General features: G+C 36.6%; 1 protein-coding gene across 1 annotated transcript; it reads left to right on the top strand.

Moving 5' to 3' along the window:
- The first annotated feature begins 59,803 nt into the window (after nt 1–59,803).
- On the top strand, nt 59,804–124,784 carry LOC131155795 (mediator of RNA polymerase II transcription subunit 33A-like). Its single transcript, XM_058109207.1, has 12 exons — nt 59,804–60,243; nt 60,758–60,868; nt 91,065–91,400; nt 91,601–91,917; nt 92,020–92,111; nt 92,895–93,255; nt 93,784–93,994; nt 119,732–119,846; nt 119,976–120,137; nt 120,521–121,172; nt 122,056–122,262; nt 123,477–124,784. The coding sequence occupies exons 1-12, from the start codon at nt 59,969–59,971 to the stop codon at nt 124,601–124,603; spliced, it is 3,966 nt and encodes a 1,321-aa protein (XP_057965190.1). The 5' UTR covers nt 59,804–59,968; the 3' UTR covers nt 124,604–124,784.
- Nucleotides 124,785–144,179: the final 19,395 nt, after the last annotated feature.

Genomic DNA, 144,179 nt, shown 5'->3' with positions numbered 1-144,179 from the left:
TAGAAGTTCCCTCTATCAATTTGAATTCTAGCTTAGATGCAATAAGCAACTTATACTAAATAGAGAGTTATTTCATTATGCCTAGTAGTATAAGCCATTCATTTTAAAATTTTTAACATAACTACACCGGATATTAGCTGATTTATTTCAAACATGGCATCCAGTATAGTCTCCCTAAATCCTTCAAAATGCATCAGAGAATATATATTAAGGCTTGAAATAAACCATATAACCGAGAACAATCCATATCTAAATACATAACTTTAAGAGTTGGATATGATGTTCAGGGTTCTTAGAAGAGCCTCAATATTCAAAATTCAAAGCATGATGCAAATGAGTTCTTTTATGAGCTTTCCATAGGTATAGAGCTTAGCTCCTCTAAGTATGTGATGATAATGCAAGGATGAAAATGTGATATTTCTATTTAAGTTTTCACTCATCATTTCAAAAACATTTTAACATTTTTATTATCATAATCATCTTTGTACAAAGTTTTATTTTGCGAAAAATCTACCGAAATTTCGACAACATTCCGTCTGTAAGTTGGACGTTTTCCCATAAAACTTGTACCTGGTAATGGGTTGTTTTCAATAGATAAATCATATAAAGCAAGCAACAACCTAATATCTACAACTAGCATGCAAATTATATCACTGCATCTGTCATGCAGGAGGCTTTCAACACAAGTATGCTTTCTAGTAGTTCAATCGACAACTCATATAAGAAATGAACTGTCCAATAGATGATATGAACAATAACTAACAATGGATAGTTATGATATTAGTGTAGATTTGTTCTCACAAAAGCATACAAACATATAAGCAAAGATAAAAATTGAGAGCATTTTAATGAATATAGATATGAAAGGTGAATGCTCCCCCTCAGTTATGCACTCGACTCATTTAAATGTCTTTTTCTTATTTTTAAAATCATTTAGCCAAGAGATCTAGATTTTAAATGATATATGCTTGGCTTTGGATGAATAGGCTTAGAGGACCAAAAAAAGTCACAATATATATATCTTTAAGTGAGCTAAGCCTATATTTGCCTTTATGCTCATGATTTACAATATGTGAAAGGCCCAAGTTCAAATGGCTTGTCTTTATTATCATTCATGCATAGGTTTCTCAGTTATTGCATTTTCATATATGTTGAAACCAGTAGCAATCACATTAGCCATTTAACTTAATTCACAAAGCTGAAGTTCTAAAGGATTTGATTTAATGTTTGAGAGTTTATGAAAGAAATTTTGGATTAATACTCTTGAAAAATTAAAATTTAAGTTATGTTCAAAGAGTATTCATTATGAATGGACATGATTCAAGATATTTGCATGGAAGAGGATATGTCCAAACAATTTAGATAAAGAGCAACTAGAAGAGTATGAATTTTGGAACACTGCTCTTTGGTGATTGGCAAGTATCTTTTAGGTATGATCATATAGAGGAGCAAGGATATAAACCAAGGAATGGGTAAAACCTTACCGAATTTGATCGTGGTTTGGTAAGAATTTCCTATGGAGGATACGGTGAACCAAAATTAGAAGATTTTTATATTTTAAGCACATTGGTTAATCAGTGAAACTAGAATCCCTTAGTGGTTGCCTCTAATTTTGATTATGGAAGGATGTCTTTAAGTAAGCACTAGTCAAAATAGGGACTGATGATCATTAGTGCTTAAGCCTAGAGTGATGACTAAACTAAGGTTAATACTTTTATATTCAAAAAATGAGTTTAGTTTTAACTGATATATATCGAGATGGATTCCCTAAAACTCAAATATGTGCAATGGACAAGATATGCTTAACTTAAGATTTGTATATTCAAGTATAAAATTAAGCATTTGAGAATAATATGCCAGACACAATTGCCTTGTCCTTATGGAAGTGGATTTTTATTCAAAAAGCCAATAATTTCATATTTCAACCAATAAATATATGCATTAAGTTCAGATTTGTTATTTACTTGGATTTGCAGATTGGCTTGATTTTTCAAAATACTTAGTATGTAAAATTTTAAATAGAGGACATATATTAAGATTTTACATTTTCAGCCCAAACGACTTCCTAAGCCTTTAGTCAACACTACCCCCTATGGCTAATCCTAAATGCTAAGGAAGAATTATGTGATCATGTAATTCCTGTTTGAGTAAATTCTTCCTTGAATTTCAAGGGGTTTGTTTTCTTAACAACCCATACCATTTTTATATCTTTTATTCTTGATGGATTAGGAGTCGGTGATTCTTTGACTTTCCATACTCGTTTGGGTTTCACACCTTTTCTTTTAAATGGGCAATCAAATTTTACGTGTCCATTCTTTTTGCATAAGACACATGTGGTGTGAGTGTATGGATTGGAGGAGGTACTAGCATAATGTTTCAATTCTTTTACAAAGTACCCCATGTCTAGGTTCTTCCTTTTGCCCTTTTCAATTCCATTACAACCTATACCTTCTTTATCTAAGGTCATTTTTTTTAACCTAAGAGTTTGTCAAAATTTTCTTTACTTCTAGTGAATGTATGAATGATCTTATACTGGTCTTCTATTTTCTTTTCTAGATCTTGAATTTTTATGTTCTCTTGACCTTTGCAAACATTCTGAAGTTTCATAAATTCTTTAGACATTGTGTTTGCTTTACACTCAAGTTCTGCAATCAGAAGATCTTTATTATTATCATTTGAAGTTTGAGATATTAATCCATTCAATTCTTTTTCTAATTTTTCATTCTTGTTTACTAACTGTTTAATTTAAAAATCATTTTCCCTTTCAACAAGAACTTTTGATTTACATTCTTTCTCACATGCCTCATACTTGTTCTTCAAAGCAGTATATCTTTTATTAGCGTTAACAAGTAATTTATGAATTCTAATATATTCAATTTGAAGTTTTTCATAAGTAGGCATGCTCCCACTATCACTACTATGATATGACTCGGAATCAGATGCATCATTCAAATCATCACATGAATCATTTTCAGATTTATCTACTAAAGCCGAAGGAATAGAGATAACCTCATTATTAGTTAAAGCAACAAAACACTGGTTACCTCCTTCAAGATCAGTAGAGCTTGAGTCACACAGAGAGTTCACTTTGTTTTACATGAGTGCTCCATATCTCCTCTCAAGTTCATCCCAGATCTTCTTAGCATTACTACACACCATAACCTCATATAGAACATCAGAATCCAAAGCATGTACTAAGGTATTCATGGCGTCAAAATTTACCTGCACTAAGTTCCTATCATGATCATTCAATTCATACTCATATTTAGGAACAATAGTAAAACCAGTGGATTTAACAGGCACACTATCACCCTAATCAATGACATTCCAAAATTTCCCATTTAAAGCTTGCACAAACACAGTCGTTCTGAATTTCCATACAACATAGTTATCACCACAGAATATTGGTGGGTGTGTGACCAATCTTCCCTCATATGAAGGGGATGCACTAACATGAGCCATCGTGATCTTTTACTAAATGACATTTAAGTCTAAGTTACGAGACTCTGATACCAATTGTTAGTTTTGGTGCAACCCCAAGAGGGGGGTGAATTGGGTAATTAAAATTTATCACCTAGGTTTATTGGTTTTATCAACAGTGTAGTACAGCCTAGGGACAGCCTATGCAATTAACAAATAAACATACATGTGCAGTAAAAGTAAAGAGCTAGAAGTAAACAATACACACAATATGTTATTGAAGTTCGGCCAAATTGCCTATGTACCCGCTTTGGCTACACCAGCACAAGGATTCCACTAAAACTCACTTAACGGGTGAAGTGGCACCGGTTACAACCAGGTCAATTCAGGGGGCTAACCTCACCAACACGCCTTACCAGGATGACACACCTAACTTTCCTAAATGGGTCTAAGCCAGTTCGGGACTATTCAACAGGGCTAGTCTCCCTCTTCAGGCCGGTGCCTAGAATACAACCAATGTGTATAAAATTTGTACACGAAAACACGCTTCTTCACAAGCAGATTTTTGCACTAGTACAGCTCAATCAATATTTCAACGAATGATATGTAAATATGCTCAGTGCTCTAATGTGTGCTAAACACTCAATCAAGTATAGATTATCAGTTTAGATCTAGAGTGTATATCAAAGCAAGATTCGAAACACAACACGTGAATAATACAAAATCAAATCAGGGTTTCAAGTATGCTAAGCAAGTTGATTCAAACAATCTCAACAAAAAATTTCAATATACAAAACACAATGGAGTTGTTTGAAAAACTAGCTTTTGAAAAGGATTTTTGCACACAAAAATATAGGTTTAGGTGTCTTGCAATGACAATGCAAGAATCACAACCTTCTAAGTCTTCCTACACAAGATTTATCAAGTAAAATCGGTGGAAGAACTTAACGCTATACTCTCAAATAAAATTAATCAAACAATATACCAAATGAGAGTATTAGCTAGTAAGATCAAGCACAATCAGTTTAGAAATACACACAACACTTGAAAGATCAAGAAATATGGAGTGTATGGGTGCTTGGGAGTAGTATAGGCTAAAATAGGGTTTTGGAAGTTGAGAGAATTTTGGCGTTAATCAAAATACTAATCCTTTCTAATTATGACAAATGAATAGGTATTTATAGGCAAGGAGGATTTTTTGACCATTGGGGACACAATGGGAATAATTTAATTTATTTTAAAAGCCATTAAGAAAATTAACCTAGTTTACCTCATTAAAAAATCGGTAAAAAATATTTTAACCCGCGAGATTTGGGTGCCCGTCCTAAGGTTTGGGTGCCTGAATAGAATCACTTAGAAAATCAATTTTTAATGGTTCGAGTGCCCGAAGAAACGGTCGGTCGGCTGAATAAAAGTTAGTAGCATTTTTTTCGTAAATTTAGGTGCCCGGTGCCGAACTAACCAATTTGGTCGCCCGAGCCCAATTTGAACGAGATCATTCAGTCGCTCGAGTAGTTGAAAAGTGCTCTGGCACAGGTTCGGGTGCCCGAGGAAGATACGCTCAAATCAGGTTTGAGTGCCTAAACACAAAGACAATATTTTGACTTGTTCGGTCGCCCGAGCCGTTTTAGATGGCTTAGGTTCGGTCGCCCGAACCCTCTCAACATTTTCAGTTAAGTTCATTTTTTGCCAATTTAATTCCCCTGATGTGAAGAGTGATGTTGGGGACTTTGTGTACTAAAGGTAGGGTACCTAAGGTCCAACTAGGGTTTGTTATGAGCATATCTACCTACCATGCATGATGCATATTATTACAAGCCGCAGAGAGTACAGTCCATAATAAATATTACAACTCAGAATGAAGAAATGAAATAATAAATACAAATACAACATAAAATTCTTCATTCTTTGGCTCAAACACTGCACACCATCATGGTATGTCTTTTAGTCCGAATACACGTGCATAGTGAACCTGAATACAAGCCTTAGTACAACCATCAGTTCCAAGAGTATTTATCATGATCAAAACTGGGTGTGACCTATCAGGTCAACAAATTATGACCATTGGGGACATGGTGGGAATAATTAAAAATGTTTTAAACAAGTTTAACCCAAATAATCCTGTTTTAACCTCGGTAAAATTTAAGCAACCCAAGAGGTTTGGTCGACCATTTTTAAGGTTCGATCGACCAAGTTGCTTAGTTCGGTCGACCAGGCTAAGTTCGGTTTACCGAATTTGGATGTTCGGTCAACCAGGCCATTTTTCTATTTCAAGTTCAGTCGACCAGGGCGTTGGGATTTCCCTACGTTCCCATTAGGTTGACCAAAGCATTGATTTTCATTTTAAGGACGGTCGACCAAATGGTCAAACCTTTGACCCTAGGGAGGTTCGGTCGATTGAAGGTCTCTATATGTTAGGGTTCGATCGACCAAATGGTCAACATTTGACCCTGGGAGGTTCGGTCGACCAAATCTTCTATGAAGGTTTGGGTTCGGTCAACTGAACACACTCAAGGTGTGCGTTTGAGTCCTGATTTTCATTTAAAGTCATCCGTATTCATATAATTATAATTTCTAACTTTTAGGAGACTTTTCATTGGATGTTTAGGGACCTAAAGTCAGTCTATGGTCTTTAAGCTAACCCTAAAAATCTGGCATCGGTCGACTAATCCTTAAGGTCTAGTGGTTCCCTATGGTCAGTCTACGGTCATTACTGAGCTTTTCTCCATTTCATGCATGTCATGCATTAATTATTACAGACCAAAATATAAATTAAATGCAATACAATGAAACTTAAATGTTTTCTTCTTGGTCTTTTGCTCTTCTCTTCATGGAGTATGTCAGGTATATGTGCATTAAGATCTTTTGGCCTCCATTTCCCTTAAACTTTATGTGTGTGCTGAAATATGAACCTATTCACAAATTAAATACACACATAAGATACAAATGCTTTGTCAGCATCAAAATAGGGATCAGACTCAAAAAGTCAACAATCTCCCCCTTTTTGATGATGACAAACGCATCAGAGTAAACTGGGACAAGCCTGAAAAGGCTCCCCTTAAGAATATGCATAATTTGAAAATAAACATTATAGGTCAAGCATATTCACAAAAGAAGACATCTCAAATAATATGCATTTAGTTTTATCATTATCGCACAAGGACATACATGCAAGCAACTCAGATATTTTACCCCTTAAAAAACATTGGCCTTAAACATTTTGCTCATAAAAGTTCTCCCCCTTTTGGCATCAGCAAAAAAGGTTAAGTTAAGTAAAAGAAATGTGGTCATTTAAAACAAACTTAGCCAATAGAAATGTCCTCATTTGAAAAACATTTCCCCTTTTTAACGTTTAAGCTTAAAAAAAATTCTCCCCCTTTATCATATAGTATATGGGCATATAAAACAACTTAAAAGATATAGCATTTAGGCACATAAGCAAGAAAATCGCATGCAAATCATTTCTTGCAAATTTTTTTAAAAATATATATGTGTGTGTGTGTGTGTGTGTAAATATATATATCCCCCTAATGATGTTATCAAGAAGTACTAGGGGTGTGCTTGCTGAAAAATAAACTTTAAAAATCAGGCAAGCAAAATTTTTTCTGGTTTTTCATTTAAGCACACAAAATATAACCAGAAAAACATACCCACGATGATCCTAAAGATTTAACAATCACATGTAAGATCATATGGCAAAGTAAATGACCATGTGGCAAGTATTATATTTTTCACTTAAGGTATTCAATAAACATAACAATCAAGCACATGCCACAATACATTTCAATGCACATTTAAGCTTAAGAATATTGGTGAGCACAAACAAGATAGAAAGTTTATTTCAAGAGTTTCCCCTATCGATTTGAAATCTAGCTTAGATGAAGTAAACAACTTATACTAATTAGAGATTTATTTCATTATGCCTAGTAGTATAAGCAACTATTTTGGCATTCCTTAAACCAACTATACTGAATATCTGTCAACTATATTTATCCTTATCAGTATAGTTGCCCCTACAGACCATATATGCATTAGAGAATGTGTATTAAGGCATGCTATGTAGGTCATGATCCAAGAACACTCCATATCTAATCATTAAGCTTTAAGTGCTGGATATAATGTTCAAGGATTTCAGAAGAACCTTAATATTAAAAAAAATGAAATGATGCATATAAGTCATTTATGCGCTTCCTATAGGGATATGTCTTAGCCTTTCTAAACATTTGATGATGATTATGCTGGGATGAAGTTTAATATATTTTTAGTTTTCACTCATCCTTTCAAAAAGATTTTAACATTTATAATATCATAATCATCTTTGAACAAGATTTTATTTTGAGAAAAATTCCTATTGAAATTTCGGCAGCATGCCATCTGTAAATCGAACATTTTCCCATAAAACATGTACGTGATAGATGGTTGTTCTCAACAAAATATTAATATAAATCATGAAAAACCTAAAATTCATTACCAACATGCAATTCACATCAACTGCATCCGCCATGCAAGAGGCATTCTAGGTTAAGCATGCAATCATTGGTATAATCAACTCAAGATATTCAATATAGCTCAATAGTAGTTCATGCTATGAAAAGACATAAACTATTCATCACAGAGATTATAATCATTCATTGAATCATGGATAGTGCTGCAATGCTATACACATATAAGCATAAAGGCTTATAAGGATATGAGAGCATTTTAATTTATAAAGATATGATGAATAAAAGCTCCCCCTGAGTTATGCACTCAACTCATTCAATGCCTTTTTCATTTTTCAAATTCTTTAGCCAAGAGTTTTAAGGTTTTCAATGATTCAGACTCAAGTTTACATGATTAGGCTTAGAGGACCAAAAAGTCACAATGAATATTTCTTTCAATGTTATAAGCCTACAGTGCCTCTTCTCTTATGAATTTCAATATGTGTGAGAGACACAAGGTTGGATGGCTTCAACTTTAATTGCATGTGCAAAGGTTTCTAAGACATTTGAATTTTCTTTAAATTGAAATCTAGTGCAATCCTTTTAGCCATTCAACTTCATTATAGGGATATGAGGCTCTAAGTGATTTGATTTAAAGTTTGAGAGCTTGAGAAAGGAATTTGAATAAATACTCTTAAGTATTTAAATCACTATTGAGTTCAGAAGAGTATTCATGAAGTGAGCACATATGGACAATGTTCAAAATATTTTCATGCTAGCAAATATGTCCAGACATGGGCAAAGAGCATATAGGAGAATAAGATTTTTTTACTATAGCTCTATGGAGAAAGCGATGTATCATTTAAAGATGATTACGATTTAGAGCAAGGATACGAACCGATGGATAGGTATAATCTGTACTAGATATGATCGTGGTTTGGTAAAGAGTCTTATGGATGGCGTGGTGAACCAAAATAGAGGATTTTAATATTTTAAGCTCAGGTAATATTTTGATTTAATTAGATGAAGAGCTTGATTCTCGTAGTGGATTCCTCTAATTTTGATTACGAGGAGGATGTCTTTTAATTTGCACTTGTATAATAGGCATTTATAATCATTAGTGCTTAAACCTGGAGTGACGATTGAATTTTGATCAAGGCTTTTATGACAAACAAATGAGTTTAGGATTAAATGATATATAGTGTAAGATGGATCCCCTAAACCGCAAACTTGTGCGATGGACAAAATGTGCTTTACTTAAGATTGGCATATTCAAGTATGAATAAAGCATTAAGAATAATATGCCAGGCATAGTTGCCTTGTCCATTTGGAAGTGGATTTTATTTGAGTATGCTATAGCCCATGTTTTCATATTTTATCCAATTCTTGTGATACAAATGAGTTAAGTTCAGATTGGATATCTTGCTTGAATTTCTAATAATCTTAGTATTCAATAGTGTATAGTGAATGCATCTACTAAGAGTTTTCATTTTAAGCACCAACCACTCCCCAAGCCTACAGTCATCACAACCCTTAAACCTACGAACTAAGGAAGCATTAAATAATTAAGTATTATTAATTTAAATCTATTTTTCCTTAGGTCCTACGGGGTTCACCTTCATGATAACCCACATCATTTCTTTGTCTAAGCTTCTAGCACAGCTAAGTAGACAATTAAACCAAACGTGCCCTTTTCTTATACAAGATAAGAAAGCTTTATATATGCGTGAATGATTATGCTTATTTCTTTCGTTTTTACATGATGAGGCAAAAGAATGACTATAGGATCTATGAATCAATCCTGAACCCTTTTTGAAAAAAAATTTCCATTTGTTTCCTAAGGGTTTATTCGAGTTATCCTTCTTGCCTGTGGATTTGAAAATCATTTCTAGATAATTTTCACCTTTTCTTTCAAAACAAATAATTTTCAAAACCTTCACAATTTTCCTCTTTTCTAAGGTGGCATAAAAATCTTTTAAATCTTTTAATTGTTTAGCCAGCCTTTTATTTTCACTCTTCAAGATCATTTTCTGCTTAGACATCCTATCTAGAAAATTATGCACTTTAAGTAGAGTCTTTTCAAGTTTTTCTAGAGAGGGTATGCTTTCATCAATAAGCTCATAGCATGAATCATCACAAGATTTATCATAATAACTATCATATGAATCATTGCATGCATTATCAATAGAACTATCATTATATTCAATAGATGATTCAGTATGTAATATATTACATAATTTAGCATAGGAATCATCACATGCTTCATTGCACGAATTAGTAAATGAGATAGAGTAAGAGTCATTTACCTCATCGTTTACTATTGCAACTTGCTCATGATTAGCCATTACCTGATCATTTAGGCTTGAAGCATTTGGAGTGGCAATCTCCTTTTCATGGGTGTCTCCATATCTTTTTTCCAGCTCAACCCAGATCTCCTGTGCACTACTACATGTCATAATCTCATGAAAAATATCAATATCTAAAGCACAGTACAGTAAATGCATGACATGTGAATTTGCATGCATATTAGTATCATTTTCATTAACAGGCATACAAATTCCCTTATTAATCACCTATCAGACCCTCCAATTTATAGATTTTATGAAAACGCTCATTCTGATTTTTCGGTGGGTGTAATTTACACCACAAAACAATGGAGGACTGGAAGGTGATAGTCCCTCGCCGAATGGGTATACACTAATGAGAGCCATTGCAATCTTTTACAAAAGTTGTTAAGCCAAGTGCAACGAGGCTTTGATACCAATTGTTGGAATTGGTGTATTCCCAAGAGGGAGGGGGGTGAATAGGAATTTTAAAACTTTTTCTCCTAGGTTCAATTTAACCAGCAGTAGTAATACACAACTTAGGGTCTTTCTAAGCAAATATCAATTGCACAGATAAATATAATATGCAAAAATTAAATCATGCGCAGCATTCACATTCAATTCAATATAACATACACACGTATGAATATAAAGTGTAGGAAATTAAAAGTAGACACTGGATATGTTATTAGGGTTCGGCCAATACTGCTTACGTCCCCGCCTCAAGCTAACAAGCAAGAGGATTTTACTATGGTTGCTCACCTGTGGGTGGAGCGGAACCTAATACAACACCTTAATAGGATGGTGCACCTAACTTTCCTAATCGGGTGAAAGCCAATTTGGGACTATTCATAGAGCTAGTCTCCCTCTTCCAATCATACGTCGGGAATACAATAGATAATCGAATGTGTACAAATAAATGCTTCTAACACAAGCTGATCTGTACAATATGAAACTCAAATACACTCACACATGATATGAAATATAAGCTCAAGTGAGTATGTGATTTTCTCAAAATTACTTAAGCACTCTTTGACTTAGGTGTATATAATAAAGCACTTCAAAGATTTAAACCCTAAAAATAATTTTCTCCCAAAAATAATTTTTCAAATAAAGTGCAGGAGAACCTAGGGTTTTTGCTTTCAAATGATTTTTCTCAAAATCAATATATATGATGTTTGATAAAAATGAAATATGAAATATGTGCACTTCAAAGATCTAAAGAAAACTTCAAATGAAATCTCCAAAATATATTTAATAATAAAGTGTAGGAGATCTAGGATTCAAGCTCAAAAAGGATTTTCTAATAAAACAATATGAGCTTTGAAATCTTGCAATAGATGTACAAGATTCACAAGCATAGAAAGTTTACTCCCAAAGATATTTATCAAATGAAAATATGGGAGAGATCTTGGATCTACTCTCTAAAGATTGTTGGAATGTCAAGCTTGCTAGACAAATCTGGGTCGTCAATTGCAGTGGAGATGTAATGGCTACAATCTATTTTTAATTAATGGCATTGCTGTAATTTTCTATAATTTGTATTTTATTTATAAACTACAACCAGCAGTGCTGGTTCTAGAGAGTTCAGCCGAGAGAAAAAAAAAAAAAAACCAGAGAGCACGCATACAGCAGGTGGAAGAAAAAGTTCATGGTGGGGTTTCTTGCTTCCAGCACTGGTTCACACACGGGTAGGCCTAAAACGAGAGAACAAATCTCAGATTTGGGGGGGGGGGGGCTTCAGGAGAGTGAGGTGAGCGAGAGAGACAGAAGCCGAGAGCTCTTCGCAGGTGCGAAGAGGGGGTTTCTTGGGGTCATTCTTGAGCTGATTTTGGAAGAGATCGGTAAGCCCGGAAGGTAGATCTATGTATATGTATTCTTTTCCACCATTTTTAATAAAGCATCTCAGAAGGTGAGTTCTTGTCGTGGATGTAGGGCAACTTTTGGGCCGAACCACGTAAATGTGTTCTTGTGCTTGATCTTTCATGTTTATGGTTTATTGCAAATCTTGTGGCTTGCTAGTTGTTGTTTGGTGAAGAGATTATTTCTTGATTAGGCTTGGCACAAACGCACGCACTTTGAAATAAGCAGGTTTTCAGTCTTGTTATTGCTCTAATTTCTGTAAAGAAAAAAAAATAGATCTTTTGTTTTTTTTTTTTGTTTTTTTTTTTTTTTGTGGTTTCTGAAAACTGACAAGAAGATTTATATTTGTTTTAAAATCTGAAAACAAAGAATCTACAATCAAGTTATATCACAACAAGTGGTATCAGAGTCTGGCTTTGTGATGGGGACTGCCAAGTTTGAGATAGAAAAATTCATCGGCAAAAATGACTTTGGTTTATAAAGGATTAAGATGCGTGCCATCTTGGTACAAAAGAGGCTTGAGGAGGCCCTTTAGGGAGACAAGATGGGGGCTTCCACTTCACAAGAGGGGAAACCAAGTTTACCTTCCACCGACAAAGTGAAGCCCGAAATCCTCCAGAAGGCACATAGTGCCATTATCTTGCCCCTAGGAGACAAAGTGCTTAGGGAAGTTGCCAATAAGGATACAACAGCTGGAGTTTGGCTAAAGTTAGAAAGCTTGTACATGACAAAATCCCTAGCAAATAGACTCCATAGGAAGACCAGACTCTATACCTTTAGGATGACCCTTGGAACATTTATTGATGAACATTTAAATAAGTTTAATAAAATTCTTTTGGATCTTGCTAATATTGATATTAGCATAGATGAAGAAGACCAAGCAATCATTTTATTGAGTTCTCTTGATTCTATATATGATAATATTGAAAAAACTATGATGTATGAGAGAAAGAGGCTAACTTTAAAAGATGTGCAAGTAGTTTTGCACTCTAAGGAATAGCACACCAAGTTTGAATCCAAAACAGGGTTAAGGGAAGGGTTAAATGTGAGAGGTAGGTCTGAAAAGAGGGATAAGAAAGTAAAAGGCAAGAGGTCTAGATAAAAGTCTAAAAGTAAAGCACTAAAGTGTTTTTCCTATCACAAGGAAGGGCACTTTAAGAAGGACTGCCCTGAAAGGAAAAAAATTGTCAATGCCACCACCTTTGAACTAAAGGGTAAGGCAACTATAGTTTTAGATGGATATGATAGTACAGAAGTGTTGAACATCTCTGAGAAAGATTCTAGAAAAGAATGGATATTAGATTCAAGATGTTCCTTCCACACGTGTCCATTGAAAAACTGGTTTGAGTCCTTGACATGTTTAGAAAAAGTCTATGTTGTCCTAGGAAACAATAAGTCATGTAAAATATAGGGTATTGGGACAGTGAGGCTTCTAATGCATGATGGGATTTAAAGAGTGCTAAGAGATATGAGGTACATACCTGAGCTGAAAAGAAACTTGATTTCTCTTGGTAGCTTAGATAAGACAGGGTACGCGTTTAAATCTGAAGGAGGTAGCCTGAGAGTATGTAGAGGTTCACTTGTAGTGATGAAAGGGGTGCTAAAGAATGGGTTGTACACTTTGGTAGGAATGACAGTGATTGGTGAGACTTCACCTATCAATCACAGGATAGAAAATCAGGTTTCCTTGTGGCACAAGAGGCTAGGACTTGTTAGCCAATAGGGCTTAAAGGAGTTAGAGAAATAGGGGCTGCTTGGGGATAGGAAACTTAAGGAATTGTCATTCTGTGAGGAGTGTATCTTAGGTAAGTCTACTAGGGTTAGTTTTCAGAAGTTCACTCACACCACAAAACAGACTCTTGATTACATACATTCAAACTTGTGGGGGCCTACTAAGGTTAGTTTTCATGGTGTTTCTAGGTATTTTTTATTAATAATAGATGACTTCTCTAGGAAAGTATGGGTGTATGTCTTAAAACATAAAAGTGATACTTTTGAGAAGTTTAAAGAATGGAAAACTTTAGTTGAAACTCAGGTTGGCAGAAAAGTTAAAACCCTGAGAACAGACAATAGATTAAAATACTTGTCAAATGAATTTTTTGAATTTTGTAAAGCTGAGGGCGTTGCTAGACGTAGGACTGTTAAGGAAACTCACTAACAAAATGGATTAGTTGAAAGGATGAATGAGACTATTCTTGAAAGGGTAAGATGTATGCTAGTCACTTCAGGTCTACCCAAGACCTTTTGGGCAGAGGCTGTGGCCACTACTATATACCTTATTAATAGGTGTCCTTCCTCAGCTCTCAACTTTAAAACCCCTGAAGAAATTTGGTCTGGTAAGGCAGCTGATTATCAGGGATTAAGAGTGTTTAGGTACAAAGCCTATGCCCACATTAGAACTGATAAATTAGAGCCTAGGTGTAATGACCCAGAATTTAAAATAATTAGGAAATATAATGGATGAAATGGATTAATAGGTACTAAGGGATATAGGAAGGATTTAAAAAGGAAAAGTAGGCCTCGTTGACGAATGTTCTGCCTTCGTCAATGAGTGTCCTTCTAAGCTCGTTGATGAACTTAGTTTCTCGTCGATGAAGGAATCTCGAAAGAGAATTTTGGAACTCTGAATTTCATCGACGAAGGTATCTTCTCATCGACGAAGTCTCTATAGCGCTTCGTCAACGAATCCATGTGTCTCGTCGATGAAGCCCTGTCTATAAATAGGAATTTTCTTCATTTTCAGCAAGGAATTCATGAACCTTCTCCTTCTCTCTCAAAAATACGAACTCCCAGCCTACTCTCTTCGATTTCGAGCCGGTTTTGACCCAGTTTGACGATCTAGAACCACCATGAGGTTTGTAGGATTGTTCTCCGCAAGGCTGTAGAAGTTGATCGTTGAATTGAGGGGTTTGGGAAACATCCCAAAATCAGGGTAAGTCAGTTATTTTGGGATTTTCTTAAGGAATCTTGTTATTTGGAGCCTAAGAAGTAGTAAATAAGCATTTTTATTAAGATTTAAGTTAATTGGAATTTATCTTAATTAAGTTAGGATTTTTGAATTCAGGGTCCAAGTGAATGCTGTGGGTATCGATTCAGGGATGCTGCCAGCATAGTTCAGGTAAGGGGGAAATTTATATATTAAATCAAGTTGTTCATAAATTAAAAAGAATTATGTGTTATGTATATATGTTTATGTGTGGGTTTAAAATGCCAACAATGAAATTTATGTTTTTTAAGCTTAGGAATAATTATATAGTTATGTATATTTGAAAGTAAACGAATGAAAGTGAAAATGAATTTTCAGAGGAATTATGTAAGAAATGAAATGTATTTTCAGCATATAAACGATAATTATGGGTTGGGTTATTTTGTAAAGAATGTATATGAATTTACTGTTATTGTGTGGCATGAGATTCTGTGTAAATATATATTAAGTGTATGAGATGTAGGTTAAGTAAGTAAAGTATTATGAATTAAATATGATATGGACAATGTTACTTGTGTATGTTAAATGCAACCATGTAAATGTAAGACAGTTGAAAGACAGCCATGTTAGTAGATTCTAGCTCATTTCTATGTGGACTAACTGTAGCAGATTCTAGCGCATTTCTATGTGGACTAACAAATGATGGCTAAAGACCAGCTGTAGTACGAAGGAATGAAATGAAAATGTTATACAATGAAATGACAATGAAATAAAATGACAAATGTGAACGATGCAAATGGGAAAGAGTCATTTAAAGTGAAACGAAACACAAAGTTAAACAATGAACATGAATGAATGTATATGAATGTATAATGACACAGAGGAATGATGTATTATGATATTAGAAGTATGTATGTATGTAGAACATGTTACGATTAGGCAAGGTGAACTCTTCGCCTAAGGGCTTGTTGAGTAAGGCGAGTGCACTAGTAGCTTCAGATGTGACAGTAGCTGTATAATGTACTAGAGCAGAGGGAACCTATTTGTATGGGCGGGTAGATTTCCTTATCCTTAGAGCATTTTTCGATAAACTATTTCTGAATGCGTGAGTACGAGATCAAGTTAACACTTGAGGGCTTACTAAGTAAGGTGAGTGCTCTGGTATGCTTTAGTTGTGACCTTAGGGTTACCTAAGTATCAGAGCAGCGGGGTGCTACTTGTATGGGCAGGTAATCACCCATATCCTTGGGTAATCTCATGGGTTAAATATTTGCAAGTGATTGTGTAGGTTCAGAAAATGATTTCAATGTTATGGTAATGATTTGCAAATGTATTAAAATGATATTTATATACCTCATGTTAGCCACACACTATTTTAATATGTATACTTCTTCCCTTACTGAGATGTGTCTCACCCGAATATGATTATTTCTTTTTCAGGACATCCTCGAGGTCGAGCTTAGGGAGCTTGAGGGTATTTAGTCTTTTTGAGGAATATAAAGAAACAGGGTATATGCTGATGACATTTTGGATGTAAATATTTATGTTTTATGTTTTATTTCGTTATGTTTCAAGGATGTTGAGGGATGAATGATTGTGAAAATATTGGAATATTTTGGAATTATGTATTTATGGAAATGCAGGTGATGGATAAATATTATGGAATATAGATAGGAATAGTAAACTCTAGTATTACGATATTGTGGTATTACTGTATTATGGATTATGGAGATTATGTTTATGTTTTCCGCTGCGTATGTTATGAATTATGGAATTTTAGGACTTTATCAGGTATAATACAACGGACCCTGGTTTATGGGTTCGGGGCATTACACTGGGGCTATTAAATGCATTTTTGTGGGATACCCAGAGGGGGTTAAAGGATATAAGCTCTGGGATACAGAACCTGGAAAGCAAGGATGCATTATTAGTAGGGATGTAGTTTTTAATGAAACTGCCATGGGGAGAAAACCAGAAAAATCAGATGAAATTGTTAGGCACTCTGATACGAGTGACCTGCAGCTTGAGGTGGAGCAACCCTCTACTTCTCATAGTTGTTCAGAAACAGATGCTGTAGATTCTGAGGAGTAAAACTCAGATACAGAAATCTATGGATCAAGTAAAACCTACCTTCTAGAAAGAGATAGGGAAAGGAGGGTCATGAGACCTCCTCAAAGGTATAGGGAAGCTGATATTATAGCTTTTTCTCTTTCTATTGCTGAAACAGAAATTGAGGTGGAGCTTAGGACTTTTAGAGAGGCCATGGATAGTAAAGAGGCTGAGAAATGAATTCTTGCAATGCAAGAAGAAATGGAGTCTCTAAACAAGAATAAGACATGGGTGATGGTTCCTAGAATGGAAAAATAGAAACTCATAGGATCCAAGTGGATCTTTAAGAGGAAAGAGGGAATCCCTGGAATTGAACCACCTAGGTATAAAGTTAGGCTAGTGGCTAAGGGATTTGCACAAAGGGAAAGAGTAGATTATAATGAAATATTTTCCCCTCTTGTGAGGCATAGTTCAATTAGAATTCTGTTATCTTTTGTTGCTATAAATGACTTGCATTTGGAACAACTTGATGTTAAAATTGCTTTCTTGCATGGTAACTTAGAGGAAACAGTTTATACGCAACCTCCTAAGGGCTTTGACACATAAATGAATAAAAATCATGTATGCTTATTAAAGAAATCTTTATATGGGCTGAAACAATCACCTAGACAATGGTATAAAAGATTTGATTCTTATATGATTCAGAATGATTTCTGTAGAAGCAATTATGATGGTTGTGCCTATTATAAATCATGTGATAAATGTCATATATATTTGCTATTATATGTTGATGACATGTTAATTGCTTGTAGAGACTTAGATATGTTAAATCAAGTTAAATGCATGCTTAAATCTGAATTTGAAATGAAAGACTTAGGCCCTGCTTAAAGAATACTTGGTATGGAAATAACTAGATAAAGGGATAAAAATCTTCTCTACTTGTCTCAAAAGTCTTATATTTCAAATGTGTTAAAAAGATTTGGAATGAGTCATGTTAAACCTACTTCTGTTCTTGTTGCACAGCATGTTAAATTGTCTAGAAAACAATGTCCTGAAATTGAAAATGAGTCACTATTTATGAATAGAATACCTTATGCTAGTATGGTTGGTAGTGTAATGTATGCTATGGTATGTTCTAGACCTGATCTATCTTATGTTGTAAGTCAAGTGAGCAAATTTATGAGCAAACCTGGAAAACCACATTGGCATGCTTTGAAACAAAATTTTCAATTCTTGTCTAGAACAAAACAACAAGGATTAATATTTGGAAAAAGGGATATGCATTGTGAAATAAGGTTAAAAGATATGTAGATTCTGACTATGTTGGAAATCTAGATACCAAGAAGTCTTTTTCTGTTATGGTCTGTTCTTTTTTAGGTAGTGTGGTTAGTTGGAAATCACACATGCAGTCGGTGGTAGCCTTGTCTGCCATGAAGGCTGAATATGTAGCCATGACTGAAGCCTTTAAGGAGGCTATATGGATAAAAGGACTGTGTCTAGAGTTAGGAATGTATAGTGGAACCGTCATAGTTTATTGTGACAATCAAAGCACTATTTATTTAGTTAGGAATCATGTTTATCATGATAGGTCCAAGCATATAGATGTTAGGCGGCATTTTGTGAGGGATATTATTTCTAGTGGTGAAATAGAAGTAAGGAAAATTCCAACAAAGGATAATCCTTCTGATATGATGACTAAGGCGGTACCAAAATTCAAGTTTGAACATTGTTCAAACTTGATTAACCTAGGAAGTTGCTAGTGTTTATTTTGCAGGAACAACCATAGGAGATGTAAGGAAGAGCAAGGATTACAAGCTTGCCAAGGTGGAGAATTGTTGGAGTGTCAAGCTTGCTGGACAAATCCGGGTCGTCAATTGCAAAGGAGTTCTAATGACTGCAATCTATTTTTAAGTAATGGCATTGCTGTAATTTTCTATAATTTGTATTTTATTTATAAACTACAACCAACAATGCTTGTTCTAGAGAGTTCACCCGAGAGAGAAAAAAAAAAAAACCCAGAGAGCACGCATACAGTAGGTGGAAGAAAATGTTCGGGGGTGGGGTTTCTTGCTTCCAGCACTGGTTCACACACAGGTAGGCCTTAAATGAGAGAACGAATCTCAGATTTGGGGGGTTTTCAAGAGAGTCAGGTGAGCGAGAGAGACAGAAGCTGAGAGCTCTTCGCAAGTGCGAATAGGGGGTTTCTTGGGGTCATTCTTGAGCTGATTTTGGAGGAGATTGGTAAGCCCAGAAGGTAGATCTATGTATATGTATTCTTTTCCACCATTGTTAATAAAGCATCTCCGAAGGTGAGTTCTTACCGTGGATGTAGGCCAACTTTTGGGCCAAACCACATAAATGTGTTCTTGTGTTTGATCTTGCATGTTTATGGTTTATTGCAAATCTTGTGGCTTGCTGGTTGTTGTTTGGTGAAGAGATTATTTCTTGATCAAGCATGGCACACACGCATGCACATTGAAACAAGTAGGTTTTAGGTTTTATTGTTGCTCTGATTGCTGCAAAGAAAAAAAACATATTTTTTTTTTTTTGTGGTTTCTGAAAACTGACAAGAAGATTTATATTTATTTTACAATCTGAAAACAAAGAATCAGCAAACAGGTTATATCACAACAAAGATGATGTGAAAAATGTATAAACAATTGAGAGTAAATAATTTATGAAATCAAAGATATGAAATATAAGCCCTAAACAAATGCTCTTGTACAAGATGATTTTGCAAAAAGAATAATGAAGAGAGTAAGAGATTTTTGCTTGAAAGTGTAAAAATGGGAGAAAATTTTTGAGAGAAATTTTATGCTAATCTCAATGCTAATCTAAGCAAATGAACCTATATTTATAGACATGGGAAAAATTATGACCATTGGGGACATGGTGGGAATAATTAAAAATGTTTTAAACAAGTTTAACCCAAATAACCCGATTTTAACCTCGATAAAATTTGAGCAACCCGAGAGGTTTAGTCGACCATTTTTAAGGTTTGGTTGACTAGGTTGCTCAGTTCAGTCAACCATGGTGATTTTGAATTAAGGTGATGGTCGACCCAACTTGAGGCGATTTCAGAACCTCCGAGGTTCGGTCAACCAGGCTATGTTCGGTTGACTGAATTTGGATGTTCGATCGACCAAGCCATTTTTCTATTTCAAGTTCGGTTGACCAGGGCATTGGGATTTCCCCACATGCAAGTTCGGTTAACCAAGGCGTTGATGTTCATTTTAAGGACGGTCGACCAAATGGTCAAACCTTTGACCCTTGGGATTCTCGGTCGACCGAAGGTCTCTGTATGTTAGGGTTCGGTTGACTGAATGGTCAACATTTGACCCTGGGAGGTTCAGTCGACCAAATCTTCTATGAGGTTTGGGTTCGGTCGACCGAACACACTCAAGGTGTGGATTTGAGTCCTAATTTTCATTTAAAGTCACCCTTGTTCATATAATTATAATTTCTAACTTATGGGGAACTTTTCATTGGATGTTTAGGGACCTAAAGTTACTCTATGGTCTTTGAGCTAACCCTAAAAATCTGGCGTCGGTCGACCGATCCCTAAGGTCATGTTGTTCCGTATGGTCAATCTACGGTCATTACTGAGCTTTTATCCATATCATGCATGTCATGCATTAATTATTACAAACCAAAATATAAATTAAATGCAATACAATGAAATTTAAAAGTCTTCTTCTTTGTCTTTTGCTCTTCTCTTCATGGAGTACGCTAGGTATATGTGCATTAAAATCTTTTGGCCTCCATTTCCCACAAACGTTATATGTGTGATGAAATATGAACATGTTCACAAACTAAATACACACATAAGATACAGATGCTTTGTCAGCATCAAAATAGGGATTCGACTCAAAAAGTCAACATGACGTATGTTCACCAAGTTAGAGAGTGTTGTGAATTGTGGCTCACATATTAAGTGGATAGCATACAGAAAAGGAAAGCATGAAGGGAATCAAGTAGCAACAGGGGAAATTGTCAACGGATTGGCTCTAACCATTGACGGGTTGGAGCAGGATTTTCATACAATTGCATTCTGTTTGAAACTGTTGATGGTTTGGCTCAGGACACCCAGGGCAGATCTCAAATTTTGAACAATGGACGATAATATGGTTGGGATTTGGAGGGAAAGCCTCCAGAAACTCTATTTATATGTCGTATTGGATATATTTAGAATAATATGGTTGATAATTGTTGAAAGTATTGTTGTGAAGATTGTATTGTTCTTGTAATTTACATGTAAAGATAGTGAATCCTTGTCGTTTGCTCCCGTGGATGTAGGCATTGCCAAAGCACGTAATTCCTTGTGTCATTGTGATTGTTCTTACTTTCATTTACTTGCTGTGGTTGTGGATTGTTTTGCATATTCACCATTAAAGTGATGCATTGTGTGTTTGATTCTTTACATACAAATATACATTTCGCTATGCATATTTAGGGGATTTTCACAACAAGAAGCAACGTCCCAGGCCAGTTTGTACTCATTGTGGTCTCACTCGACATACAGTTGACAGATGCTACAAGTTACATGGATACACCTTGATATTGTCAGAATTCAAGAACCAAAACATGTTCTGCACATCAAGTTTAATTATCTTCCAATGGCTCAGATTGTTCTTCCACAAACTCCTCAGTTTCCTTTCACCAAAGAATAGTGTCAACATCTTCTTTCTTTTCTACAACCCTCTTCACAAACACCACAACCCACAAGCATGAATGCTATGAGTGAATCATCTGTTGTTTCAAACTCTTTGAGTTTATCAAGTATGATTAATTTACCTGATTTTGTTTCTAAGCAATCAAATTCCCAGATAATTGATAGTGGTGCTATTGATCAAATGGTCAGTTCTATTTCACATCTCACTACAATTACCCCTATTATAAACACGTTAGTAAAATTGCCTAATGGAACATGTGTTCCTCTAACACATATTGGAACTGAGAAAATATAAGATTCATTAGTTTTTCATAATGTTCTATATGTCCCATCTTTATTTTTTAACCTCATTTCAGTCAAAAGACTCACAGAAAATTCTTGTTGTTTTCTGTTTCTTTCTCATTTCTGTTTTATACAGGACCTACACTCATGCAAAACCATTGGAGTGGCTAAGCAAGTAGATGATCTAGTTCCTATTGATATATTCACATATCCTATAACTCAGACTACTTAAAGCATTCTTTTAGATCCAGTTGATACTATTTCCAATTCCATAAATAAACCAATAAATACTTAACCTCTAGTTACTTCTCAACAAAATCTTGATTTTACTACTTCACAACCTAAGATTAAAAAATCCACTAGAATTCATAAAAATCTATCATATCTTGTCTATTATCATTGTAACTTAGCTAATATTGCAGATGCCACTTCATCATCTAATTTTTTGGATAAAGGTCTTCTCTCAAGTACTCAATACCCAATTTCTAATTTTCTATCATATTCTAATTTTTCTTGTTCGCATAAAACATTCACACTTTCTATTTCTTTGCAAAAAAAAAACCAACTTCTTTTAGACAAGTCATACAACACACTCAATGGTGTAATGCCATGGCTGATGAAATTAAAGCCTTAGAAGATTATAAAACTTGGATTATAACTCACTTACCTCCTAACAAACAAGTTGTTGGATGTAAATGGGTTAACAAGATTAAATATAACTCTAATGGTTCTGTGGAAAGATACAAGGGCCGATTAATTGCTAAGGGCTATACACAACAAGAAGGATTGGATTACTTGGAAACTTTTTCACCAGTTGCCAAGTTAGTTACTATACTAGTTTTGTTAGCCATAGCTCCATCCAAGAACTTGTCTTTGCATCAACTGAACATTAACAATGCATTTTTGCATTGAGACTTGGAAGAGTATGTGTACATGTCCTTACCTCCTGGTTTTCATTACAATTTGAAGGGAACATCTTCTTAGGGGAAGTTTCTACCATTTTTTCAAGCTAATTCCACTAGCTCTCAAATTGTGTGTAGACTACATAAGTCTTTGTATGGTCTTATGCAAGCATTAAGATAGTGGTTCTTAAAATTTTCCTTTGCCTTACTAGCTCATGGTTTTGTTCAATCTTTAGCTGATCACACTTTATTCACTTGACAAAAAAATAATTTGTTCATTGCATTGTTGGTCTATGTAGATGATATCATCATTACTAGTAATGAGGATGATGTTGTAGCTAATTTAAAGAAGTATCTTCATTCTCAATTTAAGCTCAAAGACCTCGGACCTTTGAAGTACTTTCTTGGTCTTGAGATTGCCTGTTTCACAAAAGGCATTGCAGTTTCACAAAGGAAGTATGCTCTTGAATTATTGTCTGATTCAGGGTATTTGGCATGTAAGCCAACTTCATTTCCTATGGACTAGAACTTGAGTTTGTCCAAAACAGAAGGAGATTCCTCTCAGATCCACTTCATTACAGAAGATTAGTAGGCAGACTTCTCTACTTGACCATTATAAGACCTGACTTGTCATTTTCTATCCAAATATTAAGTCAGTAAGTTGCAAATCCCACTAAAGCCCATTTAGCCGCTGCTCATCATGTCTTGAGATACATTAAAAGCAACCCTGGTCAAGGGTTATTGTTAGCCTTGGTGGCTACACTATCATGGTTTATATGTTTTGATGATATTATATGTTGTTCCTAGTGTTTCCTATCTTTGCAGATCATGTTTAGTACATGTTCCAGTGACGAATTCATGAAGCATTGGATCAAAGAAAAAGATCGGACTGAGTTGACTTCGAAAAGGAAAGATTAATAGGACACTCACTTGGAAGGACCCAAGCACACCAAAGGAAGCTTAATGTTGTATTTTATCAAACAAGATCTTATATTCAAGGGAAAACTCACTTGGACAAGTTTTAATCTTTAATAAACTTAATATCTTTTATATAATTTTTTCTAAGAATGTTTTAAGTGATTAAAAGGCTTCTTGGTTGGGTTTAAAACCTCAGTTATGCAACGATCAAATTTCCTGAACACCCTTCAGTATTTGGGGCATAACTTTTGTTAAAAAAACTCTAAAAAGGGTGATCTTAGTGTCTATGGAAAGCTAAGAAAAAATTTCACAACTTTTGTGTTGATAACTTTTTTTAATTTAGGGTAATCGTCGATGTATGCAAGAAACCATCGACGGTTTCAGAGAGCCCAGAAAAACCGTCGATGGTTTGGGACGGTGACAGAACACCAATGGGCAAAAAACAACTAGTTTTCAAAATAATTTTTTAATAAAACCCCCTAATGGCCATAAAATGGCTAGTAGCCCATTTTTTTCCTATAAATACAAGTTCTTAGACTTGTTTAGTTAGGTTTTTGATCATTCTTAGTGAAAAATATATTTGATTACAAAACAGCACTTTGCATCTTAGTTCTTCATTTCAAGTGCTCAAGTCTCTCTTGTTCATTTATCTTGTGTGAATCATTACTTGAGAGATTAAGTGTGAGATTTGTTTTGTATTTGCAATCAGCTCATTTGAGGAGCATCTTGTGTAAACCATCTTCTTGTTGTAAAGGTTCTTTGTGAACCGTTTGTTGAAGGTTCTTGGTGAACCGAAGGCTCTTGTTGAGCGGATAGGGATTTGTTCCTGAGTTGTAAGGTGACTCGTTCTGAGTTATGCTTCCAAGTGCAGAAGTGTCAAGTTGTATCAAGGATGAGTCCAGGATCGTATTCCACAGGGACCACTGAGTATCAAAGTATTTACGCAAGTTTAGTGAAATCCTGTTGCTGAAAAATGGGGTTTGAAAATCTTTTTGGTCTTTTACGATTTTGAAAACAGTAAACAAAGTGAGAAAATGTTGAGTAAACTATCAAAATGAAACTAAAATTTTATCAATTTTCCAAAAATGTAAATCTAATAACACAACCAAATTAAACGGATTCACTGAAACAATATACCAAATACTCGAGTTACGGGTCAATGTCTGCTTGCTTCCACCGTTTACTAATTTCCTAGGCCTTACTCATCTTCTTGTTAATCCAATCAAGGCATTAATAAGATGAAATTTTTATCACTAAAGATCGAGTAAATTGGCCACATCCAAACGGAAGAAAATATAAACTCTCATTACGCATCAACCGAATGTCGTGTAAATTAGTTGATGAAAATCCTAGATTAAATCAAGGTTTTGATGTGCCTAACGTCAACAACAAAACAAGAAGTAAGAGCTAGCAATTTATCAACGATCCCTTCAATTTTCGGTTTTAACTAAATAAAAGTTTAACAATGATATCATAGGATAAGTAATAAACCATGGAACGCAAACGACATCGACCCACAACCCGAGTTACCGAACTTAGCCACTCATGCTTGCAATAAAAAAAAAAACAAATATGGAAATCCTAGTATACTTAAAGAAACATTGGGACACGCACTAATTAAAAATGGAAACTACAAATAAGGAATTAAAGCACGCTAGAAAGGAAACTTAATCAAACCCACATACACTAACAATCAAACCTTTAATACGAATCAATAATTCAAACCGAGAACTCGAACAAAAATGCAAATACATTAAAAATCTAAACTTTGAATGATACCGAAAAAATAAAAATACGAACTTTAACAAAACTGAAAAATATGAACTTTGACGAAACTGACCCTAACTAAATTAATTAAATAACTTGGAACATTAAACTAATCTACGGAAAAATATTTAACCGGAAGAGATTAAAAAAAAACAATTAAACTTCAATAATAATGGAACACCCTATTTAATATTCAAAACCAAAAAATAACAATAAACTCAAATAACAAGTTAACAATATTCAAAGTAATAATCAAAGAAAGAGAAAAGATAAGAGAGAAAGAAAGAAACTGCAGGGGAATTTCAGGCCGGAGAGATGTGCAGAAGCAGCTTGCTTGCTATGGTGCTTCACGGGTCTTCCAGTAGGTTGCTGCTGTAGCAGGGGCTGTGCTCTACTGTGTACCTGCTGGAGAGGAGGCTGGAAGGAGGATGAAGGCTGCTGTGGAGTGGTGTGGAGTTCGGGTGCTTCTGCTGTGGTGGCCGTGTAGGAGAAGCTCTGCTGGTGTTGCTGCTGGCGGGTAGGAGTTTGCTGGCCGAGAGGGCTTTGCTGGGTGCTGGAAAATTGCAGCAAAAAGAAACAGGACCTGCTGCAACCGTTGGAATGGAACAGGGACTCGGGTAGAGTCGATGAGTGCTGCTGCTGCTTGCTGGTGTTGGCGTGACAGCAGGTCTCTTGGCTGGAGTCTGCTGGTGTTCGGTTGGCTAGCAGGGGCTGCGGGTAGGAGTTGCAGCGGGGAATCCGTGGGAGGCTTGGGAAGAGAAGAGAGGGATATATAGAGAGTTAAGGAAAACAAGAGGGGCAGAGAGCTACGGGAGAGACAGCAACGAGCAAAACAAAGAAAAACAAACTAATATAAGAAGAAGAAGGAGAAGAAGAAGAAGAAGAAGAAGAAGAAGAAGAAGAAGAAGAAGAGGAGAGGAGAGGAGAGCCCTCACGGGCTGCCTTCCAAAAGAAGGAGGAGGAAGAGAATATTTAAAGGGGATGGGGAAAAACCCTATGACCCGGATTACCCAACCCGACCCGGCCATGCATGGCTGGGTCACATCAAATAGCCATTCATATATATATTTTTTTCTCATTTTATTTGTTCTCTGTTCGTCGCAAATTCTGCTCTTCTGGAACCCGTATCTCACAAAACTCAAAACACAAAAGTTGTAGATAATCCTTTCCTCTTTCTCCAGAAATTTGAATCGTATCAATCGGAGCTCGGACGGAAAAGTCATGTATGAAATACGAACAGGTGTTGGTTTTGATTCCCGGAAATTTTCCTGCGACAAAAAAATTACCAAAACTTCATAAATAGTGCAATAAAGTTCAAGAATGATGGATTTTGGCATTTTATTAAAATATTGGACAATTTTGGACATTTAATTAAAAATATAAACCGAAAAGCCCGGGTTAAGATGCCCAATTAAGCAGTTTTGACCCGTAATCATAAGGCTTTCTCCTCTAGTGAAGGAGATTATAGTGGATTGTGGAATCCTTGGCTTGGTGCTAAGGCGTGGACGTAGATTTGGTGTCGAACTATGTAAAAATACCGATGTTAAGCTTTCTCACCTTATACTCTTTAATTTGTGTCTTGTGCATGATTTTATATTATATATTGTGATATAATTGCTTGCTATCTTGCCAAGAGTTTTTTTTATAGAGAAAGCCCAAATACATGAAAGGAGTCCATTTACCCCCCTCTAGACTCTACACCTGGGCCAATAAGTGGTATCAGAGTGAGATGCTTGAATTTATCAAAGTAAAATCCAGAGCGTAAAGAACACCAACGGGCAAAAAACAACTAGTTTTCAAAATAGTTTTTTAATAAAACCCCCCAATGGCCATAAAATGGCTAGTAGCCCATTTTTTTTCCTATAAATACAAGTTCTTAGACTTGTTTAGTAAGGTTTTTGATCATTCTTAGTGAAAAACATATTTGATTACAAAACAACACTTTGCATCTTAGTTCTTCATTTCAAGTGCTCAAGTCTCTCTTGTTCATTTATCTTGTGTGAATCATTACTTGAGAGATTAAGTGTGAGATTTGTTTTGTATTTGCAATCAGCTCATTTGAGGAGCATCTTGTGTAAACCATCTTCTTGTTGTAAAGGTTCTTTATGAACCGTTTGTTGAAGGTTCTTGGTGAACCAAAGGCTCTTGTTGAGCGGATAGGGATTTGTTCCTGAGTTGTAAGGCTTTCTCCGCCAGTGAAGGAGATTATAGTGGATTGTGTAATCCTTGGCTTGGTGCTAAGGCGTGGACGTAGATTTGGTGTCAAACCATGTAAAAATACCGGTGTTAAGCTTTCTCACCTTATACTCTTTAACTTGTGTCTTGTGCATGATTTTATATTATATATTGTGATATAATTGCTTGCTATCTTGTTAAGAGTTTTTTTTATAGAGAAAGCCCAAATACATGAAAGGAGCCCATTCACCCCCCTCTAGACTCTACACCCAGGCCAATAAGTGGTATCAAAGTGAGACGCTTGAATTTATTGAAGTAAAATCTAGAGCGTAAAAGATCAATGGAGTATTTGGTGAACACCTCTTCACAAGGGCAATCCTTGACCAAACCTCCAATGTTCAACGGTTCCAACTACCTAGAATGGAAAAATAGAATGATGATCTTCATCCGGTCATATGATCTTCAAATGTGAAGAGTCATTGCAAAAGGGAGATTACATTTTCAAAAATGAAAATGGGGAACCAAAATAAATTGAGGAGATGTCAAGCACAAAAATAAGAATAGTAGAGTTGAATTTTAAAGCAAAACATTTTATTTATTGTGCTTTAAATGAAGTTGAATATAGTCATGTTTGTAGGTGTAAAACCGCAAAGGAAATAAGGGACTTGCTTCAAAGCACCCATGAAAGGCCTGGGAAAGAAATGGACTTAACCTTAGATACATTTTTTTATATTCACCAAGGCACACTGGGAGAAGCACATTGTTGCTTCGTAGCTAATGAACTAGAAGAAAGTAGTTCAGATGATGATGCATATATTCCTTCATATGATGAAGTAGTAAATAATTATGCAAAATTGTTTGATGAATTACTTATTGTAAAAAGGAAGAGCAATTTTTTTGAAAAAGAGCTTACTTTGTTAAAACAAAGGGGATCCTCATTAAAGGAAGAAAATGATTTTCTTAAAAAAGAAAATGAGGAGCTTTGTGAAAATTCTCAAAAAGAACATGAAATTTTAGAAGTTAAACTAAAAATGTTTGAGGAAAGATTGTTAAAATGCAAAGGTAAGGATCCTTGTCTTTGTTCCTCTTTGAAAGATGAAAATTGCTCTTTGAAAAGTAAAAATGATGAGCTTATTGAAAAGGCTAAAAAAGACCAAGATATTTTTCAAGAAGAAGTAGGAAAATTAAAAAATCAAATTGTAAATGTTTTAAAAGAAAACACTCTCTTGAAAAATAAAAAGGAAGATCATGACAAAACCATTAAAGGAAAAGAAAACTCTAAAAAAAAATTTGGGAGCTAAGAAAAATGACTTTTGCAAAAAGAATTTTTAACCACATGGTCACGCCTTAACAAGCAAAAATACTGCTAATAAGTCAAAACCCTCACACACAAACAAAGTTTGTTTATATTGTGAAAGAAATGGTCACATAAGATATTTTTTCCCTTATAGAGGAGATAAAGGTAAAGAAAGGAAGAAGGAATGGGTTGTAAAGAAAAACTCATTGGTACCCAAGGAAGAATGTGTATCCAAAGGAAACACGTGATTTTTGAATTTTTGTTTCCTTAGAACCTAGGATTAGGAATTAGGATTTAGGTAGACTTTACTTTACCTAGGTAAAAAGAATATGATGACTAAGATGTGCTTTAATCCCAATTTATGCATTCTAAATTGTTAAATTACTTTGTTGGGAATTCTTAATGATCAAGCCTGTCATGACCCCAAATTTCTACTATATTTTCCACATAATAATAATAATAACTCTGATACCGTAAAACATATACAAAATCAACCTAGATCCCAAGGGAACTGGGGATACACCTGTTTATACATATATGTCAACTATGCAGCGAAAACCATAATATACTTAACCTTATATACAATACCAGAGTTTCACTGTAACAAAAAATGCACATATACATCCCAAAAAGAACCATAAATAACCTAAGGATTACACAAAATCCCTCCTGAACTTGACTTGACTACTTACCGTTCAGCTAGGGTAACACTATTAGCCTCCTCTGTCTCGGAGCTCGGTTCACTTTTCTATATGAGTTTCCTGAAATGTTTGTATTTCTGGGGCGAGACACCTCTTAGTAAGGGAGATAAACTAATATCAGTGTATGACATCATGAGTATTATTGTATTATAACATATACCATACATGTTAAACTGTATTTGGTAAGTAAGGAAAATATGTACATAATTTAATTGCATTTAATAAATCGGGAAAAATATTCTGTATAAATCTGAATAAATCATGTTTCCATATAACATACTGTGTTATACTAGATTTTTGTATACATATAAATCATTTGCTATATCTATAAAATACTAAAATCATACCCTGGATGTATAGCTAGCTGATGTCATGTATTAACTCCACATGACTGGGTTGTGCGGCCTATAGGCGGGACCTAACAATGGTTGGCCTACCACGCTAAGCTAAAACTGATAAGTCTGTAAGTACGATTGGCCTGCTCAGCCTGGTCCTGATTGCCAGGGGGGCACACTACTCTTCCCTGATGCTTAATCGACTATCCAACTCCCACACTCTATCTAAGATGTGTGGTAGCATTACCTGAACTAATATCTACAGTACCGTGCTCTGAATCTAAACTAAGTCATCCAGGTTCTACTATCATAAAATATATTTTATAATATTGTTGTATAACTGATTCATAATTCTATATAACATTTGTAATGATAATATTTCCTGAATAATTGTTTTAACATATCTATTCACGACATTTGGGCCGGCTGAAATATCACGACATCTGTGCCGACTGAATATCACGGCATCTGCACTGGCTAAATATCACAGTATCTGTGCCGGCTGAATATCACAATATACTAAAAATATAATTTCTGTCCAATTTATAGTTTTTCTAAAAACTATCATCAAATCATGTTTGTTCTGTGAAATCATAAATATTCTGACATATCATTATTTATAGTAAAATTTATACTCATGCCACATATAAGTGAGTACTACACTGATATATTATTTGGTCGGGAAAACATATTTTACTAACAAAATAATATTAAATATGTTTTCAAGGTTTCCTCAGTTCAACATCAGTATTCCCAAAACTATACTAAACCATATGTAAACTTCTGAATCAAATATTGTATATTTAATTATTAATTTTTTGAAAATACTTGACTTAATTTATCCCCTTACCTATTTCCTGAGAAGCCTGCTAAAACCCTAAACCATGCCCGCGGCTCTCAAAACATCAAACCTTGAAATCGCATTATTCCTAATTCAATCAACTCAATCCAAGTATATTTATCATCTAACACATTTCTTGGATCCACATATTTCAAATAATCATTTAAACCCTAAAATAACTTACTTACCCTGATTTTGGGATGGTGCCCAAGGAATCCAAATTCATTATTGAATTTAGGGGTTAAATGGTGATTGATTATGAAAATCTACTGATTGAAAATCGGGGACTTAATGCTGATGGGGATTTGAAATCCAGGAATGAAATCAGAGATTAAATGGTGATTGATTATGAAAATCCACTGATTGAAAATCAGGGATTAATGGAGATGGAAATTATAAATCCAAGATTGAAATTAGAGATTAAATTGAGATTGATTATGAAAATCTACTGATTGAAAATTTGGGATTTATGTTGATTGAGATTTTAAATCCAAGATTTAAATCAAAGATTAAATGGTGACTGATTATGGAAATCTACTTATTGAAAATCAGAGATTACTATTGATGGAGATCCAAGGTTGAAATAAAAGATTTAATTGGCGATTGAAAGGAATATCTACTTATTGAAATCGAGGATTTATGTTGATTTAGAGGGAATCCACTGCTTAAAATCCATTATTTAATGATAATTTGGAAGATTTTTGATTTGCAATCGATTAGGAGGATGGATTTAAAAAAAAAAAGGATATTTTGATTGTATATGTGGTCCAAAAATGGGGACATTTTCTTTGAAATGATCATCTTTGACAAATATGAGGAATTTTGAAAATGCTGATAGAGTTTCATCATTGCCCATAAAAAGAAAAGAACTTAAAATCAAATTTGAAAAGTCTTTTTTTGGAAAGATGGCATTTGAAAAAAGGAAAAAGGAATTTCAAGTTTGCCTTTCGTATTTCAAACTTGTAGTGCAAGCACTACTACCATTCACCCACATGAGCATAAGAGAAAGCACTTGCACCGCACCAAGAGAGGGAAAAGAGAATGACACCACACGATGAAATTTTCTCTCCCGTCCCATCATAAGTCGGGATGATACCATGCAGGTTTAAACAAGGAAAAGCCTAATTTCTTAGATAAGTTAAAAAAAAAAACAATTTAAACACCCAATCTAGTAAAATGAAACTAATTAACGCATGAACAAATCAAGGCATAAATTAGGACATCAAATATGCAAACTAACTAGAAATTAATGCAAGTCAAACATGCACTTCTCTCTCTCATTCCCAAAACAAACCTACCAATCAATCAATGACATTCCTTTCCCATTTTTTTTTATTTTGACCATTTTCAATTTATATTTTCCTTTTTTTTTCTTTTTTTATAAAAAAAAATAGAGATGAAACAAAAGAACGACAAAAAAAACAAAAAAAAACAAAAAAATAGAAAAAACAGACCAATCAACTAGTTAAATGACCTGGTTAACCGATCAAGTGACCCGGTCAATCGAGTTATGTAGAACAATTGGGCTTAGTCAAAAATTTGAGGAGAAACTGCATTGTTTGTCGCTATTTTGAATGCGTGCTAGGGTTTTTGCAAACCCTAGTTGCTGGCCATGCCATCTGCGGCGTCTCCTGTTGCCCCTGCACCCCTTTCTCTCGTTCTTTTTCCTTTATGTTCCCTTGGTTACTCATTCAATCCATATCATTCAACACAAGATTCTAGATGCAAAAATGCAAATAACAAATTCAACAAAAAGTAGGGTTATGAAAGTTCATCTTGACAAGGGTACAATATTTTAGCATACTTCATAAGAAGGAAACCAACAAACAGTTTTGGCTTGCTAATATACGATAAGATTTTCTATGAAACAACGAAGATAAACATGTTGCATTTGCAAAAAAAAAAAAAAAGAAGCATTTTAGACACCCTACATTGAATGTGTTCCTTATTTCAAGCCAACAAAGTCTCTGATCACGCAAGGCTCGAATGATTATCATAGAGAAAAGAAATTGATGAGAAAGATCAATGAAGTCTCTAATTTTGTTTTCTCCCAATGAGCTCTTGAATGCACTCACTCTCTCTCTCTCTCTCTCTCTCTCTCTCTCTCTCTCTCTCTCACACACACACACACACACACATGGGGATAGCTCTCCCCCCCCCAAATATGCAAGTGTATGCATGTTTAAGATATGTGTTCTCTCCCTCTCTTTCTCTTTTTCTTAACATGTGTTGGTGCCTATCTTTAGCCTTGTTGGAAATGGTGTGATCCCAAGAGGGGGGGGGGGGTGAATTGGGTTCTAAAAACTTTTCGACTAATTTAAATGTTTCCCCGATTCACCACATATCATATCTTATTCAATATTAAATACGTGTATGTAAATGATTTAACTATTGGTTCATGTATACATACATATCTCATTCAAAGTAAATTTGTGCATGCAACTAAATGTAATAGTAAATAAAAAGGCATACACATACTGAATTTAAAGTGCAGTAATTTAAATGAGATAGGGAGAGAGAGACACAAGATTTGTTATCGAGGTTCGACCAAACCAGCGTACGTCCCCGCCTTGGGCATACCCCCCCAAGGATTCCACTATACCTACTCACTTAAACAGGCGTAGTAGAAGCCATTTACATCCTCTCTTTACGAAGCGAGGAAAACCTTAGTTCAATTTCTGAGCTAAACCGAACTAGTCTCACTTACGGGGCTGAGACTCCCCAGTTCAATTTTGGGGCTGAATTGAACTGGTCTCACTTACGGGGCTGAGACTCTTCAGTTCAATTCCGAGCTGAACCCAACCGTTATATTTAAAAATAATTTTTATACATGAAAATACTTCTGAAACATACAAGTAGAAATGTACACATTTAAGCTCAAATGCAAAAACTCTAGTATGATATGAAATGTATGCTCGGTAGAGTAAGTGTAGTAACCCGATCAAAGAAAATAATAATAATAATAATAATAATAATAATAATAATAATAATAATAATAATAATAATAATAAATAAAGAGATATTTTGGAGGAGATATTTTGGAGAAGATATTTTAAAAGAAGATATTTTGAGATATTTATTTTGATTACGTAAAGGCTAAGTTAGGTTTTATTTTATAAACTCTCATTCTCTCTGTAACGACCCGAGTAATAATGGTATTTAAATAATAGAGAGGGAGAGAAATGGAAACAGTAACAAAAGGAGGCAGCTGTTCGCGTTCGTCGACGACATTGCATTTTGGAGAATATAACTTCAAGGAATTTCCAGGCTTCGTCGACGAATACAGGGTTTCGTCAACGAAGGTTCTTCAAGATCTCGTCGACGAGGTCCCATCTTGTCGACAAGAAAATACCGAGAAAAGAATTTGGGCTACTCTGAATTTCGCCGACGAAGGGTAAGGTTCGTCGACGAATTTCCTTAAGGACTCGTTGACGAGATGATGTGGCTCATCGACAAATCTCGCAGTATAAATAGCCCTAAACTGATTTTAATCACAGAAATTTGCCGCAAACCCTCTCTCCTCTCTCTCTCTCCTACGGTTTCTCCCTCTTCTTTTTTTTATTTTGACCCCATCAGTCACCGGATCGACAATCTGAGGCCACCACGGTATTTCTGGCAGAGTTCTTTGCAAGTCTGCTGGAGCGAATCGTCGATGGGACGAAGTTGGAATGCATCCCAAATTCAAGGTAAGGTCTTTTATTTAGTTTTTGGCCTTTTGTGGAAGTTGTAGGAAATGATGTAGGCCAAGAAATATTGATATTCTATTCTGGCAAATGTGGTTTTCAGGGTGTTGAGTGGAGAACCCTGCGGGTGTAGGACCCGTTACAGTAAGGGAATTTTAACGAAAATCAGGTACGGGAAATATGCTATGCTAGGTAGTTCTAAAATGATTTCTAGTATAAAATGTATATTTTTTCCGATTTACTATTCACAGCAGGACATTATACAAATTATTAATTATGAATACTATGTATTAAATCAATGTGTGGCTTGAGAATATAAATACAGTACATAAGTATGTTTTACAGTATTTTCAGGATATGATTTACAGAATATACAGCCAGTGGTTATGTTTTATAGTAATTACAGAATACCATGTTTATACAGTTTATAGTACCATGATTATACAATTTTCAGTATTATGATTATACAGTTTATAGTACCATGATTATACAGTTTCCAGTACCATGACTTACAGATTACAGCTCAGTTCAGAAATATAGTTGACACAGTTACAGTTTATTTTAGTATCATAGTTATTACAGTTATTTCAGAATCATGGTAAATCAGATAGTTGTATATAAAGATGTATTATATTGTATTAGACCCTGTTGGACCATACAGTTACAGAGCATAGTACCATAGCTACATATAGTTTACAGAGTGCAACCACCTATTCAGATTATACGTGGTAGTAGGTCGATCGTATAGTGCCCTAGACATGGACAGGCTCCCCATCAGATATAGGTTGAGGAGGGCATATCAGACCAAGGGAGTATAGTGTTTTACCCTGGTTGGCCAACTAGGGTAGATCCCGCCTATGGGCCGCACAACCCTGTCATTAGGGGTTAAATCATGACACACAATTATCCACAGGGAAAGTTTTCAGTTATTATTATGTATATACGGATTTACAGAGATAGAGAATATACTTATGTACATTAGAAATATTTTAAATAGTAATCTAAAACACTGATATGTTAAGCAACATGGAAATGGTGGTTGTTTCTATTACTTGTACTGTATTTACAGATCCAGTTATACATGATTTTATAGAAACAGATTTTTATAATATTGTAACTCATCTGCCACACACTAGCAATAGCATATTTCATCTTATTGAGCGTTGGCTCATCCCAATTACTTTAACATTTTTCAGGTGATCCAGGTAGGCAAACAGATCAGGCTCGCAGATAGAGGGGCCACAGTATTGCCCTGTCAGTAGAGAGTGAGTATATTTTTTGGGAGTATTTTTGTATAACTCTCACCAATTGAGGATATTTTGGGAACAATTATATATGTAAATTTTGGGAAAACTGTTAACACTCTGGTATTGTATATAATTATATATGGATATATTTATTTGATTTCTGCTTCTTACTGCTTAGGTTGATGATTGGTTTAATCCAGTAAGGTATCAGAGCATGTTAAATGTCATAGTATAATAAAAAAAAACCCATTTAAATAGCAAGTCGTTACACACTCTCTCTCTTCTCTCTCTCTCCCTAGACACGAACTCCACTCTCTCTCTCTAAGATTTTCTGGCCATGTGTTGCCAAAATCGACGATTCGACGTCACTACATGGATTAGGGAAGGAATCTCTACAGGTTCTACAGATTGGAATTTCATTTTGGAGATTTCCAAGTTTTTCTTGAAAATCGAGGTAAGGGTCGATTTTTGCCTTTTGGTCTGGTAGATCTGTAGTATACGAGATTATACTGAAGTGTTGCTCTTCGAGTATTAGGTTTAGGATTTTTCGTGCAGTTGTTTTGAATCGTTTCGATTCAGGGTTCGGAAAGCTAAGGCATGAGTTTCCGGGTAGTTTCGGACTCCAATTCACACGGAAGTAAGGGGTTATGTTAATAGAGTGATTTATACGATATGAACCGATTGAAATGTTGAAATAACTTTTAGATATCGAGTTATGGCGGTTTTAGGGTTTTCAAGCCTCGATTCGATAAACTGGCTTTATTTTCAAAACCAAGCAGGCAAATTCAAACGTTATATTTTTAGAATATTGTATTTGTCATTCTGGACCTTTTCACCAGCTGGAAATGTTGTTTTCGTTGTTTAAAACCCGTACTGTGATATTAATTGTTTATATTTACTTTTGAGCCAGATTTCACGTAATGACGTGCTTTGTGAAATAATTTCAAAAGAGTGTTTAAATTGCTTAAATTGCATGATATGCTTTAGGAACCCTAGGGACTGATAGTGTAGGCACGAATCCATTGTTAGTGAGAGCATCATACTTTTGATATATATGAACCTATGTTGTATTAAGATAGTAGGGGCGGTCTTAGTGTGAGTTTGCCTCTTGAACGTGTACTCAGGCTATATTGAGATAGTAGGGGCGGTCAACCCCTATGGGGCTGTTCATATGATGAAAATGGGCTACGTATTTTACAATTATGGAAGCAATGATTATATATATTTATGTTTTTGTTAAAAACTTAAAGCATGCTGGCCACACACTATTATTAGCTTAATCATCCCTTACTGAGAGGCGTCTCACCCTATCATACAAACTATCTTTTCAGGTCCTTATCGAGGTTGAGATTAGAAAGGACTGGGGCAGGGTAGCAGTATATTTTTAAGTTAGCATCTCCATGAGCTCGATACTGTAGGTTATGTTATAGGTTTTCAAAACTTATAATATGTTGTAAAACTTAAGGATGCGTCGAGTATTATATAGTATTGTATATAGATGTTGGAATAGTTGTATGTATCTATCAGGCAGTTAAAACTAGTAATAGTTTGATGGATGTTTATGTTTTCCACTGCTTATATATTTTTTGAGAAGTATATCAAGTACATAGACGTCACTATAGTTGTAAGAGCCCGACCCATAAGATATGGAATAAGTAAATAAGAAAAGGGAAAAACAGTAAATCAAGCAAGCTTCGTCGATGAAGCCAAAGTTTGTCGACGAAGGCCCTTCTGTGGTTCGGCGACGAAATGCAGAGGCTCGTCGACGAGGAGAAGCCGAGAGATTTTGAGAAATCTAGAAATATCAAGCTCGTTGACAAGGCCACCGCCACACCGACGAACACCCTTCGTTGGCTCATTGACGAAGACGCCGCCTCGTCAACGAGGTTGGCCGAGTCAAAGGATCTATAAATATCCTATCTCATTGCTTAGGGGCTAAGAGAGCCAAAAATACTCTCTCTCACTCTCTCTCTGTGATGACCCGAAGAATAATAGTATCTAAATAATGATTAAGAGGGTGGAAAATGGAGACAGTAACAGAACGAGAAACTCGACTTCGTCGATGAACGCGACATTGCACTTTGGAAAGAATAACCAAGAGAAGTTTTCGCATTCATTGACAACATTGCACTTTGGAAGGAATAACCGAGAGAAGTTATCAGGGCCTCGTCGACGAACACAGGGGATTCGTCGACGAGGAAATACCGAAAGAGGTTTTGAGCAGTCTAAATTTCGTTGACGAAGAGTGAGTTTCGTCGACAAATTATTGAAGGAATCGTCGACGAGATGACGTGGCTCGTCGACGAATCCGGTCCTATAAATATCAAAATTTCACTTTTTCTCTCCCCCTACAGTTTCTCTCTCTTCTCTCTTCAATTCCGGCTCTGTCGCTCACCAAATCGACGATCTGAAGTCACCACGATGCTCCTGGAGAAGTTCTCTGCAAATCTGCCGAAGTGGATCGTTGGTGAAAGCAAGTTGGAAATCATCCCTGAGTTGAGGTAAGACTTTTTAAGCCAAATTTGGTCTTACGATAGTTATAGGAAATGATATACACGTAAAAATACTAAAGTTTAGTACTGAGAGTTTTCATTTTCAGGGTATTGATTAGGAAATCCTACGGATGTGAGACAAGAGTTTATAGGGGCTTTTGTTAGTAGCCAGGTAAGGGAATAAACTAAAGCAGTTATTTTTTCACACAAATTACCATTATTTCTCAACCAATTGATTTTCAGAAAAACATGTATTATATATGAATATTATTGAGTAAATGTATATTTGGGAAAAATATTGTTGTATACAGGAATTATGATTTTAAATGGAACGTATGATTTAATTTAGCATTGTGTGGCATGAGTATTATTTTTCATGAAACGTATTATGTTACGAAAATTTTACGAATAAGCATGTTTTCAGGAATTACGTAAGAATGCAGTGTATGATGATTTTGAAATACATGATAATTGATTTATTTTCAGAATGATATGTATGAAATGTTCGGCACGAGGTCGTAATTATGAAATATTTGGCACGAGATCGTAATTATGAAATGTTCGGCACGAAGTCGTATTTATGAAATGTTCAGCACGAGGCCGTATTTATGAAATGATCGGCACGAGGCCACTATAATATCATGTATTATATGTTCTCAGAACCCGGATGTTAGTTTAGTTCAGTTTCAGGAGCTCGGAACCGTAGCTATATAGATCAGATATCTATGTTCAGACTTGTGCTAACCACCCCACGAGGGGGTGGGAGATGGATAGTTGATGTGGCTTTTAGTGTAGAGTTGTAGACATCCACTTGGAAGTCCGAACCAGGGTGCGGCGGGCCCATCATACTTACAGACATTTTTGACTCGGCAGTGCTCGACCAGCCATTGTCGAGTCCCGCCTTCGGGCTGCACAACTCGTCATGGGGGGTAATACATGACATCAGCTAGTTATTCATCCTGTGTATGTTTTCACTATTATCAGATATAACAAACGATTTATGAATGATATGAGTTACTAGAAAAATATGAAAGTATATGATGATTCAGTATGTTATGACGAATATTTACAAAGATATGAAATGTATTGTATATGTATAACTGCATTATATATTCATGTTGTCACATAGTTGTATTTAGTTTATTTTCCCTTACTGAGAAGTGTCTCACCCCCGAACTTAAATTAATTTTTTAGGAGACCCTGAGAGACCGACGGGTCGTGGCCACCGTTGAGTGAGTTAAGTTACCCCACTAGGAAGGTAAGATTTTGATCTAGGATCAAGAGATTTTTGTCATATGATCCTAGGGTTATTTTGATGTTTTGGAGGTTGTATATAAGTATAGTATTTTGATGATGTAGTAAACTCTGGTATTATGTAATTCATGTTTTGATGGATGGAAATTTATTTTTACTGCTGCTTAGGTTTCCGCTGTTTATGTCAGGTTATCCCCTCTACCCACGGGTTCGGGTTGATGTTGTTATTATTTATATTTGTTATGTGATAAGTTAAGCAGGTCGCTACACATACACACACTCTCTCTCTCTCTAGATTTCTTCGTTGTTCATCACCTAATTCAACGATCTGACGTTACTGCGTAGATCAGAAGGAGAAGCTCTACGTTTCTAGCAGATTAGAAAGTCATTTCAGGGATTTTTGGGTTTTGGCCCAAAACTAAGGTATTACTCCGAATCCATTTTTTTTCAGTATATGTGTAGAGGATAAGATTGTAAGGAAGTATTATTCTTCGTTATATAGGTTTTGGTAGCTCAGTTCGTAGTTTTGGAGTCGTAGAGCTCGTAATTTGGTATTCAAGAAAAGGTAAAGGGATTTTATTTATATCAGCTTATTTTTTAAATCAGGATCGGTAAACTTGTAGGTTATGATCGTATGTATGTTTTGGTTACTTATTTGGGAAAATCTATCAGGTGGAAATGCGAGATTTTTGGGTTACAGTTTTTAGAAAGGTTTGGGGGTTTCGGGTATCATCTCTATTTTGTTTGGAAAAATCATATGTTGTATTAAAACTATATTATTGAGATGATCGTACCCATATTTGTATTAAACTGTATTCTTGAATTGGAAACGATATGATTTGCTATATACCAAATAAGTGTGGAATGGAATGGTTGTATATAAATGTTCCAGGTAATTTTGTAAAACAGCTAGTGGCAGCTAATTACCGTACGCTGATGAGTATAGGAGCATGAGTTCCAAATTTGTTCCAGGTTTTGTGAAATCAACTAGTGGCGATTAATTATCGTATGCTAAAACAACTATGTGGCTGCTCATTATCGTATGCTACGCCATGTCTCAGCTAATTACCGTGACCGAGAGTGTTCGGCTCTATATCCGAGGGTATGAAATATCCCTTGTGTGTTCTGGATAGTCACCGATGGGTGTGAGCTACACCATACTGGCAATGGTATCGCTGTGAGGCTTTGGTTATTGCAGGGTATCGGGTGCTTAAGTGTGACGACACTGATCGTATGTTTGGGTATCGTATGTACTGGAACTGTATTGTGAAAAATACTAGAACTGTATGGAAATGTATTGAACTATATCGTATCGTATTGTATGGTGTTATTTTTTATGCAAAATAACACTTGTATGCCACACATTTATATAAACTGCTTTCTTCCTTACTGAGGGGTGTCTCACCCCGAATATACAAATGTTTTTCAAATCCTTTGGGTAGCCGAAACTAGCATCCTAGCGTCTGGAGGCAGGGGTGTTGTTTAGCTACATTTAGTGCCTGTGTAGGTACGACTTTTGTAATTAGGTTGTCAGTATTGGGTTTTGTAGACACCCAAAGTATGTATTGTCTTTTGGAAAACGTATATTCTAATTATGTATAGACTCTAGTATGGTATGCTACATGTATAGAAATAATATTTTCTGTTGCGTATTTGATGAGTATGGATATGTATGTGAATGTGTATAGGGTTTACGTGTGCCACAAGGGGTCAAACCCTCATTCAGTATTGTATCATGTATATTTTAATTGATACAGAGATAGATTAGGTTATTATATTCACACCTAGGACCTATGTGCGGGTTCGGGGCGTGACAGCTTGGTATTAGAGCTAAACCAGGTTGTTAGGTCTTGTAGGCTTGGTTAAGCGTATTTATATGTACATACCAGAGTATAGGACGTAGCAAATGGGTAGAGTAGGTAGAGGGTTGTCTTGTTGTTAGACGAGGACTTATTGGCGGTGTTCTATGTTTTTCCTAGAATGACGATTTCAGTAAAATCATGGCAAACTATTAATGGCTTTGTGTATGTGTGATAGGACGGACCTGGACATGTGAGAGTAATAGTAGACATGATTAATTATATGATTGTGTTAGTTATGTACGATGTAGGAATTGTAACCGATTCCTATTCTATTTTCAGAATGGAGCCCAAGGATAACAACTTGGATAGTAGCTCCGAGGGGAATGCGAGTGATGAGTCTCCTTTCGTGCCTCGGGTTTGACGAGGCAAGCACTGCAGGCAATCGGGCAGAGTGCTAGGAGATGCAAGCATTCTCCTATGGCTACGGATTATACTATAGAGAGGTTCACCCGTATGCACCCTCCGACGTTTACAGGGGGACCCAATCCGATAGTGGCAGAGAGCTGGGTACGGAAGACTGAGAAGATATTGGGAGTTCTGCACTGTACTGATTAGAAGAAGGTTCTTTATTCTACCTTCCAGCTAGTAGGAGAAGCAGAGAGAAGGTAGATGGCGGTGAGTCTGCTTAAGAAGCAAAGAGCTGGTCCATCTGGGATGACTTAGGGCCTTTTCAAGGAAGTATTTTTCGAGAGATACTTTCTGGCTTCCACTTGCTATGCAAAGGCTGACAAGTTCTCGATCCTGGTGCAGGGAACCCTGACGATGCAGAGATACACAGCCAGATATATTGAGCTATCTCGTTTCGTGCCATACTTGGTCCTGAACAAGTATAAGAAGGCTCGGAGGTTTGAGAAGGGTTTGAGGAAGGGCATCCGTGGGCTTGTGGGGATGCTATAGATCTGAGAATTTTCTATTCTGGTGGATAAAGCCACCATAGTTGATTCTGGGGTAACTGCTACAACTGTGGCAAACTGAGCCACATGTCACGGAGCTGTCAAGCACAGAGGAGAGATATGCCTGCACAGAGCCAGAACCGTGGAAGTAATTAGATGCCTTGGGGGAACTACCAGGCAAACACGGCTCCAGTGAGAGTTTACTCTCTTACTCCAGCAGATGCGAAACACGCTGGGAACGTGGTGACAGGTACCATGTTATTGCTTTCCAATAGAGCTATTGTTTTATTTGATTCGGGAGCAACCTATTTGTTTATATTTTCTAATTTTGTGAACTGTGTAGGGTTGAAACCCAAGTGATGGATGAATGGTTGTCTGTGACTACACCAACTGGGAGTGTAACGATCTATAGTAAGATGTTAAGAAACTGCCTAGTGGTTATTTAGGGAAGACATCTGCTGGGGAACCTAGTAGTGTATGATATGTGTGGATTCAACGTCATAATGGGGATGAATTGGCTATTCTCCAATTATAAGGTGATAGATTGTCGTATGAAGGTAGTAGTGTTCAGGCCTCCTGAGGAGCAGGAGTATGAGTTTGTAGGATTATGTGTGCGTTCAACACCACATATTCTGTCAACTGTTCAGGCAAGAAGGTTACTCTTGGAAGGCTGTTAGGGGTACCTAACTTGTGTGAAGGAACCACCTCGGGTAGATTTGAAACTTGGAGATATCCGAGTGGTTAATGAATTTCCAGATGTATTCCCAGAAGACTTACCCAGTTCACCTCCTGATCGTGAGGTGGAGTTCGTTATTGATCTGCTGCCAAGTAAAGCGCTGATTTATAAAGTTGCATACCTGATGGCTCCAGGTGAACTTAGAGAGTTGAAGGAGCAATTGCAGGAACTACTAGATAAGGGCTTCATCAGACCTAGTGTTTCGCCCTGGGAGCCCTAATGTTGTTCGTGAAGAAGAAGGACAGATCGTGCGAATGTGCATTGATTATCATAAGATCAGTAAGGTAACAATGAAGAACCAATACTTGTTGCCTCGTATAGATGATCTATTTGAACAACTATAAGGAATGTAGGTTTTTTCGAAGATCGATCTACAGTCAGGGTATCATCAAGTGAGGGTTAGGACTGAGGATATTGCGAAAACTACTTTCTGAACCAGATACGGTCACTACGAGTTTTTAGTTATGCCCTTCGGGTTGACTAACGCTCCGGTGGTATTTATGGACCTAATGAATAGGGTTTTCCATGAATACCTGGATCATTTGTAGTGGTATTCATCGATGACATTCTGGTGTACTCTAGGAGTTCGGAAAAGCATGAAAACTATCTGAGGTTGGTGCTTCAGGTATTACGGGAGAAAAAGTTGTATGCTAAGATGAAGAAATGTGAGTTCTGGCTGAATCAGGTTGCGTTTCTAGGCCATGAAATGTCGAAGGGTGGTATCTCAGTTGATCTTGGTAAGATAGAAGCAATGGTTGACTAGGTGAAGCTAAAGAGCGTGCAGGATGTTCAGAGTTTCCTAGGACTGGCTGGGTATTACCGGTGGTTCGTGGAGGGATTCTCTAGGTTATTTGGTCCTTTGACATGGTTGACGAGGAAGGGTGTGAAGTTTGATTGGAAAAATGAGTGCGAGCAGAGTTTCTAGGAGTTTAAACACTGACTGGTCACCGCTTCGATTTTAACCATTCCATCTGAGGATGGTGGATTTGTGATTTATAGTGACACATCGCTGAAGAGGTTGGGATGTGTGTTAATGCAATAGGAAAAAGTAATAGCTTATGCTTCTCGGCAACTCAAGGAATACGAGAAGAATTACCCTATGCATGATCTGGAATTGGCTGCTATAGTTTATGCGTTAAAGATTTGGTGACATTACCTGTATGGTATTTAGTGTGAGATTTTCACTGACCACAAAAGCCTCAGGTACTTTTTCATGCAAAAGGAGTTGAATATAAGGCAGAGAATGTGGCTTGAGCTGATCAAGGATTACAATTGCATGATCAATTATCACCCGGGGAAAGCTAATATGGTAGCTGATGCATTGAGTTGGAAATCGGAGCACGTGTTAGTATCTACAATGGTAGCTCATCATCATATTTTACGAGATCTGAAAAGTCTTGGCATAAAATGGGTAGCTGGTGATCATCAGGCTTTCATTGCTAGCTTGGTGATCCAACCGACTTTGTTTGAGAGTATTAAAGTCGCGCAAGCTAGTGATGTGGAGTTAGTTGAGACTGTGGAAAAGGTGCAGTAAGGGGTGGCTGCGGATTTTAACATTTCTGTGGAAGGTGTGTTAAGGTTTGGAACTAGGCTGTGCATTCCAAACAACGATGAGATCATAAGGACGATTCTGGAGGAGGCGCATCGTTCTTTGTATACGGTACATCCTGGTTGCACGAAGATGTATCGGAATTTGCGCGAGTATTTCTGGTGGAGTGGTATGAAAAGGGAGATTGCCTGGTTTGTGGAGTAGTGTCTCACGTGTCAACAGGTGAAAGCTGAACACTAGAGATCGATAGGGCCGTTACAACCCTTAGTTATTCCAGAGTGGATATGGGAGCACATTTCCATGGATTTTGTCACTCGATTGTCGCCAGCACTTCATGGGCAGAATGTCATTTGGGTGATTGTGGATAGACTAACGAAATCTGCTCACTTTGTACCGATGAAGGTTAGCTACCCTTTGAGTAGGCTAGTAGACTTGTACGTACATGAGATAATTAGAATGCACGGGCTTCCTGTGTCTATTGTTTCATATCAAGACCCAAGATTCACTTCTTGATTATGGAAGAGTTTATAGGAAGCACTGGTGACAAAGCTTACTTTCAGTACAACGTTCCACCCCCAGACTAATGGACAGTTAGAGAGGACGATATAGATCTTGGAGGATATGTTTCGGGCTTGTGTATTAGATTTCGGTGGTAGTTGGAATCAATTTCTACCATTAGTGGAATTTTCCTATAACAACAGCTACCAGGCTAGTATCAGAATGGCACCGTTCGAGGCATTGTATGGTCAAAGGTGTCGGTCTCCTTTGTATTGGGATGAGGTTGGTGAACAACGAGTATTAGGGCCCGAACTTGTACAACAAACTTCTAAGAAGGTCAGATTGATCAGGAATAGGATTAAATCAGCTCAAAGTCGAAAAAAAAGTTATGCAGATGTTCACCATTGTGAGTTGGAATTCGAGGTTGGGGGTAAGATATTTCTAAGAATCGCTCCGATGAAAGGGGTGATGAGATTTGGAAAAAAAAGGCAAGTTGAGCCCGAAGTATATCAGACCATTCGAGGTACTGGAACGAGTGGGTCCAGTAGCCTACAAGATTACACTACCCCAAACACTCTCCAGAGTCCACGATGTGTTCCACGTATCCATGTTGAGAAGGTATGTGCCAAATCCGTCGCATGTGATTAGTTACGAGTCCTTTGAGATTATGGATGCTTTGGCGTATGAGGAAATACCCATTCAGATTTTGGACTATAAAGTTCAGGAGCTACGTACCAAGGAGATACCATTAGTGAAGGTATTGTGGCAAAATCATGAGATTGAGGAAGCTTCTTAGGAATTAGAAGCAGAGATACGCCGGTAGTATCGGCAGTTGTTCTGAGTAGTAGTCTGGATAGTAGGGGCGGTATGGGTATGCTTGCATGTATGTATGTAATACTTTGTTATCGTAGTAGTATTGTGTGGTTAGTCTTTGGGAGAATATGTGATATTGTGAGCTCCCGAGACAGTGTATGTATGTAACCACGGTATTCCTTCGCCATAAGTGAGGGTATGTATGTATTGTGATGGGGTTGCATTATAAGTAGCCGCCGGTTTTTCTTAGAGTTGAATATGTGTATTTGGTTGAGTGGAAGAGTTTGTCAATGAGAGATTTCAAATTTCGTCCTTTCAAGGATGAAATTTTTGTAAGGAGGGGAGGTTGTAAGAACCAGACCCGTAAGATATGGAATAAGTAAATAAGAAAAGGGTAAAACAGTAAACCAAGCAGGCTTCATCGACGAAGCTAGAGTTCGTCGACAAAGGCCCTTTTGTGGTTCGGCGATGAAATGCAGAGGCTCGTCGACAAGGAGAAGTCGAAAGATTTGGGAAATCCAAAAATCTCAGGCTCGTCAACGTGACAAAGCCACCGCCACGTCGACGAACACCCTTCGTTGGCTCATCAACAAAGACGCCGCCTCGTCGACCAGGTTGGCTGAGTCAAAGGCTCTATAAATATCCTATCTTATTGCTTAGAGGCTAAGAAAGCCAAAAATACTCTCTCTCTCTCACTCTCTCTAGGACCAATGGAATCACTCTCTCTCTCTCTAGATTTCTTCCCTGTTCGTCGCTTGATTTAAAGATCCAATGTTACTGCGTAAATTAGAAGGAGAAGCTCTATGTTCTTAGCAAATCAGAAAGTCATTTCGAAGATTTTCGAGTTTTGGCCCAAAATTGGAGTAAGACTCCGAATCCGTTTTTGTTTCAGTATATGTGTAAAGGATAAGATTGTAAGGAAGTATTATTCTTCGATGTATAGGTTTTGGTAGCTCAGTTCGTAGTTTTGGAGTCATAGAGTTCATAGTTTGGTATTCGGGAAAAGGTAAGGGGATTTTGTTTATATTAGTTTATTTTTGAAATTGGGATTGGTAAACCTATTGGTTACGATCGTATGTATGTTTTGGTTTCTTATTTGGGAAAATCTATCGGGTGGAAATGTGGGAATTTCGGGTTACAGTTTTTGGAAAGGTTTGAGGGTTTTGGGTATCATCTCTATTTTGTTTGGAAAAATCGTATGTTATATTAAAACTGTATTATTGAAATGATTGTACCCATATTTGTATTAAATTATATTCTTGAACTGGAAACGATATGATTTGTTATATACCAAATAAGTGTGGAATGGAATGGTTGTATGTAAATGTTCCAGGTAATTTTGTAAAACAGCTAGTGGCGGCTAATTACCGTACGCTGATGAGTATAGGAACATGAGTTCCAAATTTGTTCCAGGTTTTTTGAAATCAGCTAGAGGCAGCTAATTACCGTATGCTGAAACAGCTATGTAGCGGCTAATTACCATACGCTACGCCATGTCTCGACTAATTACCATGGGCGAGAGTGTTCGACTCTATATCTGAGGGTGTGAAATATCACCTGGGTGTTCTAGCTGGTCACCGATGGGTGTGAGCTACACCGTACTGGCAACGGTATCGCTGTGAGGCTTCAGTTATTGCAGGGTATTGGGTGCTTGAGTGTGACGACACTGACCATATGTTTGGGTATCATATGTACTGGAATTGGATTGTGAAAAATACTAAATGAAGCGCCCCGAACCCTTAAACCTGGGTCCGGTGCGTTATACCTGATCATATCCTCATAAATCATATTCCATAACATACGCAGCGGAAAAACATGATCATAATCTCCATATAACATAATACCAGAGTTTACTAATTCTAACTATAATCCATATTAAATCATCAAACACCTGCATTTCCATAAATCTACATAACTCCCAAAATAATTCAGTATGTTCACAAACTTTCTTTTCTCCACAGACTTAAAATATAAGGATGTAAAACATAAATTTTTGCATCTCATAATTAACATAAAATATACCATTTTCTTTTACTATTTCCCAATAATGTTATAGAACCTCGAACTCTCTAAGCTCGATCTCGATGAAATCCTGAAAAGAAAATAAATTTATATTTGGGTGAGACACATCTCAGTAAAGGAAGAAACCATATATTAAAACAGTGTGTGGCCAACATAAGTTTATATATAACATAATATTTAACATTTGAAAATCCTTAACATAATTTTCAAAATCATTCCCTGATCCTAATCAAACACATGCAAATGTTTAACCCACGAGATTTCCCGAGGATAGGGGTAATTACCCATCCATACAAGTAGCACCCCTCTGCTCTGATAAATTTGGAAACCCGAAGGTCACAATTTAAGCATACCAGGGCACTCACCTTACTCAGTAAGCCCTCAAATGATAAATTAATCTCTTACTCACGCATTCAATAATAGTTTATCGGCAAAGGCCCTAAGGATAGGAAATTCTACCCGCCCATACAAGTAGGTTCCCTCTACCCTAGTACGTTATGTGGCTACTGCCACATCTGTAGCTACTAGTGCACTCGCCTTACTCAGCAAGCCCTTAGGAGAAAGGTGTGCCTTGCCCAATCGTAACATGTTCTATGTACATACATTCTTCTAATATCGTAATACATCATTCTTTCTATCATTATTTAATTATACACATCTGTTCATATTCATGGTTTAACATTGCATTGTATTTCACTTTAAGTGACTCTTTCCCATTTTACATTGTTCACATTTCACATTTCATTTCCATTTCATTCATTTCCCTTTCATTTCATTTCATTTCATACCCAGCATCTTTCAGCTGTTTTATCCAGCATCTTTCAGCTGTTTTACATTTACCTAGCCACTTTCAGTTGCGACACATTTACCCAGCCACTTTCAGCTGCGGCACATTTACCCAGCCACTTTCAGTGCGACACATTTACCCAGCCACTTTCAGCTGCGACACATTTACCCAGCCACTTTCAGTGCGACACATTTACCCAGCTACTTTCAGCTGTGACACATTTACCCAGCCACTTTTAGCTATTTTACCCAACATCTTTCAGCTGTTTACCCAGCATTTTTCAGCTGTTTACATGATTGCATTAACACACACAGGCAACATTGTCCATATCATATTTTATTTTCATGGTTTTACTTACTTAGCCTGCATTTCATATATTAAACATATATTTGCACAAATTCTCATGCCACACAATTTAACAGTAAAATTCATACACTGCCTGTAAAATAAGCCAACCAATATTTAATGTTTATATATATTAAAAATACCTTTCATGTCTTACATAAATATTTTGAAAACATTTTTCCACTTTCATCAGTTCATTTTCACACATACATATCTAATAAACAGTCTTGAACTCGAAAAAAAAATATAATTTAAACAGTTGGCATTTTACTCATACTGAAACATATACACGTACATATAGTACAGTTTATTTTTCCATTAAATTCATAAAAATTCTGATTTAATATATATTTTTCCCCTTACCTAATTTCTTGAACTACGCCAACAAGAACTCCGAAAAATACCTGCGGCGCTCACCCAGACCCTGAAATTAAATTCCTAGTTCCAATAAATTATTCATGAATAAAATATTAATTTAATACTTCCTAGGGCCATAATTCCTAAATAAATAATAATATCCTTAAATTTAGCCAAATTCTCAAATCCCACTCTTGCTTTGGAGTAAGGTTTAGAAAACCCCAATTGACAAATTACCTACGTCAAAATGACGATAACGACGACTAGGACCCCGTGGTGGTGTCTGTTCATCGATTTAACCACATATTAATGGCGAAATTGAGAAAATGGAGAAAAATTACCTTTCTCCAGGAGCAGTGCCTAAGTCATTCCCATGAAAAATCTGCTCCAGTAGAAATGTCGGCAGTGGAACCAGGAATCCAACGGCACCTTCCGTTTTTTGATCCGCTACCAATTCGCCGAGTAATTGAGAGAAGAAGAGAGACGAAGACGGAGCGGCCGCACGCAGGAAATAAAACATTCAGGCGGGGGGGGGGCGCTAATTCTTCTTCTTCCTTCTTCTTTCTTCTTCTTTTACTTTTCTTCTGTCAGATACTTTATTTATATATATACATATATACATATATATATATATATATATATATTTACATATTATATTAACCATATTTATATTTCTCTTATTTCAATTAGTTTTTTTTTAAATCCAATGTAAAAATATTTAATTTAATAACTAATTATTTAATTATTTAATTATTTAATTTATCTTAATTTAATTTAATTTCTTTAATTTTAATTTTTTTTCTCTTTTCCCACATCATTCCTTTTATTTATTTATATGTTATTTTATTTATTATTATTTTTTTCTAAATTATTTTAATCCTTTTTAAATTTCCGGGTCTTTACACTGAAACTATATGGAAATGTATTGAATTATATCGTATCGTATTGAATGGTGTTATGTTTTACGCAAAATAACACTTATATGCCACGCACTTATATAAACTGCTTTCTTCCTTACTGAGAGGTGTCTCACCTCGAATATACAAATGTTTTTCAGGTCCTTCGGGTAGCCAAAACTAGCATCCTAGCGTCTGGAGGTAGGGGTGTCATTTAGCTACATTTAGTGCTTGTGTAGGTACGAGTTTTGTAACTAGGTTGTCGATATTGGGTTTTGTAGACACCCTGAGTATGTATTGTGTTTTGGGAACGTATATTCTAATTCTGTATAAACTCTGGTATGGTATGCTATATGTATAGAAAGAATATTTTCCGCTACATATTTGATGAGTATGGATATGTGTGTGAATGTGTATAGGGTTTACGTGTACCCCACGGGGTCAAACCCTTATTCAGTATTGTATCATGTATGTTTTAATTGATACAAAGACAAGTTAGGTTATTATATTCACACTTGAGACCCATCTGTGGGTTCAGGGTGTGACAACAGTAACACCTGGGCTGTAAGTTGGGAACAAGGCGTTACAGGTGGTATCAAAGCCTAGGTTTTCTAAGTTCTGCAGACTTTGACAGTCGGTGAGTAAATTACTAGAGTATAGGCTATAATGAGATAGAGTTAGAGAGTTAGTCAGGTTTTAGTCTGGAGGCTCGGAGGTGGGATTTCCTTTGATGGTCTTCTGTGCTTTTTCGGGAATGACGATTTAAGGAAAACCATGGTAAATCCATCGATGGTTTCGTTTCTAGGTTGAGAGACTTGACTTGGATGTCGTGATGAGAGGTTAGACAATCTAGTGTGTATGGGCTGTTGGTGTCTCGAATACGTGTTGTTTAACTTTCTTATTTCATATTTGCATTTATTGTGTTAAATGTGGAGTGATTAAGTCAGCTTCTACCTTTGTACATGATGGAACCCAGAGGTGCCATAATCACCTAGATGCCTCCAGTGAGGATGAGTGGAGGCTCAACCGTTAGAGGTCGAGTTAGGTGTGGCTACACCATTAGGGTTAGTGGTGGTATGCAGTAGAGTGGTTAGGGATTACCCGATAGAGATTCAAGGGAGGAGGTTGCCTGCTAGTCTAATCGTGTTTGATATGCATGGGTTTGATGTAATCCTAGGGATGGTTGGCTGGCATCCAATTTTGTGAGCATTGATTGTCATAGGAAGGAAGTAGTATTTAGGCCTCCCGGAGAGCAGAAATTCCTATTTGTTGGATTGTGTGTGTGTTTAGCACCACGGATCCTCTCAGCGATGCAAGCGAGACAACTACTTCTTGAGGATTGTCAGGGATACCTGGCGAGTGTGAAAGAGTCACCTAAGGAGGGACTGAAGTTGGAGGACATCCTGGTGATAAGGGAGTTCTCCAATGTCTTTCTTGAAGACTTGCCAGGGTTGCCTCCAAACAGGGAAGTGGAGTTTGGTATTGAGTTAACACCGAGGACGACACCAATCTCCAAGGCGCCTTATAGGATGGCTCTAGCTGAGTTCAAAGAGCTAAAGGAACTGTTGCAAGAACTTTTGGACAAGGGGTTCATTAGGCCGAGGGTGTCACCCCGGGGTGCGCCTGTGTTGTTTGTGAAAAATAAGGACGGGTCGATGAGGATATGCATCGATTACCGAGAGATCAATACGGTGACTGTGAAGAACAGATATTTGTTGCCTTAGATTTATGACTTGTTTGTCCAGTTGCAGGGCACTCAGGTCTTTTCGAAGATTGATTTGCAGTCCAGGTATCACTAGCTAAAGGTGAAAGCAGAGGATATATCGAAGACTGCTTTCCAAACCTAGTATGGCCATTACAAGTTTTTTGGCTATGCCGTTTGGTTTGATGAATGCACCTGAAACATTCATAGACTTGATGAACAGGGTATTCCACGAGTACCTGGATAAATTCGTGGTGGTGTTCATTGACGACATCTTGGTGTATTCAAAGAGTCCAGTAGAGCATGATGCTCATCTTAGAGTAGTCCCTCAGGTACTTAGAGAGAAGGAACTATTCGCTAAATTTAAGAAATGCCAACTCTGACTTGAGCAGGTTGCATTTCTAGGGCACGTGGTGTCCAATGAGGGGATTTCAGTTGACCCAGGTAAAGTTGAGGCAGTAGTTGACTAGGCGAGACCAAGAAACGTGCATGAGGTTTGTAGTTTCTTGGGTTTGACTAGGTATTATCGCGAGTATGTCGAGGGCTTTTCTAAGCTGTTGGGCCCTTTGACGCAGCTTACTAGGAAGGGTAGCAAGTTTGCGTGGACTGGAGACTGCGAGTAGAGTTTCCAAGAGTTGAAGCTGTGCTTGGTCATGACTCCAGTGTTGACCATTCCATCAGGGGATGGTGGCTTCATGATCTACAGTGACGCGTCCCTAAAAGGACTAGGTTGTGTTTTGATGCAACAGGGTAAAGTGGTTGCCTACGCTTCTCGTCAGTTCAAGGAGTATGAGAAGAATGACCCTACTCATGATTTGGAACTGGTAGCAGTTCTGTTTGCTCTAAAGATCTGGCGGCAATATCTGTATGGTGAGAAGTGCTAGATCTTTACCGATTATAAGAGTCTCAAATACTTCTTCACTCAAAAGGAGTTGAATATGAGGTAGCGCAGGTGGCTCGAATTGATCAAAGACTATGACTGTACCATTAGCTATCACCCCAAAAAAGCTAATGTGGTAGTTGATGCGCTGAGTCGGAAGTCTGTGGAGGCGTCATTTTTTATAGTTGTGGGGTAGCATCAAATCATGATGGATCTAGAGAGATTGAGGGTAGAGTTGGAGGATAGGGATCCCTGGGCCTTCATTGCCGAGTTGGTGGTTCAGCCGACCTCATGAGAACGAATCAAAGACGCTTAGTTGAATAACACAGAGTTGGTAAAGATTGTGGAGAAATTGCAGAGTGAACCACATTCAGACTTTAATGTTTTTGAGGATGGAGTTCTCAGATTCCACACCAGGTTGTGTGTACTAGATGACGTAGAGATAAAGAGGATGATTTTGGAGGAGGCTCATCGCTTTCTTTATACTGTTCATCCAGAGTGCACGAAAATGTATGAAGATCTGCGAGAATCGTTCTAGTGGAGTAATATGAAGAGGGAAGTGTCTAGGTTTGTTGGGCAATGCCTGATATGTCAGCAGGTGAAGGCTGAGCATTAGAGACCAGTAGGACCACTACAGCCACTTGACATTCCTAAGTGGAAGTGGGAACACATCTCGATAGATTTGTTTCGGGGTTGCCTTTAGCATTGCATCGACAGAATGCTATCTGGGTAGTGGTGGATCAGCTGACGATGACGGCACACTTCATTTCAATCAAAGTCAGCTATTCTATGACTAGGCTGGTAGAGTTATACGTATAGGAGGTAGTACAGCTTCATGGCGTCTCGGTGTCTATATTTTCAGATCGAGACCCACGTTTCACGTCTCGGTTCTGGAAGAGTTTGCAGGATGCCTTGGAGTCACAACTCACGTTCAGCACGACGTTTCACCCGCAGACGAATGGGCAGTCTGAAAGGACGATTTAAATTTTAGAGGATATGCTGCGGCATGGGTATTGGATTTTAGTGAGAGTTGGATCCGATATCTACTACTCTTGGAATTTGCTTATAACAACAGTTATTATGCCATTATTGAGATGACACCATATGAGACTTTGTATGATCGTCAGTGCCGATCTCCGTTGTACTGGGATGAGGTAGGTGAGCGGCAGATTTTGGGACCGGAGTTGGTTCAACAAACCTCTACGAAGGTCGAGCTTATTAAAGAAAGGATTAGATCAACTTAGAGTCAGTAGAAGAGTTATGCCGATACTCGCCGACAGAAACTAAAATTTGATATCGGAGATATGGTATTTTTAAGGGTTGCTCTTATGAAAGGAGTGATGAGGTTCGAGACGAAGGGCAAGTTGAGTCCTTGGTACATTGTGTTGTTCGAGATCCTAGAGAGGATAGGTCCAGTTGCTTATCGGGTAGCCTTACCCCCAACCTTATCTAGGGTGAATGATGTGTTTCACGTGTCAGTGCTGCGGAAGTTCGTGCCAGATCTATTGCACATGATCGGTTATGAGTCCTTAGAGATCAGTGAAGTGCTAGCTTATGGTGAGGTACCGGTTCAGATTTTGGATTAGAAGGTACGGAAGCTGCGTACCAAGGAGATACCATTGGTAAAGGTGCTATGACATAACCACGCGGTTGAGGAGGCTTCTTGGGAATTAGAGGCCAAGATACGTCAGAAGTATCCTCAACTATTTAGAGATGTTCAGAGTTATTCAGGTAATAAATTGGGGAGTCTGTATATGTAATGTGAGCTTCCGAAACTTTTGTATGTAACCACAGTATTCCTCCGCCATGAGTGAAGGTAGGTAATAAATTTGGAACGGGGCTGCTATGTAGGTAGCCACTGACTCTTCCTAGAGACAAAGCAGTTAGAGTTCATACGATGTGATAGGAACAATTAGCAAGTTTCAAGGAAGAAATTTTATAAGAAGGGGAGATTGAAGTAATCCGATCAAAGAAAATAATAATAATAATAATAATAATAATAATAATAATAATAATAAATAAATAAATAAATAAATAAATAAATAAATATTTTGGAGGAGATATTTTGGTGGAGATATTTTGGAGAAGATATTTTGAAATGAGATATTTTAAGATATTTATTTTGATTACTTAAAGAATAAGTTAGGCTTTATTTTATAAACTCTCATTCTCTCTCTCTCTCTCTCTCGACATGAACTCCACTCTCTCTTTCTCTCTCTAAGATTTTTGTGCTGTGTGTTGCGGAATCGACGATCTGACATCGCTATGTGGATCAAGGAAGGAATGTCTACAAGTTCTACGGATCAGAATTTCATTTCGGTGGTTTTCGAATTTTTCCCGAAAATTGAGGTAAGGGTCGATTTTTGCCTTTTGGTCCAGTAGATTTGTAGTATACGAGATTATACTAAAGTGTTGTTCTTCGAGTATTAGGTTTCGGGGTTTTCGTGTTGTTGTTTTGAACCATTTAGGTTCGGGGTTTGAAAAGCTAGGGCATGAGTTTTCAAGTTGTTTCGGACTCCGATTCACACCCGAGTAAGGGGGTTATGTTAATTCAGTGATTTATACAATATGAACTGATTGAAATGTTGAAATAACTTTTAGATATTGAGTTACGGCGGTTTTAGGGTTTTCGGGCCTCAATTCGATAAACCGGCTTTATTTTCAAAATATCCCAACCCGAGAGTTTTAGTTGATCGAGCCATAGGTTCGGTCGCCCGAATAGATACAACAGGAAAAGGCAATTTTGAAGTCCAGGTGCCTGAAAAGTGGTTTGAGTGGTTGAACTAGGCAATTCTCAAAATGTCCAAGATTCGGTCGCCTGGACTTAAGTTTGGTCACCCGAGGGTATTTTGAACGTGGAGTTCGGGCACTCGGGGAAGGTGAAAAGTGATTGCTCTAAGGTTCGGTCGCCCAGAGAAACTTAATTCAATTTGGTTCGATTTTCCGAACAAAGTTAAACTTGTTGACGGGTCAATGGATCGGTTGCCCGAGGTGTTTTGAACACCACAATTCGGTCGCTCGAAGCCCTTTCACACTAAAGATTTGGTCCTGATTTTTAGCAAAAATTATGTGCAGGGACTTAGGGTCTATCTAAGGTTAATGTTCTTTTACTAAGCCTTGAAAACCTGACATCGGTCGACTGAAGTCAGCCCTAAGGTCTGTTTACGGATCTGTCTGAGCATTCAAATCATTTCATGCATATGCATGCATTATTGCGTACCAGAATAATAAAAATAAAAATGCATATACAAATTAAAACAAATGTCTTATTCTTCTTCTTCTTTGCTCTCCTGTCTTTGTGAAATATGCCAAATAATATCGCTTTTTAAGTTCTTCTAGCATCTATTTATCGGTATCTTATGTTCGTATTGAAATGAAAATATGTTCACACACTAAATGCACACATAAGATACTGATGATTTGTCAGCATCAAAATAGAGATCAGACTCAAAAAACTAACAAACCTCCTACTTATAGGCAAAAGCTAGGGGGTAAAAATGTGTCCCTAAAGTACCCTTATGAGCAAGGTGAAATTACCTTTTTGACCTCTAGGGTGTTTGTGTAACGTCTCAAAAATAATTTGCATATAACTGTATATAAACATAATTAGTATATGTGAATGTACAATGTTTAAAAATTAATTCCCTTTAATGGAGAAGCGTTATGTATATTGTAGGAAAGGAAGAGAGTAAGATGTAGTGATCCTAAAAAAAATTAAAATTAAAATTAAAATTAACATTAAAATTAATTACTTAAGTAAATAATAATTATTAATTAAATAATATAATATAATATATTAATATAATAATATAATATAATATAATATAATAATATTATATATATATATATATATATATATATATATCTAGAAGGATCCTTGAGGAAATCAATTTCCTTTAACCCCCCTTCTCATGAAAACTCTCTTTCTCTCTCTCTCTCTCTCCTCAAGCTCTCACTCTCTCTTTCTTTTTGATTTCTCTCCGTCTCTTTGCCGAATCAAAAAAATGAACACCATATTCGGGTCCCAACTTTGTTCCTGAACATTTTAATCAGAGTGGATTCGTTGTTTGGACGTCGTAGGCACCATTCTAGGGCTAAAGTAAGGGAAATATACTATGTCAGTTTATTTTAAAATACTTCTAATTAAATTTAAGTACGTGAATTTAATTAGCTTTATGTTAATTTAAATATGTTTGAGTTAAATTAAATTGCCGGCATTTAATTATATCATATTTTGGGAATATTATGGAATTAAATTAAATTGCAGGGATTTGATTATATCATATTTTTGGGAATATTTTGGAATTAAATTAAATTGTGGAAATTTGATTATATCGGGTTTTCTAAATCATTCAAGTATATGGAAGCGATGTTTTGTTTAGTTATTCTATATGTATTTGGGGAAAACCAAAGTAAGTAGGGTAATCATCTCCCGTTTTCCTCAAAAATGTGTATTGTGAGTTAAATAAAATTATGGAGATGATCAGACCTTTGTTTCCTGCAAAAATATATTTTCCCCGGCAGTTTATTATATTATAGTATAAGCTTTTAAATTGTGTGGCATGAGAACAATTTGTTATAATTGTAGAATTAAATCAGTTTGAATCCCTTTTATGATTTTATACAGTGAAATTGTGATTTTATATAGAAAGGTGATTTTATACCGAGATGGATTTTATACCGAGTTATGAATATCTACAGAGTTGTGTTTTTATACTTGTCTTTTAGAAGTGTTAAAAAGGGTTGTAATATAGCATTGTCAGGAAATGAGGAGATTGTTATATTGTTTAGCATGTAATGACAATATAATGTTGACAGGAAATGAGGAGGTCGTTGTATTGTCTATTACGTGAGATATAACGTTGACAGGAAATGAGGAGGTCGTTACACTGTTTGGCAGGTAATTTGCGATATAACGCTGGTAAGAATTGAGGAGGTCGTTATATTGTTCTTTATGTGGAGTACAATGTTAGCAGGAAATGAGGAGGTCGTTATATTGTTTAAACGTTGGCAGGAAATGAAGAGTTTGTTTTATCATTGGTTATGTAAATTGATGTAAACAGAGAAATTTATTGAACCAAAGCATGTTTTGAAAAGAGAATAAATGTTTTCAAATATATATATATATATATATATATATATATTTGTGTGTATGTGTGTATGTGAACAATTTTACATGATTTCTCAATTAAGGATAATTAAGTAATGAATGTTTTCTTACTACACTAAAACTCATGTTGTCACACACTGATAATAATTTATTCCGTCTTACTGAGAGGTGTCTCACCCCATTATTATCTAATATTTTTTAGATGTTATGTGAAATAGAACAATGATCAGAGTAGTGCAGTGAAGCGTAGGTGGGATAGAAAGTCGTGTTTAGAATTATATTATTTTATTTATGTTTTAATGAGTTCAAATCTTTATTGTGATAATGAGATTGATATTGTTATATTGAGATAGTTTAGTATTTTGGTAATTTGTATTTAAGGTCTTCCGCTGTCTATATCAGTGATTATTATAATATGAAATATTCAGGTTATAATATGAAATATTAAAGAAATTGAGCAAAATTTTTTAGGTTTCCACAGTTTGGGCACACAAAAAGTTAAAAATAAACTTATAAAGGTCAATCCTAATCTAGAACAGGTCTCAAAATCTCTAATTGGAGCTTTGAGAGGCTCCCCAAATGCAATTATATCGGAAAGAAAACCCAAAAGGGGACCAAAGCTCCTTCTATGCTTGTAGAGTTAAGGAATAAAGGAAATCCTAGTCAAAATGGGAATTGACAATATTATTTTATCAATTACTTTATATATTGTATTTGATTATGGTTCGTAAAATTAGTTAAAGATGCTTATGGGAATTTTCTAATATATTGAATATAGAAAAAATGTCTCTATCATTATATTCTAAAATACTGTTATTGTAATCAAAAGAAAAAAAAAAACAAAAAATCTTAAATGAGAGGAGAAGTTTGGCAAATTTTGGGGGAGGGGGGATTAAAGGATGATGCGATAATGAGGTCATTTAAATTTTTGCTGTAGTAATTTAAATTAATTTTCATGAGGTTTTTGCCCATTTATGTTCAAATTTCTTGGAATTCTTAATTCATATAGAAAATTGAAAAAAAAAACTCACTAAAATTGAAAATATCAAGCCTTATATTTGAATGGAACTAATGCAATATATTTTATATTTCTTTTCTTATTGTCCTTGTTGAATAGGAAACATAACTCATTAAAATTTCAAGAACTCCTTATAACACCGACCCCTTACTCCAAATCCATGACATATCGAATGTTTAGTGTTAGAGAAGATATTCTCTTAATTTGATTTAATTTTTAAATATCTTAGACACTCTTACAACTATCACACAATTGCTCTTTTAATTAAGTTCTTTAATTTTTTTTTAAATTTAAGGATTTGTCGAATAAAAAATTTTGTCTATAAAAAGGAAAGGAAAGGAAAGGAAAGGAAGGATAATAATTTTTTTTACTATATTTTCTTTACTAGAAATAAAAAATTATTCTAATGTAATTAAAAATTAAGATAAATTAAATGTTAGTGATGTAAAAAATAAAAATTTGTTCATTAATTTAATATATATATATTTATTTTCCTTTTGACTAATCAAACATAAAGAAAATAAAAGTCTCAATTTTTTCTCTTTTTAAATATGTTTCATTTCAACGACGATCTAAAAATAAAAGTTTAAGAAAGATGAAGTGCATAGGAAATGCAATCAATGCAAGTATCGGACGGTGGGGCACATTTGCGTGTGCATGTGCGCTTAGTTCGTGCGCCGTGTGCGCAGATGGCGAACGCCGGGTCCCAAACGGCGGCTCATCGTGGCATTTCGAAGACCACCGCAGGCCCCACATTTCCGAAAGCATGTTTGAAACTTCCCTCGACTCACCAAAGTATCGCTTTCTCAATTTCGTCCCAAACACATAACTGTTCTTCGTTTTTTGTTCTCTTTAATCTCTCTCTCTCTCTTTGCAGCGATTTGTAGCCCACGTTTGTTTATGAAATCCGGTGTAGATCCGTGCTGGGACCATGGCGGCGTCAGTGGATACGAGTCTGTGGGACGGCGTGGCGGTTTTGACGAAGGCAGCTCAAGAAAAGGGCAGCGACCCACTTCTCTGGACGGCGCAGCTCACCTCTGCTCTCAGCTCCGCCGGCGTCTCGTTGCCGTCGACGGAGGTCGCCCACCTGCTGGTCTCTCACATTTGCTGGGCTAATAACGTTCCCATTGCCTGGAAGTTCTTGGACATGGCCTTGACGGCCAACATAGTGCCGCCCATGCTCGTCCTCGCTCTTCTCTCTACCAGGTTTTCATTTCTGCTTTTTTATTTTTTGGGTTCGATTCTCTGAACGGGGCATGATCTGGGTTACTTCACTGTTTGACCATGCCGAAGTTTCTTGAGATGCTTTGGTATTGCATTTAAATTTCGATTCTTATTTGTAGGTTCTTCTTTGTACTCATGCATGCTTTCGACTTTACAAGGGGCATTCATTCTGTCTTCATGAGCTAACTCTTTGTTCTTCTCTTTGTTTTGTTTAATTCCGGGTTTCTGTTTTCAATGAGAAACTTTCCTTGAATTGTGCTTCATCCGCTATAAATCCTGTTTTGGACTTTGAATATTTATATTTCTTGTCTTAGCGATATGGTCTGTTAAATGTTTAAAACATTGCATTTAGTTTATTATTTTCTAATTCAACGGCCCTCGGTTTTGCCTTGAATTGGTAGGAACCAAATTCATAATTTTAATTTTCACATTGCGTTTTGATTTTACACACTTGGGAATGACTTTGGCTAACTTATTGTTTATTTACTTATTTCAGGGTCATACCATGTCGACAGTTGCATCCTGGAGCATACCGCCTTTTTATGGAACTGCTAAAGAGATATGCTTTTTCGTTTGCCTCTCAAATCAATGGACCAAACTACCAAAAGTAAGTTCTCCCCATTCCTCCAAAACATGGAGTAGACAAGGAATGATTATTCCCCCCAATTTCCATCATTCCTCCTTACCCAAAAAACCAAAATAAAGAAAAAATGATTCTTGAAGGTAATTGATTAGTGGTGCTCCTTTCTGTCACATTATGGATTTCCTTAAGCTTATATTCCTGTATCTTATGTTGTAGATTTTGCAATTTATGATGGATAGTGTTGTGTAGAATATAAGGAAAATTACTAAATGAATAGCTAGTGGCATCATATTTGGATTCAACTTGTGCCTTTTTACGTGTGAACAGGGGTGGCAAAACAGGTTCATGGGCCGGGTCCGAGCAGGTCATAAACGGGCCGAGTTGTAAATGGGTTAGGTCATAAATGGGTAGGGATTAAACAAGTCACGATCATGTAAACCCTAACTCGCCCGTTTATTAAATGGGTGGGTTACGGGTTACCCGTTTAAATTTTTTTTTAATTATTTTAAAATTTCAAAACCAAATTAAGAACAAAGCAAATCTGTCTCTCGGTTAAGGAAAGAAGAAGAAGAAGAAGACCACAGCATGCTGGGTAGACGGCCAGATAGAGACGGGCAAGCGCATGGCGCTGGCGGCAATGGAGTGTTTCCCAGTGAACTTTTCTCTTCATCTTTTCCTCTTGTTTGTGAGTGATCATAAGTGTTTTCCTATGAAGTTATGCTAGGAATTTCGGGAAAAAGAGAAAATTGTAGCAACAACATTTTGCATAAGCTCACGATGATCTTCAGTACTTAATATCATAGATACATGCTGGTCGGCAAGTGCATGGCACTGGCGGCAGTGGAGTGCAGGTGACTGGTAGTGGTCCTGGATCTGGAGACAGCGGCAGGATACGCATACTACATACGAAGAATTGTGACCATGGTTTTAAATGAAGGTCGCGACTGTTACGTAATGCTGTTACGTAATGATTTTTTTGGGTTATCGATATCGTTACACACCGCGAAATCAGTGGGAAGAAAAATTACGGCTGTAGTGGCAGTTACGGTCTGCGACCGTTATGTAAAGACCGCTACAGCCATTACAGACAAGGAATGATTATTCCCCCCAATTTCCATCATTCCTCCTTACCCAAAAAACCAAAATAAAGAAAAAATGATTCTTAAAGGTAATTGATCAGTGGTGGTCCTTTTTGTCACATTATGGATTTCCTTAAGCTTATATTCCTGTATCTTATGTTGTAGATTTTGCAATTTATGATGGATAGTGTTGTGAAGAATATAAGGAAAATTACTAAATGAATAGATAGTGGCATCATATTTGGATTCAACTTGTGCCTATTTACGTGTCAACAGGGGTGGCAAAACGGGTTCACGGGCCGGGTTCGGGCGGGTCATAAACGGGCCAAGTCGTAAATGGGTCAGGTCGTAAATGGGTAGGGATTAAACGAGTCACAATCATGTAAACCCTAGCCCGACTGTTTATTAAACGGGCGGATTACGGGTTACCCGTTTAAAATTTTTTTTTAATTATTTAAAATTTTAAAGCCAAATTAAGAACAGAGCAGATTTGTCTCTCGGTTGAGGAAAGAAGAAGAAGAAGAAGATCAAGAAGACCACGGTGTGCTGGGCAGAGGGCTAGACAGAATGGGCAAGTGCATGGCGCCAGTGGCAGTTGAGTGTTTTCCAACGAATTTTTTCTCTTCATCTTTTCCTCTTGTTTGTAAGTGATCATAAGTGTTTTCTTGTGAAGTTATGCTAGGAACTTCGGGAAAAAGAGAAAATTGAGTGGAGCTTTTAGCAGCCAGCAACCTTTTGCATAAGCTCACGATGATCTTCAGTATCATAGGTACATCCTAGTTAGCAAGCGCATGGTGCCGGCGGCAGTGGAGTGCAGGTGACTGGTAGTGGTCCTGGATCTGGAGGCGGTGGCGGGATACGCATACGGCATACGAAGAACTATGTTGTGACCACCAGACGGGCAACAGAGTGAAGGGACCTCGCCAACCACGACATGCTGGGGCAGATGGCCAGATGAAGACGAGCAAGGGCCCATGGTGCCGGCGGCAGTGGAGTGTAGGTGACTGGTAGTGGTCCTGGATCTGGAGGCGGCGACGAGATACACATACAACATATGGGGATTGGGAATTTGGGGATAGGGTTTTATGTGTAAGGTGGAACAAACAGGCCAAGCAAATAAACAGGTCACCTGGTGGGTGACTCGACCCGAACCCGGGTGACCCATTTATAAATGGGTCGGTTGGGGTTGACCCAATTAGAAACGGGTCGACTTGTATAAAATCCGAACTTGTTTTAAATGGGCAGGTCACGGGTCACCCATCGGGTTTTGATTCGTTTTGCCACCCCTACGTGTGAAATTAGATAGCTAAACAATTATTAGTACTCTTTTATCCCACACTTCTTTCATTTTGCTTATTGAGTGTTTTGCCCTGTAGTGAAGCAATGTGCTAAGACCCCCACGTTTTTATTGTGGAGAAATTGGGGAAATTTTAAGAAGGGAAAATAGTAAGAGAAAATAGGGTTTGATCACTTTGAGGGGATCCGCCTCCAAATTAGCCAAAGGCTATGAATTATGTTGTTATTGCTTGGATGGAAAAGCCTTGTAGGGTTACACACACACACACACACACACACATGTATATATATCCTATTAGGAATGTAAAATATCCCAACCCAAGTCCTTAATGGACTCGATTCCAATTGATTTGGGAATCCTAACACATTAAATAATCCTAACATTAAATAGAATTCATTGGGAATCATAATAGATTAATTAGAAATCCCAATTGATTTGGGAATCCTAACATTCTCACCTCCTTCAAATAAAGCTTGTCCTTAAGGCTGAGTAGCAATAAACTCTAGGAATCTCTCCTCCAAGGATTGATTAGTTTCCTAAGTTGCATCTTTAGATGGTAGGTGAGACCAGTGAACTAAAACTTCTATGATGTCTCAACTTCTACATTTGACCACCCTGCGATCCAAAGTTGCTTGTGGCTGCACTTGATCCTCACTTGTAGGTGCAACATTAGGCAAGTGGCACTGCACAAGTTACTGCTCCCCTAATTTCTTTTTGAGGCAAGAGACATGAAAAAGTGGATGTACCTTAGAACCTGTTGGTAAGTCAAGACAATAAGCCATAGTGCCTATACGTTTTAGGATCTTGTAAGGCCCATGGAATCGCGGAGACAACTTCATTGAAGAACGAACAATCATAGATATTTGCCTATAGGGCTGTAGCTTGAGTATTACCAATCTCCCACTGAGAATTACCTTTCACCATGGTGCTTATTAGCTTGTTGTTTCATATGAGCTTGAGCTGCAACAAGATTTTCCTTGAAAAACACTTTGTATCAATCATGTAACTCCTTGTCGGCTTGATCAACTCTTGATAATCTAGCTGAATACCTAGCAAGAATAGGAGGAGCTCGACCATAAACAACCTCGAACGGAGTCAACTTAATGGAGGAATGATAAGTGGTATTATGCCCCCATTCCGCCCATGGGAGCCATCGCACCCATTCCTTTGGTTTGTCGCTAGCAAAGCAATGAAGACAAGTCTCCAAGCACCTATTAACAACTTTGGTTTGCCCATCTGATTGTGAATGATATGCAATGCTCATATTCAATTATGTTCCTTGCAAGTGGGAAGGCTCCTTCCAAAAGTTGCTAGTAAATTCTTTGTCACAATCACTGACAATAGACTGAGGAATTCCATGCAACTTGACAATATTCTCAACAAAAGTACGAGCAACACTTATAGCAGTATAAAGGTGAGTTATGGGACACAAATGAGCATATTTTGTGAGACAGTCCACAACAACAAAAATAGTAGACTTGCCATGAGAAGAGGGTGTCCCTCAATGAACACATGGAGATATCAGTCCAAGCTTCTTCTGGAATAGGAAGAGGCTGTAGAAAGCCTGGATTTGCCACGGTTTCCCCTTTCTACTGTTGACAAATATCACATTCTGCCCCAAATGTTTTGATTTCATCCTTCATTCCCTTTTAGTAAAATTCCTGAGATATGCGCTTGTAGGTTAAAAGAAAACCAGAGTGACCTGCAGCCGATGATGCATGTAATTCTTGTAGTATGGTTTTCTTGTGGGATGAATTAGGCACTAATTAAATCCTCCCTTTACACAGTAAGTTTAAAGAGTCCCAAAGGTAAAGAGGGACTGAAGTTGGCACTTTTTGTAGCTTTTGGATAATACCTCTAGTCTCTAGATTTTGCCACCATTCCTTCCTAATTTGTTCAAGAGAAGTACATGTAGGTACAAAAATAGCTATAAGTTCAACTTGTTTAGAAAGTTGTGAGAGTGCATCAGCCCCCCCATTCTCGGTACATTCTCAGACCCTTTCTTGTAAATAATCTCATAGTCATAGCCTAACTTAGTGACCCACTTTTGTTGTTCCATGGATGAGATTCGTTGCTTCAAAAAATACTTCAGACTCTTGTGATTAGTTTGGATTTGGAAATTCGTACCAATTAAATACGATCTCCATTTTGTAATGGCATGCACTATGGCTAGCATCTCCTTGTCATGAGCACAGGCCAATGTGGAATGGAGAAAAAGCCTTACTGGCAAAGCAATGGGGCGTCTGTCTTGCATTAAGACTGCACCAATGCCAACTCATGATGCATTAGACTTAATAATGAACACCTTGTTGAAATCTGGTAGGGCAAGAACGAGTGTGGTAGATATTGCGTATTTGCGTGCTTAAGCTTGACAAAGGCTTGTTTAGCTTCCCCACTCCATTTGACATTATTTTTTAGTAGAGTGGTTAGTGGAGCGCTAATCTTTCCGTAACCTTGGACAAACTTGCAGTACTAACCTGTTACCCCGAAAAAGCCTTGTAGCATTTTGATTTTTTGTGGAATAGGCCACTCTGTCATCACTTTTATTTTAGAAGGGTCAATTGAAACACCTTCTTGGGAAACAATATGCCCAAGGTATTCCACATGTGATCAAGAAAAAATGCATTTAGATATCTTGACAAATAGATGATGCTCACGAAGATTGGTGAGTATAATTCACAAATGACCTAAATGATCTTCAAGAAATGAGCTATATATCAAGATATCATCAAAAAATATGGGAACAAATTTACGTGGGTAAGGTCAGAAAATGTCATTAATGAGACTTTAGAAGGTCGAAGGCGCATTGGTTAACCCAAAAGGCATAACCAAGAAGTCATAATAGCCATCATGAATTCTAAACACAGTTTCTGAATGTCATCATTGTGTACCCAAAATCTATTGATAGCTTGATCTTAAGTCGAGTTGGATGAACTGGTGGGCATCTCTTAACTTATGTAACAATTCATCCACAACAAGAATATGATATTCCTTCATAGTGTTCTTGTTTAGTGCTCGATAATCAACACACATCTTCTTAGAGCCATCTTTCTTGTTCACCAATAAGACAGGAGAAGAATATGAATTGATACTAGGTTGAATTATGCCCGTATCTAACATTTCTTTCACTATCTTTTCTATTTACTTTTTGAAAATAAGGATAGCGATAAGGACAAACATTAGTAGGGGCATTACCTGGCAATAAAGGAATACAGTGATCATGTGTTTGCTGACTTGGCAATCTCTGTGGCTCTAGAAATTGGTCAGAAAATTCTGAAATAAGAGATTTTAGCCCTTCATCCTAGCCAGATTGATGTTGTAACTTAGGTGCTCGAAGTTGTACCAAGCAACCATGTTGCTCCTTTTTAAGAAGCTTCTCCATATGATGGCTTGAAATTGCAGTTATATTACCACAACGTTTGCCTTTAAGAGTCACTCTTTGGCCATTCATGAGGAACTTCATAAGCAGTTTAGAGGAATTCCAAGCTATATCACCTTAAGTCCTTAAGCATTCAATACCCAAAACCACTTCATAGTCTTCTAGTGGCAGCAGAAAGAAATCAACATACAAGCCATGGTTTTGCATAGTAAGTTTAACTTTTGGACACTTGCTCTGACATGTCAAGGTCTTTCCATCTGCAACCTTCACATCAGACTTTTCATTGTTTCGTTGGATAGGCTAGCCGTTTAGCAGTTTTAGTGTTCTTGAAATTATTAGTGCTACCCATATCAATTAAGATAGTAGCTGGTTGGTGTTTAGGAAGCCACTAATTTTCATGGTTTGAGGATTGGCATCACTAGCTAAAGCATGAACTGAAGAAGTGATGGATTCATCATTATCATCAGATTCTATACCTTCTTGATCTGAATAAGAGGGGTCATCGGTCATTGTCAACCTCTTTTGGCTCCTTCACTGGTTCAATCATCAACAGTTTTCCTTTTTGCAATAGTGCCCTTTATGTCACTTTTCATCACAATGGCAACACAAACCTTTTGTCGTTCTCTCTTTAAGTTCCTCCTGAGTCAATCATTTGGCAAGAGGATAGCGAGGAGCAGGTGGTGTGGTAGTGCTGCTGAAATTCTTCTTGCTAATGGCCTTGTTGGAGCGATGTCGTTCTTCTCCCAACTTCTCTTCTTCTAACTGTGCAAAGGAAATTGCAGCAGTCATAGTTCGTGGCCACCATACTTTGACCCCATGCCAAATGATAGGTAGAAGACCTTTAATAAAAGTACCAATGAGTTGGCTTTCATTGCAATCTTTCATTGTAGGAAGATGTAATGAGTAGTTTAGAGAGCGATGCATGGATCTCTTCAAATTGAGACTTGAACATATTGCTAAGTTAAGCTTTTAGCTTAGCTTCCATTTAGGATGCTGAATTTTTGAGGCCATTGCATATAAGCGAAGATAAAGAATTCCAAGATCTTGCTTTTGTTGGCGGGTTAACGACATCCATAAGAACGTTGGCTCTGATAGCAAATGATAAGACCCTAGGGTTTTATTGTGCAGAAACTGGGGAAATCTTAAGAAGGGAAAATAGTAAGAGAGGGTTTGATCACTTTGAGGGGATCAACCTCCAAATTAGCCAAAGACTATGAATTATGTTATTGTTTGGAAGGAAAAGCTCCATAGGGTTGCATATATATAGGGTAGGGAAATTTATTCCTATTAGGAATGTAAAATATCCCAATCCAAGTCCTTAATGGACTCAATCCCAATTGATTTGGAAATCCTAAGACATTAAATAAAAATCCCAACATTAAATAATCCTAACATTAAATAGAATTCATTGGGAATCATAATAGATTAATTAAAAATCCCAATTGATTTGGGAATCCTAACACAATCTTCCTGACGACTTTATATTTTCCTAGAAAATTTAAACCCAAGAAGAAAGTGTATGGTTATGTTTGGTTCGCAGAATAAGTATTCCTTGGAATTAGATGAAATATTATTAGAAATTTGGGAATAGAGGTAATAGCTGTTCCTTGTATATTCCTTATTATTTCATCCAACATGTATGTATATTCCTTATTATTTCATCCAACATGTATTAAGAAAGAAATATACATTTACATGGTAAAATTTGGGAATAATTATTCCTTGTGTATTCCTTGTTATGAATTCATAAAAAGTTTCACATTATTATTTACTTTATGGTAACAATATATATATATATATATATATATATATATATAAAACTAATCTTCTATGGCTAACTTATGCCCAGAAATAGACATTCCGTGAACCGAACGTAATCAAAATGTCTCTTGAGGGTCAAATTTCTTGTCAAGGGCTGGCCTATTAACTTGACAAAAATGTATTTGCAATTATATATTACTATTTTTTGCAATCATGTAAGATTGATTTTGTTAGTAGTGTAATAAATTCTTATACTCAAGTGGCAGTTATGTCAATTAAAAAATAATGATTAATTCATGAGAAAAAGCACTAAAAAATATTATAAATTATAGAAGCTAGTAATATATGAAGTTAAGGTTATATTAGATTTTTTAATGATTATATTGAAAGTTGTTTGTTGTGTGTAAGCTTATTTTTCTATAATGTTGATGTTATTGGTTATTTTGGTCATTTAGCATGTGTTATCGCTATGTTATCAGGCATGAGATAATAAGGGTATTTGATATATATTGTAAATAGAGGGAGAGGCCTATCTTTGTGATTAGGTCTTCTAATTATACCAAATACTTCGACATCGTACTAGAGCTAGATTTGACCTAAACCCTTGGTGCATAGCCACAACCAAACCAAACCCTAAACCTCATAATCCATACAAACATACTGCTGTAGATGGATCATCTGCACCACCAAAGATGCGAGTAGGTCCAGGAGTTGATGAAGAACAATGCGGAACAGGATAAATCCTGGACCTTGTCCTTTCAGAATCTCAAGAAACCCTTAATATTTTGCAAAACTGACCCTATAACAAGCCACATAATTTGCTGATCTGCTAGCCTGCAAAATTTCATAGCTAGAGAAGCCCTCACATGCTGCCATGTGCCAGCCAAAAGCTGGCAAATCCTACTCCATGTGCCAGCGTGTGAGAGTTTTTTGAGCACTTTTTGCTCTCATTTCTTCCAAAATATCTTCAATACTTCCATAAATCAAAATAAAAAGTTGTTGGTCATGTATTTTTTCCGAAGATCCAACTTTTTCGGTTGTTTACTCATAGCACTTTGTTAATGGATGTTTGGTACTGTTAGGTCTGTGTGTTGGTTTGTTAGGGCTGCGTTGGTTTCTTGGAACTGTTTTTTGGTTTTTTGGGGTTGTGGCAGCAGTCTTATGTTAGTTTATATGTAACTTGTTCGTGGCATTCACCTTGTTTGTGATCGTTCTAGTTGCTCCAGTTATTAACCTTGTTTGTCGTTGGTCTAGTTTGTGAGTGTTGGAATGGACTCCATGAATTCCAATAGTGTTTCTATAGATAATAATTGGGCTATTGGATGGAAAGAATTATGTGCAGTGGTCGAAGGCTGTCAAGATTTATTTGGCTGGCTTAGGTAAATTTGAACACTTATTTCAATCCATGCCTAGTGACAATAGAAGAAAAGAAGCATAGTTTCAAGAAGATGCATTGATTGTCTCCCTACGGTGGAACTTTATGGTACCCCAGATTGCATGGATGTGCATGCATCTTGATGTATGCAAGGAGATATGGGATTATGTCAAGCTATTATATTCGAGTAACATTACACATATGTTTGATCTATCCTTGGAGTATTTTTAGTTACAACAGGCATGAGCGTTATAGAATACTTTGGTCTTTTGTGATGTTTATTGATGATTATCGAAGAATAACTTGGTTTTCATATAATTTGTGTCTTTTGTTATTAAATAAAGACCCAATTTGATTTTCCCGTTCGGATACGTCGAGATATGTCATCGTACTTTATTACCCAATTCACTACCTATATAACTAAGTATCGTATTGCCCATGAGACATCTTATGCTTACACTCGTCAACAAAATGGAGTTGCAGAGAGGGAGAATAGACATCCTCAAAATTACTCATATGGTCATACCTTGCTTTATAGATGAAGGTTTCGAAAGTGTTTTAGGGTGATGTCACACTTACTACCTACTCTCTTATCAATAGAATGCCATTCTTTGTTCTTTGTGGTAAAATTCTCTACTTTGTTCTCTTCCAAATGCTCCTTTATTCTCTTTACCTCCTTATGTATTCAGATATGTATCATTTGTTCATCAGTATAAGGTGGATCCTCATGCTATAATGTGTCTTTTTGCCTTTCTGGGCTACTAATGTACTTAAAAGGATCTCGCTATTATAGGCTTATTTTCTTGCCTCACATCGTTTCTTTGTCTTTGTAGATTTTTATCTTGTTTGAGTTTACACCATATTATTCTTAGTCCTTGATCTCTTTTGATCTTAATGAGTCCCTTCCCCTGCCTAACCTTCCTAATTCCGATGTATTAATCTCTGCCTTGACATCCATATGCATCTTAATTTAGTTCTTTTTGTCACATCGATCATCCTAATTTGCAAGTGTATACACGATGACACTCAAGGGAGGGGAGCTTCCTCCAATATTTACTATTATGCCTTTGGTTTCCTTGTTTGTCTATCTCATTTCCCAAGATGTTGATCTTTCTATTGCTGCTTGGAAAAGTAAATGCACTTGCACACATCATCCCATCTCTAGTTTCATTTTTCTATGTTTTCTTATCACCCATATATTATTGTTTTGTTAGTGTTGAATAATTGGGTAAAATGGAAGACCTAACCTCAATGATAGGTATCTCCCTCGGTTTATAATATGTGCCAAGTGCATACTAATAACTATAATACCCTTACTAACTTACATAACTTTGGCACATACTAATAATGCTAAATGACCAAAATAACCATTAAAACTCTTCCTCAAGCTAGGAGCATATAGATGGAGCAAATATATCATACCCTTCTAAGTCTTAGCTTATTAAAAATGAACTTAACATAAGCACCTCCCAAGGCTGTAGTGAATAAGTCAACAAGTTGCAAATCAGAATTCACATAAATGGTTATAATGACCTTTTGCATAGTTTCTCCTGATCAAAGTGGCAATCAACTTTAACGTGCTTTGTCCACTTATGGAAGACCGAGTTGGATGCAATATGAATAGTAGCTCGATTATCACATATCAACTCCATAGGCTGAGAATGTGGAAAATCCAGTTCTTCAAATATGCTCTTCAACCAAACAAGTTTATATATACTGTGAGCCATGGCACTCTAATTCAACACTTGGCCTAACCACCACAATTTGTTTCTTACTCTTCCTAGAAACCAAATTACCTCTAGCATAGATATAGCACCCGGTTTTGGATCTTTTGTTGGAAGGTGACCTAGCCTAATATGCATTTGTATATCCTTGAATATGAGTATGACCTCGATTCTGGAATAAGAGACCTCTCCCAGGAACACTTTTGAGATATCTCAAGATGTGAATTATTGCATCCTAGTGACTTGTTCTCGGAGAATCGAGAAATTGATCACAACACTTGTTGCGAAAGATATGTCTAGTTGAATGGTTTTGAGATAATTTAATTTTCCAACAAGTCTTTGGTATTGTTTTGAGTTAGGCAACGAATCCTCCATATCTGGCACTAATTTGCTATTGGGATCCATGGGTGTATCAATAGGCTTGGATCCCAACAACCCGGTCTCATCTTAAAGATCAAGAACATACTCCCTCTGTGACAAGACAGTTCCTATATGAGATCTCAAAACTTATATGTTGGGATTATCCCGCATCGGTTGTGGAAGGGGCTGGTGGTCAGTTATTAAGTGTGAGGGAAAACCTCACCCCATGAGCTAGCTTTTGGGGTTGAGAAGGCCCTGGACCGCCTAACACTGGTATCAGAGTCATGGTTCAACTTTCTCCCCGGGATGTCAGGTACGTGGGGCTGTTGGATGGAGTATGATGATAAAATACAGAGTGGTCTACTGCACACTGTCAGAGGCCAAACTCTAGTACTACAACACCGAATCAACTAAAGCATGCCTTGGGAGACTGTTTTAAACCATATAATTATTTTTTTGTGCCCACACACTGAGCCTTACAAACCCATGTGGTTGTTCTATATAGACCTCCTCCTGAAGATCAACACATAGGAAAGCATTCTTCACATCGAACTGATTAGTGGCCAATGACAAGTAGTGGCAATGGGGATGAATAAATGTATTGAGGTAAGTTTAGAAATAAGAGAAAATGTGTTTGAATAATCCAAACCGTATAGTTGAGTAAATCCCTTAGCAACAAGGCAAGCCTTCAAACATTTCACATTGTACACCGAGCGATAACCAACCACAAACTTATTAGGAGGAAGGGGTGCTAAATTCCAAGTATCATTATCATGCAGTGCATGCATCTTTCAACCATTGCAATCCTCCACCTAGAACGGGATGGGGCTTCAAAAATAGATTTTGGAAGAGCAATAGAAAATAGAGTACTAAAAAAAAAGTAATATGAGGGTGACAAGAAATCATGGCAAACAAAATTAGAGATTGGATGTCAGGTGCAAGTGCGTTTACCTTTCCAAACAACTATAGGAGGATCAACATCATGGGAAATAAAATCATTCGATGAGGGAATTAGAGGCACAAAGGTAGAAGCTGGAGGAGGCTGTCCTCCCTTGAGTCATCATGTGTATAACTACAAATTGGGACGATCCAAGCAATGAGAAGGACTCAAAGTTGGATGATGGTGTTGGAGGATTGGGCACAGATAATTGGTTAGGATCTAGATGGCAAGGCAAAAGAAGAAACTCATCAAGGTCAACAAAACTCAAGGAATCAAAGTAGTATGGTGTAAACTCGAAAAGGTGACATCAGCAGAGGCAAAGAATTGATGTAAAATAGGGCTATAACATCTATATTCCTTTTGAGTATATGAATAGCCTAGAGAAATACATTTGATAGCATGAGGATCCAACTTGTATATTCTTGGAGTTGTCTAATGGACAAAGGACAGACAATCGAATATATGAGGAGGACGGGAGAACAAAGGATCCTTAGATAAGATAATTGAATACAAGATTTTACCACCAAGGACAAAGGATGACATTTTATTAATGAGAGAGCAAGTAGTGAGCACGACATCACACCAAAAAACTTTGGGGACATTCAATTGATACAATAAGGTTTGAGTGACTTTGAGAATATGCCCATTTTTTCGTTCTGCAACACAATTTTGTTGTGGAGTGTGGGCACAATATGATTGATGGATTATATTAGAATTAGACATATCGGTAGTGAATTGGGTGCTAAAGTTCTCTTTAGCATTATCACTATAAAGTGTCTTGATTGGCATATCAAGCAGAGTCTTTATTTGAGAACAAAAGGTACAAAAGATATTAAACAACTTAGAACAATTTTTCATTAAATACAACCAAGTCATCCTGAAGTAGTTGTCGACATTGGGTTTTGAAAACCTGTTTGGGTTGCCAATATTTGGTGACCGTAAACAAATTTTAAAAGCGGGATCGCTATTTTATTTTAATTTTGAAAAGGAAAAATAAAGGAAGGCCTTTTGAAGAGATTGAGTTCAGGAGTACAATTGTGCATAGGAAAGGTAACACTTCAAATCCTCATTATTGAGAACTCAAAGGGTAAAGACCCTAGAACACCCATTCCATTGAATGGTTGTCGTGCTTACCTTGTGTGTGTGTGTCTGTGTATGTGATGAAGCTTATCCCCCATCGTCACACTGGCCGACCTTGACCCCTTTTATTTTGAGGTCATATCTAGTATTCATCCCATCCGAAAATGATTTTTGAAAGAACAACCCTTGAAAAGGCTTTCATAGGACTTATGAAAATCCTACTACTTTGAAGCCAAATCAAAAGCAAAACAAATAATACAAAGAACACACATAACATACACATGCATATCATACAAGTGAGAGATGCAAAAGGATTTGAGTTTTTTTGTTTGTTATGGCTAAATCTACGAAGTAGGTTGTCTACATATCCTCAAAAGAGGAATCAAACCATTTGTAGTTTGAAAAAAAAAACATTTCATTTTTAGAAAGATATCAAACAACATGAATTTGCATGATTTTGGTTTCTTTGGGAGGAAAACTATCAAACCTGACTTGAAATCTCTTGAATTATCTTTTAGAAAAGAGGTTTTTTAATCCACTTAACAGCCGCATCATGAATGATCCATTAAAAAGTTAAATTTTCTAAAAGACATGTTTGGTTTATTTTGAAGGAAAAATCACAAAAACCATTTGAAAAGTGTGGATTTTTGGGAGGAGAACCACAAACCCGCCTTAACCATAAAAAAAGATTGGAGAACACCTAAACACTACTTCATGGATGTATGACCTCAAACAAATTGAAAATTTTACAAAGACATCATGTTTTTGAGAAAACTCATGCAAATCCCTTTGTTTTTGATGAAAAAGTGATTTTTTGTAGGGAAATCATGAAAACTAGGAAGAAATGATCCCCCAAAATAAATCATAGGTATTCTACCATGTGTATAGACATTAACATACTTGGAATTACAAAGGAAATTAAGAGATAATGCAAAATATGCACTTTCAGGAATTGGCGTGTTGACCATATGTAGGCGCCAGTCGATCGCCTATAGCCAACGACTATATTTTCGAAAAGAAGAGAGGCTGGTTAATCGCCTAGTGTGGCTGGTTGACTGCCCGAAGATCTTCAATGCACATGCATGATTTCGACAATTTAACATGCTTTCCCCTGTGCAATCATGAAAGAAACACAATCTATGATCCCTAACATGCAATTTTAACATAGGGAAGTAGAGAAATCGTGAAGCACAAATAACAATATTCAAAGAATCACATATATGCTTTAACTTGCCAAAGTCAATCGTATGCATGGAAATGAATAAAGCCAAGGGTTTGGCATTGACCTTTTTGAAGAAGAATCCTCTGTAGATCAAGTGGAAGACCCCTCGCTTCGAATTACACCTCGCAAAGTCTCCTTCAAGAGAAGAGAAGTGTGATTTCTCTTCTCTCTTCTTTAAATGAAGATCCTCTTGGAACTCATGAATTACCCTTCAAAACCTTTACTTTGCCCCCACTTTGATGTGTCCAAAAATATTCCCGAGAATTTCCTTTTATAGACCTTCAATAGAGGGAGGGAAAACGATTTTCTAATTTGAATTCCAATTCGAATTTGAAAATAACTATCAATAACGGCGAATAATTGCCAACCATTAACTACGTATGTTGGAGGTTGATATGTGACATTAATGGGATACGTGTTTGGTCCAAAATCTCCAGCTAATTGTGCAGAAACAATTCAAAAAATTCAAATTTGTTGCAAGCTGGTCGATCGCCTTGAGGGGCTGGTTGACCTCCTACAAGATGGCTCCAACGACTAGAAATGGAGGGAGGGATGATTGATTGCCCTAAGAGGTTGACCAACTGCCCAGTGAAAAATTTGGCCTTTTATCTTTATTTTTTCTTGATTTTTGCATCTTCATTTAGGTCAAGGTTTGTTTGGTCAAAAATTGACTATTGACATCTCTCTCACTTTTCTTGAAATTTTTGTATTTAGATGTTAGGAAAAGATAAAGATGCCATTTTTGACTAAACTCCAACAGAAGGGATATAAATTGCTCCGTTGTGACTTAATCATTAGTTTGGCCAAGCACCTTCATGAAATTTCCAAAATCATCAAAACTGATTCAAATCTTTACATTCTTCTTATATACTTCCCCAAGACTTCTTGTACATTCGAGTGTTTGGCATTACTGACCTTGCTAAACACTTTGTAAACAGTGTGATTTTGGATAGTATGAGTTTGGAATTCCAAATGATGAGGTTAAGGAAATGAACGATTATTGAAAATTGAAGTTAAAGAGAAATTTGGTATGATGGCAAAATCATTGTTGATTGTTCCGACAATACCTTCTCTATTCCTCATGAAATAAATAAGATATGCAAGTGTAGAAGAATGACTTCTTGAAAATGACTATCCATTCCTTTAAACTGCCCTAGTTGGCACTTTTGGAACTTCAAGGAACATCCTTTATTGCCCCAGTTTTGATTGAGTAAAACTTCCATCCAATATTCTAAGTCTTTGAGTAAATTGAGCTTTGATTTCTATAGCCAATTGACAAGCATCAAATTTTCATTGGAAACCTCAACATTGTGATTGTTTGGACTGAACCAATCATTTTATTTGATAGGTTGCCTATGTATCCCATTTCCTAGAATCAAGTCCATCCGTAATTTAGATGTTATTGGGATGATACTTGTAAAATCTTTCTTTTGACATTAAAAGCATCTTCTTCTTTTTTTTCCCTTTTTTCTCTTTTTCTTTTTTCCAAAGATCATCTCCTATGAATAATGATGAAGTCACAATGAAATTGAAGACATATTAAGGTAAAAACTTGAATTTTATTGCTTGTTAAAAGGTCATTACATCATTTTTTGAGAATCAAAGCTTTAAGATTTAAGACTCTTTTGTTATATTAGACTCGTCCAAAGAATTATCTTCGCTACATAGGGCCTTAGTGTAGATCCTTCTTTGTTTATGTTGTTAGTCATTGTCTTCCACCTCCTTTCTTGACTTGAATGAGAACGTTCTTGAACTCCATCACTTCCGATTCAATGAAATACTATATGTTGTTTTTGTATTGAATCTTCCTTTTGTATCTTCCACATGCTTGATCTTCATGCTTTGGTCATCTTCAAAAGTTTCTTTATGTCTCTAATCTCTTATTTCTTCCATTCATACTAGATAAGGTTTTCTTGTTGCAATCAACAATGGCTTAGGGTTCAAGGAATGACGTAAGGAAGTGGTAAATGGCACAAATACAAGTGAAATTGAAAAGATAAGCTTGTTTACAATGATGACCCATCCCTTGTCTATAGGTCAAACCAAGAGGTGTTTGTATTTTGCAAATCAATCTTGCATAAGAACATCCAGCTGATGCCCCTTTGGATCAATTGATGGCATGCTTTCAAACAATTCAGTGAACTCCTTGAACTTGACATCTTCTTCTGATACAATCTTTGTTGAAATGTGGGAAAGAAAACTAAATATTTCACTAACTTATGAAAAAATTACATTCCCTTTAAATAGATGATAATTCTCATCTAATTACTAGGGATATTTACAACCTACTAAAAATAGAATATCCTATTTAAAACGGAAAGCAGTAAAATAGGAAAGACTATCTACAGATGCAAGTAACATGCTACCCAAATCCCCTAGGATCGTGGAACCAAAAATAGCTAACAAATCAACTGATTTGTTAGCTGTAAATCTCCTAAAGATCAGCCTGTAATAAAGGCAAACAGATATCTAATAATTCTACACTGCACCTCAAGTTGGGCTGTAAATATTGATTAGGCCCAGCTTGGAACTCAGATCATCAAAATTCTTCTTGGTAGAGCCTTGGTAAGGATATTGGCTGTTTGGAGACATGTAGGCACATACAACATCTTGATTATTCATTCCTTTATTTTTTCTTTTATCAAATGTCGATCAATCTCCACGTGTTTTGATCTATCATGATGCACTGGGTTCTTTGCAATGCTGATGGTTGACTGATTGTCACAGAACATCTTCATGGGTTCTCCTCCTGAAATCTTTAATTCCTTTAGAAGCCTTCTTAGCCATATTCCTTCACAAATGCCATGTGCCATTGCCCTGAATTCAGCTTCTACACTGCTTCTTGACACAACTGATTGCTTCTTACTTCGCCACGTAACTAGGTTTCCCCACACATATGTGCAGTACCCAGAAGTTGACCTTCGATCATGTATTGATCCTGCCCAATCTGCATCATTGAATACTTCAATATCTCTTCTTTGATTCTTCTAAAAAAATAATCCTTTACCTGGAGTTAGCTTCAGATATCGTAGGATTCTATAAACTGCCTCCATATGTTCTTCATTGGGATTGTTCATGAATTGACTCGCCATACTGACAGAGAAGCCAATATCAGGTCGGGTGTGAGACAAATATATAAGTTTTCCTATTAGTCTTTGATATCTGCCTTTATCCACTGGTGCACTGTCTTCTTGGCTCCTAGTTTGGTTGTTGAATCCATAAGGGTATCTGCTGGCTTGCATCCGAGCATCCTAGTCTCTTTTGAAAGATCTAGAACATATTTCCTTTGGGAGACAAAGATTCCCTTCCTTGACCATGCCACTTCCATGCCTAGGAAGTATTTGAGATTCCCAAGGTCCTTGATTTCGAATTCTTTAGCTAGAAGACTTTTGAGACTACTCATTTCCTTCTCATAATCTCCCGTTAGCATGAATGTCGTCCACATATACGATGAGGATAGAAATTTTTCCTTCAGGAGAGTATTTAACAAATAGTGTATGATCTGATTGACATTGAGAATAGCCATACCTACTAACTACGTTTGTGAATCTCTCGAACCAGGATCTTGGGGATTGCTTGAGCCCATATAAAGATCTTCTGAGTTTGCAGACTTTGTTGTGTGTAGCTTGTGTCTCGAATCCAGGAGGAATTTCCATGTAGACTTCTTCAACTAGGTCTCCATTGAGGAAGACATTCTTGACATCTAGTTGGTGAAGAGGCCAGACTAAATTTGCTGCCAAAGATAAGAGGACCCACACTTTATTTAACTTGGCTACAGGGGCAAATGTCTTTTCGTAGTCGATTCCATATGATTGAGTGAATCCCTTTGCTACCAGCCGATCTTTGAATCGGTTAACACTTCCATCTTCATTGTATTTATACAGTGAATATCCATTTGCAACCTACTGGACGTTTTCTAGTTGGTAATTCTGTGATCTCCCATGTTCCATTCTTTTCTGGTGAACTGATTTATTCCCAGACAGCAGACTTTCATTCAGGTGTATTGAGAGCCTTTTATATGTTATTAGGAACTTGGATTTTGTCGAGGTTGGCAACAAAAGATCTAAAATTCGATGAAAGCCCTTGATATGACACAAAAGTGTATATTGGGTGTTTTGTGCATGATCTCTCATCTTTTCTCACAGTAATAGGACAATCACTATCATTATTAGTTAACTCATTATGGGAAGTTTTGGGATTAGAGTTACCTGGTGGATTTTCACTTGATCTAGGGCTTGGATCAGACTCTTGGATTTGCTTAAGGGATGCTTGCTGTTCGATCTCCTTTTGGTTCCTTCCCTTCCGTGAATAGGCAATCAACTCATCATTTTTTGTTGGTTGATGGTGTCCAGATGCTAATGTTTCACAGGAGATTCTAAGAATGGATGTGAAGGAGAAAATGGAGTCAATAGCTGGAATAGATTCAGAAATTTGTGATAGGTGAGAAGGGCCAGAATCAGAAGAAGGGTGAGAGAACTCTTCAATATCCCAAAGCTAAAATTCCTGTGTAATCTCCCCCTGAATTTCAGATTTGGTGTAATATGATTGTTGCTAAAAAAAGGTGACATCCATGGAGTGATAATATCTTTTAGTAGCTGCTGAATAGCATTTATAACCCTTTTGGTTTGGAGAGTACCTGAGAAAAATGCACTTAAGTGCTCTAGGATCAAGTTTACCCCGTTGTTGACTATGAACATGAACAAAAGCTGAGCACCCGAATACTTTGAAGGGAATAGTGGAGATGATCCGGGTATTGGGAAAGGACTGAAGTAGAGTTTGATAGGGAGTTTGGAATTTGAGTACACGAGAGGGCATTCTGTTTATGAGGTAGGCTGCAATGAGAATGACTTCACCCCAAAAGTGTTTCAGTACATGTGTAGAGAACATGAGGGAGCGAGCAACATCTAGTAGGTGTCGGTTTTTTCTTTTGGCAATTCCATTTTGTTGAGGAGTGTCAACATAGGAACTTTGGTGTATTATACCTTGACTCAAGAGATGATCATTAAGAAAGGATTTGAAATATTCTTTGGAATTATCAGTTCTCACAATCTGTATTTTTGCTTGGAATTGAGTTTGGATTATGGTATTAAAATTTTTGAAAATCTGACCTACCTCTGACTTTTCTTTCATGAGGAATATCTAGGTAAGTCTAGTGTGATCATCTATAAAAGATATAAACTAGCGAGATCCAGTAATATTCTTGATCATAGATGGCCCCCACACATAATTATGAATCATTGAAAGGGGTTGGGATGCTTTGTAGGGTCGGTTGGGATAAGAGTTGCGAACATGTTTTGAAAATTGACACATCTCACACTGAAAATCATTTGGATTTTTATTATTGAATAATGAAGGAAAGAGTTTCTCGAGATACAAAAAATTTGGATGTCCTAACCTATAGTGCCACAACATAAGTGCACTAGCATTATTAGAACGAATGACAGAAAAATAATGTTGACTTCTAGACACCAAACAATCGGATTTGTGAGTTATTCCTCGAGGAGGATCGTTAACCTCATGGCATTTTTTTAGCTATGCATTACACACCTCATGTGGATCTAGCTTTCAACAACGTAGAACACGTTATAAAAGATGTTGAAGGGGGCTGGTTGCTCCATTATATGCATGCTAATGGGGCAAGTATGCTTCTCATTGTGGTTTACCTTCATCTTTTTCGTGGTCTATATCATGCGAGTTATAGCAGTCCTAAGAAGATAGAGCCCCGAACACATCTTAGCACTGCTAATCGTCTTCCCAGAATCCAAGACTTGAAATTCACACATACTTGGGAAAACTTTAATAACACAATTGAGATCCCGAGTGAGTTTACTAATAGGCAGTAAATTGCAATCCAAATTTGTCACTAATAGAACTGAGTTGAGTGTTAGGTTCTTTGAAATTTTAACAGAACTTGTACCAGCCACCTTTGAGAGTGAACCATCTGCTATCCTGACTGTTAAATTTTCATAACAAGTACTGTAAGTAGAAATTTTTTTTTTTATCTCCGGTCATATGGTCCGATGCTCCTGAGTCTATAATCCATGGACCTAGCTTCTCCTTTTTAATGTTAAGAGCACTTAAAAAATTACCTTTGCATGCCAAAGAACCGATACCAACCACAGTAGTAGGGGCTGCTGAAGATTGGCTGAACATTTTCTGTAATAATTCTAGTTGCTCCTTGCTGAAGAGACTGAGCTAGGTGGTGTTGGTTTTTCATCTATTGAGACGAAATTTCCCCGTCCCTCTCTGTTGTTGGCAAAGTGGGAAGGTTTCCAATCTGCGGGTTTACCATGGATTTTCCAGTAGGTGTCCTTGGTGTGACCAGGACGTCGACAATGGTCACACCATGGCCTCCTTTTCTTCAGTCTACTGTCACTATTGTTATATGGATTTACTCAAACTGCAAGGGCTGAACTCTCCAGGTTTGTTGCAGAATCTTGAGGACCCATCATTATCTTTTTTTGACTCTCCTTTCGGAGAAAACGCTTCTCGGATGTTTGGCAGTGGTTTGGATTCTTCCTCGTTCTTCATCAAGATTTTTATTTAATCCAACTAGAAATTTGTATATTTTTTTCTTTTCAACAATTTGTTTATACCTAATTCCATCTTTGGGACAACTCCAATAGTGCTCCTTGAATAAGTCCAACTGTTGCCAGTAGCGGTTGAGGGTGTTGAAGTATTGGGTCATTGTCAAATCTTCTTGGTGTAAGTCATGGAGAACACTTTCCACCTCGAATAATTTGGATGTATTCTCATTGTTAGAATACGTTTCCTTGGTAGCTTCCCAAATCTCCTTAGCCATTCCGTAGAGAAGAAAAATTTCTCCAATGCCATTTGTCATGGAATTAATGAGCCATGACATGACCATGTTATTTTCCTATTTCCATGTTTTGAACTTCACATCATCCTTGCTTGGTTGGGCTGCAACTCCTGAGAGATAATCATTCTTTCCCTTTCCACACATAAACATCATCATGGAATGGAACCATTGGAGATAGTTATTCCCATTAAGTTTGTGTCCTGTAATGGGCATGAGGCTGCTATCTGAACTGCAGCTGTTGCTTGAGACCATGACTTCCTGATTGGTGGTCAAGTCTGAGACTGAAGAGGTGGAGTCGCGTCTCCTGGTGGCCATACTGTATTTGGTCATATGGGAAGATTAGGGTTTAGAGGACGCTCTGATACCATGTTGAAATGTGGAAAATAAAACTGAATATTCCACTAACTTATGAAAAATTATAGTCCCTTTAAATAGATGATTATTCTCATCTAATTACTAGGGATATTTACAACTTATTGAAAATAGAATATCCTATTTAAAATGGAAAGCAGTAAAATAGGAAAGACTATCTACAAAATCGGGTAACATGCTACCCAAATCCCCTTGGATTGTGGAACCAAAAATAGCTAACAAATCAATTGATTTGTTAGCTGTAAATCTCCTAAAGATCAGCCTCTAATAAAGGCTGACGGATATCTAATAATTCTACAATCTTCAATATAGGTTTCGTAACATGTGGTGACTTAGGAAAATTGTAGTGAATATTTGAGATCACTAGTACAAACTCATTGAAGGTTTCTCCTTCCATTTCATCTTCTTGTTTTGAGCTTCGTTCTGCATTTACTATACTGACTTCTACAACTTCCAAGTTTTCATTACCAAAAGATGAAGATATTGTCCCTGCCATATCGAGAGAACAATCCATTGACTCAGCTTCGATGTAAGGTATCACATTTTATTGAATTGTGCCAATATTTTTTTCTCCCTTGACAGTAATCAAATGATTATCGTGAATGAATTTTAACTTCTGATGCAATAAAGATGACGCTACCTTTGTTGTATGGATCCATGGCTTACCCAATAACAGATTGAAGGAATCCTTAATTTCCTCGACTTAGAATTCAATTGTGAGGATTCAAGGACCAATTTCGATGTCAAGATTGATCTCTCCCACAACTTCTTGCATGATTCCATCGAAAGCTTTAATTGTTGTATTGCTTTCTTTTATTGAAGAGTCGTTTGTTTCCAACTTTTTCAGATGGACATACATTAAGCACTGAACCACTATCGACCATGACTTGTGGTATGATATTTTTTCCATGCCTTACACTTATGTACAAAAGATTCACATGACCTTGTCCATCGGGTGGATTTTCATCGTTCGTGTAAGCAACATTGTTTATTGCTAACGTGGCATTGATTGTATTCTTAAACTATTCAACTAGTACTTTCTAAGGTACATGAGTTTCGTTCAATACTTTCAGTAAGGCATTCCTGTGACTCTCTAAAGTTGTGAGCATATTGAATATGGAAATCCGAGCTAGAGTTTTATTCAATTGCTTTACAATGTTGAAGTCATTGATCTTGAGCTATTGTAGGAACTTCCGAACTTCTTCATCATCAACTTCTTTGTTCTCTTTTTGTATGTGCTTCATTTTCTTGCTTTTCTTTTATTTTCGCTTTACCCTTTCTCTTTCTTTCCCAATCTTCTGGAGTGTAGCAACGGCCACTTCTTGTCATGTCACAGACTCACACGTGCTAGATAAATCAGCCACTTCTGATAATTCATTTTCTTTCATTACTTCTGCTTCATATTTCCAAGGCACAACTCGGTTTGAAGCATATGGAAATAGAAGAGGTGGTTTAAAAATCAAGGGTTCAATGTTGGATTTGGATGATGACTTATATTGGATGACCATTGGTGTGAAATTGATGGTAGTGGAAGATGTGGAACGTATGGACCAATTAATGCCGTTGATTTCGCATACTTTGAAAGCATTGATGGAGGTGCTACCATGATTTGGCAATGGATTTGTTTTCACATTGGGACTTGAAGCATTCTTGACTTGCTGGTATTTAAGGATTTTGGCATCAATGAAATCTTGAATTTAATACTTCAAGGCTAAACAATTGTTGGTAGCATGACCAGGTGCATTCATATGATACTCGTAATTATGATTTGGATCATAGAATTTCATATTTGGCCCTAGTCTTATGGGTACTGACACAATTTTCCCTTGAGCTAGCAGCTAATGGTATAAATCAACCAAGGAAATTATAAGAGTGGTGAATTCTCTCCTCGGTCTTAGGTTAGGATTGGCTTGATTTAGACTATCACTAAATTGTGAATTGATGACGGGTTGGGTGGTATAGGTACAAATTACCTGAGTTGGATTTGGATTATGTGCCCTATTCTTAGAAGCTGCATTCACCTCTCCTTCAACTTTCTCTTTTATGAAAAATATTTTCTTCCCGACAACTTGTTCAGTTGATTTCAAGGTGGTATAGTCAGTCAGTTACCTATATTTCTGCCCACTGCAATTCTTTGCCAAATAGCTATAATTGTTGCAAAGTTGGATAGATTTTGTGCAATTAATCTGCCATGGTAGACACTTTTTAGTGTTCCCATGAGTAGCAAGATTCCAGTAACTCCATGTTATGAGACCAAGCTCTAGTAATGATTGTGTCATGAGTAGCAAGATAGATTTTCTTTCTTGGTGGAATTTTGATTACTATATGATGGTGTATAATTAAGGTTTATAAAGAGAAAACAAACATTCCACTAGGCAATGCATGAGTGACAAAAAGGATAGAATTCAATAGCATAACTAGTGCAACATATCAAATGGTCCTAGTATAAGTTTGGTTCTAGAACCTATTTAATAAATCAAGTTGGCATGTTATACTTTTTATGCAACCAAATTCTTTAAGGATGAAGACAAAACACATACGACGAACGAGAGGGATAATGTCTATGGCTCCATGTGTCCTAGCGTTATTGTTAAACACCAAATATCGGGTAAAGTTGCTATCATATGGTAGAGAATGAAAATTATCTAGTGCATGGTAAGGTTGTTGACATCACAATTCTAAAGGTTCTCAAATTGTCTTCGAAGAGAATAAACTGAGTGAAAGAATTTTCATAATACAAAAGACAAAACCCCATGAAGGTCCTTAGTACCTCTTCCTTCTCCTATATCCTACGAGGCAGGGAGTTTGAGTATAGGACCCGTGCGGTGCAGTGATGGTGTGTGAATTAAAGCACTCATGAATGTAAATGCATGGGCATGGCAAAGACATATACATCATGACTTATCACAATATAACAACATACATACACAACACAAGAATATATAACACAAAATATAATCACAAAACATACGCACATTTAAATGTTCCCAGTGGAGTCGCTAAATCTGTCGACATTATGTTTTGGAGGCCCGTTTGGGCTGCCAATATTTGGTGACCGTAAACAAATTTTCAAAACGAATTCACCACTTTAATAAAGGAAAACCTTTTGAAGAGATTGAGTTAGAGAGTATGTTTGTGCATAGGGATGGTAACACTTCAAATCCTCATTCTTGAGAACTCAAAGCGTTAGCACTCGAAAAATCTCATTCCATTGAATGGTTGCTGTGCTTACCTTGTGTGTGTGTGTACATCCCACCTGAAAATGATTTTTGAAAGAACCAACATTTGAAAAGGCTTTCATAGGATTTATGAAAATCCTACTATTTTGAAGCCAAATAAAAAACAAAACAAATAATATATCACACGCATGCATATCAAACAAGTGAGAGATGCAAGGTGATTTGAGTTTTTTATATGGTATGGCTGAATCTACGAAGTAGATTGCCTATATATCCTCCAAAGAGGAATCAAACCATTTGTAGTTAAAAAAAAAAATACATTTATTTTGAAAAAAGATATCAAACAACATAAATTTGCATGATTTTGGTTTCTTGGGAGGAAAACTATACAACCCGACTTGAAATCCCTTGAAGTATCTTTTAGAAAAGAGGTTTTTTTAACTTAAATAGTCGCATCATGAATGATCTATTAAAAAGGTAAATTTTCTAAAAGACATGCTTAATTTATTTTGAAGGAAAAACCACAAAAACCATTTGAAAAGTGTGGATTTTTGGGAGGAGAACCGCAAACCCGCCTTGACCGTTAAAAAAGATTGGAGAACACCCCAACGCCGCTTCATAGATGTATGACCTTAAACAATTTGAAAACTTTACAAAAAAACATTGATGTTTTTGGGAAAACTCATGTAAATCCCTTTGTTTTTACTCTTTTTGTAGGGAAATCATGCGGAATTAGAAGAAAAGAACCCCCAACATCATTCAAAGGCACTTTACCATATCTAGAGCCATTAACATACTTTGAATCACCAAGGAAATTAAGAGAGAATTCCAAATATGCACTTTTGGGAATTGGCAGTCGACCATATACAGGGGCTGGTCGACCGCCTATAGTTGACGATTACATTTTTCAAAAAGAAGAGAGGCCAGTTGACCGCCTGGTGTGGCCGGTCGATTGCTTGAAAAAGATCTTCCATGCACATGCATGATTTCGACAATCTAACATGCTTTCTCATATGCAATCATGAAAAAAACATGTCCTATGATCCCTAATATGTAATTTTGATATAGAAAAGTTGAGAAATCAGGGAGCACAAATAACAATATTCAAAGAATCACATAAATGCTTCAACATGCCAAAAAGTCAATCATATGCATGGAAATGAATGAAACAAAGGGTTTGACACTGACCTTTTTGAAGAAGAACCCTCTGTAGATCAAGTGGAAAACCCCTCACTTCAAATTACACCTCCCAAAGTCTCCTTGAAGAGAAGAGAAGTGTGATTTCTTTTCTTTCTCTCCTTCAAATGAAGATCCTCTTGGAACTTACAAATTCCTTTTGAAAACCCTTGCTTTGCCCCCACTTCTATGTGTTCAAAAATATCCCTGAGAATGTCCTTTTATAGACCTTCAATGGAGGGAGGGAAAACCATTTTTGAATTTGAATTTCAAATTTGAATTCGAAAATAATTACCAATAGCCACCAATCATTAACTGCATATGTCGGAGGTTGACATGTTACATTAATGGGACACGTGGTTGGTCCAAAATCTCCACAACCAATCGTGCGGAGACAACTCAAAAAATTCAAATTTGTCGGAGGCTGGTTGACCACCATGAGGGGCTGATTGACTGCCTTGTGAAAAATTTGGCCTTTTGTTTATTTTTTCCTAATTTTTGCATCTTCATTTAGGTCAAAGTTTATTTGGTAAAAAATTGACTATCTGCAATAGTCATTGGCCAATGTAGCAAAGTACTGAAACCCCAACTTTGATGTGACACGACGAGGACCCCAAACATTGGAATGGACTAGCATAAAAGGAGTAACCACTCGTTCGTTTACTCATTAGAGAAAGGAACATGATGAGGTTTTCCCAATTGACATGACTGGCATTCAAGATTAGACACATAACTCAAGGTAGGAATTAGCTATTTCAACATGTCCAAGGATGAATGACTAAGAAGACAATAGATTTGAAGTGGTGTAGCAATGGCTGTACAGGAAATGGGAGAGAGCGACATAGAGTAGTAAAAGTCCACACACCTTATGTCTTGAACCAATTGTCTCCCTCGCCTTTAGATCATGAACCAAAAAATTAGGAAAGGAGGTTATAGAATGATTTAATGACTTTGTAAGATAACTAATTGACATAAGATTGAAAGGGGAATTAGGAATGTACAAAACAAAAGAAAGAGAGTTGGGAGGGATTGGGATTTATTGTTGCTATCTCCTTAATTGTAGTAGTGGGCTCATCAACAAGGGTAACTTGAGGTAGATTTTTAGGATACTAGAGGCCTGAAAAAAAGTTGGTTACACCTGCATGATGGCTAGTGGTGACAAAGTCAACAACCCAAGGACTAGTTGGAGAGATACCAATAACATATAGACTATATGATTGACCTTATGAGCAAAAGATGCAATGTGATCTTTTTGGGATTTTGGATGCTGTTAAGAACCTTGAATACTCTTCCTTTGAGATGGTTATAGTACATTGATCACTTGAACAAGTGCCTAAGGATGGAAATGCACTTTTGGGATTTGGGGTTGCCATTCCAACACATAGACAACCTCAATGTAGAAGAAAATCAGAAATACATAGCAAACAAAATGCTTTTAGAATTCTGAAAATGAACTTCTAGACCAACCAAAACAACCACAAACAGGTCAACTATTGATTCAATCATTAACAAGTCGCCAATAATCAAACATAGTGCTACCACAGCCCCCAAAAATTAACCAACACACACTGCCACTGCCACAAGGCACCAACCAATCACCTAATAATACCAAAGAATCACTACCAAAGGTGAATTATCAAAAAAGGTTGAATCTTTGAACAAAAAACATGACCAACAACTTGATATTATGGTCTACGGAAGTATCCAAGACATTTTAGAGGAAAAATGCAGCAAAAATTGGCTGGGGAGTTCTCACACGTTGGCGCATGGGGTTGGGATTTTTGACAATTTCTTGGTGCGTGGGGTGGTTTCTGGCGATGGAAGTTTACAGGGCTATAGATTGGAGGGTTTTGTTGTTAACTATGTGGTTGGTTTTGTGAAATAGGGAAGGGTTTTGATGGTCTTGAGAAAGGCAGCAGTGGCCAGGGTATTTTCATGAGATGGCTGAGTTTTTCCGGCTCCCTGGATTGTTTTGAGGCTGTAGGAGTGTGGTTGATCCACCTATACTAGTTGATTTGCATAGGATGACTAGGTTTAGGGTTTGCTTTGGTGGTAGCGGTAAGGTTTGGGTTGGATGTTGCTTTGATACCATGCTGAATAATTTGGTGAAATGGAAGACCTAACCTCAATGATATGTCTCTCCTTCTATTTATAATATATGTCAAGAACAAGAACATATCAATAACCATAATATCCTAAATAACTTACACTTACTAACATAACTCTAGCACTTTCTAATCATGCTAAATGACCAAAATAAACATTAAGAAGTACTTTATCATTTGTTGCTCTCCCTAAATTTGTTTTTGAAGCCTTAGCCCATTTTGGATGGAAGACTGCAATGGTAGAAGAGATGAGTGCATTACAGGATAATGATACTCAGGATTTGGTATATCTTGATCCAAATAAGTCAGTGGTTGTTTGTTGTTGGGTGTATATTATGCAGGTCAATATTTGTGGCTCATCCGAAGGACTACCTTGTTGCTAAGGGATACACTTAGGTGTACGTTTGGATTATTCAGAGACACATTCTCCCTAATCACTATGTTTGTTCGTCTCCTTGGACACCATGTGTCATTGGCTTTTGCATCATTTGGATGTGAAGAATGCCTTCCTACATGGTGATCTTCAAGAGAAGGTCTATATGGAGCAACCACTCCAGTTTATTGTGTAGGGGTAGTTAAGCTTAGTGCGTTGGTTTTAGAAATCATTGTATGGTTTAAAGCAACCCTTATAGCGTGGTTTGGACGATTTATTGCTATACTACTAGAGTTTGGCCTTCAACTGTGTGCACTAGATCACTTTGTATTTTATTGTCATATTGCGTCCAGTTCCTTTTGCTTGTTGTTTATGTGGATGATATTGTGATTATCGGTGATGATGATGAAGGTATCTCACGCCTAAAATTTTTTCTAAAGAAAAAATTTCAAGGTAAAGATTTAGGACCATTGAAATATTTCTAGGGTATAGAAGGATCCATATCTCATATGGGAACCATTTTGTCATTGAGGTAGTATGTCTTTGACCTCTGGGATACAACTAGACTATTGGGATCCAAACCAGTTGATACACCCATGGATTCAAATAGCAAGTTAGTGTGAGATTTTGGTGATTTGTTGGTTGACCCTGGACAGTAGTAAAGACTTGTTGGAAAGTTGAACTATCTCACAATTAATCAACTAGATGTATCTTTCACAAAAAGTGTTGTGTATCTAGTTTCTTGATTATCCGAGATCAAGTCACTTGAATGTTGTAATTTGCATCTTGAGATACCTCAATGTGCACTTGGGATCAATTTCTTATATCCTGGATTGGGTTCACACTTATATTTATGGATACACAGATATAGAGGCCAAGTCACCTTCCATCAGATAGCCCACAATTAGGTATTGTGTTTTTGTTGTTGTTAACTTGGTATCCTAGAAGAGTAAAAAAACATATTGTGGTGGTTGAGGTTAAGTGCTAATTAGAGTATTGTGCTATGACTCACTCTACATGTGAACTTGTTTGGTTAAAGAACATGTTGGTAGAACTTGGTTTCCACATTCTTGATTTATGGAGTTGACGTGTGATATAATTGAGATGCTACTTAGATTGCCTCCAACCTAGTCTTCCATGAGCACATAGAAGAAACTTGAACAAAAGCTCATTACAACCATTTATGTGAAATTTGAATTGCAGCTTGCAAATTTATTCCCAAAATCTTTGAGGTGTTCTCTTGTTAAATTCATTTGTAACAAGCTTACAGCATATGATATCCATGCTCCAGCTTGAGGGGGTGGTTGGGGGGGGGGGGGTGCTTAGGTGCTACCTGTAATTTCGGTCGTTTAGTATGTATTATTGCTATATTAGTAGGCGTGAGTTAATAAGGGTATTGTGGTCATTGTTATGTATTTGATATATATATTATTTAATAGAGGGACAGGCCAATCATTGCGATTGGGTCTTCCAATTTTACCAAATAGCTTGTATACATATGAATTGAAGCCATTCCCTTCATTGTTTCATCTTTGTGTGGTGGGTTTGATGTCATTTTGATATATGATCTTTGCAACAGACTGTTGGTGTTATGGCCATCTATATGAGATTTAAAGGATAAAATGTAATGACCTTTTTTGTGTCAAATTAAAATTTTTAAAAAATGAACTTTTTTTTTTTCCCATTTCGTAAATAGAAAGTATTGTATTTGATCCTTCACATGTTCTGTGGCCATTGATGATGTGATGTGTTGCATTAGTAGTTTCTTGATAAGCAGATAGGTTAAGGCATTGTAATTTTGATGATGATCTGTGAAGGAAAAAATTCCTGTAACATAAATATATATATATATTTTTTATCAGAAAAGAAAGCATCATGTTGCTTACTGTGTGACAGCTGTATTGCCTGTCTTTGTAGGTGGTAACTACAATAAATAATTTGGTTGTTGTGGTAACACATCTTTGCTTTGTGATTGCAGGATCATGAAATCTATAGATGACGTCCTTCATCTTTCCCAAATGGCTTGTGAACCTGGGATTCTTGTGGTCGAGTTTGTCTTTTCAATCGTATGGCAGTTACTTGATGCATCTTTAGACGATGAAAAGTTGCTGGAATATACCTCAGGAAAAAAGTCTAAGTGGCCAACTAAATCACAGGATATGGAAATAGATGGTCATGGTGGCTTTAATGAGAAGAAAACTGAATGTCATGAGGGAATGCACAAAATGAATACTGTAATTGCTATTGAGATAATTGGAGTATTTCTTGAAAATAAAGTGACTTCCAGCCTTCTTTACTTGGTGCACCAAAACATGTAAGTAATTTATAAATCAGTTATTTTTTGCTCTGCTCTTTTTAGTGCAGTCCAGCTGCACTAGCATTTGTTTTGTAATGTGTAGAATTTGAAATGAGCAGTTCATGGAGTGGTTGCTGTTTTCACTTATCAGATGCCCAACTTTCAATAAAGCAGATTGGATTACTTTAATAATAAATTAGTTGTTTTTTCATTCTTAGGCCTTCACACTGGGATGGTTTCACACAGCGATTGCGGCTGCTTGTTGCAAACTCATCAGTGTTGAGGAATTCAAGACATATGACTCCTGAGGCTCTTCTACAGTTGATATCTGATGCACATAATGTCCTACCTGGGAAGCGCAAAATGAGTTTAAAGCAACTGTACCCTGCAGTAATGGCTTCTGGATCTCTTATATCTTCTGCTGGTCAGTGTTATGGAGCGAATGGTTCTGCACTTTGGCTTCCGATTGATCTCTTTTTGGAAGATGCAATGGATTCACGAGTGTTGTCAAGAAACGCTGTTGATGTCCTCACCGGTATAATTCTTTTCTTGTTTATAAAGCTTCAATTATAGCTTCATTTTTTAGAACTCCTTTAATTCTTCAAACCCATATGATTGAATGAATTCAACATTACAGGCTTGGTAAAGGCGTTGCAGGCTGTTAATAATGCCACATGGCATGATACATTTTTAGGTCTATGGATTGCAGCTCTCCGGCTTGTTCAAAGGGTAAATGGAATATTCCTTCAAACACTGATTCATTTTTTTTTAATGGAAAATCCTTCAGGTGATATGATCTTTACTGCGACACAAATTTTTAAAATCTTTTCTTAATCTCCTGGCAGCATAGATGTCTGGTGAGGGTTTCAGATTCCAACAAACATCTGATACTTTTATTCCAATTGTTGTTATTGTAACACTTTGGATGAAGTTAGACTGGTCTTCTACTCTTCATTTCAGTTCTTATCCAAGTCATTTTTTGGAGTTAGAGCCAGAGTGTGAAAGTGGCATGTTTCAGTTCTACCTTGGAGAGGAGTAGATTGAGAGATCACACACACAAAAACACTAGACTTCATTTTGGTACTAGCCTAAGTCACCAGCATACAATATTTTTTTCAAAATCTGTGGTTTTGACTGGCTAAAACTAAATTGAAGAATTGACCGTATTCCTCTCCACTCTGGTCAATACCTGGATTGAAGACCTGTAGTGTGATGTTGCAAATGATTATATCTGAGTGGCAGGTGTCAAAGGATGAAGGATTTTCAAGTCTTTCTGGGGGGAAGTAATATAATTAAACTTTGAATATAGAAAATTGAATGTGTGCTTTGGGAGGTGGGGGGTGGGGCGTGGGTGTTCTAAAATTTTGACATTTCCTGATGATGGAACTATCGCAGTCTGTCTGTACAAAACTCTTTTCTCCAGTTCTCTGGGAAACTTCCTAAATTTCTTTTCTGAGAAATTTACTCTTATATTATTCACTTTTTTAATCCTTTATTCTTGTTTTTTTTTAGGAAAGGGACCCCATTGAGGGTCCTGCACCTCGCCTTGATACCTGCTTATGCATGTTATTGTCTATTACAACACTTGCAATTGCCAATGTGATTGAGGAAGAGGAAAGCACACTGATTGATGAAATTGATCGCAGCCCCACTAATCAAAGGAAAAGGAAGCAGGTTTTGGGAAAGCGTCGCAAGGATTTGGTTTCAAGCTTACAGTTATTGGGTGATTTTAAAGGCTTGTTAACTCCACCTCCAACTCTTGTATCTATAGCCAACCAAGCTGCTGCCAAAGCAATTATGTTTCTTTCAGGTGGCACAGTCGGGAGTGGATACCTTGAGTGTGCGAGCATGAATGACATGCCGGTTGATTGTTGTAAGTATCTTTTGCATCCTTCAATATGAGCTAATTCCTTTTAGTTTTTCATGTGGGGCAAAGAATTGAGTAGTCCGATTAACAAGATGTTTGCAAGGTCCATTGCGTTCTTGTGCAAAAAGTCATCCCGAATGTTGACTTCTGAACTTCTTTCCTAGAGTTTGACAGTATACTTCTAGGATGATGCTTATTATTTTTGTGATAGCAGGATCCAATTTATTGTGTTGATGGGGATTTTATCTTCAACTAAGTGCGGCAGTTGTTGTATCTGTTGTTAAGCTTTTCTTTTTTCAGTATGCTTTTTATTGTTCCTTTACTTCATCGAGGGTATTTTATTTTTACTTTTCTTTTTTAAAACAAGTTTCTTAGCTGTGGGGTTTTTATTTATTTATTTAATATTTTGTGTACCTGCAGACATTTTAATACAAGTTTTTGGTTTAGATAAAGATGTATCCTATATTTTTTCTTGGTAGTTGGTACTGCATGCTTAGCTTATGATACATCTGGCCTTTTTTAATTCCCTTGCAGCTGGAACCTTGTGGCATATGATTGTTGAGGCTTGTATTGCAAGAAATCTACTGGACACATCTGCATATATTTGGCCAGGCTATGTGAATGGGTGCAGCAATCAAATACCTCACAGCATTCCTGGCCAAGTGCCTGGTTGGTCCTCTTTGATGAAGGGGTCCCCTCTAACTCCATCAATGATAAATGCCTTGGTTTCAACTCCAGCTTTAAGGTATGCTTGGATTTGTAATTCTTGAAGTTTGTGTTCCTGTTTTACTTATTGTTTTTTCTTTTGTCCTGACAATCCATCTCAAAATCCTTAGATGTTGCTAATAGCCCCCATAGAGACTGAATTGAATTCCATTTCTATGAAGTTGATTCCATTTCTTTACTGCTTCTCCCATGTCCTTTAAGCAATGGATTTTCCTCATGACCTGTCTGAAACAAGGGAAGCTTTTAAAGTTTATGCCTTTATTGATCTGTTATTATGTTCTGATTGTTGGATTTTTGGTTTAAGCCGGTTTCTGATTTAGAAGGATTTACTTCTTGTTAATAACTCTAAATCAGCTCCCTCTTTTTTTTTTTTGGGGGGGGTGGGGGGGATTTCCTTTTTATTTTTATTTTTCTCTCTTTTTTCTTAATTTTAAGCAATTTTTTAAAAGGCGAAGGTGTAAAGCGAGGCGTTTTAACCCTCAAAAGGCGAGCTGTAAGCCTTTTGAGATTTTGTTTTTTGAGATAAAAATTTCTCAAATAACTTATATATATATTTAAAATAAAGTAAAAATTAAGAAAATCACAAATATAATATAAAATAGAAAAACTAGATGTACTTCACAAAATACTTGTTGGCCATTCAAAAATTGCTAACTTGAATACAAGACATAAATCATGACAAGAGATAGCTATACCATTACAAAGTTCAAACTATATTCATGACGTAAGATACAAGTCCAGTTATTTTGGAATGGTTGAGGTTCAAGAGTTTTAGAAATAAACTCTTATTATGACGTTCCTTTTGTACAAACATGTAGTTAAAATTTTGTAACCAATTCTAACTTGAGAATCACACACCCAAAATGCGCAAGCCTCAGCTAAAAAGGCGCAAAAGGCGTTTTTTTTTCTCTTTGTAAAAATGCGCATGTAATGCGTTAGCCTTTTTGGAATTTGGTATTTTAGATTGAGCCTCAAGGTGTTTTAAGCATGCATTGCCTTGAGGCAAGCCTGGATTGAGTATTTTAAAACACTGATTTTAAGTATCAGCCATGGTTATGGACCTATGATTCCATCAAATGCCTTTGTCTCCATTAAAGTATTTCTTTTATTTCCTTTTTATTTTTCTATAGTAAAATAAATTTAGTAAAAGTGGAGAATAGAATTACAAAAATTAAGGAGGACCAGGAGTGATAGAAAAATAAAGAGAAATAAGAAAAAAAAAAAAAAAAGAACAGGAGAAGAAAAACCTAAACGCAAACAAAGAAGCCCTTCTTTATCCCTCTCCGTTGTAGTTAATAGAACACTTCAAATTTACAAGCTCAGGTTGACCTTTTTGCACCTTGCTCTTATCACCATCAAAACGAACCTCTCTTTCTTCAGGATCTGACAACCATAAACCTGTTTTAACCAACAATTGCTGAGTTTCAATATCTTTCTTGTTAACCTCCGCACATGGAGACAGGAAAAGGAAAATTCCATTCCTAAGATGATCACCCACCTGCTGCTTTTTCCCATGCCATCTTCCTGAAAGAAAGAAACACCTTCTAAACCTTCGAGTGGACTTGCTGGCGCATGAGAAATATCACCAAGAAAATCAGAAGAATCTGAAATGTAACCATATTTTTTACAAAATTTATCTGAGAACATCGCAGGCAAAATAACTCCACTATGTGACTCATTAACCCATTTCTTTTTCTCTTTTGGATGATCTTCCTCATTTTTCTTCTCATCTGATTCCATCCTTCTGTCCTTCAGATTTCCAATACAAGAAATACCATCATTACTCCCTGTTAGAGAAGCAGTCAACCAAATATTATAATGAAATCAATTCCCATGTATAGAACTTTTTCTTCAAACAGCTTACTGCATCCACCTGGTGAACATATACCTTAGTAGACCCAACCTGTGCAGACTTCTTCTCACCATCAAAAACCTTATTTTCACTGGATAATCTGCTATATGATTTCTCCTCTGGCTGTGCATGGGCTCAACCTTCTCAATGCTGGGCCCCAAACCAACAAGACATTAAAGCTGCTTTTGTTCTGTACCACTCAGAAAATGGGCCATAACACTTCACCAGCTGATGCAAATCAATAAAAAAGTTAAAAATGAACCCTTCCCTATCCCAGCAGGTGCATGATTCATTATCCACATGTCTGCTGAGCTTCAGCTCATTATTCATCAGCCCAACACCCTGTTTATACCTACTATCCTTTAACCTCATACTCTTCAGAAGTGATGGCCCATCACTGGTCTCTGGCCCATCCTACGACATCATCTTCTTCAAAGAATGAAATGGAGTAAACCCTAAATCCAGTTCATGCTTAACTGCAAGCCAGATTCGATTACCTCCTTCAGATCCACAATCTAATTTCAGTGTATCAGGGAATGAGCTCCAATCCTGCCAGACGAGCCCCCTTGGAATGAAAATAGAATGCTGCTTTCCATTAAGCCTCAACTAAAGTTTCATGGAATCAACGCATAGAAGTGGATCGAACAACCACCAAGCACCGTACCCTTCCAAATTGCCTTCTCCGATCAAATATCTCTGGGTGAGTGAGAACAGAGGACAAGCACTTGCAAATCCACCTGGCCATCAACAACAAAACTCTTATCCTTTGAGATGATACTTCTCTTGCAGCTGAACAAATACCCCTATGCCTACTCTCTCCAGTCGCTGGTTGAAGACCTTGCCTTCAATCTGTACAAATTTCTGTAGGATCTTTATCCATAAGGATCAAAGATGACCTTCATGATAAAGAGACAATGACAGCGAAAACTAGAGAGGGAAAGAGAGGTTTCACATTTCTCAAGCATCCAAGAGGGCAAAAGTTGTTTTCTTCAAAAGAGTTTCTAGGAAAACAAATTTTGATATTTGTATTTAAAGATGATTTTTTTCAATAATTTTTTACGAGAATATGTTTTAGTAATAAGTGGTGTGAGTGGGGCTATTTTTGTTCTTCATGCCCTATTGTTATTAATATATAAAGAGGGTAGGCTGGGACCTATACGTAAGCTCCTGGGGACTACTGACTGGTTCTTTTCCCTCTGATCTCTTCTTTTATACTCCCTCTCTCCCTCTCTAACTATAAATTCTGTATTCATTGAAACATCAATATATTTCAGAGTTTCAGCATGGTATCAGAGGGCTAAACTACTCTTCAAGTCGACTGAGTTGCAGCCCTTCTCTTCCTTCCTTTCTCTTTCCCTTGTCAACTCTTTAACTAGAGATCTCTTCTCTGACTTGTCTAGGGTTTCATCTCCTCTTCTCAGGCTCAGCCAAGAGCAACTCTTGTGGGCTCTGTGCAGCTTGTGGTAATTTGATCATCTAAAGATAGCCATATACTGTTTCTTGCACTGGTGTTGCAGTTCTGATGCTTTATCTGATTGGTTGAGTGATGGTACTGGTATGATGTCTGTGTACATCTCCTGGCCATGTTCGCATTTGCATCTAGCTGCTGCCAGGTTGTTTATTGAGTGTCTGTGATGCTCTTTAAGTGCATCAAAGACAACTTTGGCGGGATTAGTAAAAGACAATTTATGGCTGTGATTCCTTCTGGGATACTGTAATTTAAGTTCTTTGGCCGTAGCTGCCTCTTGAAGTTCTGGACCTTGAAGTTCTCTTGTGGTAGCTTGTGCTGCCTGATTCTGCATTTTTGCTGTCTTGTTCATTCCTGGTACTGATGTGTGCTGATTGTGGTGTATTGTGGGTGTTCTGGTGGCCTTTACAGAGAAAGCTTGTGCTGATACTGTTGTGCAAAGCACAGACTTCGAATTGGTTGGAGGATCCTCCCAACTATTTTCTGCATTCTCCTCCAGTCTTCATAGTCCTTGGAGTTTGGTTTGGTGATGGAGGAGAGTGAAGAAAATACTTGGATGATTTTCCATCTAGTTTGATGGCTTGTGCTGATACTGTTAACGTCCAAACCACAGCCATCAAACTGGTTGGAGTATCCTCCAAGTATTTGCTGCATTTTCCTCCCTCTCTGAACTCCAAGGTTATGAAATTGGGTGAATGAGAATGACATCTTGCTTTTATGATTGTGGAATAACATGGTTCTATGAGTTGATCGGAATGTGGCATGCTTTATAGAAAAGTCAAAGGCATGCAGGATGATCTTCGTGAAAGCTTCTCACAAGATAAAAAAATAAACTTGTGTTTGATTTGCACGATTAGTTTTTCAAATATGACCAAGAAGGTTGGTCCATCAGTGAGTATTATAGAACTCTCAATGGTAAGTGGGAGGAACTTAGTATGTACCAACTAATTAGTTCCTATGTGGAGATTATTAAAACTTAACAAATAGAGCTCTTGATTGCCAAGCTTTTGTCTGGGTTGAGTCCTGGGCGTCGACCCATTCCTGATCAGTAAACATATATCATCCATGAATGAAGCACATTCTAGAATCCAATAGATCTCCAAAGACGCTCTCTGTCCTCGTCTCAACTTCTTCCCATGATAGTTTAGTCATCGTTGGCACTGCCTGTAACCATTGTAAAGGAAGTGTGGAGGACGAGAACAAGATTTGGATTGCAGTAGGACTGGGAGTTTGTTATGGCAATTCTCGCATTTTGCAGTCATTGTGACAATGAAAACCTAATTACTTGGCTAACTTGGGCCAATAAATGTTTTACTGACGGTGATTTTACAGTTGCCACTTTGAGTGATTTGAACTACTTTGGGGAGTTGAGCACATCACCTACTGTGTCTTGAGAGGAGTACAACAATCTTGTTCGCAACTCAACAACTCCAAACTTAGCCTTCCACATCTAGTGCTATTGTAGAGAGTGGCCCATTTAGGTATGCCCAGGCTTCTTACCTCTTCATCCTCTTCACCTTGGTTGTTGATTGTTGTGCCTCTGCCCATATGACAGGTAGTCCTAATTCATTTCGGTCCTTGTAACCTGCTACTTTACACCAGGGTTATTCTTTCTGATTAATTTACACTAGTTTTTGGTTGTGGCACTATTTTTTCATTTCCTTGTATTCCTCTTTTGTTTGTATTATATGTGCCTAAATTTCTGTTGAATCTGTTAGTTAGTCAACTAAATGAATCTCACAATTGCCTGGCAACGTTCTTATCATCTCGTTGTGTTGTTTAGAATCTCCAAACGAAGGAGAGGATTGATAGAGGGCTTGGGAAAGATGGCCTGTACTACTTTGATGATGGTGATGGTAGATCGTCTTCAATTTCTACTTATGTTGTTTCTCTAGACCACATTCGCTTGGGTCATCCATCCCCCTTTGAAAATAGCCACAACTTTTTCCCATCTTCAAGTCTGTTTCTCCTTTAGAGTGTTTTGTGTGTCAACTAGGAAAGCACATTAGGACTTGTTTTCAAGTTTCTGAAAACCGGACTGGACCGGCCAGTTCAACTAGTTGGACTGGGAACCAGGTGCCTTTCCAGTCCAGTTTATGACTGAACATGAGACTATTGATTTGGAGAGAATCGGCAGCCTGGCCAACCCAGTGTGACCTGGCCCGGACCAAGGTCAACGTCTCCTTCACCAATTTGCATGTGCTGTTTTGCAATTTGTATTGTAGTGCTGAGGACCTTCATGTCTTTTACACCATTGTTGAAACTTGAGAGGAGATAAGAGAGCTGCTGTAAATGGTCATGAGCATCACCACCAGCCTAGTGTCGGTTGTCGCCTTCAGGAGACCAGAATGGCGCTGCCTGTTTCTTCTTCTTCTTGAGCACTGCACAGGCCCAAGTTCCCAACTAGTTCCCACGTTCTTCAATTTTTTAATTTTTACTTTTTAGCATGGGGCTGCAAAAGTTGTTTGGGGATGACAGTGAGATAGTGGTTTACTGGTTTTGCGTGCGCTGATGGACTATGGATTAGCAGGAGATAGACTCAATAATATATATATATATATGGAATTTACCAAAATGTCCTGTTGTGTAAAATGGGAAAAGTAGGGGAAATACAAATGTTTGAGCTGGAAGCAGGAATTGAACCTGAACTTGCTCCTGCTGTGGTACAATGCCATGCCACCAATGAACCAAATAGTTATCTGGTTGTAATATAAAAAAAAAATTATATGTAACCATAACTTTTTAATATTTATTTTAAAAAAATGCAAAACCGGTCTGACGGGTGATCCAACCGGTCTGACCATAAAACTGGAAACCAGCCAGCATTCCGATTCACTCTCTGGTCTAGTTTTAAAAACATTGCTTGTTTTCCATCTTGAGTTAGGTCTTGTAGTTAAATTATTGTTTTCTCTTTTTTCATGCAAATATTTGGGGTCTATGTAAATCAAGAATTTGATTGATGATCAATAATTTGTATCCTTTATGGATGATTTTTCGCATATGTCCTGGATCTATTTGTTATAGACATGTCTAAATTTCGTAGTGTATTCACTCAATTCTACTAGGAATAAAAGTTTAGTATTGGATTTAGCATTCAAAATTTGCAATCTTTTAATTCACTTGAATTTGTTCAACATGAACTTTAGTCTTTTTTCTTTGTCAAAGGGATTATTTTTTCAAACATTGTGTGTACATACCCCTTATTAAAATAGAGTAGTTGAACATAAAAATAGGCATTTACTTAATATGGCATGGTCTCTACTCTTTTGTGTGCATGTTGCTAAGAATTTTTTGAACTGATGCTCTCCTTATAGCTCTACTTAACAAGTTTTTTTTAGCGTTATGATGCTTTTAGCGTTCTAGAGGGGCAAATTCCCTTCACCATTGTGTTCCTAGAAACATCTCGTTCCCTGTTGTGCCTTGTTTCTTGTACATGTTTTGTTCATATTCCACATACTAGTCAGGACAAGTTCTCTCCTTGTGCTTTTAAAGGCGGCTTCATTGAGTACTAACAAAGAAAGGATATAAATGTTACAATGCCCACACTCATAGGAACTATGTTAGGACAAAATCCTCCTTACATGAATATATTTTGAGTCCAATGATTTCTCATCCATGCTCATATATTGGACCTCCCATTCCCCTATCCTTATTTCTCCATAGAAAGCTTCCACTTCTCTTTTGAATCAATCGGTTATTAACCTAAAGAAATGATTGAGGTTTATGAATGACGAAAAGTAGGCAGCACATTGGTACTAACATGCAGCTTCCTCTTTTGCCTTCCAGTCTCAACTTTTGGCTCTGAAGATCCATCCTAACATGACTTTGATTTGCCAATTTCTCATCAAAGAGGTGCCCAAACTTGTACGTGGCATTCCTAAGTTGCTTCTCTAATTGCTCATGATGTTTCAATTCTTCACCTTCCTACTTTTATGTGCCCTTTTGCCTTGTTTATCTCCTTTATTGTTTCCCTTCCTCACATCACATGTGAAGCACTTGTTGACTCTGGGTAGGAATATGCAATTTTTTGTAGCGGTGGATGCCTTGACCACTTGAGGGATATGGGACGTGTGGATCTTCCTCTTAAGGTCATAAATTTTGAGGCTACAATAATGTACAAATTTTGTTTGAAAATTTGATTTCAATGTTAATCTCGACTTTAATTTTTTAAAAATGATGGAAATTAGTATGAAATTCTTTTTGGAACTTGGATTAGATTAATAACTTGGAATATAAGGACGCTTATGGGTAAAAGCATGGTGATAGTGGACACAACGATTAGAAGAAAAATCAATGTAATCTGCCTTCAAGAAACTAAATAGGTAGGGGAGAAAGCTAGAGAAATTGAAAAATCAGGATTCAAACTTTGTTACTTTGGAAAAGAAAAACATAAGAATGGGATAGGAATCATTGTAGACAAAGACCTAAAAGATAGTGTTGCTGATGTCAAAAGAGTTCTAGGTAGAATTATAAAAATCAAGATAGTCTTAGGTAAAGAGATAATAAATGTCATTAGTTCTTATGCTCCTCAAATAGGCTTAGTGGAAAACCTTAAGAGACAACTTTGGGAAGATAAGGATCACATTTTTTTTAATAGAAAAATAAATTTTTAACAAAAGAGAGAAGAATTTACAAGGGATCGAGGGTAAGATATCGTCCTAAAAAACCAATGAAACAAAGGAATTGCAGCAATGTTCCCCTCCAATTCCTCTGAAGGTTTGACAAAAGTAATCCCCAAAAAGAGCCAAAAGAATGAGTCTAAAAAGACGTAAGGAAAACCACTCTGTCCCATATGATACAAAGTGGGGTTGCTTTGCCATTAAAAATCCCTGGGTTTCGTCCTAAAATCCAAAGGATGGTAAATATAGCACATCCCTAAGGAACCATTCCTTCTCCCAAAGCCTTTGTAATGCACTTTTAGAAAGGCTTCAACTGTCCGTGGGAAGACTACATCCTCACCAAAGATTGAAACAACCTAAACCAAATCTCCTTAGCCATCTGGCAATGAAGGAAAAATTGGTTGGTAGTTTCATTAGAATCATAGCAGCACATTAAACAAATATTTGAGTCATAGCTTTGTGAGGCCTCCTCGTTTGCATTCGATCATTGGTATTAAGCTGGTAACAATCAATCTGCATGAAAGCCCTTACTTTGAAAGGAACCTCAACCTTCCAGATGAAGATATTCAAAGGGAAATTGCAAAGACATGAGAATTTTGTAAGTTGAGGGAAAAAAAACTCGGTGGAAAGTAGAACCAAAGAAATCCCCTACCCAATTCTTGAGTCATCTCTCACTATCGGAGAAAAATAATTCCAACACTCTTAATAAAATGGTTAAATCATTAATCTCTCTCTCATTAAGATTATTGAAAAAATGAGAGTCCCAAAAGAGAGAGCCCCCTTCCAAAGTGTAGAAATTAATAATTAGAGAATTATGTAACCTAGACAATCTAAAAAGGCGAGGGACTAAAGACTCCAATAGATCCTCACCTACCCATGTATCTTCCCAAAAAAGCATGCTATTTCTATTACCAACTTGGAAACGAGTGAATGGGTAGAATAAATAGGCTATCTGAGAAAACGAAATTTCAAGGACTTACATGAGAAGCGCAACTGCTTCCTCTAGTATATTGCCCATTTTGATGCAGGCCGTATCACTTCTAATTACCATGTGCCAAAGGGAGTCAACCTCCAGAGGAAACTTCCAAAGCCATTTTTGAAACTAGTAAGATGTTTTTAGGTGCCAGGTTCCTAAGACCCAAACCTCCTTTAGAATTAGGTCTTCTAATCCCATCCCAACTGACTAGATGATCTCTCTTGCCCTCACCAACTCCTGACCATAAAAACTCCTTATAATCCTCTCCAAGGCCTCTACCACCTGAACAAGAACTTTGAAAATGGAAAGAAAATATACAAGTATATTAGAAAGAGCAATAAGAGTAATGCAGCCTCCTAATGATAAGTAGGACTTCTTCCACTCCCCTAATTTATTTCCCACTCTCTCCACCATAGGGTCCCAAAACAAGGTGTAGTTAGGATGACCACCAAGTGGAAGACCCAAAAAAGTTGAAGGCCACTCCAAGATTGTGCAACTTACTAGGTCATCCAAGCCATTCAACTTTATTCAGCTTTGTCAAACCTAATTGATTCCTGCTATCCCACTCTTAGGCTTGTTAATTTTGAGGCCAATATTCGAAGATTTTTACAAGAGTAAAGGGTCTTGCGAAAGCCCAAAGTACTATCCTCAAGGAGAAGAAGGGTATCATCAGCAAATTGAAGATGGGACACTATGACCTCCTCCGTACCTACCTTGAGACCCTAAATGACATTAAGGCCCTAGGCATGGTTTGTCATCCTACTCGGCACATCCACAACTAAGGTACAAAGAAACGGGGAGAGAGGATCCCTATGCCTCAAACCCTTTCAGGCCTAAAACCACTCCCTTGGTTGGCCATTTAGAATAATTAAGAAAAAAAGGATAGTATTATACAAGGGGTATTGGGGACTTATGGCTCGAGGATGCATTTTTTTTTTTTTTAGCTTATTTGAATGAACACATTGGAAAGGATAATAAAATTTATGAGGATACACAACAGACATGTATATGGCGATAAAAATTAGCTTGTTGATACGATCTTAGACTTTGCCATGTCATATGATCTTATTACAATGAATACTTGCTTTAGGAAGAGAGAAAACACTTAATGATGCAGAACCCCAAGAATGAACGTCCGGAGACCCCAAATCAAATTTATCAAAACCCCAAACCCAAAATAAGATTCGACATGGTAGTGGATCCTTGCCCTATTACTTAACGTGAAGCACAAACCAAGAATATCAAATTAATGGATGAACGCTACAAAGGTAGCACCTTTGATAAGTTTGGTGAAAGTTCAATGAAGAACTTGAAGAGAAATAAACCTCACTTGGAATTGTATTCAGTCAAAAAAATATCCTTCTAATACAACAGTGAGTTGACTACTTATAGAAAATAAAAGAAATCCATGACATCAGTTCGACCAATAAAAATAGGCTATGACATCAATCTAGCCAATAAAATAGCCCCACATAACCTTAAGCATGTCATTTAATGAAACATGTGCAAGTCACATGTCATGCTTAATTGACACAATTGGCCCACTATTTAGTCCATAAAAATTCCCCAAACAGCCCTTATTGGCTTAAGGTTCCAGCTTCACACGTCTTTAGACAATTTACCATCTTAGGCTCTTCAAGAAAGTCCTTTTCTTTTAGTGTCCATGGCCCTCATTGACTCTTGCTCAAGCAACTTCTTGATTAGTCCTTGCATAGCCTCCTTGACCTTCTTGGCTCCAGCTCTTGTGATGGGTCCGCTTGGCATGTGTAGATCATCTTGTGCAATTGGAGCTTGTGGGTTCATATCACTTAATAACTTTCAAGAGTGGTAAAAATATGTCCAACAAATTTTTTCGTAACTAGGAGCATAGATTGTTTATCATGTAAGGATTATAAATTATCCCTAGTGAAGGCTTAACTACGCAACATAGAGTTTTAGCGTTAAATTTATGTATTAAAAAATGGAAGACAAAAGGCAACATAAATTAATGCAAGAGAATTAGGTGGTGGACCCTAAAAGGAGAAAATAATCAAAATATAATAAAATTTAAAGACAAATCAAAGATGGTGATTGGGCTATGTATGTTGGTGTAGACGCGAACACTCTTTGGAGTAAGATAGCTAGCTCTATTAAAAAGATAGCAAGAGATTTTAGGTGAATCAAAGGGAAGATAATCGGATAGTAAATAAAGTTGGTGGTGGAATTAAAATGTCTAGAAGCATGGAAAACTTTGAAAAGTTTGAAGAGGCGATAAAAAATGCAAAAAAAGGCCATTAGTGAAGCTAAACGTATATCATATAATAATTTATATTTATATGAGATATGAAAGGAGAAAGAGACATATTTTAACTTGCTAGAACTAGAGAATGAAAGAGCAAGGGCTTAGGTAATGTAAAATGTATAAAAAGTGAGGATGATATTGTCTTGCTTAAGGGAGAAGACATAAAAGAAAGATGGCGAAGTTACTTTGGTAAGCTGTTCAATGAAAACTAAGTAGAAGACTTGAACTTAGAATTAACAAATGAGGAAAAGGCTAAAAATATTAGATTTATTCTCCAAATTAGAGTTAATGAAGTTAATTTTGCATCAAAAAAGATGAAAAATGAAAAAGCTATAGGATCGGATAACATCTCTATTTTAGTTTGGAAATGCCTAGATGATACTAGAGTTAAATGGTTAAATAATTTATTTGACACAATTATAAAAACAAAGAAAATGCTAGATGAATGTAGGAAAAGCACTTAAATACCTATGTACAAAAATAAAGGAGATATTCAAAATTGGGATAACTATTGTGGAATTAAACTTATGAGTCATGCAATGAAACTATGGGAAAAGGTAGTTGAAAAAAGATTAAGGTTAGAAACAAGGGTCTTAGAAAATCAATTTGGTTTTATGCTTGGGAGATCTACTACAGAAGCTATATATCTTTTAAGATCAAATGGAAAAAGTTTAAGGAAAACAAGAAGGACTTGCATTTGCATATGACTTTATTGACTTAGAGAAAGCATATGATAGGGTACTTAGGGAAGTTCTTTGGTGGATTTTAGAGAGAAAAGGCATATATAGTAGGTACATTGATGTCATTAAGAATATGTATGATAGAGTAATGACTAGTGTTAGGATTATACGTGGAGAGGATAGGGAATTTCCCATCACAATATGTGTATATGAAGGATCTACTTTGAGACCTCTTTTTGCTCTAATAATGGATAGACTTACTAGGAGTATTTAAAATGATTGTCCCTAGTGTATGTTGTTTGCAGATGATATTGTTTTGATCGATGAAATTAGTGGCAGAGTAAAGTTAGAATTATGGAGAGAAGCTTTAGAATCTAGAGTTTTTAGGATAAGTAGAAATAGGATAGAATATATGAAATTGTAATTTCAATCACTGTAGGAGGAATATTGAGGAAAAGATTAAACTTGATGGTCAAGAAATTAATTGCACTAGTAGATTTCAATACCTTGGATGGTTGGATCTATTATGTAAGCTGAAGGAGAAACTGAAGAAGATGTAATGCATAGAGTTAAAGAAGGTTGGCTAAAATGGAGCTGTGCTTTGGGTGTGCTGTGTAATCGTAGAATGCCTTTAAAATTAAAAGGGAAGTTCTATAGAATGGCTATAAGACTAGCTATGCTTTATAGATTAGAACGTTGGGCAACTAAGAAACAACATATCCAAAAAGTAAAAATTATCCAGATGAGAATGCTAAGGTGCATGAGTGGTATAACGTTAAAAGATAAATTGAGGACTGATCATATTCATGGTAAGTTAGGCATAGCTTCTGAGAAGATAAGATAAGGGAGGAATAGATTAGATGCCTCTGCAATGTAGGCTAAATAGGATGCTAGTGAGGAGTGAGCTACTCATTGTGAGGGGCTTTAGAAAGGCATAGAGGTAGGCCTAAAATAACTTGGAATGAGATAGTGGGTAAGGATTAAAAGCCCTGAATTTGTTGGAGGAAATTTCCCATGATCATGTAAATTGGCGCAAAAGAATTCACGTAGCCAACTCCACCCAGCGGAACTTAAGGCTTGCTTTTTTGTTGTGTTTAGAATATATTTATTTATTTTTGATAAGAAAAGAAGGTGATATCATTGGAGAGGGAAGAATTTACAAAAAGGAGAATAAAAAATTCTCTTAACCAAAACAATAAAACCAAAAAAGTAGGAAAAAAGAAAAAAACAAAGAGCATCAATCAAACAAACATAGCCAATCTTGCAAGATGTTAGAGAATCTCACTCCTTCTAAGCAACCAGCATCGACACACTGATGCGTTGCTAAGCAATGAATCTTATCCCATGACAAAGGAATATTCAACTTCATCCTAGCAAATATATGTGCACTATGTTCCAAGTTCCAACCATAAACCCCATAGCATTGCAAAAATGCACATCTCCGTAATGCTAAGTGTTGACTGTTGAATAATTGGGTAAAATGGAAGACCTAATCACAATGATAGGTTTCTCCCTCTATTTATATTATATGTGATGCAAATAGGTGTAGGGATGTAAGAAAGTTTTAGAAATGAAACTGAGATTTCTGGATAGTACTTTTTTAGCAACCTTTATTGATACAAATAACTACTAAATCCGTCAAATAATAAAGAGATGATTGCTGTGAATCTCAGCTCAGAAAATAAGACAATTTCTAGGCCCAACAGCAACTTAATCCCAAACCAATACCTGTTTTGGCACTGTTTCAGAACGATAATAGTGGCTTTCTGCTAGCCTTTATGCTCCTTCAGCTGTGATGGAGGGATTGGTAGGCACTGCTGGTCGAATCCTCAAAACACTGGCCTTTAAATCTTCACAACCTAAGCTGGTCTGGAGCTGAGATCTGGAGAAAAATCTTCTCAAAGATAAAATGCCAAAAACCTCCAGGAAAAGTGGCTGGAGACTCCTATTTATACGTGGCTTGAAGCTTTCAAGAGAAGCAAACTCTTATTTTGCACATGACCTCCTCTAAAAACCACTTATCTTCCAAAGCCACACAAAAAATAACTACAATCACAAAATTACACCCTGAACGTTACCAAAAAACCCCAAACCTAATTTAACCAAAATGAACCCAAAAATTTAAAAAATTATAGAAATATCCCGAACACCCATAAATAGCAACACTTGGTATGAGCAGAAAATTAAATAAAGACCACTGATTGCATCATTCCCCCCCCTTAGAAAGGACTCAACTCTGCGCGAGTTGTCATCTTGGATGCCCGGCACACGTCAAGGTCAATCTTCATGAATTCCTCCTTGCTGATCCATGTATTCTCATAATCAGGTCTGCCAGCCCATTTTACCAAGAATCTGAAATTAATTCCAGCCCTAGTCTTCACCTCTCGCACATGTATGGCAGCCTCAATTTTTTCTGTTTTGCTAGAAGTGACTTCAGCAGAGTTCTTGCACTCAACACTTTGTTTATCACCATTGAATGGATACAAATCAGCTACATTAATGATTGGTGATATAACCAAATCATGAGGGAGTTCAACTTCATGGCATTTTCACCAAATCTGCACACCAATCTTTCAACCTTTCAACTTGTCGTAAGCATGGAAATCTCTTTTTCTGATGGAAAACCATCTCCCAGTCACCAACCTGATACTCCTTGAACTGCCTATATTGATTAGAAGCTTCCTTATAAAGTTGGTTCACACATCTTGGCATCATTCAGCATATGCTTCCATATGCTTATTTAGGACTTTTGATGGTCAGGATTTCCTTTCTACATTACTAGAAATCTAAAGTGATTATCATTTTTTCTTTTAATTTCCTGCACCTCGAGGCCTTTTTCGCCACATCTTCTCCTTTTCAGGAAACCATTTTTGAAATTTTCCTGGTTTGAACTTTTCCTAGTTTGAAATTCATATCTGTGACTGCAGTTCATAGCTCAAGTCCTCAATTTATCCTTCCTAAACTTGCAATGATGATCAACATATTTTTTTTGGTTCATTTGTGAAGATTTCCCTTGAGCTAGTTGAACATCCTCCACATTTCCAGCATTCTTGGACTTCAAAACATGTTTTTGTTGCCGTATTACTCTTGATTTGGCTTTGGTAGAAGCAACTACTTTATCAATTACTTGTAGAATATGCTGATCTTCAATAGCCTTATTATTGCAGCAATCATTCATGGAATGGGGCCAACATCAGTGACATAATTTTTTCTTTTATTGTAGGACCACTCATATCTTTTGGGTGAGTAAACGTACCAAGAGCTTCATATGCTATAACTTGATTTTCAATGGAAATTCCAGCAAACCCTTCATTTTGAGTGACATGTTGGATTGTTTGATCAAAACTAATGCCCTAAGCCCTCCCGAGGGTGGCTCAAGTGGTAAACTTAAGGTTCTCTTGGTTAAATGACCATGGTTTGTGTCTTGGGCGTTACGGCTTTCCATTTGAGATAATACCTAGGTATTTAAGTGGAGAAGGGTATAGGGGCGGGCCCATTATCCTAGTGGATTAGTCGAGTGTCCAAAGAGCCTCGGACGCCGTCATTTTGAAAAAAAAAAAAAAAATCTAAGGCCCAGCGTTTCTTCCTTCTTCTTTATGGTGTCAACATTTTTCATGGGCTTTAAAATTTGTGCCTTCTTCTTGTCACCATTTTTGACATAGAAAGAGTAGGTATTGGCATGCTGATCATGAACAACACTTTGGTCTCTTTGCCAAGGACGACCAAGTACAATATGGCACGTTTTCATCGGCACTACGCACACCAAATGGATTTTTATAAGAGATTCCAATTGAAAACCTGATCGGGCATCTTGCCATCACAAATGATTCCTTCCCTTTATATTAGACCAAAGAATACGATACAGTTGTGGGTGTTCCCCCCCTTCAAGCCTCATTTTTTCCAGCACTACTTTAGCCAACAGATTGCAGCTGTCATTGTCAATTACTAACAGGGCTTTCTTCCTGTGGTGCATGTTTTTCTAAAACAAGTCTTCTGCAACCAATCATCCTTCATTAGTTTCAGCACAAGCTTCCTCTTTTTCTCATCATCTTTCACAAAAAATGAATCACTTATCATCATGGACTCTGCCTCCATCATATTGCCAAGGCCGCCAAAGAAGAATATGAAATGCATCCATGGGAACCACATCATAATAAACATATTCTTTAAAGAAACCTATTGTGAAATAAATGAAGTATCCTGATGAGACAATTACCTCATTTCCATTGTTGAACCACAGAATCCAGTGCGGTTGTGGATGTCTTTCAGTTTTAAATCCCAGCTTGTCTGCCATCTCATGAGAAACCATATTCTCACTGCTCCCACTATTGATCACCAAGTTGCAAAGCTTTCCACCAGCTGTACCTTTAGTTCGAAACATATTATTATGTAGCTAATTGTCGCTGCTGGTTGGAGGGGAAAGTAATGACCTTCGAATGATTGACATCACTGTCAATCTCTTCTTGGGCCACATCCTTTTCAGATTCCAGTTTTTGGACCTCAAGAATTGAAAAAATCTCTTCACCATCAGCCTTTGGATCCTCAGCAAGATTAACTCTGGCTTCAGCCCTTTTTGGACGCTCATTGGATTTGTGCCCAAGCTTGATGCATTTGTAGCATGTTACCACTATTTTCCCCTGGTTTACTTGGGCTCACTTCCCACTATTGTTACTGGTTGGTTGGTTATCACATGTAGGAACTGCTGTCTGACCACTTCTAGTGCTGCCACCCTCCTTACTAGTTGATACACCCTTGCTGCATTATGTCCCGAGCTTCTTAGGCATCTTGTGGGTAAGTTGTGACTCAACTTTTAGTGCAAGCTAACAGGCATCACTAACCTTATAAGGATGTTGACTTGGTCTTGTATGGTTTGGTCATTTTTAAACCATTCATATAGCGACCAACCCTTTGAGCATCAGTTTCCGCAAGATTGCACCTCAATGAAAGCCTGTGAAAACTCCTAGGTGTACTCTTTGACTGACTTTCCATGCTACCTCAAGTTTTGAACCCTTTGGTACAAGGTTTTGCTCATTATCCTGGTGTAGGAATTGAGCCTCCAGCTTCTCTTTCATCTAATCCCATCTGATTTTCTTTCCTCCCCTATTCTCACGATCATTTTGATAATGTTTCCACTAAGTAGAAGCATGTCCCCTGAGATTTGTTCCCACAAGCTTCCCTTTCCTCTCTTCTGGCACATCTTTCGATTCAAAATAAATCTCAATTCTATCAACCCAGTTCCAGAATTCTTTGCTTCCACATCACCATCAAATTCTGAAATATTCACTTGTACTGTTGTACACCACTCTTTGAATTTTTTGCCAAGCACACACCATGTGATCTTCACATCTTGAAGGCCTTTGATATTGTCGCGCAGGCCTTCCATATTCTGAAATCCTATCATCACTAGAGCTTTCGATTTCAGCGTCATAGTGTTCATTAATTTCATTTATTTTCTATACCAAAATCTTATTCATTATCACCATTATTCCACTGCCTCGATTACTCATAGATTGTGTAACAAGCTGAGTTGTCTAACTTGTTCCTGCAGCTCCCCAAACAACTCAACAATCATGTATCTACCTCTATGGCCTTTATTTCCTCATCCACCCCTTGCAGCCATGTACCCACAATGATTTTGCTCTGGTACCAATTTGATGCAAATAGATATAGGGATATAAGAAAATTTTGGAAATGAAGACTGAGATCTCAAGATAGTGTTTTTCTATCCACCTTTCTTGATTCAATAAACTACTTAACTCCGTGAAATAATGAAGAGATGACTGCTGTGAATTTCAATTCAGCAAATAAGAAAAATTCTAGTCACAGCAGCAACTTAATCCCTAGACTAGTAGCTGTTTATCACTGTTTCAAATAGTAATAGTGGCTCTTTGCTAGCTTCTCATGCCTTTAACTGTGATTGAGGAATTGGTAGGAGCCACGGGTCAAATCCTAAAAACCCTAGCCTCCAAATAATCACAACCCTAGCTGGCCTGGGGCTGAGCTATGGATAAAAATTTACTCAAAAGATAAAATGCCAAAAACATCTTGGAAGAGTGGCCGAAGACTCCTATGTATACTAATGCTGAAGCTTCCAAGAGAAGCGAACTCCTATTTTGCACATAACCCCGTCGAAAAACCACTTATCTTCTAAACCCCATCAAAATAACTATAATGACAAAATTAAACCTTGCATGTTATAAAAAAAACCCAAATCTAATTTGACCAAAATGAACCCCAAATTTCAGACATTACAGAAATACCTTTAGCACCCATAAATAGCAACACTTGATGTAAGTAGAAAATTAAATAAAGATTGCTAATTGCATCAATATGTCAAGTAGATACCAATGACCATGATAACCTTCCAAACTTTCACTTAACATAACACTAACATACTAATAATACTAAGTGACTAAAATAACCATTAACACTCCCCATCAAGCTGGAGCATATATATCATATGCTCCTAGCTTGTTATAAATGAATTTAACACAAGCACCCCACCAAGGTTTTAGTAAATAAATCAACAAGTTGCAAATCAAACTTCACTTGAGTGGTGGTAATGAGATTTTGCACAAGTTTCTCCCAAACAAAGTGACAATCAACTTCAATGTGTTATGTCTATTCATGGAAGACTGGGTTAGAAGCAATATGAATGGTAGCTTGATTATAGCAGTCAACTCCATAGATTGAGAATGTTGAAAACCTAGGCAATATGAATGGTAACTTGATTGTCACAGTCAACTCCATAGATTGAGAATGTTGAAAACCGAGTTCTTCCAACATGTTTTTCAACCAAAAAAGTTTACATTTAGTGTGAGCCATGGCTCTATACTCAGACTCAACACTTGATCTAGTGACCATAGTTTGTTTCTTACTCCTCCAAGAAACTAAATTACCACCAACATAGATACAATACTCAGTTGTTGATCATTTGTCAGAAGGTGACCTGCTCAATCAACATTACTATATCCCTGAATATGAGTCCTGAATATAAGTGTGAACATGATCCTAATATAAGATACCTCTCCCTGCTGCACCTTCAAAATATTTCAAGATTCGAATTACTTTATCTTACTAGCTTGTTCTCGGAGATTCAGGAAATTGACTCACACCGCTTGTTATGAAAGATATATTGGTCAAATAACTGCGATAACACAACTTTTCAACAAGTCTGAAGTATCATCTTGGGTCGAGCAACAAATCACTTATGTCTAGAACTAGCTTGTTAGGATCCAAAGGTGTATCTACAGGTTTGGATCCCAACATCCTAGTCTCATCTAAAAGATCAAGAACATACTTCCTTTGTGAGAAAAAGGGTTCCCATATGAGATCTTCATACTTCTATGCCCAAGAACTACTTCAATGGTCTCAAATCCTTGGTCTAAAACTTAGTTTGCAAGAAATGCTTTTGGCCCTATATACCTTGATCATCATCACCAGTAATCACAATATCATCCACATGTGCAATAAGCATAATCTTACTAGATGGAGTATGACAATAGAGTACAAAATGATCTTATTGCACACCGTCGAAAGCCAAACTTAAGTACTACAACATTGAATCCGCCAAACCATGCCCTTAAGGCAGGCAAGGAGGGAAGTTAGGCTTTATTATTCTTATACCCTAAACTGTACCTATTAGCAAGGGTAAATTAAGGAAGATTTTTAGAGTTATAGAGAGCGAAAAAGAATGGTGACTCTCATATGGTTAGTAGCAGCAGAGTTGATAACTCAGCTGGTGGGAGAGGTACCAAATGACCTATAAATGGTAGGATTACCTTCTTGAGAAAAAGATGGTATGTGATGAGATGCTTGTTGGGATGCTTGGTGTTGCATGAAAGCTTGAAATAATCCTCTTTTGAGACAATATAGTACATTGTTCACTCGAAAAAGTGATTGACGAGGGAAACACACTTTTGGGATTTGGGCATTCCATCCCAACAAACATACCACCAATAGAGCAGTAGATAAAAAATACACACTAAACTTGTTTTTGGAATTCACTAACTCCATCCCAACACGTACAACCTATGACAATTGATGCAAACCACTAGCACGCGATGAATGAATCAAAAACCCAAAAAATGTTATTGTTTCAAGCCCCAATAAACAGTGACAAACAACAACCAATCCCTAGGTGTTACACATGAGCAACTCTCACTTATTAACATAACAATAACACACTAATAATTCTAAATGAACTAACCATTAACACTACGCATCCTTGCTTCCACCAAAACCCAAAAAAGAGATAACCAACAAATTCTTCATTGTGTCCAGGAAAACCCAACTTTCTTTCAATAAACCAAAAAGCTTATTCTACATAATAATGACTTAGAAGTAAAATATTATCTATAAAATAGTTCAATGAAGCATATGTGGTGTATAAGGTATAATAACTATAGTATAATAATCATGTTAAATATTTTCAATTAGAATAAAAAAATTCATAAATTAGTCAAGTATTGTTTATAATATAATACAATTAATTTTTACGTAAGTGATCAAATAAAATATTGTAGCTTATATCTAAGTTTAATCTTTAGAAAAGAATAATTAATAGAGAAATTTCAATTTGGGTTTTGGATCACAAGGAAATTTTATTTTATAGCTAAAATTTTGACAAGTTTCATTAAAATTTCAAGATTCCAATAAATTTTAGATGATTTGTGGAAATTTCAATGGAAATTTTTGTAGATAGAAATTCATTATCATTTATATTTCGAGGGTGGTGGAAAGTGGAAATTTGACTAAAATTTGGACAATTATTTGGAAATTTAAAACCATGCTTCTTCCTCGTAAGGAATTGATTAGGTGTAGTTGGGCTTACACTTACAGATATCTTTCAGACAACGCAAACAACTTATGGCTCAATGAATTGCCAAGGGGTAAACCTAAACGTATGGTATTCAGAGATCTTCCTTTCCATTGCTCAATTAAATTCTTTTTGTTAGTTGATCTTGCTGGCAATTAATCTTGATTGTCCCTTATACAAAGTGGATGTAATAAATTCCCTCTTGTATGAGAATCTATGGGGAAGAGTTGTGCATGAAGTAACTCCTTGGGCACGTTGCTCAAGTGAAGAGCGGTAAGGTATGTAGGTTGCATAAGGCCATTTATGGTCTTAAGTAGACTCCCAGAGCCTAGTTAAAAAAGTTTAGTATGATGGTCTTTGCATTTGGGTTTATTCATCGGTCTTTGTTTGGAAAAAGGAGAGACGTGTGGTGATCCAAGTAGTTTATGTTGAGGATATCATCATTACTAGTATTGAATGGAGCTAGAGTTCAGATGTCAAGCATGAAAATCTTCAAATTAAGGATTCAGGTACTTTATGTTACTTTCTTTGCATTGAGATTGTACGGTGTAAGAAAGCGATGAGCCTATCTTGGAAAAAATATACCTTGTACTTGCTGAGTGAGACTAATATTTTGGGAGCTAACTTCCATGTAACCCAATGTCAAGTAATCTGATGTTGACAGGATTAAAAGACAAACATCGATGTAAGCAGTTGGTTGGCAAGTTGTTCTACTTGATTGGCACTAGACTTAGCATATCATATGCATCCCAACATGAAGTTTTCTAGAGATGTTGACATGACTTAGAAGACAAATATTGATATAGGCAATTGGGTGGCAGGTTGAAATACTTTATTGTCACTCAATGTAACATATCACTTGTTGTGTGGGGGAAGGGCCAGGGGAGTGGGTTTAAATAAAAAAAATCTCAAGCAACCACAGCTTGTGCTGTTTGTAGGAATCTACAGTATCTCAAGAGCGCTCTCTATATGGTTGGTGAATGTAATAGAAATTGTGAGATCATGAGGGATTCTATGAAGATCGAAGGTCTACTACTTAATATTGTACTTTTGTGAATGGCAAGCATAGCAAAAGGCAAATTATTTGCAGAAAGATCCAGTTTTGTACTTCAAAACCGAGCTCTAGCTCATACTCTTAGTAAGCTTGTGTGGTTGAAATCTTTATGTCAGAGATGGATTCTTGGTAACAAAGCCATCCATTATATTGCTAGCAAGTGTTTCATAAGAGGACAAATTACATTGAGGTTGATTGTCATTTTGTGAGGGATGCTGTGCAGAAAACAGTTTTGAGGACTCTATGAAATTCGTGGATCAACTATGAGATGTTTTTATTAAGGCTTTATTTAAAGCCAACATATCTAATTGTTGTAGCAAGTTGGGGTAGGTTAGGTGATATCTATACACCTCCTGCAGGGGGAGTGTTTAAAGAGAGTGCTATTTGAGTAATTAGGTCGGGTGAGTGAAGGCTTTGTCCTTCATGTCTTATTATCTAAAAAGGGTAGACCTAGGGGTCCTCACAAAACTGCAGAACCCTGCTCACCTAACCCAGACTGCCCACAATGGTTTTGAAAGTGTTTGGCTTGCGTGGTGGATTGTAATTCCATATAGACCAAACATGTGGGTAAAGTGTGCAACCACCCAAATCAACCTGACTCGAATATGATGGCAAAAAAATAAAATAAAATAAGATAAAAGGAGAGAAGGCTGAAGGCTGTCACACTGTATATTGAGGGTGCTGCTTTAAGGTTGGTGCTCCTTAGAGAAACTCTTTCCAGTTTAATCTACTCATTTCGATTCATTGGAGAGACTTGACCTATTAATTGAGTTTGTCATACTTGTTTTCAACTTGGACAAGCTTAGGTTAGAATTAATCAAGACTACACTCCCCACAACATCAACTGTTGACAGCTGATCCTATTGATTTTTTGATTGACAACACCATTCATAGATTAAATATGACTCTCTTTCCCATTCATCATGCATATGTTCGAAAAAAAAAGGAAAAAAATGGAAAAAACGGAAAAAAGTAAAAAAAAAAAGAAAGAAAAAGAATCTAAACTGCCAATCCTTCCCAACCCAACTCAACCCACCCTAAAAAATTGGGCTGCCTCTGTTGAAGATTGACGGTTGAAGGTTTACTTCTTAATATCGTACATTTGTTAGTGGCAAGTGTAGCAAAAGACAAATTATTGTAGCAAGATCTAGTTCTAAAGCATAGTACTGAGCTATGGCTTATACTCTCAGTAAGCTTGTGTTGTTGAAGTCTATTGTTGGTAATTGAAGCCCATCTGATTTTTGATAATCTAGCAGCCATTTATATTGCTAGCAACCTAGTGTTTTAAATAAGTACAAATCAGATTGAGAGATTGAGTGTCATTTTGTGAGGGATGCTGCTTTGAAAATGGTTTTGAGAACTAGTGTGAAATTTGGGGATCACCTAAAAGATGTTTTTATTAAGGCTTTATTTACAGCTTCTCTGTCTAATTGTTGTAACAATCTGGGGTGGAGATTGAGGTTGATTGTCATTTTGTGAGGGATGCTGCGTTGAAAAAGGTTTTGAGAACTAGTGTGAAATTTAGGTGGGGTGAGTGGAGGTTCTGTCCTTCACATCTTATTATTATTAATAATATAAAAAGAGCAGACCAAGGGGTGCTCACAAAACCGCCCAACCCTGCCCACCTGAGCCAACCTAACCCAAAGTGCCCTCAAGGAATGGTCTTAAAATTGTTTGGGTTGAGTAATGAATCAGACAACCGTATAAACCAAACATGCGGGATGGGTTAAGTGTGCAAGGATCAAACCAACCCCAAAATAATGGCAAAAACATTTTAAAAAAACACACATGAGCGACAAATTCTGAAGAAATTGGAACTGGATACAGAAATGGCGATGCACCAGTGAGTCAAAATTTTATACTGGTTGGCAGTCTGGCAAAGGCTTATAAATAATGAGAGCAGAGTCTAGAGCAGAATCAAATTCTTCTACAGATTTCTACCCACGTTGCAACCAAGGTCTTAAATTTCAATTTCATCTCAAATTTCGAAACTCCAAAAATACGGAAATTTCGAGGAAAATTTTGATTTTGATTTGGAAAAATAATGGAAATCAATAGTAAAGCATGAAATTATTTTGTGAAGCTTTAGAAATGATTAATAGACATAATAATATAAGTTTTAGGACTAGTATATTACAAGTAAATAGATATATGCTGTGTATGAGGTGGAGAAGTTGTAATATAATATGTGCATCAAACATATTTGTAAGATAATGTACATTAAACATTTTTAGCTAATCAGTTAATACAAATGAAATTCATTAATCATTTAAATATTATTTATTATACAAATAATGATAATTTAGACATGAATGGTTAAATTAAATGTTGTTGTAGGTTTTCTTTTTTCATATAATTTCAAAAGCATTGGTAATAGTCTTTCGTTTCAATAAAAAAATAATTATAATTTAAGAGAGAAATTTCACTTCACTCAATTTCTCATTTGAATTCTGAGGAAATTTCATTGCATAGTTCAAATCTCGAAAAGTTTTGCTAAAATTTCAAGATTTCAATAAATTTCGGATGATTCTTTGAGATTTCAATGGAAATTATGCAAGACGGAAATCGACTGCCCTTTTGATTTCGAGGGTCACAGAAACCGGAAATTTCAACGGAAGTTTCAATAGTTTCATGAAAATTTAAGACCATGGTTGCAAATCAGTCAAAAGGGAGATTCTCCATGTCCTTTGTGACTGTATTAGAGCTAGATGGGTTTGGAAACATGTTTGAAGATCACTGGATTATCATTGTTTTTTTCTCATTGAGTCTTGATGACTTGACTTCCTCAAAATCTCAGCACTATGCCTTGCGACATGAACTAGGAAGTGGGAGCAAACCTTTGCTGTTGCTGATCAGAGAATCTGGAAATTGAGGAACAAGGAAACCATCGAAGGAGTTATCCTCTCTACAAAGCAACAATTCTCCGTGATTCATCATGCAAAGGAAGACCAGGATCTTACAATTTTTCCGCAAGGAATGAGGATATATCCCAACCAGTATTCCCCCTCTCCCCCACAAGCTGGTCCCTGCTATTGGTCTCTTGGCATCTGCTTGATCTTGGATGGACCCAATTTATTGTCAATGGTAGCTCATTCAGTAACCTGGGAATGGTGACGTCCTTTGTGACAGCAACAGTATGTGAATTTGGGGATTTATTGGAAGCTGGTTTAGACAACCAATATGTATGCTGAGCTTTTGACCATCTTAGCATTGCTAAGGCTTGGGAGTTAGGCTACCACAAAATCATCTTGGAAGCTGATGCCGTTGATGCACTCTGTTCCACTCTAGAGAGAGAACTTATACATTTTATCCCTACTCAGCCATCCTTCGTGATATACGTGATTATCTCAAGCATTATTGGTAAGTCCGAGTAAAGCATGTGCTCCATGAAGGAAATTATTGTGCCAACTGCTTAGCGAAAATTGATGCTCAGCAGAGTGATTCCATGAAGCTCTGGATGTCCCTCATGGCAATCATGTTAAGTCTGATGGCTGTCATAAAAGCAATGTCGTACATTCAAGAGTTCAGCTTTTTCGGTTTTCTCTGATGTATGAAAAAAAATAAAAAAAAAAATAAAAAAAAAAAAATAAAAAATTTCAACATCCTAAAACATTATGAATGCGCAAAATTTCCTTTCAGCGTATTACTGTCCTAGAGATGAGGTGGTGTGGATTATATAAACTTAACAAAGACGTTGTCCCAACTACATGGTGTACTGTTTCACACAGATGTAATGGGATACCATGTGCTCCATGTGCTTTTATTATCCACATATGCTCTTACGATGGTTTTTGATTAACTTATGCATTCATTTTCCATTCCAACAATGCTACATATGCATAAATTGATAATTGGAAGATGATGACCATCTCCTCAACTATAAGGTGAGAGTAACTCAGTCTTCAGTTACCCCCTTTTCTTTCCCCAAGCCAATACTAGATGCTTTTTGGTTGGTTAATTGAACCAGTGATAATGCTACTGAATTTAAGCTTATGGATTTGATGGAAGCTTAGCAGAGGTCGAGAAAGTATTTGATATTGCAGTTAATGGATCATATGACGAGAAGATAGCTGCCGCTACAATTCTCTGTGGAGCGTCCCTAATCTATGGTTGGAATATACAGGTAATGTGTATGCTGTTGTTTTTACCTAACATTATCATGTGATAATTAAATGTTTGATTGCCTCCACTTCTGGTTTAAACGTTTTCTTTGATCCATTTGTTTCAAATATAATTCGATCTATGCTCGCAGGAGCACACTATTCTTCTTATCACAAGATTGTTGTCACCTCCAGTTCCTGCCGATTATTCTGGGAGTGACAGCCATTTGATAGGTTATGCTTCATTTCTGAATGTCCTACTTGTTGGAATATCATCTATCGACACTATTCATATTTTCGCCTTACATGGCTTGGTAGGTTGTACTCCTCAAGTTTCTACTTTTTTTTTTTGACTACTGGATATGCATAAAAAATTTAAACGTACATATTAATTAAGTACACAGAGAAGTGCACAGTGATAAACTTTCCTTGCTTTGTATAAAACAAAACTACACAGAGAACATGCGCAGGCACATGTGCACAAATGCATCATATGGAGGAGCTATATGACACCATTACCTTACAATTGAAATTTGTTTGTCAAAAAATGCTCACAACATAACATGCAGTGAAACTTAACAATTTAACTTACAAGAAAAAAAATAAATTTGAGCAAAGAAGATTTATATATAGGAGGGGAAAATGTTGATACCTTTGCATTGATTTGGTTCTAATGCTGTTTTACTTCTATTGGCAGGTCCCGCAGCTTGCAGGTGCGTTGATGCCCATTTGTGAGGTTTTTGGATCATGTGCACCTAATTTGTTGCGGACTCTTCCAACTGGGGAAGAAATCTCTGCCCATATGGTATTCTCGAATGCTTTCACTGTTCTGCTGAAGTTATGGAGGTTTTATCAACCATTAACAGAACAAATGATGGGAGATGTGTCTTCAGTCGGGTTTGAATTCACTCCTGAGTACCTGTTATTGGTGCGGAACTCCTTAGTGTCCTTTGGAAACACCAAGGATCGAAATAGAAGTGGGAGCGTTTGGAGGAATTCGAATCCTCCTTATACGGAGCCTATATTTATGGAATCTTTTCCAAGATTAAAAAAATGGTACCAGCAGAATCAAGCATGTATTGCTTCAACCCTCTCTGGTCTTGCTCATGGGACTCCTGTACATCAGATTGTTGATGGACTTCTAAATATGATGTTCCGGAAAATAAATAAAGGTGGTCAACCTCTGGCTCCTGCTTCTGGAAGCAGTACTTCGTCCAGCGGAACTGAAGATGCTTGTCATCAACTCAAGTTGCCTGCATGGGATATCCTTGAAGCCATACCTTTTGCCCTTGATGCTGCTTTAACAGCTTGTGATCATGGGAGACTCTCTCCACGTGAATTGGCTACTGGTTAGTCCAATTTGCTTTAGAAAGTCTTAATGCTTTCTATTGGTTTCCGTTTTTATTCCTGAAAAATCCAAAATGGAATACATGTGCAAGATATTGTTTTGAGTTTAGCAGAAAAAGTTTTATATTTCAATCATATTTTATTTGATCTACATTTAAACCTGAAGAAGAGGGCAAGGCCTTAGATCAACAGTAAGGTTGTCCCTTTGTGATCGGTTGGTCACGGATTTGAGTCTAAAGAAACAGCTTCTCTGCATAAAAGTAAGAGTAATGCTGCATACACTGTGATGAATTGCCCCCTACCCTCAGAAAGTGGGGAGCCTTCTAGCCTGGGGACACCCTTAAACCTGGAGAAGCCAACAAATGCACTTGCAGGCTTGCAGCATATTATAGTTTGTGAGGGAGAGAGACATGATGGAAACAAAATTCAATTCACAACTGCCTACTGGTTTGTTTGATTACATAGACAGTACTTATAATAAACTAACCTAACTTAGTGAGCAAACTGAAAAATTACAAAATAACCCCAAAGTAATTAAAAAATATCCAAAACAATCCTAAATTTACTGAAATATACTCAGACTCCTATATCAGATCTCCCCAATTAATTCAAAAGCCTTAATTTCCAAATCTATGTGTAGAATATGCATGCCTAACATTATCCTTAGGTACTATGGGTGGTCTTCCATCAACTTCTACCTTTATTTGTTGGTTATACAGGTTTAGCATGTGAGTCCATGCTTTACCTATTCTCGAACTTTGGGCAAATTATTTACTAATGTTGTTGTTGTGCTGTTGTATACCTCTTGCATGTTTTACTTCTTAATCAACCTTGATAAGTTACTTCATGCTGTTGCATATGTTCTGCATTTTTTCAAAATGTCAGGGCTAAAAGATCTTGCAGATTTTCTTCCTGCATCATTGGCAGCCATTGTAAGCTACTTTTCAGCTGAAGTAACACGGGGTGTATGGAAGCCAGCTTTTATGAATGGAACTGATTGGCCAAGCCCTGCTGCAAATTTATCATTGGTTGAGCAGCAGATGAAGAAAATATTAGCAGCCACTGGTGTTGATGTCCCAAGTCTTGCTTCTGGTATTTTACTGTGACTTGAATAGGTTCCATGTATTTTTACTTGTATTGTTGTAGCTAGACAAATAAATTGACCATGCATACTGCTTTTGTAGAAAAATAATTGAATGTGTTAGCTGTGACCATGGTCTTAAATTTTCACGAAATTGTTGAAATTTTCGATTTATGTCACCCTTGAAATTGAAATGGCAGTCGATTCCGTCGTGCATAATTTCCGTCGAAATCTCAACGAATCATCCGAAATTTATCGTAATCTCGAAATTTTAGCGAAACTTGTCAAAATTTTAACGATACAATGAAATTTCGTCGAAATTCAAATGAGAAATTTTGGAGTGAAGTGAAATTTCTCTTTTAATTTAATTTATTTATTATATCGAAACAAAAGATTATTACAAGTGCTTTTGAAATTATATGAAAAAATAAACTTACAGTAACATTTTATTTAACCATTCATGTCTAAATTATCATTGTTTGTATAATAAATAATATTTAATGATTTATGAATTTCATTTGTATTAACTGAACATATTTAATGTACATTATCTTACAAATATGTTTGATACACATACTATTTTACAACATTTCTACCTCATACAAAACGTATATGTATTTAATTTATAATATATTAGTCCTAAAACTTATATTATTATGTTTGTTAACCATTTCTAAAGTTTCACAATGAATTCCAAGATTTACTACTAATTTATGTTATTTTTTCAAATTGAAATCAAAATTGAAATTGACATCGAAATCGAAAATTTTCCTACTTTTGGAGCTTCGAAATTTGAGTTGAAATCGAAATTTAAGACCTTGGCTGTGACACCTGGAGCAGAAGTCACCTTACTTGGATGTATTTGACCATATAGGGTATCCTGTTTCTTTTGGATTGAAGGAAATAATACATGGATACAGTTCATGGATAATGAATTGATTACAAGTTTATATTAACCTATCTATATTATTGACTTGATATACACTCTTGGTGATGAAATGCAATAGGTAGAAAAATTGCTGCATATTTTCAGCATCTATTTTATCAATTAAGCCCTTATACCTACTGATTTTATAGAGTCAATATTCTCTGTTAGCAAGCATAAAAGATGTCTTTTCTGGTGACTACTGCTCCCCTCTAGTCTATTCATGTGTGGGAGAAATGAATGCTTGTGGTACAATTTAAGTAGAGAATTTCCTAGGGCTGAAACTTGTTTTGGATGCAGGGGGAAGCTTACCAGCTACACTTCCTTTACCCTTGGCTGCGCTTGTAAGCCTCACAATAACCTACAAACTTGATAAAGCCTCGAAACCCTTCTTGAATCTGGCTGGCTCAGCCTTGTATTTCCTTGCAGCAGGTTGCCCTTGGCCATGCATGCCCATCATTACTGCTTTGTGGGCCCAGAAGGTGAAGCGTTGGAGTGACTTCTTTGTGTTGGTTTCTTCTTGTACTGTCTTCCACCACAACAGGGATGCAGTAGTGCAGCTCCTCAAGATCTGCTTCTCATCCATTCTTGGGCTCGAGACTTCTCCCATCTCTAGCACCAGCAGTGGTGGTGTGGGTGCTCTCCTTGGCAATGGTTTTGGTTCACATTTTTCTGGTGGGATTTCTCCTGTTGCCCCTGGAATTCTCTATCTAAAAGCACTCAAATCTATCAGAGATGTGATGTTCATGACAGAAGAGATTGTCTCTCTTTTAATGCTTTCTGTTAGAGAGATTGCAACCAGTGGGTTACCACAGGAACAATTGGAGAAGTTAAAGAAGATGAAGTGTGGGATGAGATATGGACAAGTTTCTCTTGCTGCAGCCATGGCACGTGTCAAGCTTGCTGCTTCATTTGGGGCTTCTTTAGTTTGGATATCTGGTGGATTAAATTTAGTCCAAACTTTGATCAGAGAAACCTTGCCTTCGTGGTTTATATCAGGCCACGGATTGGAGGCGGTTGAAGGGCACTGTAGAGGTATGGTTGCGAAGTTGAGTGGTTACGCACTAGCATACTTTGCAGTACTTTGTGGGACATTTGCTTGGGGTGTTGACTCTGCATCACCTGCATCAAAGCGGCGGGCAGGCGCCCTTGGCATCCACTTGGAATTTCTTGCAAGTGCTCTGGATGGGAAGATATCGCTTGGTTGTGATTGGGCCACTTGGCGAGCTTATGTGTCGGGGTTTGTGAGTTTAATGGTGGAATGCACACCAATGTGGGTGTTGGAGGTGGATGTGTGTTTGTTGAAGAGGCTGAGCAAGGGATTGAGGCAATGGAATGATGATGAACTGGCTCTAACCTTGCTGGTAATTAGAGGGGTTGGCACAATGGGTGCAGCTGCTGAGCTGATTATTGACAGTAGTGTGTGAAATTATTCAAGCACATTGGTAAAAAATGGTGGCTCCTAACCGTACAGAATGATTTTGATGCACCTTATTTGTTGTAAATCGTTAAGATGGCAAACTTTTTTGCTTCTGCCATTGACAATTTTGTAGAATCATTGTTCATTTATACCATAGTTTGTGAAATTCCCGTTGAAGTTGCATAAAACTCATAGTGGCTCTCATTTGTTTGTAAATATTTGTTTTATAAAACAAATAGGAATACAGAAGATGTGTTCTTGAAGATCTCGTAAACACTAGTCTACACCATCAATAAAGAAACTTTATAATAATCTTCTATTTGTATATACACTTAATGTTAATGTTGCCAGAGTTTGTGTCTTAACCTTGTTGCCCTACTATTTAAGATAGTAACACAATGTTTTGGATTTGGATAAATTTTAATATAATTTTATATATTTTATTTAAATTCATTCAAATTCAAATTTAATGTCTATCTTAAGCATTGGTTTATAAATGTATTTTATCTAAAAGGGTAAATTATGTGCCAAGTGACCTTTTGGCATGGCAATAAAGTGGAGATGCAAAGCTTCGTGTATATATATATATTTGGTCATAACATCTCAAAATCTTTTTCATTAATGTTGCAAAGTTTGAAATAGAGGTGAAAAGAAATGAAAAAGGAATAAAAAAAAAGAGAAAAAAAAAAAAAAACGTCATGTACAACTTCACAGGTCTTTCCTATTATATATCAATAATAAAAATGATAAAACAATAAAAAAATTAAGCCTTTAGTTCCACTAGGTAGGGTTGGTTATACGAATCATTTTTTGCCAAATTTTGTGATTATGAATAATTTCTTTTGATAAATTTAGAGCTATTAAATGTTTATTTACTATCTTATTTCAAGTTATTTTAGATTTATCCCTAGCATTTCTACTACCTCCCCTAGTAACTAACTCGCTCTTCTTATTGGCGCACTATTTGGCCTATGTTGCAAGTGTCCAAATCATTTGAGTTGATCCTCCCTTAGCTTATCTTCTATAGGAGTTATACCTAATTTATTGTGAATATGTTCATTCCTTAATTTATCTTTCAGTGTTATACGACTTATCCATCTAAACATTTTCAACTATAACTTTTACATTTAGAATGTTCTGTTTCTTCGTCGCCTGACATTTTGATCCATATAGCATAGTTAGTCTTATAATCATCTTATAAAACTTTCCTTTTGATTTTAAGGGTATTCTATGATCACAAAGCACACTTGAAGTACTTCTCCATTTACCTAACCTGATTTAACTCAATGTATCACATCATCTTCAATTTCTCCATCAATTTGCATAATAGATCCAAGGTATCGAAATCTACAAGTGTTATTTATTTCTTGATCATTAAGTTTAGCTTTGTCTCCAATATTCTTCTGACCATTGCTGAAATTACACGTCATATATTTTGTCTTATTTCTACTTATCCTAAAGCCTCTAGATAAGTAGAAATAAGACATAATATATGAAATATAATTTCAATAATGGTCAGAAGAATATTTGAAATAAAGTTAAACTTGATGATGAAGAAATAAATAGTACTTGTATATTTTGATACTTTGGATCTATTATGCAAGCTGAAGGAGAAATTGAAGATGATGTAATGCATAGTTAAAGTAGGTTGGGTAAAATGGAGAAGCGCTTCAAGTGTACTTTGTGATCGTAGAATACCCTTAAAATCAATAATAAAAACTATATAAAGACAAAATACTAACAATTGCACAGTTTAATTACTAGCATAATTTTTTCTTCTAATACCCCTCCTTAAGTTGAAGGTTTATAAATATTACCAAATTAGTTTGCTACAACCATTAGACAAGTCGTAAATCAAGTTTCTCAGACTAGTTGCACAAAGGCATTCACCACTCTTTCCCTTCCCATAAATTCAAGAATCTCATATCTCTTTATGGAAAACAAACTTTCTAAGTTTGGTGGACATCTTGAGCAAAAAACTCCCATTTCCGTAAATCTAAGAATATTACCTCTAACTATAGATTAAGGATAGAACAAAAATCTTTGCGGATCCATTTAAACAATACTGCCAACCATAATATGAAAAATTTAACATGGCTTCAATATCCACCTCAAAGGCACAAGGTATTCTCAATTATCTTAGTTCTCTCAAAATAAATTAACCCTTATCCTTGCATCTAGGGTATAGGGCAATCTCAAGCATATTGATTTCCTCATAAAAGGATATCGAAGGCCAACTTTAGCCAAACCAGGCAACAATGTGTAACACAATTGAAGGGGGGAGAGTGACCACTGACCAACACCTACTCAAGGATGGACTGATCCCTTCCCGTCAACATGACGTCTTAAGTTTCAATTAGATTGTTGAAGCCAATGCTAGTCCAATTTTAGATCTTAATGAGAGATTTGGTATCCTACCAATTGCCAAAAGGCAAGATAGATTCCTGAACAATAAGAACCACCTTTACCTTAACTTACCTAACATGTGATGGAGTCATACCCATGTGGCGACAACACTACAACAAGTTCCATCCATCTGTACTTATCCAAATACAAGGAAACATTGCAAATCCAATTCACTAGTCAAGCTTCACAACATAATGGCCCTTGTCCCAAGTGAACCAGGAAACTATGACGTAAAGAGTAAGGGTGTAAACTCACATCCACAAGCATTGAGGGTTTATTTTTATCCCCTTATAATGATCCTACCATAAATGAGCCTACCAAAAACCACCCATGAGCTAGAGCTAAGGGAAATGGCACCATATACTATTTGAGATAGGCATACAAAGGATCAACATCCATCAATGGCCTAATCAAGTATAAGATGACACTGCACAAAAGCATTACCCCAAGGGCCAACAAGGGTGCACATCTTAATATTGAGAGTAATACGTGATCTCATTCTCCAGGGTCCTCGATGGGACTCTCAATCGCACATGGCAGCTCAAGACATCCCTTGAAGATGTCAAGAGCCTACCCAAAGCACTTCTTAATATGCTCATTTGGTGCCCAAAAGGACACCGAGAGTGGTAGGACACCGTTTTTCCGCTAAAAGCAATATTTTTTGTCGTCATGTTACTGCTTACACATGAGTAACAATTCATATATTTAAGAATCATATATCATTGGCTTGAGAATACCATGCTGATAATTGTCCAAATCCATCGTGACATAATAGTGACACTCAATGTACTTCTTATGGAATCTCTATAATCAAATCCAAGTTTACCATAGTTCCTTCCACAATCCATTGACATGATCACCATGTCCTTCCAAGGCTTCCTAATTGAACATCTTGCTTTTGTTACGATACAAGGACATAAGACTATGACACTTGGCTAGAACACTCATCTAAACCACAAATCACTCTCTTTAAATGGTTGATTTCTTGTTGCAAAGCCTTACTATGTGTTGCACTTCCTTGTCTAGTTCTAGATGCTGGATAAGGATGACCATGAGCCCTTTGTAATGGATGGGGTTAGAACTTTGACAATTTTACACTAATTCACATGTTTAGTAGCCATATCCTTGCCTTTTTGCATATGTTCTATCGATGGCAAATAATAGATTTTTTTTCTCTATAAAAAAAAATTGGTAGATGTCTGACTTAGGCATGTGCAACTGTAACTGAGTTGAGGTCTTGTAACATCTAGACATAGATGACAAAAGAAACAAATAAAAGAATCCTAGAGCTAGTAGGCTCCAAGGAGTCCTCTCTAAAATGCCAAAGTTAGTTGAGGTAAGTAAAGAATAAAATAAAAGAGAAGGCAACAAAGACTTCTTGTGTAAATTAGGTGCCTAGCTCTCAAAGTGATGGTTTCATTTTAATTATAGTCGTGGGCTGACCACCATGACCACTATTAGAGTCCCTATTGATTGCTCTTTAATGTGATGCGTGTTGGCCTACAGTTGAGTCATTTTTGTCCAGCTGGCCAGCTTGATTTTGAGATCATTTAGAACCACTTATAGAAAATAATTTTGAAAAAAGTACTTATCCAAAACTAATCTGATACTCTTATTATAAGTACTATAGTACTTTTTTATAGAAAAGTATTATTCTAAAAAACACATGTTTTCCTTCAAAAAAACATGAAAAAGTACTTTTTCAAATAAGTACTTATTTTCTGAACACTACTTATTGATGTAAGTATTTATAAAAAGTATTTTTATAAAAAAAGAAGTACTTATTTTTAAAGATGTTACAATTGGGGGCTTAGTGGCTCTAATAAAACCTTCTACTTAGCTTCAAGGGCTAACACACATGCCTCTCCCACCATTGGCAGAAATGAATATTCTCGTCAGCTGCCTGTCCACAACATTGTCTACCCTAAAGTTAGAACTTGACTTTAAAATGGAAAAAAATATTGATCAAATAGCAATTGGAAATAAAATGAGGTTTGTCTCCTGTTAGATCAGCCTATAGATTGTTATCTTCGGAAAGTAACTTGATGGACGGTCAAGGAAAGGAGCCTTTGATTTTTATAAGAGGAATTTGTATAAACTTATTTGGAAAATGGAATGCCCTCCAATTACATATTTCTATAGCCCTAATCCGGATTCAAGGGCACAACAACTCTACTAAACGGCTAAGTCGACTGTCATGCCACACGCTCCAAGAATTCGTGTGGTTGCACTATCACCACTAACAATAATACCGTGCTCAATATCACTACCCATCATTAGGGTTTCCATATCCATCCGTCAGGGTTATCATTACCAAATAACCGCAATCATTATGCGGTATTGACATTTCATCAATTATATTTCAATGATCCCATTGCAACTTTCGCACTTTACAATGCTCATATTTCCCAGTATTTACGTTCATCATTCTCAATTCAGTATTCACATTTTAGAAACCACATTTCAATTTCCACATTTCAATATTCATATTGTAGAATTTACATTACAATATTCCCATTTTTAATATTCACATTTCATCTCAGACTAATATATATATATCATTTCACACATTTTAGCATTTCTCAATAAAGTTTCATTATATTTCCAATATACATATCTATGTTTCTCTTTTTGTCATTTCTCAGAAAACACTTCAATATACATATACATATATTATTTTAATTGTTTCTCAATAAAACAATTCTCATTTCGTTTCAACTTAGCATATACATAGCATCGGGTTTCTTTTGAATCATCTCTACACAAAACCTTTCAGTATATATATTTATATCAAATTCCCATTTTCTTCATGCAAATCGCACAACTCAATTCAAACATGGTCTCAGTATAACTCATATGCCACATAATTTTTGTCTGATATTTGTATCATAATAATTTCAGACAAAATATCAAATTTCGTTTTCACATAATTTCTCAGTCAATAATAATCTCAACAAATACTGTTATAATTTATTCCCCTAACCTGGTTTCCTAAACTACGCCTACAGGGATCCTGAAATCATACTCACGACGCTCACCTGAACCCTGAATTCAATAACCCTTGTTCAACCCCAGAATGACCAATATTCTAACATTTCTAAATTTACATTAATTAAATAACAATTAATCTCTAAATAACTCCTTTATCCTAATTTTGGGGCTATACCTATGACGATCCCACGAGAAATCTGCTCCCTTAGACTTGTAGAGAATCATCTCTAGATTATCATGGTGGAGTCCAATCGTCAATTTGTTTAAGATTTAAGAAAAATTAAGGTAAGAGTGAGAATTTACCTTACCCCAGGAGATATGCTTACATCGCTGCTACGACAAATCCACTCTAGTAGAAATGTTGATGGGGCAGAATGGAGTCCAGTGATATTTTCCAATTTTCGATCGACGCCCGATTGGCCGAAGAAATCGAGGAGAGTAAGAGAAAGTGATGAGGAGAGAGGGACGTGATTCAGGGGGAAGGGGAGCTTCTATCTCTCAAAGTAACAAAAGAAATCCTGAAGCTTTGAAGCTCCAAGTGATATATAATAATAATAATAATAATATGATATTATAATATTTAATTAATAATTATAATTTATTTAATTAATAAAAATAAAAAAATAAATTAATTTATTAATTAATTAATTTTTATTTATTTATTTATTTATATTTGACACTTCCATTCATATGATCTTCTGGGGCATTACAAACAAAGACTTCTTGTGTAGATTATGTGCCTAACTCTCAAAGTGATGGTTTCATTTTAATTATAGTCGTGGGCTGACCACCATGACCGTTATTAGAGTCCATGTTGATTGCTCTTTAATGTGATGCGAGCTAGCCTACATTTGAGTCATTTTTGTGGAGTTTGACCAACTTGATTTTGGGATCATTTAGAACCACTTATAGAAAATAGTTTTTGGAAAAAGTACTTATCCAAGACTAGTCTGATACTCTTATTATAAGTACTATAGTACTTTCTTTTTTATAGAAACATATTATTCTAAAAAATACATATTTTTCTTTAAAAATAATGTGAAAAAATATGTTTTCAAATAAGTACTTATTTCTCGAACACTACTTATTGATGTAAGTATTTATAAAAAATATTTTGATAAAAAAAGTACTTATTTTTAAAATGTTCCAATTGGGGGGTTAGTGGCTATCAAACCTTCTGCTCAGCTTCAATGGCTAACACACATACCTTTCCCACCATTCACAGAAATGAATATTCTCATCAGCTGCTTGTCCACAACATTGTCTACCCTAAAGTTAGAACTAGAGTTTAAAATGGAAAAAAATATTGACCAATTAGCAATTGGAAGTAAAATTAGGTTTGTTTCCTGTTAGATCAGCTTATAGATTGTAATCCTCATAAAGTAACTTGATGGATGGTGAAGGAAACGAGCTTTTGATTTTTTATAAGAGGAATTTGTATAAACTTATTTGGAAAATGGAATGCCCTCCAATTATAGATTTCTATAGCTCTGATCCGGACTCATGGGGCATAACAACTCTACTAAACGACTCAGTCGATTGTCATGCCACACGCTTCAAGAATCCGTGTGGTCGCACTATCACCACTAGCAACAGTACCGTGCTCAATATCACTACCCATCATTAGGGTTTCCATATCCATCTGTCAGGATTATCATTACCATAAAACCGCAATCATAACGCGGTATTGACATTTCATCAATTACATTTTAATGATCTCATTGCAACTTTTACACTTTACAATGTTCACATTTCCCAGTATTTACATTCATTATTCTCAATTCAGTATTCACATTTTAGAAATCACATTTCAATTTCCACATTTCAATATTCATATGTTAAATCAACCTACAGACTATTACCTTCGGAAAGTAGCTTGATGGATGGCCAAGGAAATGAGCCTTTGATTTTTTCTAACAGGAATTTGTATAAACTTATTTGGAAAATGGAATGCTCTCCAAAGATCAAATTGTTTTTTTTTTTTTTCTCGAAATTATCCCATCATTTTTCTTCCCACAAGGAAGAATTATTCACAATGAGAAAGTGGAGAATCCTATTATTGCCTTTGTCATTCCCAAGAGGAAGATCAAAACCACTTATTTGCTAAATGTGAAAGAATTGAAACTGCATTTGGGAGCATTAATTTTGAACCTTAAATTTGAATTTGAATGGATTTAAATAAATTTTAATACAATTTTACATTACATCTGATATATCCCAAATATATCACCTAACTAGAAGAGACCAGAGCGCAGCGTTATGAGGGCAGTTACCGCCCAAGTCAATCACCTGACCGGAGCAATTGATGCTCCCCTTATAATAAGCAGAGGGATTCACGCCAATGAGGTAAGAACCAGAGCAATTCACGCCCGCACCATAACTCGCCAATAAATGGCATTACACCCTTGGGTCAACCTCTGTCACTATAAATAAGGATTTGGAGAAGAGACTAAGGTATCTCTTTCTAAACTCAACTTTATTGTTGCATAAAAAGCCTCTCAAGCCAATCCCTGACTTAGGCATCAGAGAGATCCCCTAGAGTACACTTCGAGTCCTCCAAGCCTTGCTTATTTATCTCTTTTCAGGTGGTTGTGATCAGGGATCGTGAAGGTCGTTCAATTTTTGGCTGCAACAGTTGGCGCCGTCTGTGGAAACTTCTTGAGAGGTTTTCTTTTTTAATCCTTGATCATGACTACATCAAATAATTGAAGGTCTATGCATTGACTCGATTGAGATCGTCCGAAATGCTGTTGTTCGACACTTAGACGTACTCAATGCCATTTGATCCATCACCGATCGAGACCCTACCTAGTGCAAATTCTTCATTCGCGGCCTTGGAAGGGACACTACCATCAAGAACCTCCACAATTGCTTCTTGACCTACAGTGACCTCAAAGAAGCCGCGCAGTCCTTGGCAAGGTCACCTGGAAAAGTAAAGGGTACAGGTTTATTACGTTCAAGAACGTTAATGGCGCTTTGCTCGTGTTGAAGAAGCCATGTAAGAAAATTGATGGACGAATAACTGGGACCCAGCTTGCGATATTGGGAAATTCTAGATCTAATGCGAATCCGAATACAATTGATGTTTCTATGCCCAAGATTTATGTAGCCAACGTGCCTATTCTCAAGGTATGATTTTTTCTCCATCATACAATAATAATTCTAAAAAAAAAAAATGGATGCCATATTTTCAACGCTTGAAGAGCTCTGCCTTAATGGCTAATAATAATTAATAGGATCTTCTAGTTATTTAATTGATTAAATAATCACCTATGTTAATTTAAGTGTAATCCCAAGAGGGGGGTGAATCGGGTATTTAAAAATATTTTGATATTTTAATCCTCAATTAAAAACCCAATCATACATTCACAAATTTGGATATATACCTATTTTAGTATTATGCAACTAAATTGATTTACTTAGTGGATATTTCAACTAATTAAGTATTATCCAATTATTCTCGTGTATTTTAGGTATTGATATATATATCAATATTTAACATATGCACATTAGATATAATATGAATATAAGTGCGGAAATATAAAGATATAAAGAGAGAGCGCAGACACCGGATTTTTAACGAGGTTTGGCCAAACCTGGCCTATGTCCTCGCCATGGGAAAAACCCCCAAGGATTGCACTAATCTGCTCCTTTAATTGGGATGGAGCTTCCTGTTACAAACCTGCTACTTACAAGAGGTACAACTTCCTCCTACTCCACTGCTTATAAGAGGCACAGTTTCCTCCTACTCCGCTGCTTACACGAAGTACAACTTCCTCCTTCCTGGTTCACAACCCGAACTGTCTATACAATAAATAGATGAAATTCCTGAACACTCAGATGCTTATGAACAAGCTAATGAGTACAATAAAAATTCCTAACACATATTCATATGATAAAAATTGAAGCTCAGTATGTATATAATGATGATATCGTTATATGAATGATATACTTTACAAATCAATCCTTTAAATCAATATCTCTCAAATATTATTTTATAAATAAATGCTTTGGAGAACAAATAAGGTTCGATTTTAGAATACTTTAAGCAAGATTATAGAATGAGATCCTTTCAAAAATAATCTTTGATAATGTGCAGATCTATATTCTTGCTATCAATAATTTTTCAAGTTGAATCTTTGAATAAATATACGACCTTGAATATTGCAAAGATTTAAACACTATGTTTCAAAAATAATATTCTTCAAGGATATGTATTTATAGGCTCTTAGTATTTGCAATCAAATAATTCCAATCTCTCAAAACGAATATTCAAGAATAAGTTTGTGAGATGAGAAAATCTTTAAGTATTATGCAGATCTAAGTTCTTGCTATCAAATAACTTGTACGATTAAATATTTGAATAAAATATGACTTTGAATATTTCAAAGATTTAAATAATATTTTTCAAATACTTTTTGCACCAATAAGGTAGATCTCTTTGAATAAAAATATAACTTTGAATATCACAAGGATTCAAACTTTAGAAAGCTATTTGTTGGAAGTCCCAACCCGGAGTATATAGTCTAGAAGGGGGGGGGGGTGAATAGACTCTTTTTGCGGAATATGTATTGTTATACAAAATAAGAACTCTTGGAAATATAAATATAAATCATACACAAGATATATAATAAAGAGTGTAAGGGAGAGAAAGAACAATACCGATATTTTTGCGTGGTTCGACACCAAGCCTACGTTCACGCCTTAGCACCAAGCCAAGGATTCCACAATCCACTAAAGATACTCCTTCACCAGTGTAGAAGTCTTACAACTTGAGAACAAATCCCTAGACTCGAGAAAAAATCCCTACCGCGCTCATCAAGTGCCTTCGCTTCGGTTCACAAAGAACCTTACAACAATGGTTCACAAAGAACCTTATAAGAGATTGGAAATACAATTTAATGCTCCTTAAATGAGCCAATATGAAATACAACCAAATCCTCACTCTATTCTCTCAAGGAATGAATCTTACAAGATAAGTAAGAGAGGATTGAACACTTGTGAAGAATAACTAAAATGCAAACTACAAAGTGCTTAAGTTTTGGATAAAATGATATTTTTCACAAATATGATCAACAATGCTCAAAACCATGTTAATACAAGTCTAATAGCATGTATTTATAGCCTAAAAGCCAAAGGAGCAGTTAACTAGCCGTTGGGGGGAAGAAAAATTATTTTATTTGGTAAACTAGCTGTTTTTCACCCGTTGGAGCGGTTCTGCTCGTTGGACTCATCGATGAGCCCTTGCTCTCATCGACTAATCACATACTGCAACTCGTCGACGAATCCCCTATGTTCGTCGACGAGTTCCCTGAATCAGAAAAAGAAGTTAACATAAAAGTTGTGGAGTTTTGTCTTAACTTTCCAGGGACACTAAGATCGTTCCATTTGGACTTTTCTAGAAAAAGTTATGCCCCAAATACTGAAAAGTGTTCAGAACTCAAGGCTGCACTATGTTAGTGACGATTGCTTTGTTTTTCCTTGTCAAAAATCATTTTAATGACTTAAAACATTCTTGGAGAAAAGTATATAAAATATATTGAGCCTAATGAAGATCAATACTTGTACAAATGATTTTTCCTTGAATATAAGATATCTTGTTTTATGAAAACACACTTAAAACTTATTTTGATATCTTATATGCTTAATATGTCCTTTATAGAAATATGCTTGACTTTTAGGACTTTAGGACATACAGCTAGTTTTGCAAAATCGAGACCAAGTTATGAAAATGTTTATAACTCATATATTACTTAACACTTGTCCCATTTTGAAAACTTAATTGATTATAGGATTATTTTGACAAACTCTTTGTTTTTACTTTGAAAACTATGAATTGTGAGTTTGTTACTTTTGTGCAGATCCTATATGCTCATGTGTCCTAGTATGCTTATGCAATGGTTCAACTCTTACTCAGAAATCATGCAAGACACACACCGCAAGATTTACAATACGCACTCACTCACACAAGCCTTTTTACAATTAATTTATACACAATAAAAACTCCAGGATGTGCTTTGGTGCTTCCAAGTCAGCGTCCTTACAATCTTTCCTATTTGATGTCTACTCGGTCTGATCTTTGCTTCTGATTTGGTACCTCCGTGTATCTAAAACTTTGTACCTATACTAGATAAGACTCGCAAGGATGGAAAATACTAGGAACAACAAATAGGTTAATATCATCAAAACATAGAAACCAAGATAGTGTAGCTGTCAGGGCCAACACTAATCCCAAAAGATTTTTTAAATAAATAACTATGGGAAAATAAGTTTCTTACTCCCAAAGATATTTTTCAATAAACGAATAATGAAGAAGATGATCGATTAATTAAAAAATTGAAAGCTCAATAAACTGTTTTTCCAAACCTCAAGATCAAACCTAGATTTAGCAGAAGTTGCGTGTGTATTTGCTCAAATCTTGAATATGCGAATGCTTAAGTAAAAGTATGTTCTTTGTAGTGTAGGCAATGATCCTTAGCAATAGTGTTCAAAACTTCTCAAGAGATGTGCAAGAATGTTCAAAGCTCCTCAATCATGTGCAAAAAGTGAGGCACTAGGGTTTAGAAGTTGATTTTATAAGTGTTCTCGGCCCTAGGTTAAGTCTTGACCGTTGGATCAACTTGATTAATTAAATGACTCGCATGTTCTCTCATTAAAAACCATATTTTTAAAGTTTCTTCAAGTTCATATGACTAAGCTCTTGGGTTCAGATGACTGAAGTTCCTTAAAGCTCTGAACGTCATAGTCTCGATACAGGGTCAGACTATTGAACTATGAGTTCAGTCTTTTGAAGTCTCAGATCAGACGATTGAACTGAAGGTTCAGACGTCTGAATGTGTTCTGCTTGTTTTGGGTTTCAAAATTAATTCTTGAGATGACTGAACTGATTCTTCAATCTTCTGAGGAAATTCTTCAGATAGTTGAAGTAAAACTTCAGTCGTATGAAGTTGCATCTTCAAACTTCTGAGGGTAATCCTCAGTCATATGGGCAGTCCAACTTTAGTTTTTTATTTTGTTTTCAAAAACCATTTTTTCTTTCTTTCTTTACTTCTTCATTAAACATTTTTCGGGGTTTTAAATAGAGTCTCTAAGTCAATGAATAACCCCTAAAAGATTTTTATGAGATGCATGAGTAGTAAGGTTAGTCTAGGATATATTTTGTGCTTTGAATTAAATCATATGAAATATGTAAATACATTCAGTTCTAAATACCCATTCCCATGACAATCTTGAACTTCACCCTTGCATCTTCATTCTTCTACTCTTTTAAGTCTATGGATTGTGCCAAGTTATGTATGCTTTAATCCTCGTGGCTTCCATGACTTCATCACCTTTTGTGCATGCTAAGAAATGTTCTTGCTCACATTCTCAATGCACAAATCAAATACCAAATGATTTGTCATTATCAAAACAGGATTGGACTTATAAAGTCAACAACCTATGCACCAAATGCATAGTGGGGTCATGACAGCTGCACTACCAGTCAAATAAACAAAGTCAAGCTTTACAATTCTAATGGGTTGGCCGAATGCACCATGGGGTCGGCAATAATGACTCTTGCACATTCATGTGCGCTGAACAGTGCTCTGAATAGTGAATTTTAAATTGCAATTGGAAATTTGAGTTGAAATTGCAACGCAAACTAAAATTGCACAATTGTAGCAACTACAATCGACAAAACCCCAAATAGAAAAATTGAGCTCCTTAGTGAGATTCTGTCAAGTACCTGGAGCCTAATCAGCTGAAAAATCCACACCATAATAAAAACAAACAGTAACAAAATCATTGTCATCAATGGTAGACATCTTGCAGATCTCAATCTCAAACTTCAATTTGCCACTGCACTCACAACCCCATATGCAAAAAATCCAACATGGGACTCACTGATCACCTGGGATACAATCGAATAATCTGAGTTTATAGACCCCAAAGATGACATAGATGACACGAAAATAGGATGCGAAATCTATAACACTGCACACTCACCTGCAGTTCCCTTTGCCACAAATGATCAAACACTTGATGCATACACATTGAAACCCTTTGAAACAAATCCATCCCGAACCAATTTTGAATCCTAACTGATATTAAAAATACCAGAACTCACATCTTTAACCCAAATGAAATCAAAACTGTAAGAACTTGTCGAATTAAACAACCATCCTGACATTACAAATTACCAAAATGTTACTAAAGATATAACTCAAAAGATGAGCATAGCTCATTAGGCAAAGAAGAATTGACTCAACTGATGAGCAACGCTCGTGAGACCAGAAGACTGCCCAAAAAATGAGCACAACTTATTAGGCAAGGAAGAATAGGCCCAACTGACGAACAGCGCTCGTGAGGCTAGAAGACTGCCTAAAAAATGAGCATAACTCATTAGGTAAAGAAGAATTGGCCTAATTGATGAGTAATGCTCGTGAGCCCATAAAATTGCCAAAAAAATGAGCATAGCTCATTAGGCAAGGAAGAATTAACCCAACTGACGAATAACACTCGTGAGGCCAGAAGACTGCCCAAAAAATGAGCACAGCTTATTAGAAAAAGAAGAATCAACCCAACTGATGAGCAATGCTCGTGAGTCTAGAAGACTGCTAAAAAATAGAGCGCAACTTATTAGGAAAAGAAGAATCGGTCCAAATGATGAGCAACACTCATGAGGCCCAGAAATGGCCCAAAATATGAGCATAACTCATTAGACCAAAAATGAAAAAAAAGAAGAGCACGACTCATTAAGCCAAGTAGCCCAAAATGCCTCAAAAAGAGCTGCTCGACCAAAAAAAAAAAAAAAAAAAAAAAAAAAAACAAACAACAACAACAACAACAACTTTCAAACTTTGAAAGCTAGTTTCAAAAATTCGAACCTAAGGGGGGGCAACTGATATACCCCAAATATATCACCTACCTAGAAGAGACCAAAGCACGGCATTATGAGGGCAGTTACCGCCCAAGTCAATCACCCTATCGGAGCAATTGACACTCGCTTTATAATAAATAGAGCGATTCACACCAATGAGGAAAGAACCGGAGCGATTCATGCCCGCACCATAACTCACCAATAAATGTCATTACACCCTTGGGTCAACCTCCGTCACTATAAATAGGGATTTGGAGAACTAAGGTATATCATTCTAAACTCTACTTTACTGTTATATAAAAAACCTTTCAAACCAATCCTTGACTTAGGCATTGGAGAGATCCCTTGGAGTACACCCCGAGTCCTCCAAGCCTTGCTTATTTATCTCTTTTTAGGTGGTCGTGATCAGGGATCGTGAAGGTCGTTCAATTTTTGGCTACAACAACATCTTATCTAAATCCAATACAAATCCAAATCTAAAGGCTATCCAAACATAAGCTAAGAGAGTATGGTCTGCTTGTAGAAAAAAAAATAAAGAAAATACTGTAGAAGAAAAAATGCTTCAAGACACGTTACAGTGTTGTTTTCCTTAAAACATTATTTGCCCCCACTAGATCTGTATGTATTGAGTTGAAAAATATGTTTCCAGGATACAATGAAGTCCTGAATATAATATGATATCAGTTTGCGTTATACACTAATGAAAATTAATCACAAACACCCTTAGAAGAATTTGAAATAAATTTCTAGAATTCTATTTTTGCAAAAAATAGAACCCAGATTTGAAGAAGATATAAATTGTGAAAACTTTATATGAGAAAGAGAAGGAGAGAATGATGAGTTTTTTTGTATATTTCGTGGTGTTAATTTTGTCTTTAAATAGACAGAATTATGCCTTTTCCCAAAAGTTACAAAAATATGAAAAGTCACAACTGTTCAAAGCTTTATGCGCGTCGACTTGGTTGCACCTCCAAAATTTTCTGGTTGCGTCCTGGTCGACATACTCTGGAAGATTTCTATGAATAGTTGATAGCACAGTCAACTAGATCGCGCTTCCAAGATTTCTTGGTCACGTTTTGGTCGAACCATTCTGTGAACCTGCTGTTATTTAGTACTCTAGAATCTTCTAGCTCGACCTAGTCGCCTTTTGTGTCTCCTTGGTCACACCACATGATCTTATAAAAAATATAAGATTAATTTAAAGTCATGCGATCATAATAACAACGCGCGCGCGCGGCGTTCGCATTGTCTTAGGATACACATTAGCACTATCTCTTAATCAATTTTAAGAGAATATTCCACTTTATCATTTATTAATGACTTTTCCTTTTTCACTCTTTTCAATGTGAGATAAAAGCATTAAATATATTTTAAAAAATATTTCAACGCTGCTTCATCTCTTCAGTTAAGGTGTGAAAATATAAAGGCCCCTAATTCCTTATTGAGTTATTTTTGTGATTCAAACTGGAAATCTTCCCTGAGTGTCAATAATCTTTCAGTCTTCTCTAACTTTTGTGGACCGCCAGGAATTTTAGAAGCAAAATATTGTTTAATAGCTAGTCTTGGGATGAAATAAATATTATTAATGAAGAGATGGTTTCAAAAATTATTTTATCTTCTACCCTTCATGCAAAGCTTCGGGCGATTTGTGAAGGGATCAAATTTGCTGTTAATAGAGGCTGGAGAGATTTTAAAATCGTCACCGGTTTGAAAGGCTCTATTGATGCTCTCCGACGAAAGGAATGTCCGGACTAGACTTTGCAGCCTATGTTTTCGAATATTTGAGGGACAATTCGGAGTATAGCTTATCTTAAAAATCCTTTATATTGGAATGCGCAAAGAGCAAAATGTTTTGGCAATTCCTTATGGGGGGATGGATTAAGATAATTTTGAATCAGAGTTTTGGATTTTGTACACCCTCGTCGTGATAATATATTGGGGTTTGTAGGGATAACTTGATATATCTACTATATGACCATTAACTAAAATATGTCTGTGGTTAACTAATTGTCGGGCTAAGCCATACCCAATCGAAAAAGGATGTTATCCAAACGCATTTCAAGTAATTATAAGAAGAAAATAGTGGATCCGTTGAATTTCAAGTATTCAGTTTTACTAATAAGATACGGAAACTTACTTCGCATTTGGATTAATTACATAGAAAAAACTATTTATCTCAAAGAGGTCTACATAAAATTATGAAAAAACATCAAATAATTCAATCAAAGTAGTTGCTGAACCATATCACATGGTTCTAGCAACAACAATGCAATTTATAATACAACAACATTCGGTATAATAAGCAAAATCATACGAAAAAAAGGCGGATATGAAATAGTCATGGTGAATACATCGAATGGACGTCAATTTCTAGATCTAAGACGTGAACGAAATTAGAAAGGAGAAGGATCTTCTTCAACGGATCCCTCTTGTTCCTCTTTAGTCTCTTTCATTTCGAAAATTATTTCTATTTCTACATCTGTTTCTTCCTCACTTTCCCCCCTTTCTTATGTTTTGAAGATCCCATTTTTATCTTCTTCTTTTTTTTTTTCGTTAGAAAAATATGATGGTATGTATGTTATAGCTTTATTAGCACACTACATATTTATACAATATATTGATCTTATTGAATGGCGTTCAATGTGGAAGCAACATTATAGCAGAACCTGATATACCCCAAATATATCACCTACATAGAAGAGACCAGATCGCAGCATTATGAGGGCAGTTACCGCCTAAGTCAACAGCCCGACCGGAGTAATTGATGTCTGCCTTATAATAAACAGAGTGATTCACGCCAACGTGGTAAGAATCGGAGCGATTCACGCCCGCACCATAACTCACCAATAAATGGCATTACACCCTAGGGTTAACCTTCGTCACTATAAATAGGAATTTGGAAAAAAGGCTAAGGTATCTCATCCTAACACACTTTATTGTTGCATAAAAGATCCTCAAGCCCATCCCTTACTTAGGCATCAAAGAGGTTCCCCGGAGTACACCTCGGGTCCTCTAAGCCACTTTTATTTATCTCTTTTTAGGTGGTCGTGATCAAGGATCAATTCGTGAAGATTGTTCAATTTTCGGTTGCAACAGTTGGCACCGTCTGTGGGAACTTCTTGAGAGGTTTTCTCTTTCAATCCTTGATCATGACTACATCAAATAATTGAAGGTCAATGCATTGGCTCGATTGAGATCGTTCGAAATTCCGCCATCCAACACCTAGACGTACTCGACGCCGTCCGATCCATCTCCGATCAGGACCCTACCTAGCGCAAACTCTTCATTTGTGGCCTTGGATGGGACACTACCATTAAGGACCTTCGCAATCTCTTCTCCACCTAAGGTGACCTTAAAAAAGTCGCTGCGATCCTTGGCAAGGTTGCTGGGAAAAGTAAAGGGTACAGGTTTATTACGTTCAAGCACGTCAATAACACTTTGCTCGTGTTGAAGAAGCCACGTAAGAAAATTGATGGACGAATAACTTGGACCCAACTTGCGATATTGGGAAATTCTAGATCTAATGCGAATCTGACTACAATTGAGGTTTCTGTGTGCAAGATTTATATAGCCAATGTGCCTATTCTCAAGGTATGATTTTTTTTCCTTCATACAATAATAATTGTAAAAAAAAAAAAAACAAATAGATGCCACAGTTTCAATGCCTAAAGAGCTCCGCCTTAATGGCTAATAATAATTAATAGGATGTTCAAGTCATTTAATTGATTGAACAATGACATATGCACCAAATGCAGAGTGGGGTCATGACAGCTGCACTACCAGTCAAATAAACAAAGTCAAGCTTTGAAATTCTAATGGGTTGGCCAAATGCACCGTGGGGTCGGCAATACTGACTTTTTCAAATTCATATGCGCTGAACAGTGCTCTAAACAGTGAATTTTAAATTGCAATTGAAAATTTGAGTTGAAATTGCAATGCACACTAAAATTGCACAATTGTAGCAACTACAATCGAAAAAACCCCAAATAGCAAAAATGAGCTCCTTAGTGACATTCTGTCGAGCACCTGGAGCCCAATCAGCTGAACAATCCACACCATAATCAACAAAATCACCGTTGTCAATGGTAGACATCTCGCAGATCTCAATCTCAAACTTCAATCTGCCACTGCACTCACAACCCCATGTCTAAAAAATTCAACATGGGACTCACGGATCAACTGAGATACAATCGAATAATCTGAGTTTATAGACCCCATAGATGACACAGATGACACGAAAAATAGTCTGCAAAATTTATAACATTGCATGCTCACCTGCAGTTCCCTTTGCCGCAAATAATCGAACATTTGGTGCATACACGTCCAAACCCTTTGAAACAAATCCATCCTGAATCGATTTCGAATCCTAACTGATATTGAAAATACCAGAACTCACATTTTTAACCCCAATGAAATTAAAACTGCAAGAACTTATCAAATTGAAGAACCATCTCGACATCATAAATTACCAAAATGTTATTAAAGATATAGCCCGAAAGATGAGCACAGCTCATTAGGCAAAGAAGAATCGACCCAACTGATGAGCAATGCTCGTGAGACCAGAAGACTTCCCAAAAAATGAGCATAACTCATTAGGCAAAGAAGAATCAACCCAACTGACGAGCAACGCTCATGAGGCCAAAAGATTGCCCAAAAAATGAGCACAACTTATTAGGCAAAGAAGAATCGGCCCAACTAACGAGCAACACTTGAAAGGGCTAGAAATAATCCAAAATATGAGTGCAACTCATTAGGCCAGAAACAACAAAAAAGAAGAGCATGACTCATTGAACCACAAGCAGCCTAAAATGCCTCAAAAAGAACTACTCGACAAAAAAAAAAAAAAAAACAACAACAACAACAACTTTCAAACTTTGGAAGCCAACTTCAAAAATTTGAACCTAAAGGGGGGGGGGGGGGAAATTATATACCCCAACTATATCACCTAACTAGAAGAGACCAGGGCACAACATTATGAGGGCAGTTACCGCCCAAGTCAACCGCCCAACTGGAGCAATTGACGCCCTCCTTGTAATAAGTAGAGCGATTCACGCCAACGAGGTAAGAGCCGGAGTGATTCACTCTCAGACCATAACTCACCAATAAATAACATTACACCCTTGAGTCAACCTCCGTCACTATAAATAGGGATTTGGAGAAGAGGCTAAGGTATCTCATCCTAACACACTTTACTATTGCATAAAAATCTCCCAAGCCCATCCCTTACTTAGGCATCAGAGAGGTCCCCTAGAGTACACCCCGAGTCCTCCAAGCCACTTTTATTTATCTCTTTTCAGGTGATCGTGATCAAGGATCGATTCGTGAA

The sequence above is a fragment of the Malania oleifera genome, chromosome 5, assembly GCF_029873635.1.
Source record: "Malania oleifera isolate guangnan ecotype guangnan chromosome 5, ASM2987363v1, whole genome shotgun sequence".
In the NCBI taxonomy this organism is placed as follows: domain Eukaryota; kingdom Viridiplantae; phylum Streptophyta; class Magnoliopsida; order Santalales; family Ximeniaceae; genus Malania; species Malania oleifera.
The sequence above is the reverse complement of the archived record's forward strand: the minus strand, read 5'-3'. Positions and strand labels throughout refer to the sequence as shown.

Coding starts and splice junctions, on each gene's coding strand:
- LOC131155795 (XM_058109207.1), top strand. CDS start 59,969: ATGGCGGCGTCAGTGGATACGAGTCTGTGGGACGGCGTGGCGGTTTTG. Junction 60,869..91,064: donor AATGGACCAAACTACCAAAA/GTAAGTTCTCCC, acceptor TTGTGATTGCAG/GATCATGAAATCTATAGATG. Junction 93,995..119,731: donor GTTTCAACTCCAGCTTTAAG/GTATGCTTGGAT, acceptor ATTTGATGGAAG/CTTAGCAGAGGTCGAGAAAG.